This window comes from Zootoca vivipara, chromosome 12 (assembly GCF_963506605.1).
Source record: "Zootoca vivipara chromosome 12, rZooViv1.1, whole genome shotgun sequence".
Lineage (NCBI taxonomy): Eukaryota > Metazoa > Chordata > Lepidosauria > Squamata > Lacertidae > Zootoca > Zootoca vivipara.
The window spans coordinates 28,455,802-28,558,741 of NC_083287.1; the positions used below are offsets into that span (position 1 = coordinate 28,455,802).

A 102,940-nucleotide genomic window follows, 5' to 3' on the forward strand; every position below is an offset into this window, starting at 1 on the left:
AGTCAGTTCTGAACCAGATGAAATAGTTGATTCCATTCTTGTTTTCTGTCGCTACAAACCAGAGATGTCTGAATCCCGCTCACAGCCACCTCAGTAGGCAAACCATCTAAGGTCAAGTATGAATCATTTGAAGGCAATCCTATTTTGTTAATTACTTAACATCAAATGATCATACGGACTGCTAAATTGGTATGTCTGCTCCCAGTGCATCTGAATGTTTTGTTTTGTTTGGAACAACCAGAGAAGTAATCAAACGGAAAAGGAATGGCCTCATAGGTGTAAATATTCCCCTATATGGAAGAACATGAACTCAGCTTGATAATAGACCTCGGCTGGATTAGCGCAGCGTAACTACAGCACTGTAGAAATGATACATAATAATTAAATAAGATCAGAGTCTGTCTCATCCTTTCTAACAACAGACACACACGGAAAAAACAAAACAAAACACCAGAGCCTTCCTTACGAGCAAAGCTAACTATGCTCTGCACGGTAGCACTATAATCAAGCATGTATATTGGTTCAATTTAGAAGAAGCTAGTTGAAAGACCAGATCATCTTGTGTTAATCAGCCCATCCTTTAAGCTTGGCTGTTCTGCCCTACTGCGTGGGTCCAGAGCATGGGTAGGCAAACTAAGGCCCGGAGGCTGGATCCAGCCCAATCGCCTTCTAAATCCGGCCCGTGTACAGTTGGGAATCAGTGTATTTTTACATGAGTAGAATGTGTCCTTTTATTTAAAATGCATCTCTGGGTTATTTGTGAGACATAGGAATCTGTTCATTCCCCCCGCCCCCAATATAGTCCTGCCCTCAACACCGGCCCTCAACACCGACACTGCCGGAGCAACCACACTCCCACCGGAGCAAAGCGGGGACACGCTGAGCCACCTGGCTGCCCACACAGGGGGGAGCCGGGCCAGCCGACATGGTCTTTGGCAGGCGGAGAGGATGCTCTGGGCCTGGCCTGAGGGAATGGTCCCCCTGGCACCCCACATGCTGTGTGACACACCCACACACCCGCATGTGTCATTGCCTGGCTCAGAGGTAGTGTGAAGCAGCAGCTAAAAAAAGCCAATGCAATTCTGGGCTGCATCAATAGGAGTATAGCATCTAGATCAAGGGAAGTAATAGTACCACTGTATTCCGCTCTGGTCAAACCTCACCTGGAATATTGTGTCCAGTTCTGGGCACCACAGTTCAAGAAGGATACTGACAAGCTGGAACGTGTCCAGAGGAGGGCAACCAAAATGGTCAAAGGCCTGGAAACGATGCCTTATGAGGAACGGCTTAGGGAGCTGGGTATGTTTAGCCTGGAGAAGAGAAGGGTAAGGGGTGATATGATAGCCATGTTCAAATATATAAAAGGATGTCATATAGAGGAGGGTGAAAGGTTGTTTTCTGCTGGTCCAGAGAAGCGGACACGGAGCAATGGATTCAAACTACAAGAAAGAAGCTTCCACCTAAATATTAGGAAGAACTTCCAGACAGTAAGAGCTGCTCAACAGTGGAATTTGCTGCCAAGGAGTGTGGTGGAGTCTCCTTCTTTGGAGGTCTTTAAGCGGAGGCTTGACAGCCACCTGTCCGGAATGCTTTGATGGTGTTTCCTGCTTGGCAGGGGGTTGGACTGGATGGCCCTTGTGGTCTCTTCCAACTCCATGATTCTATGATTCTAGGACTGTGACTGTCCCCGTCTGAAACCCTGGAGACCTGCTGCCAGTCAGTGTAGAAAATACTGGGGTAAATGGAGCAATGCTCTGACCCTGCATATGACAACTTCCTACATTCCTGGTGGCAATGTGTGAGAAGGCCTCAGGTTGTAGGTTCCAGGGGGCACCAATGGAAGTCCCTGGCTATTCACACCTGTCGGAAATCAGAGCTGTATGACACAGGCTTGCTTTGTGTCTCCCTAAGCTGGCTTGTTGCCATCAGGTTTACTGGAGGACACTATCCTATTGCCATTGTCAAAGTATGATTCAGTTGACAGTCCATTCAACTGCTGTGCATAGAAGTGGGAGCTGGGCACCATCTTGTCCTTTGGGGCAGGCTGTGCTTAGTGGGAAAAGCAAGCACTTCTGGAAAATTAGTTTTTCTATAGCAGGACAAAAGCCATGGTCACCTGTACTTCCAGATAATGGCAAACGCCACCAATCTCCATTATTTGAAAGATGAACTGGAAGGCTCGTTGCTCATCAAACTGTCAAACTTTACTTCAGCCAGCACATCCATCACATTGCAACTCTGGCACAAACTTAAAATGAAGCAGTGGACTCATCAGAATGTCAGGTCCTATCCACTGACATCCATTAACATCCAGCCCCACGATTAGCATCTGTCAGATGGGAAATTGATGGCGCTCTTCAACCCTTGTCCTCAAACCATGACCTGTGTCCAACGCACTTTCATCTCTTCGCCTCCGCTCCACCCGAACTCCCTGGAATGAATATGCTATAGCAATGAATCCCATGTCAAACCCTTTAGAAGACAGGCAAGAATCTGGCCAGCCCAAATAACAAAGATGACGGAAACGACAATTCTCCAGAAACAGATTCCAAGACAGCAACACTGATGGGGCCGGGAGGTTAAACAGAGCCATCCCTGATGACTGACTGTGGAAATGCAATGAAAAATGACTCAGAAAAATTGCTTTAAATTCATGGTCTATGTCCACACACACACAAAAATATACACACATGTATTACACCAGAAGCGGTTTAGTCATGCTGGCCACATGACCCGGAAAGCTGTCTGTGGACAAATGCCGGCTCCCTTGGCCTGAAAGCGAGATGAGTGTCACAACCCCATAGTCACCTTTGACTGGACATAACCATCCAGGGGTCCTTTACCTTACACACACACACACACACACACTTAATACCAAGGTTTTGTGCTTCTTCTTTTTTAAACAACTGTTGCTCGATTGTTTATTTGTTTAAAGCATGGGACCCACGTATATCAGCTGAATATTTTACAACATAGAGGCTATATAGACTGGGTTGTTGTTTTTTATACTGAGGAACATCTGATCATTTTGACTTTTTTGTATCAGATCAGACTGTTATTATGTGTGTGATCTTTGCTGTCTATTTTGTTGTTTCTTCAGCTTGTAAACCACCTCGTGTATAGTAATATAGAATATACATTAAAAGTGAAATGAGAAATAAAATGATTGACGGTATGATTGTTGTGGAATTTCCTCCCAACAGAGGTGCACCTGGCTTCTTCACTATATACAACTTTTGTTGAATACAGCCATACCTTGGATCCCGAATGCCTTGTAAGTCAAATGTTTTGGCTCCCGAACGCCGCAAACCCGGAGGTGAGTATTCCAGTTTGCAAACATTCTTTGGAACCCGAATGTCCGACAGGGCTTCCGATTGGCTTAAGGAGCTTGCTGCAGCCAATCGGAAGCCCCGCCTCGGTTTCTGAACATTTTGGAAGTCAAACGGACTTCCGGAATGGATTTCGTTCGACTTCCGAGGTACCGCTGTGCATTGAAGTGTCTGGAATCCTGAGCAGCAGCTCTCAAAGCTGCAACATTTCATTGCAGCCTGATCTACTACAGTATTCCCCATTACAGAAACACTTGAGGTAAAAGCATACCCCTAAATACAACAGCACTGGCTAGAATGTAACTTTCTGCCTACAAGTGGGGAATAGTGCCATGGGGAACTGTTTTCTGTGAACTCCTGTTCCTTTGGAGACCACCGTCACCATCTCCTCTTATCTATAGCAACACTTTTGCTCAGTGCTCAAAGGGCTTTGTATAAACTATATCAGTAATTGTAAGCAATCCTATACGGTGTTTCAGCATTATTATCTTCCTATTGCAGCTGGGTTGGGGTAGGAGCTGTAGGGGAGATGCAGTGAGAGCACAGCCAATGAACTCAACTCAGCTGAGATTTGAACTGGGGACTCCAGCTAGGAGAAACGAATGGAACTGATAGAAGCCTCTTCCTCTGTTCACAGTCCATGCTGGGCTCTATTTCTTCGTCACAGGATCATGTGACAGAATGTAGGGAAAGTATCTATCAATAGATAGATAACCGCATGCCATGAATGTCTCTGAACAAGTAAATCTTGGCAACAGCAACTGTCAGAGCTCCCAAAATTGCTTCCCAGCTGTGAAAAATAATGAGGTGCTACTCCCTGACCAGTAAAACACATGACCTTTCCTTTATGAGAGCTCTGCTTATGTTAAGACTTAAAAGAAAGAAAAAGAGCTGAACTATATTTTTATTAGATTTACTTTATCAGTTACCTGTCCCCTAAATCAGAAATATTTTTTAAAAGCTATGGGGGGGGGGTTAGAATTAACTCATGAAAACAGCTTCTCGTCTAATTTATTTGCATGGACAATTGTCAAGTCTGGGACATTCATTTTTAGTGCCTCAACACACTTTGGCAAACATTTTAATTTACAGTAATAATCATGGTGTGCATAATTTCTCTTCACAGCAGGCCAATTCTGCAAGCATGGCACTCTGAATCATTTTGGAAAATAAACTATGCTTAGGGCAGTAGTACCTGCTGCAACGGCTGGGATAAACACCAGCTTTTTTTTTCTGTAGCAAACACAAGAAGCATGAAAGCCTTGAGTAATCCTATGCATGTTAGGATTGGGCTTGTTCCCAAGTAACTAAGGATTTAATGTATCTGATAAAGAATATTGGTTAGTAAGGGCACGATAGACCTTGCAAACATTTAACTGGCTGCCACTCCTGCAAGTAATAGCCCAGTGGCTCAAACTGGGTAGGGTAGCAAATCCTGAGTTTATTGCTGCTGCCCTGAAAGTAATCATGGATGTTCAAAGGGAAACTGTAGCATGAAACTGTTGGATTGCCACACTAAAGTAATACATTTATTAGGACCAACAAAAAATGCACCATTTTCATTTGTCCTAATAAATGTATTACTTTTCTGTGCCAATTGGATTTTTTTCTCCGTGATGGGGTGATGCAAGTACCTAATGTATTTTGAATATTGGAAAATAGTTTGTGTGTGTTGAGTTTTATTCTTTTAGTTTAGAGCTGGATCAATTATATCTTTTTCCAAGCACCTGCTAATTAAAAAAACACAATTATTCAGGCTTTGCTGTCACCTATTGCTAGATGGCTGAATTTCTGTGTAAATTAGGGCCCCACATTAATGTTGGAAATGTTTTAACAGCCATGATTTCCACTAAATAATCCTGGGAACTGTAGTTTGCTAGGGAGAGATCAGTTTGTAAGGAAAAGATGAGGAACTTCCAGTTCTGTTTTTGATTAACCACAGTTTAGTGTTATGTCTGAACACTAAACTGCCGTTCAATTTAAGTATTGTTTACTTAAACAAGCCAATCTCATAAACCACAGTTTGAAGCTGGCTTCCTTTTAGAAAGCTATAGATGGACAAACCATGGATTGTCTAGGTTTGGACATAAGTTGTGGTTAGTTAAAACCAGAAGCAAGAGCTACGAAGTTCCTCGCAGCATTGCCATAGGAGAGAAGGCAGCAAACTTGCAGCTTGCTCAGGCTCACCCTCTTAAACCAAGCCACGACTTAGAATTAAGCGCAAAAGCATCTTGTTGTGCCATTTTAATATTATACTGTCTGCTGCCTTGGGCATTTTTTTAAAGTGGAAAGGCAAGATATAAGTACTTTAATCAATAAAATATTACTGCTGTTGGTCACTATACTTATCTTGTTTTACGCAGATTTGTCAAAGACCTCTTACCTTTCATTGTTATTTGACTCCACCATTGATATTTTTTTGGTTTGTTTGTTTATGTATGTGCGTATGATGTGGGAGGGTGAGACACACACACACACTTGCAGGGCAATTGTATGCACCCCAAAATCAGAAGGAAATCCCCTAGCATTCAGCAGGCACGCACGCGCACGCACGTGCACACACACACACACACACACACACACACACCTTAATGTACCTGATGAAGTAGCACCAGTCCATAAAAGCTGATGCCACACTAAAATCTACTAGCCCTCAAGGTACCAGAAGATCCTTTGTTGTTGCTGTTGCTGCAACAGGTGCTCAGCAGGGAGATGGTCTGGCAAACTCTGCTAACTTATTAGATGGATATCTCTGCCCCATGGGCTCAGAACAGCTTGCAGCAGTTTTCCCAAACATAAACCTTTCTGTCTCCAAAGGGGTTCACAATCTAAACTCCTTGAACTTTGGCCTGTTTTGCAGCTGTCCCAAGGCAAGGAGCCTCAGAGGCAAAACAGAGAATTCTCAAACCTAGCTGAGAAACTGAAACTTGGCTGGACAAGAGCTGGTGGGGGAGGGTAGGAAGGGGAAGGAGGGAACAGGAAAGAACGATTCTGTTGTCAGCCTGTTGTAATGTAAAACACTGAGAAGGTACCCCCCCCCCACACACACACACCAAGAAAAACGCCCCTATTAAAAACAAAAAGGTGAAACTTGGCCAAATGCCAGCCTATGAGTTTCACAGTTCAGCAAGAAATTGAACTGTTCTGAAACTGCCACAGCAGCTTATTTAGCAAGAGAGAACCTGAGAACTTGTGTGTTTGTCTAAAAGACTAGCATTGGCAATTTTTAAACCTCTAGTATTTCTGCTAAGAACCGTGACCTAATACTATTTCATTTAACAAGGAATAATCCAATTTTGATTTATACATATTACAAAAAAACAAACAATACTCCCCCCATTTGTTTCATTTGCCTACACTCCAGTACGAAATGTCAAATTAAATAATCCCCCCTCCTTTTTTTCTTTTTTCTTTCTTTTTTTGAGAGAAGTCCTAAAGCGGAAAGCCTACGGGCCAGTTTCAGATTAGTATGTAATTCCATGGCTTTTAACTTTATTATGCTTCCTGAAACAGTAACAGAACAGAAATGCTGACAAACCCAAACTCTGAGCCAAATCTAATTGCACTATCCTAAATTTAAAACTTTGTGGCACTCACATATTTTGAAAAAAAAGCATAATTTACAAAAAAGAAGCAAAGTGAACTGTGTTGTGTTCATTCTAGTAATTCCATTGCAGGCGCATACTCAGTGCATACACAGATATTTCACATAGAAACATGATGCTTCATGGCTGTACATGCATAATGGAACATGTAATGTGATTACCAGACAATTCTAAAAACAGAGGAATCAGCATTTTTTATTGATTACCAGCAAAACGCAAAATTTGAAGCCTATATTGTAGCAGCAGCTATCAGGACTCTGGGACAATGGGAATCAAGGTGTTTGTGGGGCTGACTGCTGAGCTAAACAGATTTTGTACCTTCAATATATTTGGAGAGAGGCCTCAGATTGGGAAGGGTTCCAAAAGTACCATAGCAGGCAAGCATGTATACCCACACTTGTAGAATGCAAAATGCATTTATACAAATAAGAAGAGCGCTCTTAAGCACTACTGTTTTTCCTTGCCGCTAACCACAACTAGTCTTTTCCATGGCAGTAGATGTGCTTTCAAGACAAGTTGGAATCACCTTTCTTTGAGGGTAGAGGAAGTACAATATATTAAGATGTTAAAAGAGTCAACATGATCTACCAAATAGGACTTCACGCTAAGGCCTGTTTAAATCTTAGTTCCATTGTAGTTCCACTGTGGGCCCCTGGGGGTGAGTCTCTCTCTCAACCTTATTTGCTCACCTGTAAACAACAACAACAATTTGCCTACCATTGTAAAGATAAAGAAGTCTGAGGACAGATGTTTCCCTACAGGAGAGACAGGGAAGATGTGGCCCTTCAGATGTTGGATTCCCATGCAATGCTGACTAAGGCCAATGAGACCTGGATCCAACAACATCTAAAGGGCTGCAACTTCCTCGCGCCTGTCTTGTAGCACCTTCTGGGCAGGATTGCATCCTTTCTGCGTTGTGTACGCTACTTACTACAGTGCTGGAATAAACACTGGGCACTGCTTTCAGGAATACAATAATGCCACAGCATTCTCTCTCTCCCCCCAACCCCTCTAAAAGCATGGTTACTACAAAGGTAACAATGTCAGGACTACTAGTGGTATGAGGTTTTAATTCAGAAAGCAAGGGTACATTATTCCCTAACACAAAGTTCATGCAGCAGAAGCAAGTGTATTTAGATGGATTATCTGCCCCAGTTCCTGTTCTTATTATGGGAAAGCAATCAGTTCTTCGTGAGAATCCAGCACCACGCTGAGTCACCCTGGGGCTTCTGATAGTCCAGCCTTTCACTCTGCATTATCATCTGGTAGCAGCAACATCCTGTGCCACAGCTCCATTACAAAGCAACAAAGTCAGAATGGAAGATCTATGAAGCCTCATGTCTGGGGATGGGGGGTGGGATGCTTTCAACACTGCTAGACCTGGATTAAAGGAGACAAAGGCACCTCTTTTAAGTCGCACCTTTTGATTTTATTTTTCTTCTTATGGTCATGCGTCTATAAGGAAAACTAGCTGTTTTAAGAATTCAGGATCACATAGCTGTGATCTACTTCTTGAATATGGAGTTCATTCATAATTCTCTCTTGCTTATCACTACCCAAGCTTTCCTCCATCCATTCAAAAGTTTCACTGAATGTATCCCTCTGTCAGTCAAGGGTGGCTTTTCCATTTTGCCAGACGCAGGAGGTGGTAGAAGCAAAGTTTTCTACCTGACAGCAGCATACGCATGGAGGACATAATGTATGCATACATTTCGTACACGAATCCTCTAAATTCAGTGTGTGCCCAACACATTTTGCTGCCTGAGGCAAAGGACAAGTGCCAAACCACACCGCTGTATATAGTGAAGGCAACTGGACTGGTACTTTAATTTTACTTCGGCTCCAGGGGTGAGACAGCTTCCTGCACCACACCTGAGGACAATAGACTCAACTTAAGGACTGCAGGGCAAGCTATGTAGCACACACAGCTCTCTTCTTGAAAACCTCATCTCTGCTGGCCACCCCCAACTGCCGTCTGACACCGCTGCTGCATGGCCATTGGGTTTGTTCTAGGGGAGCCCTAATTGCGCAACTTGTGACCTTCCCCCAAAGTGGCTCTCCAGCCACATGCAGATAGTGGTGGCCCCACCAGCGCTCTATATGGCAGCGTACACACCATACATTTAAGGCACATCCCACCCCACAATAATCCTGGAAACTAGTTTGTAAAGGGTGCTGAGAATTGTAGCTCTTTGAGGACTACAGTTCTCCGGATTCTTTGGGGGAAAGAAATATGCTTTAAATAAATGTATGGCATATACACAACCTGTCTTCATTTCTTGACACATGCCTACAACAGCAAAGCAGGGATAGGGTGGTGTGTCATGTAGAGCAGCCTGGCACATAATGTATGGCTAGTGCTGCACTCAGCTTTGTAAGACACGCACAATTGCCTTAGGCATGGCCTTGGAGATTCATGAATCTTTTACCTTCTATATTCTACCTTTCTTCCACCATGAGTTGTATGTGTATTATGATTCCCAGGAGGTCTCCCATCCAGGCAGTGACCAGAATCGGACCTTCTTAGCTTCAGTGAGAAGGTGATCTCATCTGCCTTCAGACCATATATCTAGGAAAGTGGTGCTGGAAGGAGCTAAAAACTTCCTGCAGTATGTAATCCCAATGCAACTTGGAGTCCCATTGAACTGTTACCAGTCTTTGAATGAACAAAATATGGGTAAGTCAATCAGAGGCCTCCAAGATCCCTCCCCCAATTCCTTAGGGGCAATAATGGAGGGTTGACTGTGCTAAAATGCAACAGTGGCACAAAGCAGATCTATGCTACATCTTACAGATGGCAGAAGTGGGGAGAGAAAGGGAAGAAAAGGTCTCCTGAATTTCCAGTATGGTATTTAAGTGCCAGGTTGGGTGGCTGTAGCGGTGGGGGTTGGGGGAGAGATTGCCACCTTTTCGGCTGGTTTTACCCATGTGCTTTTTAACAGCAGTTTGATGCACAAAATAATTGAATATAACGTTCCCCTATCACTTTATCTTCGTGCCAGAAAACCATCGTGCAACTTCTGTTCCTTGCCCGATGTAGCTGACTCAGACACATCTGTTCTGCATGAAAGCATTTCTAGGAGGAAAAGGGAGGAGAACCGGACAAGTCATGAGTGCTGTTACCATTGATAGAGTTTGGGTGGAGGCTAGATAAAGGAAGTAAGGCCCAGCCTTTTTAGAGCAATAGCCTATCATTTGGATGCACACTCTGCAGATGAGTGGGAGCTCCCTGCCTTCCCAGAAATCGCTGCTTCATGCAGAAGACGCTCTTATTAATAATGCAGAAGTGGTATTTGGCATATATATCAGTAGCCCATTTCATATGCACTAAGCACAACTTGCATTTCCAAGACTACAACGAGAAATTACAATTGCCAGATACCTTCGTGCAATAATCAAAGAAAGATCTCTTTTTCCCCAATGAAAAAGAAAGTGGCTCAACAGAGCAGGATGCGTTTTCTGGACATTTTCAGCATTTTGTCTACCACATTAAAGCACGAGATCTGTCATGCTTGAGGTTTGCCAAAAACTGCAAGCATTTAACATCGGGTCACATCACAAGATGGGTGTTAAAAATGCCAGCAGAGCATTTCAAGCAGGGCTCCCTAAGGCTGCTAACACAACGAAGCTCATCTGATCTTAGCAACAGTGGGATATTTTTAGAAATTGTCCCTATTGTACACAAGCTGAAAATACTCCACCTTTCCATTGCTTCTCAGATAAGTCAGCTTTGCATCGGGATTTTCTCTGGCAAGCATGAATAGAACACCAACACTGCAAAATGTCCCCCACCCCCATCCCATAATAAGCTTCTGAAATAGCCTTATCCCAAAGCTAATTTTGCCATCAAGACCCTGATAATTCTGGCAAGTACTGTAATTACATTGTTTTAATTACAGGTAGGTAGCCGTGTTGGTCTGGATCGAAGTAAAATAAAAAAATTCATTCAGTAGCACCTTAAAGACCAACTAAGTTTTTATTTTGGTATGAGCTTTCGTGTGCATGCACACTTCTTCAGATACAGTGAAATGGACATACCAAACAATCCATCGTATACAGCCAGGCCTTACGTTACAACCGCATCTGTTCCAACTCTACAGACAGAGAATCTCACCTAAGAGATCTACAGCAAACCTTTTTAGAACTAAAATATCCACCTGATGAAGTTAAACAACAGATCAACAGAGCCAGACAGATACCTAGAGAGAACCTGCTGCAAGACAGACCCAAAAAAGAAAATAACAGAACACCACTAGTCATCACATACAGCTCCCAAGCTAAAACAGTACAACGCATCATCAGAGATCTACAGCCTCTCCTGGACAATGACCGCTCCCTTTCTCAAGCTCTGGGAGGAAGACCTTTCATTGCCTACAGACAGCCACCCAATCTTAAACAACTCCTCACCCACAATAATACAACCACCAGACTTAACATGGACACTGGTACCAGAGCCTGCAATAAACCCAGATGCCAACTTTGCTGCCACATACACCCAGACAACACCATTACTGGCCCCAACAACATCCAACATACCATCTCAGGACGATTTAATTGCTCATCCTCTAACATTGTGTATGCCATCAAATGCCAACAGTGCCCTTCAGCTCTCTATATTGGACAAACAGGCCAAACCCTACGCCAAAGGATAAATGGACATAAATCTGACATCAGGAACCAGAAGACAGAAAAACCAGTAGGAGAACACTTCAATCTCCCAGGACATTCTATACAAGATCTCAAAGTAGCTGTCTTACTACAAAAGAATTTCAGAAATAGACTGGAAAGAGAAGTTGCTGAATTGCAACTTATCACCAAGCTCAAAACCATGGAGGGACCTGGTTTGAACAGAGATATCGGGTTCTTATCACATTATACATGATAAGCGATCTTCAGCCATCTCAACCCTTGCTTTTTCATGCAAAACCATTTGCAGTCGTTTGCGGTCATCAACAGCTATCAGTCAGTCAATCACCCATTTCCACCACCCTTCTGAGTGATCCCCCCTCCCCATCCCCATCCCCACCCCTCCCCACCCCTTCTCTACATAAGTGCCTGGAAACTTCCATTTCACTGTATCTGAAGAAGTGTGCATGCACACGAAAGCTCATACCAAAATAAAAACTTAGTTGGTCTTTAAGGTGCTACTGAAGGAATTTTTTTATTTTACATTGTTTTAAGTTACTTATAGTACAGGGGGTGGAGGGAAAGACTGTTCTACAAAACTCAGGTTTATAAGAGATGGAAAAACAAAGACCAAGGTTTGATAGGGAATTGGACAAATGAGTTCTAGCAGGCCCCCAGCTACTCCAAACAGCTGCAAAAACCTTAGCATTAAACAGGAAACTGAACTAATTTTCAATTTGTTGGCCAAAACAAGGTGCTAGATAGCTTAATGCCAAACCCATGTAGGAGTCCCCAATCACTAAAATCCTGACTGCCAAGTTTCCCATTTCCCCCTACTGTTCCCAAAACTTCCAGACCCCACGTCTATTTCCTGCTTCCTCTGCACTGCCACAGTATTCTCATTTGAAAAGGAACAAAACTATTGCCACTTTCTTTCTTCTTTCCCAATCTGCTTACAGGGCAAAAACTCTTTGATGACTTTGCCCCTAAGCAAAATATAAGAATGCCCAAAACCTGCACAGGCCCCATTAACTCTCTTAAGTGTGTAGCAGGATACTACTTAAATACTACTGTGGTTTCAAACAGTTTCCTCCCTCCTACGAAGAGAAGAATTGTTCTATACACCTCCTGTCCATCCCAAAGCCGAAATCATCCTATATCCAATAGTTTGTTAATAGTGAACTAATTCTCTGAGTGTTGATCCTTATGAAACCAAAATAGCACCATCCATCTGCAAGAAGGAAGATTATCAGGTGAGAGACCCTCTCCCCCTGCCCATGTACACACTGGGGGGGGGAAACACCCCAATTAGGACTGAACATGCTCAGTGGCACACAAAGGGACGGGGAATGAAGTACGGTATTCCGAAAGAAGATACAGCAGACTGACTGGCACCCTGATTGGACCACTCTACACTGCTTTATTTTGTTGTGGTCCCACTTCTTCAGTGTTTTTTTACTCCATACAGCCATTGTTGGAAGCTGCCCAGAGTGGCTGGTGGGGTATAAGAAAATTAATCATCATCTGAATTTATTCAGTCCGTAAACACCTTTTAAATGCACCCTATATATTTTTTAAAAAAACAACACTGGTGCTCTAACAGGTAGCTGCTAGAGAACCAACAATGGAAGAGCCAATCATGCTGTCCCGGGGAAAAAAAAAGATGTGATTTTGTCAGCAGCATGGGTCAGCTCTGAAGTTAGGGTTGCCAGACTCAATAGTGGACAGGACTTCTGTGCCTTTGATTGCCCTGCTCTCTTTTGAGTCTGGAAACTTTAAAGAGAAACCAGCAGACCCTTTGTTTAATTTCCAAGCAAAGGGTGCACTCCTCTGGTTCGCCAGAAGTGGCTTAGTCATGCTGGCCACATGACCCGGAAGCTGTCTGCGGACAAACGCCAGCTCCCTCAGCCTATAGAGTGAGATGAGCACCGCAACCCCAGAGTCGTTTGCGAATGGACCTAACAGTCAGGGGTACCTTTACCTTTACCTATGTTAAAAGTAATGGGGTTGAAGTGCAACTAACTTAATCTGGCTCCAACCCATTGTACCTATCTTGGCCACACATTTATATTCAGCATGATATGGTGCTTATATACAAAACCTTTCTAGCTATTGCTTATCAACATAGATAGCATCTCTTTCAAAATATTCAGATAAGGGGAAACAGCCAATCATACTTTTAATGAATCACTGCAACAGAAACAATGGATTTCCCCATAGAAGAGCTGTAAACAACCATCTCCCATACTGCTCTCCCTGCTGCATTTGTGTATCTGCTACAGCCTGGTTGAATTCCCTAATCCTACATGGTTAGATCTCAGAAGAACTAGTAAAACTTTCCTTCAGATTAAGATACTTTCAAATGTCTGGAAACATTCATCCTGCAGTGAATGTCATCCAACTTCATTGCCACACAGAGACACAGAGAAATAACTAGTTATTGCTACTGAGGCGTAACACATACTACAGATGTATGGCTGGTTAGAAACCACATGTAATATTGCCTTGGCTTCTATCATGGATGGAATAAACAAATACAATTACAGTTGCACTACCAGAACAAGTGTGTCTTGGTGTATCATATCGCAAGAACCTCTTTCAATATCATACTAAGCATTACTAAAATGTTCCATAAATTAGCCTTTCGAAGCACAACAGAATTTTATTTTTTTAAGGATGTGTGGCTGCCAAGATTTCTTGCAAAACTGGGTGACCAAAGTACCATGGATAATTGTTGTGCCAACAAAAAGAAAATTGGCTGCTTTTCCCCACCCCCCTTTTTATTATTATTAAGATTTTCTTGGTTTACAAAGGTAGTACAATGTCTCATATTCTTTCCCATGTATCGTTTTTACACATTAAGCTTGACTGTTAAGACATTAGGAAGAAAAGGGGGGGTAGGTGACGGGGTCCCCACCCTCTTAAATCTGTGGCTGAAGTGTAGTTACTGAATGTCCAAAGAACCAACCTTATCTACAGAGTGAATCCTATTAATCTACATCAAAGTCTTGCACAGGAAGAGGGACAAGAAAAGAAAAGAAAACGTTTTTCCCACCCACTATTTATCTCAACAGGTATTTCCTCCTTTTCCTGTCCGTGGAAAGTTTCAAAAAGAAATCCCTAGCTTTAACCCAGAATTGTTAGTTTTGCTTCTAGTAAGTACACCCCTTTTAAGGAAGAGTAAGGAGAAAATGAACCATGTTCAGCAAACCCTGAAAGGGGGCAGGGAGAGACTCAAGCAATCGGCTTCCTTCTCTGGCACACACACAAAAAACACATTCAATGGCCACAGAATGCTGAACATCTGGCTTGGGCAAACTGGATCTTTCCCAGCAGCAGAATACTTAGTTCTTCCTGGTGCTGCCACAGATAGTGAGGTGGGGAGAGTAAAAAACACCTTACTGCAAATTCTCACAGCAGTAGTTTTAAGAGGACACACCTTTACAAAAATATTGAAAAGGAGTACTCGGCAGACAGCTGGCTCCATCTAGATCAGCTAAATTGACTATTCAGTCTCCAAACAACACAGCAAAATCGCACTGCTTTAATAAGACACCACCTTATTTGTTTTTATGAAGTATACTACACATATTGGAAAACCATCAAGACTTCTAAAATGCTTAAAGGCTGAAGTACACAAATGTAAGCAACGGTAGCATGACCCTGTCAGTCACCTACTGAAGTCCACAGGATCAATGTAGAGGAATTTTTGGCAGCTGCGGGTATTTTCACCCCTCTCATGCATATAGGACACAGCACTATAGGTGCATGCAAGAATTGTTTGTGTAGCATAAGAGTCTTATGTGAAACTCATCTGCATTGGGATCCTGTGGTGCTCAGTAGCTTAATTCAGACAGTCAGGATCCTGCTACTTTTGCTTAAACTCCTGTTTGGCATTGGTTATTGATAATCACTGAAAGGGTACTTAAAAACTATGTAGCTAGGGGAGATAAAACCCATGCATACTCTTCTGGAAATGTATATGCTATCAATGAAGGAAGGGAACATATTCAGTTGTGTACATAGGGCCTCAGAGCAGTTATGAAGAATGCTGAACTGTGACAAAGCAACAAATAATGTCACACCTTTTTTTTAAGCAGTTGAACTTTTCCACAATTTAATGAGAAAAAACTATTTTATACCACAGTATCAGGCACTGTAATAAAAAAAGAATTTTAAACCACAAATGACTGTATCAATAAGATTTCTGTTGTAAACATAGAACGTAATGCAAATTGCCATTAAATCTTTAATAAGATACCTGCGATTTTTAACATTGTCACATTTACAAATCTCACATGAATAAAGGGTTCAGTTTCATGCAGACAGTTCTGATAAAAAGTATGATCCGCACAGTAAAATGTTGTCAACTTCTGTTGCCGATGACTCATTTGGAGTTGGGTTTATTGAGGTTTAAGAAGTTATCCACATTTCTATAAATATAGACATTAAGTGACTTTTCCATGTCACTAGTGCAGGTACATATAACCAACGTACAAAAGCTCCATTGGAAGCTACTTCAATTCTCTCAAAAAGGACCAGGATTTCATTATTTTTTTAATTAAAAAAAGCTGTCACTTTCAGTATTGGAAAACACTAAAGTGCATTTTTGGTTACCTTCTAAGCAGTATCTGGCTATAAAATTTGATTTTATACAAGTATCAATAAGTTATGTTTCCTGACATTCAGATAGCCTCCCTATTTTCCAACTACCTGTAATCCTCCCTATTATCTGACTAGTAGGTAAGAGAACATGCTACAGGTAACTGTGTTGTGGGTTGTGCCAAGTGGAGAAGTCTTGTTGTCCCTTGAACTGTTCTCTTACAATGGAATTATTCTTATGTTTCACAGCACCAGTAGAGTAATACAGGATTCACGTTAGCCCTTTAACCTGCTACCCAAGTTGCCCATTTATTTTTTTAAAAAAAACTGTACCAGTAAGAAAACTCATTTCTTTCCATCATATGCTGTCCCACCTACTTAACACTGTTTGCATGACTGTAAACAAGGAAAGCTTAAAGCATAATTTGAGCAGACACAGGCCATCTTTAAACTCTTGTTTTTCCACAGTGTCAAAATGTTTCAAGTGTATAAAGCTTCAATACATTCCTAAGAGTACTGCAAGGATAATGAAATAACCTGGCAGTACATTTTAACAGCACTGGGCACATGGGACGTAGTTTTGTTGAATTTAGCTTAATTTACAATTAATTATGATCAAATTTTATTGCCATCAATTTCATTTAAAGGTAATATTGCACTATAAAAATCCAGAAACCCAAGTCCCTTATGGTCAAAGTTTACTTTTGTCTCATTATTCAGTGTTTGTTGTGAGCAAACATTTTAGAACATGTCTCCACAGGACAAATAAGTATGGTCCGAACCTGATTAGCACTGCTTAACGATGCACAGCTATTTCTAAAGAACCCCTACACACCAAGACATGCTACATTATCAGGAAACTCATCCATGCTCTTATATATTCCATACTTTTTCCCTCTATCAAGCTTCAGATAACATGAATACCACAGTAGTGGTAGTTCAAATCATCCAAGCCACAAGTGTTATTTTAAGAGAATAGATCTAAAAGCATACCATACTGCCAACCTCTCATTAAAAACCCTCCACATTCACAGCCTCCTTAAATAATGGTATACTAGCTCCATATATGTTAAAGGATACTATTTTAAAGCTGCATATCTTCATCTAAACACTCCACATACAAGCAGTAGTTGAAAAAACACTGAATGCCTTGAACGCAGTTTTCTTGCAAAGGCACTCTCAAACATATTACACCACCAAGCAGAACACTCTTCATTGTTTTATTTGGCTATTTAAGATATCCAGGTCACATTTACCCACCCATCTGTTTCCTGATCATTTTGTACTATGCAACAAGGGAGCTGTTTCTGTTTTGCTTTCTTTATATATATATATATATAAAAGTAGTTGTAGTGCCAATAACTTGTGGAGAGACCAGGTAAAAGGGTCTGCGTCTGCAAAGCTTCCCACCAGGCTGTGTTTTATTAGGCTGTACAGGATCCAAACAAGCAGGCCAGGTGCTGGGAACTGTTTTAGTCCAATGCCAAGAAGGAATTACCCCTCATGCCTACAGCAGCTCATCTCTTCTTCTTTTGCTGCCTCAGCATTTTCCTTCGCTTAATTATCATATCGTGCAGTTTCTCGAGTCCTTCTTTCAGCCCATCTCCTATGATAGCACAGGTAGGCTGCAGGTGCCACGGCGTGGAAGCGCTCAGCTCCCCTGTGGCCAACATCTTTTCCATTTCCGAGAGCGACAGCGAATGTCTCAAGTCCTGCTTGTTGGCCACTATGAGCACGGGCACCCCTTGGTTCTCAGAGATCCGCGTGATTTTGTGCAGTTCCGTTTTGGCTTCTTCCATCCTTTCCACATCCACAGAATCCACCACGAAGACGATGCCGTCCGTGCAGCGGGTGTAGGACTTCCAAAGGGGCCGCAGCTTCTCCTGGCCTCCGACGTCCCAGAAGTGGAAAGTGACCGTCTTGTTGTTGCCCAGCGTCACCTTGATCTTCTCGGTGTTGAAACCTTTGGTGGGGACGGTGTTGACGAACTCGTTAAACTGCAGCCGGTAGAGGACCGTGGTCTTGCCGGCGCAGTCCAGCCCCAGGATTACGATGTGGAAGCACTGGAAGGAAGGAAGGCTCGACAGGATCGACGTCTGCTCCGACAACCCATTCCCCATCGCAGGGGAGGGGCCCGGGGCGAGCTGGGGGCACCAGTCGCCCGCCGCCGCCTCAAGCCGCCCGTTGCTAGTCTCAGGCTCCTAGTCACGGTCCTTTCCTGCCAACGAAAGAAGCGCAGGGTCAGACCCTGAGGACGATCACGGGGCCGGGCCGGGGCAAGGAGGACGAAGAAAGCCCGTGGCCGGCGCAGGAAAACCCTGTCGAGAGGCGCCCACCACCGCCTGGGCGCAGCTTTCCCTCAGCCGCTAACAGAAGCTCCAACAAGTCTCCCAGTGACGCTGCAGCAAAGGAGCGCCGCTGCCTATGGCCCGGCCGCGCCTCCTCCTCTTTCACCTAACCCCACTCTTCCCGCCCCTTTTCGCACAGCGCGCCTCCCATTGGACGCAGAGAGCTGCGGTGGGCGGGCAGCGAGGCGACGCAAAGGCAAGCCGACCCTCCAGCTCCCTCTTTTTCTCTTTGGGCCAGAAACATGCCACTCCGCCGGACTGCTCGCGTTCCTTCCCGCCCATTGGTCGCCGCGAAGCTGCTGGAAGGCGGGAGGTAGCTCTCGTAGCCTCCCCGCGGCCACCCTCGCTTTTAACCCACCCACGCTTTCTCCTTTGCAGCGGCCGGGAACGGGACGTGCTGCAGCGCCCGGCCCCTTTAAGTCATCAAGGTAAAGGGAGTCACGTCTTGAGGGTGAAGAAGTGTAATAATAAGCACCCAGGTCTAGCCCCCCTCCACCCTTCAGGCCCCCGCCCCTTTTCTGACAGGACACCCGACCTGCCTCCCGCAGCGCCGAAGGTCGTCCAGCGCCCCCGACACGAAGCCCCTGGGTTTCAGGGAGCCGCCTAACGGCCATTCCTGTCGGTCATTCCTCCCACCTGTTAGCCACGCCGCGGCCCATCTCTGGGAACGCCACCCTCCACATCCGTGTTCTTCGGTCACGAACAGAGGGAAGGAAGGGACGCCGCGGTGTCTCGCTCATCACACGACTTCGCCTCAGGCAAGAAAAAAAAAAAGACGAGCTGGCTTCAGCCGCGCCACTCCAGCCGCCCGCCCCTTCGCCTTTCCCCTTCAGACTGGCGGTGGAACGCCGTCATTGTAACGGAAAAACCTTTCCGTTGCGTTGCCGCCCCCACCGGCGAGCCGTCGCCTAGCAACCCCTTTCAAATGACGCCCTCGAAGAGCTGCAGCTTCTCAACGGCCAACGCCGAGGCCCCGCCCCTCCCGGAAAGCCCCGCCCCTCTTAGAAAGAGTTCCGTGAGCTCGCTCGCCGCACGCTCATCTCTCCCTAGCCCGTCTCGGCAGTCCATGTGCCACGTCACGTGAGCTGTCAGATTGCTGGCCGCGTGTCCGTCCGTGCGCCACCTGAGCTTGAGCCACACCCCCTCTCGCGCCTCTAGAGCTGCTAGTTCTAAGCCACGCCCCCGCTGCTGCTACGCCGCCTCCCAGTCCTTTCCTGCCTGTTGCCTCTGCTCTGCGGTTTCTTCCCGATTTCATTCCGTGCAAGTCCTTGTTTGGGCGCGTTGCTTGCTGCTTTTCTTTCCTGCCCAGGGCTACTGGTTCCATAACTGGGTCTAAAGAACTGAAAATGTGGGATGTTCATAACCAAGGCAGTAGATTTTAACCAGTAGAGAGGAGGAGGAAGCTTTTTTTCACACCAGGAAAAAAAATGGACACCTGTTGGATTTCTGCCTGTTCCATTGAAGGTGCTGGCATCTGGTTAGAAAATGGCAATGATAACTTTGGAGAATTCCTCCAGACTTATACACAAGCGCAGGTCACAATGATGAATTGCAACTGCGGAACAAAGAGAAAGATCCCCCCTCCTCCTTACTTAATTTTACTTATCTTTGTCCACCCACTTTCCCACCCTACTCAATATTTGTACTGGAGAAAGGCTTATTCCTCACAGAATTGGCTCATGTGGTTGGAAGCAATCTTCAAAAAGCGCCCTTCATTTCTAATTTACCATATCAGTCCACCCTAACACAATAAAACACACTGCAATAAATCATTTTTATAAAAAGACTCTTACGCTTCTGTTCACACTCCTGCTTATTGTGCACATTCTGCATTTCCAATACTGGGTTTTTAATCCATATTCACATGACATCCCAAATGTGTATGTATCCTGCTTGTTGTATTGTTTTTCAAACCTACTTCACACCCATTGGAATCCTTAAGCCATTTCTAATTCATCTCTAGCTAAGATATGAACATTTTTGCATAGGGTAAAGACATCCCCACTCAGTCATCACCCCCTGGTATGTGCACAAACAAAAACTAATTGAAGTTGTGCTGATGTGAATTTAATTTACCTTTCATTTTATCTTCCAAAAATACTTTTTTGGCATAACTCATTTGTTTCAGATGCAGAAATCCTGGACTTCACTTTCACCCTCCTTTAATTTGTTCTTTTCCAATTTATCTGAACATTCTACAATAGGCATCCCCAGACTTCAACCTTCCAGATGTTTTGGACTACAATTCCCATCTTCCCCGACCACTGGTCCTCTTAGCTAGGGATCATGGGAGTTGTAGGCCAAAACATCTGGAGGGCCGCAGTTTGGGGATGCCTGTTCTACAACCTTGTAGTCACCAGAGTATTTGCCCAGGGCTATCCAAACAGGGCCACATTTTAAGAATGTGTATCTAAGTGCACAGGTTTCTAATAGATATTTGACATGTCAAGTATTAGCCCTACATTTGCAGCTTGTATTGAAAAAGGCATAATGAATAAACAAGAGGACTGTTGCAGCCTGAGGAGTTTCATGGTTACCTCAGAACTCCTGCTTTATCGGGGAATTTACTTAAGTTGCTGTCTTTTTTTTAGTTTTAGTTTAGTGTTTTGTTTACTGTTACATATGTGTTTTTACATGAATAAAATGTGGTTCCTTTAGCTGTTGTTGGACTTCAACACCCAGCAACCCCAGCCAGCATGGCAAATGGTCAGGGATTGTGGGAGTTGCAGTCCAACAGTTGGAGAGCCATTACTTCAGCATCCCTATGCTAGGTTTCTAGAGGGTACAAAAGAGTTTTCAGAAGACCATGAAAGAACATTGGGAACAGAGAAATATATCGTTAATTATTTAATCCTCAATTTAAACTCAAACATTTCTTAAAGTGAGTTCATTTGCAGTTTTTAAAAATAAGGATCTTTCTTGGCAAAATGGCATGCATGTTCTATGGGGGTTTTATTACTAGAGTATTAACATTTGAATGAAAATGTGGAGAAGCGCAACATAATGCAAATAACAAGTAAAATTAACTGGCATGCGATGTAATTTGAACAAAGTAGATTTTCATAATCTCTGCAATGTCTGCTGAACACTTCTCCAATAATTTACATGTTGCCAGCCTGAGTTGTTTTGCTTTGATATTGGAAAAAGTAGTTGCTGGACGAAAATCAATTTTATTCTTCAGAAAATAACAAAGCTTATAATCAGCAGGAGTTGGCAGTGATTCATATTATGATGGAAATTTGTTTACCTGACTGGACTACTTGATTAACATTGCAATCCTGCTCCTTGTTTAAGCCATCTCAGGTGGGGTTAAGATTGTTCCTAAATCCACCTTTCTCAACAGAGCCTGGATGTGCACTGGCAAAAGGAATCTATGTGGGTACTGCAGAATCCTTATGCTATCGGAGCTGGGTGACATTGGAGAGAAGGTGGGATGAGGAACTGTTCATTTACATAATAGCGAGCATTTTGTATTGTTAGTGTTTTTAAACTGTCTCTAGTTTTAAGTTGTTGATTTTTTCTTGTCAAATTGCTTTGAGGCTTTTTACTGTAAGAAGCAGCTGATAAATGAAAGCAATAACAACAGCCACTTGCCTATACTCACTCAGTCTCACGTGCAACAACAGCGTACCAATACACCTAAAAGAGAGGTGATGAAATTAGCAATACAGGTGACTCCCAAATTACATGGGGGTTACATTCCAAGACACCATGCGCTTAAGTGAAATTGTGTACGCATATTTGAAACACAGTTGAGAAAGCCTGCAAACACCCCGTTCTGCCCATTCCACCCCTTTCCGTGGAGTTTTTGTGACATTTTTGGGTCACTTCTGGGTTTGCCGCGATGTGTGCATGCAGAGTCGTGCACCTATCAGACGCTGCCTGTATTCCTATTGGAGTCCATGGAAAGACCAAGCAAGTGCTCCCTCCTCTCCATTGTCAGTACAAAGACAATGGATTCAAACTAATTCTGCAGGTAATCACAGCATATCACCAAGTAGGTTTGTCACCAGCTCCTTATTTAGGAATACATTTTTATTATTATTAAATGAGGAACCATTCCTTTAAATGAGGAACAGGAAGCAAGCCTACTGCAAAACAACCATCTAAACAACTCTCCTTTACTCAAAAGGTGGTAGCAATGATGGTCGCATGCATTCATTGTAAGTATGCGGGATTCAGAGAAGAGCTTCATTTAGTGGCAAATTCCACACCTAGTATGCACTGGGCTTATTGTGCATGGATGAAGGCTGCAGGGAGCATCTCCTATTTGGATCTTAACCGTTGCTTCCCATTCATCAATTGAACCAAACTTATTGGTCTTCTTATTCTCTTGTGTCTTGCTTGGCAATATTTTCTCTCGCTTTGTTGAGTCCCCATATCCAAGAAATATATCAAACTTTCACAAAAGCAGCGATGAGTATTATAATTGCTGCGGCTCATTACAGGCTGCTTGTAGAGTTATAGGCACTGCTATTTTGCAGATGATTAATGGCTTGTTCTGCTAGGGATTTGTCCAGTCATTATACAGTCAAAGCTTGTTCCTGAAACTGGGAGCCTCTCATCTAGGATTAGAGCAAGAAAAACGAAGAGAAGGAAGCTCACACATAATAAGGAAGTGGAGGGTGGAAAGGCCTCATCAGAGCAACATAAACATTAGCAGTAGTCCTTTCCTGCCACCTGCCTGACAAACTCTATGTTTTCAATCCACTCAAAGACATTAAACCTGATACTGCTATTTTTGTAGTTTATGAGGAGGAAATCCAAATGATGTCAGACAGCAGAGTGAAAATGCTGACGGGGTTTTATCATGCCAAGTTCCAGTTCTTAAATTGCAAAGTAGAATCCTTAGGAAATTTTTTGTTACAATTATCTGTACTAATTTATAAGGAGGTGCATGTGCATAGGCAAGGAGATGCTGTCTGTAAGGAAGTTCTCCTGATACCAACTCTGACATTATTTCAGTGTCAGGCAAAAACTGTATTGCCAGGCATCCTGCTGATTCTTGCTTCTTGGGGTGGAATTGGTTTTACAGGTTAATTATGTGGTGTTCATGACAATGGAATGGGGGTTCTTGTGAAGGTTTTCTTTATGAATACACCACAGTGTTTTTAATTTTGAATCCCATGTGCTTTGTATTTGAGATGTGCTATTTTTATATTATCCATCACCTTGAGATGATTCATGTAAGGTGATTCATACCTAATAAATAAATCACATTGAATCTGGTATCCAGCCATTCTTGGCAATAAAATATTAATTCCTGATTGACATTTTCCTTCAAGACAGCTGAGTCGGAACAAATGCTGTGTTTTTTGTGGTTATCCGTCTAACCTAGCCACAAGGCAGACAAGAACATTACATCTTGCCCCCAGGTTAATGGATCTGATTTTATTTCTAACCTCCACAATCCATACTAGTGACACAAGGAGTGCCATCCTATCCAGAATGAAGTCCCATTGAGTTCAAATAAGCATTTTTCCAGGTTAGTGTTGTTGAGTTCAGAGGCCTGAGGCTTTATTAGAAATGAGAACATGGACCTAGACTATGGTTGTTAAATGAAGATGTTTGTTTTAGAATACTTTCCTTGCTCACAATTACAGATGGATGCTCTTCCTTCCAGAATTCTCTATGTCCTTGGATGAACTAGTCTATGCTTAGGGACAGAGCATTCTGGAATCCTGGTCTGGATCAAGGGAGGGATCTGCCATAGACATTATATAGGATTGCAACATTATACCTTATTTTACTCTGGAATGTATCCCTTGCAAATCATGGTGATGTGAGAAAGGAAAGCCCATTTTTAAATTGAAACATTCATTCTAACCCATGTACATCTTACATTCAAATAGCAGATGCATTAAATGCAAAACCAAAAAATGATCCAAGGGTTACTTGCAGAAACCACATTCCATATTCTATCTGGAAAAAAACCATATTCCAGATACTATTTCAGGCATACAATAGGATGGGTGCCAATACAACCGTCACATGCATATATGAGAGAGATGCAGCTCTTCATTCAACAAATATATGCCCGTGCACATGGTGTTCTGCTGCACACATGTTTCTGGGATGACTGCAATTATTTCAACAAACCAGTTTGAGATCATCACCTCTGTATGAGTCACATTTTTAAGTTCAAGGGAGTGCCACTAACATGCCCATTCTAAAATATGTTTTAAAAGTAGATTGCATGCATAAACTTGATTAACAATCATGTTGTTCTCATGATAGACACTCTTGATGTACAATTTAATGATATGGAAGTATTATGTACACACTGTACAGATAATGCCAGTACTGTAGAAGAAATTGATGTTCAGAGTTTTTGCTATTGGGTTAATGTCAAAATCAGACAACACAGAGAACAATTTAAGTTGCTTACTGGTGGTGGAAAATATGGCATTGCATTTCATTTGTCTTTTGTTGATTGCATTATAAAAGGAAATTACTAATCAGGCCTTTCATTGTTGTGTTCACGCAAATAGTAATAAACTTTGTTGTTTTCCATAAGGTGACCCCTTACAAGTTGTGCACATCTCTTGTGAGAAAATGGGATGCAGCTGTACAAATCTTTCTGTTCTGCATATCTGGAGCCAAAAAAAGTAATAGACTTATGCAGGGCCGGTGCGTCCATTTAGGTGAACTAGGCAGTTGCCTAGAGCGCGTAAATGGAGGGGGCACAAAAAACCCGCGCCGCCGCCGCTCTCCCACGGCGCGCGCTCGCGCTCCTCCCGCCTATGAAGGAGCAACGAGCGAGCGGTGGCGGTGGCAGCGCCCGTAGCTGAAGCCTTCAGCTATGGGCGCTGTTGCTGCCGCCGCCGCTCGCTTGTTGCAGCCGCCGCTGAGGAGCTCACAGCATGCCCTCCATAGGCGGGAGGCGCGAGAGCCAAAATGAGAGCTCAGCACCCTCCCGCCTATGGAGGGGACACAGGGGCGTCAGCGGCGTTGTGCATGCGTCATGACACGTGTGTCATGATGCGCGACGCACGCGTCATGTCGCATGTGCCGGGAGGGAGCGCCAGAAGGTGATTTTGCCTAGGGCACAAAAAGCCCTAGCACCGGCGCTGGACTTACAGTAACAACTATGAAGCAGCTGAAACCTCTATGCATGTGAGCTATGATGGCCAGTGTGTTAAGAGGTTTTGACTAACATGGTGTGTAAGAAATGCCAACAAGGTGGTTTTGATGACTTATGCACTCCCACATAGAACAGAATTCTGCAATCTCCAGTGCACTGCACCTAGTGATAATCAAATCCTATTGTAGGATCTATATTCGTGGCCGAGTCCTGATGCTGTTTTATTTTCTTTTGATTTATTGATACATTTATTGATACATATTGATACTTTTATTATATATTTTATTTGCATTAATATATATATTGTTGTTCACTGCTTTGGGGGCCTTGAGTTAAAAAAGCAGTATTTAATAACAATTTAATAATAATAATTTATTATTTATACCCCATCCATCTGACTGGGTTTCCCCAGCCACACTGGGCGGCTTCCAACAGTATATTAAAAACAATAATCGTATTAAACATTAAAAGCTTCCCTAAACAGGGCTGCCTTCAGATGTCCTCTAAAAGTCTGGTAGTTGTTTTTCACTTTGACATCTGGTGAAATGGCGTTCCACAGGGCGGGTGCCACTACCAAGAAGGCCCTCTGCCTGCTTCCCTGTAACTTGGCTTCTCGCAGAAAGGGAACCGCCAGAAGGCCCTTGGCACTGGACCTTGTAGTCCCAAAACATCTGGAGGGTCGAGTTTGCCTATTGCCTGGTGTAGTGAGTTGGGATGAATCTACACTGGTTGTTTAGAATGCTAAAATGTGTTATTAAAATGTGACACCAGAGGGCGCTGCAAAGCAGCGATCTGTTAGCAATGGGAAATTGCATTGAAAGCTATATAACTTTTTTAAAATAGCCCTTAATAGCATTTTTACAGATCAGTATATATCCATCCTTGGACTGGTTGACCTCTAAGGTGCCTTCCAACTCAAAATCTGTTTCTAGACTGAATTATCCCTTTGCTGAAGGCAGCTACATCTCATTTGAATTTTAGTAAAGCATGAAGAGCCATGGTATGCAATATGCACTGCATTACTAAACAAGTACTAATCTCAGTGTAGCATTTTTGAAGCTGCACATTAATTATCCTGCCTAGCAAGAACTAGTGGAGCAAAGGGGTTAAGAATGTTAGATTAGCCCCAGCTGTGTAGCTCACTGAGTGACCTTGGAGCAGGCACACCGTCTTAGCCAAAGCAACTCCACAGGGTTGTTGATGGGAGTGACCGTGTACAATACTCTTTGGAGAAAGGCGGGATAAAAATGTAAGAAAGAAATATAAAGAAATATTTACATCTGCCTCAGAAAGCTGAATAAAAGATGATTTCTTCAGTTAGTGGGAAAATAAACTATGAGTATAACATCATGTCAAGATTAGTTACATTATGATAAAAGAAGGGGAAAATACAATGTAGTTAGGTTGTTCAGGATTGGAAAGCATTTATTTATTGGATTCATACATCTATAAATGTGTCTAATTTTTTTAAAAAAATGCATAATTTAGAAAATTTATAGTCATCAGGGCTGTCCCTTTTTTGTAATGTGTATGCTTCTTTGAAATATATACTTTAAAAAATAGCAATGTATCAAAATATGACTTGGCACATATATGCTCAGGTCCAGAAAAGGAGCGCTTTATGAAGAAGCAGGCCTCTACCGTACATGCGGGTTTCTTGCTAGATCAGGAGCCACACATGCCTCCAAACAGCAATGCGAATCCACTGTGATCTTCATTCACACTCTATGGTGTGGCATTCATTTGCTCATCCATTCTTTACAGCTACTTCATGAGAACTATTTGACATACATCTTATTCCTACATTCATTTCCAGTTCTGTGGGCATCTTGCTCACTTTTTGCCTCTACTCATATAACACGCCATGGTCTGGATTTGCAGATTGATCTAGAGAGGTGATAGAGGAAGAGGTGGTCCCAATGTGTGGGGTTTTTTTTGGCAGGCCACAAACCTCCACACAATCCTGCAATCACGTGAAAAGAGTGGTAAACCCAAAACAGTAGCATGGCATGGAACCAGGCTTTGCTGAAATGTGTTTAGACCACATTTTTGGCACAGAAATAGGAACAAATACAGTTTTCAGCAAAGGAGCACAGGTGGAAATGGCTTGAGTATTTCCCTCTAGGTTGGGACTTTTACCAGTTACATGGCCTAAGGGGAGAGCTCAAATATAGAGACCCTACAAACACACTGTGCTTAAGCTTTGGCTCACTGGGATCAGAGAATTCCCTGAGCTTGGTCAAACAAGTTCAGGGATGGTATAGCTCCCTTGAATGGCAATGCCCATCAGCTTGGGGGGACATCCCGCTCAAATATTTTATTGGGGGGGTGGAGGGACCTCAGCCCCTAGGAGTTGGCTCCTATTTCAGGAATTGTACAGGAGCTGTAAAAATTTTATATATATATATATATATATATATATATATATATATATATATATATATATATATATAATTAGTCCCCTGGAGCCTTAAACATTTGAAAGATAAGTCAGGATTAGCATCCAGTACTTGAACTAAAAATAGGAGGCATTTTTAGGGGACAATAAAAACTCACTGAAAAATACAGTGTCAACAATAACTAAAGCGAAAGCAATCTAAAAAGACCGCACCAACATGAGCTAGCCGAGAGCTCTGAGAAATCAGGCGAGCTTCTGAATGCTCACTGGGAAGTCATGATTACCAAGCAAGGTCTGAGCTGAGTGTAACTCACCCATCGCTATTCCTAATGGAGACCGTTTTTCGCAGGAAACCCCCGTATTTAAATCCGTTTCCCGCTGTTATCCCGAATTGCAAAATACCCCGTAAATCCCCCGGATTTGTAAGAAAGCAGCTTCTGTTGGCCAGGAAGGCTCCTCAGCTGCATAAATGTCCCGGCTCCCGGCTGGCTGCTCGCTCACTTGGCTTGCCGAGTGATGCCGGAAATCACCTCTGTGCATGCCCGGGCATGCGCAGAAGTGATTTCTGGTGCCCAGACATGCAGACATGGGCACCGGAAATCGGGCAGAGCCGGCACCGGAAGTCGCTTCTGCACATGTCTGGACATGTGCAGAAGTGACTTCCGGTGCCGCGCCGCTGCTGATCCCTTATTTTCCAATCTGGAAGTTGACAGCTATGCTGCAGGTACCTGTGCAGGCTTTTCCCGGTGCTCATAGGGCCCCATTCCTCCCCACCCCTCACTGAAATTAGGCTTGAAAGAAGCATTGTATTGTAGCCTGCCAAAATAATAGGTTGAGCTGTGTGTGTGTGTGTGTAGTAGGGATGGGGGGGGGATTTTATTCAGTTTACATTTAAAGCTCAATTGATCAAATTTGCACTCTCCGAAACAATATGAGAACCAAAACACAGCCATGCATGTATCCAAATGTTGTGATGCAGTTCCCCAACAAATGTTTACAAAAATGCATATATCGGGGAGAAATGTGCATAAAATGTAACATTATTAGTGAAAACAGCATGAAAAAAACGCATTATATTAGAAGAAAATGCTTGCAAAAATGTATACATTGATCAAAACTGCATACAAAAATGTGTTTAATGTGATAAATTCTTAAGAAAACACTTAAGAATTTTCATGAGGATCTTTTTGTTTTAATTGCAAGTTGCTGCAGAAATGTGGAGAATTCAAAAATGAGAAACCGAGAGAACCAAAGCTGACAGGTCCTTCACTCTCTCGTGTGTGGTGCCCACAGCAGTTTTTCCAGTTTACAAAATTATTGGCAACCTCTGTGCTGTACACACACACACACACACACACACAATTGGCACATGGACCACAACAGCAGCAACGTATACAGTGATTTGCAAACACATCCTTAAAGCTGCCAGAGAATGGCTGTCCTGGGATATCTCTTCTGCAGTTGAAGCTTCAGTTTTTCCATTTGTTGTAATCCCAGCCCAAGAACCAGCCTGTGAATGTGGGGGGTTCATAACCTTGCTTCACAATAACAAGTGGAGTCCCTTTATCTCGCCCAGAAGGATCAGTCTCAATGTAGCGTTTGGCTGAAACACATGAATATGCAAGATAGTAATCTGTTAATTTATCAGTGAGGAGGAAAGTAACTTGAACATTACAGCTCAAACACAGATCACCACCCGCAATCCTAAATTCTCTTTGCTCACTGCAACAGACAGGATGCTCTGTGTGCACCTCTTTTCACGTGTGTGTGTGTGTGTGTGTGTGTGGAGTGGCCTTGCCCTCGGTGGAAAGATAAGTCCATATAGTTTTTCCTGCCCTCCACGTCCTCCCCTGGCTCCAGTATGTTGGTTCAGTGGACACTCGCTGAAAATCACACCTAGCTTGTCCCTGCCCTGATCTGTAGCCTGCGTGATAGACCAGAGGAATTAAAAAAATCAGTGCAAGTGGTAAGTCCATGCTGGAGTAGCCATTTTCCTGGCACTGCTTCATTCACTTCTACGGTAGGTTCTAGACCAGTGGTTCCCAACCTTTTTCTGGCCATGCCCCACCTAACCATCTCTAAAATCCTGATGCCCCCTCCCATGACATATAATTCTTACTATTCAAAAAGCGAACTCTTATTCACGTGGAGGAAGCCTAAAAGGCCATTAACTGTTAATAACTTATTCTCGAATTCCCCCCTTTAAAATCAAATTGCCCCCCTGTGGAGAGTTTGCCCCCATGTTGGGAACCACAGTTCTAGACCAGCCATCCCCCAACTGCGGCCCTCCAGATGTTTTGGCCTACAACTCCCATAGATCCCTAGCTAACAGGACCAGTGGTTAGGGATGATGGGAATTGTAGTCCAAAACATCTGGAGGGCCGAAGTCTGGGGATGCCTGTTCTAGACCAAACTGGGATCACTTAATCTTCTCATAGGGATGTGTAAGCCAATCCTCACTGTAAATCTTTGCCATTATTCTGTTTCTGACACCATAATCCTATGCATAGTTCCTGGGAATACATCCATTGAAATTAATTAGGACTTACTTCCAAGTAAACATGCATAGGATTGTACTGCAATTGACTTATAGCACTATCCAAAACAAGCTCCATTGATTAGGTGCTGAAGGATCACTCCATCCCTTGAGTTGTAGAGTTCATTCAAACATTTTTCAAAGTGCAGAAGCATCTGTGAAGGGCTGCTCTTCAACACCCACACCAGCATTCTCTCCTATCTTTCAAAGAAACTTCCGCAACTTTTTCAAATGAATGAGTTTATTGATTTCATTTTGAGCTGGATAATGTTATTTGGGTTTGTGTTGTAAGCTTTGATTTCATTGTTTGTCTTATTGTAATCTTGTTTGTAAACCACTAAGAGCTTTGCTACAAAGCCATCTGGAAATTTAATAGGTACACATTTAAAAAATGCAAAGCAGATCCTGTCCATACAAAAGATCTGAGTCCTGCAGGCATTTTAATAATCAGCAAAATGCCTATTATTACAACAAATGGGGAATGTGTGGGCTTTTATACTGCAAGGACTATTGGGGGCTACGGTCTGTCTCATGTGAGATACACATTGCATTGTCTTAATGATCTCCTCCCCCCACACAGAATCTCTAGTGGGCTGCTTTGGGCAATTAAATGCACACAGGACATGGATCTTAATAAGCCGAGATGCAAATAGAGTTTTCTGGATGTGCATGCAGCTTCTTTGCTCTTCCTTTTTGTGGAAGAAACAAACAAACCAGAAACTGTTCTGTAAACTATAGTTTCCCAGTTTTGTCCAGACATGGTTAATTGTGATTAATGTCTTTGGAACAAGCCAAGATATTAAGACAACTTTGAACCAAGGGTTCACAACCTGGCTTGTTCTAAAGCCAATAACAATAGTTTCCTGGTTCAGATGAAATAGAACAGTTAATGGAAGACTTTGTACACTTTTGTGAAGAAGATGCATGCATGGAAATTCTTATCTCAGTTTAGTAAGCTGAGATATTAAGATCAACTTTGGCTTTTCTCACAACAGCGCCCCCAAATATTCCTTATCAAAGTGTATAATGCTTCTTTAAATGAGTCAGAGAAAAAGAGAGAGTTGGGGGGGGGGAGAGATTTCTGCTTAATAACTGCTTTGATAAATTGTGTGGATTTAAAATGTTGCCCTTTCTGTTGCACAAGGATACAGTTTTAAGTGACTATCATGCAGAGGTCATATGAAGAGGTCCATCAAATAATACATTGGGGGGAAATTAAGGCATGTTCACAAATGCAGGGCAATCACAAACACACACCAGCTAAACCTACAATTCTCCAGGGTTTTCACTGGCAGGTCAACAAGCAAAGCAGCGGCATGATAACTAATACACAAATGAAGATGTCCTACATGGACAGAGGCTATCATTATGCCCCAAAAGTAATGTGGGAACAGGCCCAAAGTATTCTGGATCAGCAGTGGTGGCTGGCACCCAGTGGGGCTGGTAGGGCAGAACATGGAGATGGGGGCAGTCACAGGAAGGGCCACAGAATTCAACCTTTGCCCCATTATCCTCCCCGAGGATTTCTACATGGGCAACACTGAGACCGAGGAGGAGGAGACTGACAGCCAGCGCCACCCTGGGAAAGTGGCCTTTGCCTCTCCCAAGAGCCCCATCAATGGGCTTGTCTGGAATCTGGATTGGCAGAAAGTAGGGGTCAAACTGAGGGCTCACTGAGGGGTTGGTGGGGCAATACCCCTGAATACAAGGCAGTCAGAGGTAATACCCCATCTGCCCAAATAGGCCCGCCTCTCCTGGGGTTACCTCTGACTACCTTGTCTGATTAGTAGAAATAACTTGGGAGCAGCTCTTCAAATATCCCCTTTCATTCATCTAAAAAAGACTACATCAATTTTAATCATAGCTTACCTGATTTAATTGATTCAGTGCGTTCCGTTTCATTTGCATCCTTACCAATCCAGAGAAATACCTAGGACGTGATGAAAAGAGAGACTTCCTCAACAAAGTGGTATAAATTTGAGGTTTCGCCACAGTTTGACCTGTACATAAAATACTAATGACCAGCATTGAAAGACAGGGATGATTTCTAGTCAATATTTAAAATTCAGCCCCATGATTTGCCCACCTCTGTGGGTTTGCAGTCCCATGGCCTTGAAAATTTCTTTCAGGCTCCATGTAATCTTATTTCCACCTCATTTCTCTATTGGCCACAGGGCCGGCTCTTTAAAAGGCGCCAGGCCGGTAGGTGGGGCGCTGCGTGGCAAAGCCGCGCGGAAACCATGCTGCGCCCTGCGAGGGCGGGGGCACCGGAGCGATCTCCACCCCTCAGCGCCAGGGCGCCCAACCTGCTCGAGACTGCCCTGATTGGCCATCAGCTTTTCCCAGTCTTCCCCAACCTGGTGCCCTCTAAATGTTTTGGACTCAGCCCACCCAGCATGGGAGTGGTCAGGGATGATGGGAGTTGCAGCACAAAACATCTAGATGGCAAAAGGTTGTAGAACTCTGACATTAGTCTTTACTCCTCTCCTTCAAGCCATTTGCACCCCTTAGGACAACAAACCCTCTTTTTTCGGTGTTCACATCACCAGAGATGTGGCCAGTGGCTTCATGGGAAAGGGCCTGCTTGGTGGTGACACTCCAACTGTGAAATGCTTTTCCCAGTGTGGCCTGCCTGATGCCTACTTTGATGTCATTTTGATGCAAGGCAAATACCTTTATATCCCCCCAGTTTTGTCCATTGCTTTTGTGCACATTGAGCTCCTTGGAGGAAAGGTGGGATGTAAATGTAATAAATAGCCTGGAAAATCGCCCCCTCCTGCATATGCTTCCCCAAACCATGGGCTTGGGGGGGAGTGGCTGTTGGCTCCCTCCCCACAGATGAAGCACAACCCCCAGATTCCCAGTTTTCTTTTATTTATTTTTAAAGAGCAAGTTTTTATTATTTTTACAGCACGAGATACAAGACAAAATGTGCAGGCACTCTTCTCCTCATTCAGTTTGGGATGCATATTTGTTGGTTGCTTTGGAGTGTTTATTTGTCCCCCTTCCCAGAAAAATTCCTTCGGATACCCATGCCCCAACTCTTAACATACTCCTAAGAGGCTGCACTCTGGGTGACCTCGCCAAGTGAAGTGAGGTGGGTGCCTAGGAAAGTGAGGGTTTTTTGGGGGGGAGGTTTGCTAGTAGGACCCTGGCTAGTGAATACCTTTCCTGGAGAAGCTTGCCTGGCACCATCTCTATGGTCTTTTGAACACCAGGCAAAGACCTTTTTATTCACCCAGATCTTTTAATTCTGTTTTGAATTCAAGCTGCCTTATACTTCCTCTGGGTATTGGCAGTTTTGTTACCTTTTCAGCAGGTTTTTTTTTTTTTGCTGGTTTTAATTATGAGATATTGCAATTTTCCGCATTATTTTGCTTGCACGCTGCCCAGGGAATATTTATTGACGGGCAGCTTAATAAATTGTGACAGAAGAACTAGCGGAAGAATGATTGACAGTAGGGGAGTGGAATGGGGTTGGGACTGAGTGACTGCTAGCGTGTGCCAGCTGAGAAATGAGAGTTGGTGAGTGTGGTTGTGAGGGGCAGAGAGGAGGAAATGAGATGAGAAAGATATTAAATTACATATTTAGGAGAGTTGGGATAGCTGTTATGAAACGGAAGACAGTCAGTTACTATTTAAAAAAATGTATATAAAGACCATTTGTGCTGAATATCATGTTCCTTAATTAAAGACATGTCTTATGTTCAACTGACTTGTTTTCTGGTTTGGGTGGATTCTCAGATACACATATATAAATAGTCTTTTTTTTATACTTTTGGCAGGGCATCTGCTAAGTTCTCCAGGTCATTTCTGAGAAAGTGGTGTGAATGACTCATTTAAACAACATGTTTTCAAGGGAATTGCTCAATAGCCAAACCAGAGTTGCCAAATGTCATGTTGAAATGGGCCCCAGGAAAGCCAAGCATCTACCGGTAGGATATTCTTCTGGCAAATATAGTCATTTATCAAATACATTCAAATAAACATCTTTTACAACTGCTTGCTTTTAAACAGAGGTCTGTCCCTTCCCCCAAATTTCCTCCACTTCTGTGGAGTTCTGTGCGCCATTCATTTCCTTCACAGCAGACTATGGCTACAGAATGAGCCTGGAATAGGCTATGCCATTTCAGAGTAGAAATAGGGGTGGCCACTTTTGAATCTTTCCCCAAGGAAAACAAAAACAAAAGCACAGAAGCACAGCTCCCTGCACATAAAAAACTAGCATTACAAACCAGCCTGCTGTGCCAGATGTCTATTTGCAGGTATCTTTAATGGGATCAGGATTTGAAGATGTGATTACTCCATCTGCAACCTGAAGTGGTGCAGTCCATTCTTCCTCTTACAGGTCCTTCCACTTAATGCTGCTATAGGTGTAAACCAAATTGCATGTCTCTTTTGTCCCACACAGCTCCGTTAATAACATGTGCCTTACCTGATCCCAAGTATCTAGCAGCATGACGTCATCTTCAGCCAAGTCCTCCTGAGTGAATTCTCCAGGAACCTCCTCAATCTATGTTTTTAAACAACAACAACAACACTTGGAGACATACGTTCCTGTATACAAAATAGCGCAGACTAGTCTACAATGATTTATGAGTGGATGTCGAGGTAGAGTCCAGCTTATGCTGGAAGTGGCAGAAGCTATTTAAGGGTTGGTGAAGGTTGGGGGTCAAAATCACAAGCAATGGACAGTATAGGTTGGACTGTGGGAGGTTGAAAGGAAGAAATCACAGCCAGGAGAACATTTAGAGACTGAATCACAGTCAAGATACTACAGTCAGGTGTTCAGGACCAGCTGCAGCAAGGTAAAGATAAAGGGACCCCTGACTGTTAGGTCCAGTCGTGACCGACTCTGGGGTTGCAGCGCTCATCTCGCATTATTGGCCAAGGGAGCCGGCGTACAGCTTCCAGGTCATGTGGCCAGCATGACTAAGCCGCTTCTGGTGAACCAGAGCAGCGCACGGAAACACCGTTTACCTTCCCGCCGGAGTGGTACCTATTTATCTACTTGCACTTTGATGTGCTTTCGAACTGCTAGGTTGGCAGGAGCTGGGACCGAGCAACAGGAGCTCACCCCGTCGCAGGGATTCGAACCGCCAACCTTCTGATCAGCAAGCCCTAGGCTCAGTGGTTTAACCCACAGCACCATCTGCGTCCCAGCTGCAGCAAGAGGGGAGGCCAAAGTGTCAAGGGTTAGAATAGATTATATCTGGTCTTTACTGAGCATTCACTCTGATTATACAGTGGTTATATGGCAGTGAGCACTCATCCTAATTTGCTGGTGGGGTGTTCATGTCCTTTCATAAATAATTTGTTCATCCCAGACTTTCCAATGCATTCCCCCATCACGTTCCAAAGTAGTGACAGTCAGGAGGCACCCATATTTTCACAAACCAAATAATGTGGAACACATCCTTCTTGGCCAACCAGAATCTAGGACTAGCCAAAAGACAGAGATGTTCCAGGTGGCATTACACCTATGGCAGCGCTTGTTATTTAGCTGTCTGGAAACTTACCCAGGCAGTGAATTTGAGGCTGTTGCTGATTTATTTTTAATAAGAAATGGACATATTGTGCTTGCACTGAGGAACCAGGTTTAGAAAGGATTTAAATAAAGAATGAAATGCAGTAAATCTGTTAAATTAACTAGACTCCCGGTGACATTACTTTATTTTTTAAAACCAATTAGCAGATTTTTTAAAAAAATAGAGAAACACTTTTTTGGTACAGAACATTGCATTTTAGAAAATTAGGGCAGATGTGTGTGGGAATTTGCATTGCACTTGTTACTTGACTAATGAGTAAGCTGTCATCATTCGATACAATATAAAGCTACCAAATAAGAGAAAATAGGATAGTGACTACTAAAAAGTTCATCTCCCTCTCCCTTTGTACACAGAGCAACTAGAATGCTGCTAAACGATAAAATTAAACTGGATACTTCAGTCCTTCCCATACAACTTTGAAACCTCTTACACTGCAGAAGTATATGTTTTCATAATCAAGCCAAGCTTTGTTCCATTAATATGTTCTTCCTCAAAGCTTCCTGTGTTTTTACAGAAAGGTATCAAGTTACTATGTTCAGATATGTTGAGAACAAAAATATCCCACAAAGGGCCAGTGAAAGATGTAGGGCCAACAGAGGCAAGCTGCCCTTCCCCCCACCAATTTCCTCTCATTGCCTTGCCCACCTACTCCCTGCCTCTCTCCGAGAAAGCGGTAAGGGGCTCCTTCCTCAGAGTGAGGCATTCTGGGTGAGATGCCCAGAGAGCACCCACACAGCTGTGGCATTGCTGCCAAACCTACAAGTTCGAAGTTAACTAGGTTTAATTAGAACTTGTAGCTGCCTCGGCAAAGTGATGGCTGCACTTTCCCAGAAAACCTCAGCCAGCATGCTTTACTTTGGCAAGGGATCCCCTTCGGTCCTCAGAGTAGGGCAGGGTGGAAGAGGCGGAGGCCCTGCAGAAGGACCTTGTGCTGCGGCAGTGGCATAACAGACAGAGAGGACAGCAAGCCGTAGGCCCACCGGTTGACAATTCCATCACACCCACTTCTTGCAATGACTATCTCCTGTGTTCCCTCATCAGAGCACCAGCCTTCATCCCCCTTATTCTATGTTTTTGTTCTGGTCAGAAACATGCGACTGGAAACATTCGAGGTTGACCACTAAGGTGTGACTATTTAGGGGGCAAATAAAAAAAAAGACAATTTTTTTCCACCATTCGCTCTGACTTAATTATATAGCAAAACTGGAAGATCTCAATGGAGTATCAGATGAGTATGCATGTATATAAGTCAGTTGCTTTGTTTCTTCAGAGTCCAGATACACTTGATGGACACATGGAACCATGATTTATAATTAGACATTTAGGTGAAGCAATGAGCAGATAAGAAACTCTCTATCTTGTTTTTATTTAATTAGTATTATTTGTTATCAATGTTTGTGTTATGGAAAGTGGTCCTGGAAAATGTTTCTTCTAGTTGTTGTTTTTTTAAAAAAATTATATGTATGTATGTATATGCAGTGCTTTTCCCCCCTAAAAAATGTTTAGGGGTACTCTCATTTCGACTCAAGAAAATAACCATTTTATAGCTCAAATCGGGGAAAATAAATACAGTAAATGGACAAAAGTACAAAGATTCACAAAATGTTTAGAGGTATGAGTACCCCTGCCTACCCCCAGAAAAAAGCCCTGTGTATATGTATGTTTGTATGTATGGAAAGAGAGAGAGAGAGATTCAACAAAGCTTTCCTTGGAAAAAAATGTTTTAATCCATGCCTCATGAAGATCCTTTGTGTGACCTACATTTTTATCCACCAATGTTGACTCAGTTAATCAATATCTTCTTTGTAAAATAAAAAAAATTCCTTCAGTAGCACCTTAAAGACCAACTAAGTTTTTATTTTGGTATGAGCTTTCGTGTCTTCTTTGCTTATTCTGGGCTTGAATACTCTGAATTCTTAAAGGACCCTTCTGTTTTCACACCTACCCTGTTTCTCATATTTTAGGACATACCCATAAAATAAGCCATAGCAGGATTTTTAAGCATTCAAGGAATATAAGCCATACCCCGAAAATAAGACATAGTGATAGGCACAGCAGCAATGCCGGCCGCGGCAGGAGGAGGAGGAGGAAAAAAATAAGACACCCCTTGAAAATAAGCCATAGTGTGTTTTTTTGAGGAAAAAATAAATATAAGACGTGTCTTATAATATGAGAAACACGGTATTACATTTCTCAAGGCAAAAGGAACTCTAAACATAGCACAGCTATATACCCGGAGGTTGTTTGGCTCTCTTTGACAAAGTCTTTGAGCCACAGTATATTACAAATAAATATATTTATACTGCTAGGTGGCTCAGTGGACGAGGAGAAAAACACTGGCCAGAAGGAAATGAAAAGGGGAAAAATAAAAGACAGAATGGCAGGATTGTCAGTGGGTGGGGCAGCATTCCTCCAAAATATGATCCAACTAGAAGGCAGCCTACGTCTGAGTCCCCCATGTTACAATAAACTTGCTCTATGCCCTGCAAATGATGTTCTTCCTTGCCCTGCAAAGGATGTGAGTAATCTGATTTAAGACCCAGAGATGGAATGACCATAGTAATCGAGGGACAGAGCAGAAACTACCTGCCATATACTTACTATAAACCTGCCGGTCTTATTAGAACAGCCATAAAGACGTGGAGGATGGTCTTCGGACTCAGTCAGTAACTGTGCAGATGTCTGGTATTCTTTCTTTCCACCAAGGGCACTCCAAAATGGCTCTGGAAGATACAACAAAAATACTTCCTTGGTGAAATGCCCTGTGAACAAGTGTTGAGGAAACAAGATTGTTAGGGGCGTGAAATTTCAACACCGGGTACTGCCTCAATACAGCTCCGTGTTTCCATCACTGGGCGGCTCCATGCAAGCTAGGAAGCGGCCTCTCCAGACAACGGAACAAATATTCTTATATTTGCAGCTGCTATCTCCTGGTTGATGTGGATGCTGTTAGGCAGTTGAAAGTGCGTGCATGCTCTGTCCGTTTCCCTCCCACCCACCTCCTCCTCTGTATGGCCCTGGGCACTGGCAACCCACGCTACACCACTGATACGGCCAGTAAAATTAGGAAGCTATTTTCCCAAATGTCAAGGACTGTGGACATTTCCTGCATTGAATAATAGAATGCTAGAATTGTAGAGTTGGGCTCACCTGGTTCCTGGCCTTCTTCAATCCTTGAGGTTTGGCACCTGAGGACACCAGCTACATACTGCGCCCCCTTCTCTTCTTCTCTGCTTGCTCCTTTCCCAATCCAGGTATACCCAGCATTACTTGGCAGTTTCAAAACAAAAACATCATTGGAATTCAACGAAGTGGCATCCGCATCAACCTGAGACAGGAGTGAGATTGCATCAGTCTCCTGCTGCTGCTTCTTTATTTCTTTCCCATTTTTTCAGTTTGCAACATTAATTTAAGCCAAGAACAATTCCTCTGACTTCACAGGTGCCACTCAAAATGCAAGCTCTTCAAAGGCCAACACAAAGAGAGACTCCCAATTATAATGTTAAAAATAAACTAGCAGTGAAAGGAAGGTTTTGCTGTACACACATCTCCACTCCCACCCAGCAAAATAAATAAAAACAACAACTTCTTAGGAAAGTGCTTTTGGCAGGACTTTCAACTGACTCATAGAAGTTGGATCTGGATAACACTGAAAAATACATACAAGCTTCAATATAATCCATTTTCAGTGCGGCAATGATACAACCTAGTCAGCAAACATTCATATGTGGGACCTGAAATCAGTATACAGGGCCATTCAGCTGAATGGTTGCACAAATGGAAGACATTGCAAGGATGCAACAGGACTCCCTGAATCTGCTCCAGAGGGTCAAGGATGTGTCTTTTCTGAAGCCCTGGAGAGGTGCTGCTTGGGCCCGTTCATACCTTGGTTTCATGTGGATTGTGAACCCCCTCGCGCCCGTTTTAATTCCCCCTCATATGGCATTCTCCTACAATGACTGCTGCTCCACCCTATCTCTTCCCCAAACCTGGAGATTTCCCCATGCTTTGAAAATCCAGAGAGGAGAGCTGCTTTGATTGCATACATACGGAATCAATGTATTCACCACGGAGCTAGATGGACCTCTCTCAATATAAAACAGCTTGCTAGAGTCTTATCACACCTTTCAACCTGACTGGGGCATATCTGCATGCAGACAGGTGTCTGCTACCATCACATCTAGTTTGTCCCCAGCACTGGAATTTGGAGTCCATTTCATCTTGCTACATCGAGAACAGGTTTCCAAACGCCTATTTCTTACCTCGACAATCCTGGTGATGGATGCTAGGTTCCTGCGGATTTGGAACAAGCGTGTTGGAGCAGCAGGCTTCTGTCCGCCTTTCTTGGATGTCCCATCCTTGTAAACAATGAGCGGCTTGTCTTTGAACAGACTCAACAAGTGCAGAGGCTCCTTGCCTTGGCTGACTCTGATCTGCAGCGACGTTTGAAGGGAACAGCACAGAAACAGATTTTTACGAGGCTGCCTGCTGCCCTGGCCTGCCCTGGCCAACAGATGCTTCACTGGAAGTTGGCAAGAATGAAGAGTGGCACGTTTCCCTTGAATAATTCAAGCTTACGTGACTGCAGTGTGTGTGTGCAGCCGTGGCATTCTAAATGTGCTTCTCACGGAAGCAGAAATGCAGCATGCAATCTAAATATCCCTCATATAACATTCTGGTGTGTGCATGTGTGTTTGGTTCAGATTTGAGATTTGCATTCAAATGCAGCAGGAAGCAGCGCCCTGTTTGTGCACCTGCCTGGAGCTGGGAGAAAGGCAAGGAGCATAAAGCCATCTGGGAATGGAAATGCACCAACCAGGTCGCTTATCAAGAAGGCTGCCATTAAAGAAGGAAGTGAGAAGAGCTCTTTCTTACAACTGATCCCTGGAATGCATTATCAATTGATCTTTGCAGTGCATTATCTAATAATAATAATAATTTATTATTTATGCCCTGTCCATCTGGCTGGGTTTCCCCAGCCACTTTGGGCGGCTTCCATCAGTACAGTATATTAAAAACATAATCGTATTAAACATTAAAAGCTTCCCTAAACAGGGCTGCCTTCAGATGTCTTCTAAAAGTCTGGTGGTTGTTTTTCTCTTTGACATCTGATGAGATGGCGTTCCACAGGGCGGGAGCCACTACCGAGAAGGCCCTCTGCCTGGTTCCCTGTAACCTCACTTCTCGCAGTGAGGGAACTGCCAGAAGGCTCTCGGCGCTGGACCTCAGTGTCCAGGCTGAACGATGGGAGTGGAGACGCTTATTCAGGTATACTGGGCTGAGGCCTTTTAGGGCTTTAAAGGTCAGCACCAACACTCCAGTGCATGGAGGATAGAAATACTAATGCCCATCAATGGACCATGAATCCTCCCACTCGGGTACCTGAAGGGGTTGTTGGACTCCAGCTCTCATCAGCCCCAGCAAGCATGGCCAATAGTCAGGGATGGTGAGAACTGCAATCCCACAAAACGTGGAGGGCCACGGGTTCCCTGTTCCTGCTGCAAGTTCATTGCAAGCATCTCTTACGGCCTGTTCTGAGGCACCCAATCTGCCATGTGTCAAAGACTTGGTACTTGCTAATATTCATAAAGCACCATCAATGTTCCCAGCACCTAACCAAAATACAAGAGGATAGGTAACCCTGCCCCGAGGAGCCTTCAATCTAAAATTTGACCCATAGGAAACAGCAGCAGAAGAGGAGACGGGTGAACAAACATGCTTGTTTTTATGGTTGTACTTCCAAGCTGAAACCATGATAACACCTCTTGCTTTTCTGGGATGGAGGATGGAGACTGTGCACAGAAACCTCCAACCTTTGTGTATCTGGGATGTACCGGTAGCCTACTGTACTGAGATAAGAGTTACATCTGTGCTACCACCCAATTTTTGCCTCTGGCTCCAGCCACCACCAGCATGCAGCCTCTGGAAGGCTGCTCACAAGGGAATGAATGAAAAAAGGCGCCCCCACCATGGCTGTTAATGGTGGTGCAGGAAGGAAAGGACACAGGCAACAGATGAGAAGCAAACTGCCCCATACAGATGGATGGAATTGGGGTCAGGTGGTGGTTGAAGAACTGTTTCCTTAGGGAGCATGTGGACACTAAACTATGGGCAGACCCAACCATACATTTAAATCACATTGCTCCCCACCCCCAGAATACTGGGAACTGTAGTTTCCCCTTACAGCTAGCATTCTCAGCATCCTTAAGAAACTAAAGTTCCCAGGACTGTTGGTGGGGAAGCAACATGCTTTAAACATGTTCTGGGTGTGGTCTGAACATGTGGCGCTTCTGTTGCGCAAGCACCAAAGAGCACAATGGCTTCCTTTGGCATTTTGCAAGGGGTTTTTATCAAATCCCTAATGCAGATGTACAAAAGTTGTGTCCATCTGCAACTCCGCCCATAGAGTCCCTGAATGCACCTGATCATTGTTCGGCTTGCCTAGGACTACGAAAAGGGGAAGGCAGGCCACAATAAATGCTAGGCAGGAGTGGGCAGGCTGCGTTTGGATTGACTGCTCACAAAAGGAACAGAGCTGCCCATGTCAGTCACAATCTCATTGGCGTCCTCCACAATTTAGTCCACATTCTGTAGTGCAGCATTCCCCCTCAGTGCAACTTGGTAATTGTTCAGATCAAGAGAAACTGTTCAGTTCTCAGCAGACTGCAGGACGTTCTTCCTTCCACCTCCCCACAACCCGTGCAGGACTTGGAAGCCAATTTTTCGTCCTGCGCTCCTTGGAGGTGGTTGCAATTGAGGCTGCTCTGACAATGGGATGTACAGGTGCGAGCAAGGGAGGAGTTGGCCAAATGAAACCAACTTCACACACCACGAATTGCCTGTGCAACGGAGAAGGGAATCATTTGCAGGTCCAGCAAAGACATGGTGCAGGACTACTTACAAAGATAAACAATATTTCAAGAGCCTCCTTTTATTGTAATGTAGCCTGCAGTGCCATCTAGTGACAAAAAATATAGTTGCACCACAAGTGTATTATGATTAAGGATGGAAGGTCAGTTTTGGTTTCTCTCGGGTTCTCATTTTTTCCAGTGTGAAGCTCAGTTCTCCACATTTCCACATGAGTTTGCTATTTTGTTTTTCCAAAAAGCCCTCCTAAAAAACTCATCAGCATTGTGGATTTCTCCTGATCGACACCGTTCTGTATGCAGTTTTGCGTAAGATACACATTTTTGGAAAGCGGCTTCTGTTAATGTAACACATTTCCACATGTTCTTTTCACTAATATATGCAACTATGTTAACCTTTTACACTAGCAAATGCATCTTTGTTTATATTACTTGGCTGCAGAACTGTGTCATTGAAAGATAACTGTATTTTCCTCCCTTAAATCATTTGGAGGACAATAGGGAGCATGGGCTTCTAGACCATGCAAGAAATAGAATGTAACTTTCAAGTTGCTTGTGTGATCTCCTGTTTGCACCATCAATATTTTCAGGCTCATCAGGAAGGCACTAACCTGGACTGCGTGCCCGTCTAGTGACCGGTCGAGCTGAACTGTCAAGAACGCTGAAGTAGTCAACTCATCTAGGGTGGCATGAGCTCCTTGCCTGTGGATGGAGAAAACGCAGATAAAACACAAGTCCCCTGTGAAACGGGAAGCTCCTGACTATAGGAGACAAAGCACATGGGAGTGGCAGAGGTGACCAGCTGGGAGAACCCACAATTGCCTTCGGAACTGCAAAGCTCACCCCCCAAAATTAGTAGCCGGTCCCATCTGAAAGATTCAGGGAGGTTATTGGTAGGGCAGTATGGAGCATGTGGGACCTGAAGAGATCATGGATTAGGTGATCATTCCATCAATCCAAGAACTCAGGTCAACTCCCTTCAATTTTCTCTCTAGTATGTAGAACTGGGTTATGCCCCACAGTGTGAGGCAGGAGGGCTCTTCCCATAAGCCAAATTTGGAGTGTCCCTATTGCAAATTTAGCTATTTAAAGCACAACTCAGTCCGATTCTGATGCCGGCACAATGTTATCAGGCAGAGTGAGGTGGCTCCTTCAGGTGGCAGATTGGGGGGGCGGGCGGCGATGTTTCAGCTGCCAGTCCATTCAGCTTCTGGTTTTGGAAAGGGGGAGGGATCTTTTTGCCCTTTGCTCCTGGCACCAAAACATCTTGCGGCCGCCGAAGGGTATACTGGTTTTCAGAGAGGCTCCTTGCAACGCATCAAGGATAAAAACAACAGTAAGCTAAGAAGCAGCATGGCTTCCATTAAACATACCACGTGTAGATTATCTGTCCTTTGGGATAGGTGTACAGTATGATGTAGCAATCTCCACCATAAAACTGCCCGTAGCTCTGAGGTTCTACAGGGATTCTGCCATTGCTTTCAACGCGCCAAATCTAAGACATGAAAGATGTCATGGGGGAAGAGCATTTGCAAAATTTTCAACACAGTGCGTTTTGATAAGGTGACAGATTCAAGGGAGTTAGCTGTGTTAGTTGCAGCAGAAACACTAATCTGATTTATTGTAGCTGAAGCTTTCATGCGCTGCAATCAATTCCCATGTAAACAGGGGGTCCAAAAGGCCATGAGATGTATTCTATCACTAGTAGGCATCACAATCAATTATCGTTATCAGGGATTGAACCTGAGACCTTCTGCAGGCAAAGCAGATGTTCTGCCACTGAGCTACATTAATTCCCCTAAATGTAAGTTTGGTAGGCTCCAGTATAATACTGTTATAGTTTTGGGTACCCCCTAGAAATTAATAAATGGTAGGATTTTGATTATTTGGGGTGTAAAAGGAGAAATACCAGCTGCAGAGGAATTCCTAGGTTGCGTATGCAAAACAACCTGGCTGAGCAAGGCCCATTAAGAAACAATACAGGGTCACAGGCAATAGAAAAGAACTGTCCTTTCCCCATTGCCCTGAGGTGTGAACAGAGACTGGGTGTTTGGAAGGTTGTGAGGTGACAGGGAAAGGGAGTCTTTGGCAAAGGTTGCTGGGTAGAAGGAGGAAGAAGAGAGACTGGGATCCATCTTGGGCAGGCTGGCTGCAGGCCTGCTGGGAGAGATGCATTGGGCTCCAGGGCTGCACTGATGTGGGGTCCAAGCCCATCTTGAAATGACCATGCTGTAAGATCTGGACTCCCCCCCCATGCAAACTGAAGGTGTAAACAGGTGAACAAAGCATATTTCTTAAAGCTATGACATACTCCTCCGTGTCTCAATTCTCCAAAGGAGCACAGACCCTGGGGTGAGTGCCTGGAGTGCCCTGGACTCTTGCTAATGCTTGGCAAAGATTGTAACAAAGCTTTTGTAACAATGCTAAAAGCAGAAATCATAACAGAACCTCTCCACACCTGTAGCAGATTCTGCATTCAGAGGAGCCCTTCCCCATTTACAGGGTTCCGATTCCAGGTAGTTCTCAGACCCAATTGTATGTCACATACACAATCTAGTCCCATTCCCCCCCCCAATAAAACCATGTACTAGATGTATTTGTATGGGAGTGGGGAAAATAGGTGCAAAGTACAGTCGTATGTTGGAAGTTGAACGGAATCCGTTCCAGAAGTCCGTTCGACTTCCAAAACGTTCGGAAACCAAAGCGCAGCTTCCGACTGGCTGCAGGAAGCTCCTGCAGCCAATCGGAAGCTGCGGAAGCCCCGTCGGATGTTCGGGTTCCGAAGGACATTTCAAACCGGAACACTCATTTCCAGGTTTGCAGCACTCAGGAGCCAAAATGTCCAAGTACCAAGGCATTCGGGATCCAAGGTACCACTGTACAGTACTGCAAAACTACGACCGTAAAGCAGAACAGCAGCTAAAAAAGAGAAGCCCGGAAGCTAGATGTCAATAAATACCTCCACTTTTCCAGAGCCATCGTCGACCATGTTGTGCTGGGCTGCCATCTGCGGAGACTCGTGCAACTTGGTAGCGTCAAACTCAACCTGCTCAATCCTCGCCACTCTCTCTGTGACGTACACTTTTCCGAAGCCATCGCTTTGATCCTTATCTTTCCAGTCTCTAAAGAACTGCTTGAAGATCGGTGTTTCACCTCCTTCTGGAAGAACCTGAATCTGAAATCAAGAGGCAAAGGGTTGGAAAGCCTATACCTGACAGCTCTCCTTTTTTACTGGAGTAGCGCTGTGTGCTAATGTATGGGAGAAGAGAAGCAGTCGCCAGTTAATCCAGTCTCTAGATATATACCAGACAGGAGCAAAGGCTCACAAGTATGGACAGGGATTAAGGATGATGACAGTCCTGCAACTTCTGGAGAGCTGCAGGTTCCCCATTCCCGGTTTATACAGTAGTTTTGCCACTTTTTCGCAATGGTATTGTCAGAGGGTCGTTGTGGCTACTCTAGAGTAACTCTGCTTGAGTCCAGTTTGTCTTTAAAGACTTTTATTGTGCATAGTATTTATAGTGCAGAGATAGCTTAAAACATGACCTCTCAGTCCGAATCAGAATCCGGCAATGGCGTACGTCTGTTCCTACGCCAGCAAAGTAGTCGGGGCACCCCAAAACGCCTCGCCCTTGACCTCCGTTGCGGTGCTCTCCTTAACTCTTGCACCGGAAGGAGCGATGCCCTCTCAGCCTCCTCCTGGTCAAAGCGGTGTAAAGGCTCTCCAGCATCCTGGAGCCCTTGCCTACATCTCTCCTCCCCTGAGCCTTCCCATCGTTCACGCTGGCTGCTCTCTCCCTTCCCCCCTGGCTGCTTCAGACCCACTGCTGCTCCCTGTGCTTGGTGAGGTGGACGTTAGGATGATGGGGGCTGGTTCCCTGTAGGGAGTCACCCTTACAGGTATATTTCCTTAACATGCTGCCATATCAGAACGGAGAGTGTGTGTTCCTAGACTGGCTTCATCATTTCTACCTCAGCCCCCTATACCAGGTTGCTCACCGGAGCAAGACTGTTTGAGCATATTACACCGATCCTGGTTTGACTGCACTGGCTACCGATTAGTTTCCGGGCCCAATTCAAAGTGCTGGGTTTGACCTATAAAGCCTTAAATGGCTCAGGACCGCAATTCCTCAAGGACCACCTCCATACATATGAGCCTACCCAGACACTGAGATCATCTTCTGAGACCCTCCTTCGTGTACCTCCTCCTTGAGAGGTCTGGAGTGTGGCAACATGAGAACGGGCTTCTCTGCAGTGGCTCCCCATCTGTGGATTGCCCTCCCCAGGGAAGTTCACCTGGTGCCTTCATTTCCCCCCTTAGGTGCCAGGGGAAAACGTTCCTTTTTAACCAGGCCTTTGGTTGACCTGATCAACATCCCATACCCTTTTAAAATGTAGCTCTTTGTGGGGGGGGGGCATTATTGGGTTATTGCTTTTATTTTTATTTTATATACTGTGATCCTTTTATGTGAACCGCCCTAAGACCTCTGGGTATAGGGCGGTATATAAATTATTATTATTAATAATAATAATAATAATACCAGTGGCTGGCCTATATAAACTATACTCAGGGAAGTTTCAGACTGCCACTGTTTTCTGGTGGGATTTTAAAAGGTAAAGGGACCCCTGACCATTAGGTCTAGTTGTGACCGACTCTGGGGTTGCAGCGCTCAGCTTCCAGGTCATGTGGCCAGCATGACAAAGCCGCTTCTGGCAAACCAGAGCAGCACACAGAAATGCCATTTTCCTTCCCGCTGTAGCGGTACCTATTTATCTACTTGCACTTTGATGTGCTTTCGAACTGCTAGGTTGGCAGGAGCTGGGATCGAACAACGGGAGCTCACCCTGTTGCGGGGATTCGAACCACCGACCTTCTGATCGGCAAGCCCTAGGCTCAGTGGTTTAACCCACAGTGCCACCCGCACCCCAAACTGTAGAGTTGGAAGGGATCCTGAAAGTCATCCAGTCAAACCCCCTGCAGCACACTTGGTATCCCATCCAATTTGAAACCATACCAGACCCTGCTTAGCTTTGCAACTGTGCTAACAGTTTTAATTCTGCACCAGCAAATTCAGGTTGCACAATTCAATTTGAATTGGTGCTCTTGCACAACAAAAATGCACCCCACCTACCCCTGCAAAACCACACCTTTTGCAACAAGAAAAGTGGCAGGAAAATGCACCCAAAAGTGTGAGGTATCGATTGAAGCAAAGTCATCTAGCCTCCCTGGAGACAAATTAGGATGAATAACAGATAGACAGGTCATCTGGAAGTGACCTTAGTCACCTGTGACGGTTTACTTGGGGAAAAACGGAAAGTGCAGTTGTTCCCATAGGTATACCTGAGTGCTGGCAGGATAATTCATTTGCTGAATGAATTCTTCGGCCGATTTCATGGCTGCTTTTCTCTCACTTGGATTAGCATTCTTACCTTGTTAAAAAACAAAGCAGAAGGAAAAATTACCAAGGCAAAAGGAGAGCGAAACTCCCAGAAGCCTTTGTTGATTATAATAGCAAATTATAATATTGTATTGTTAAAAGAGAAGCAAAGAGATTTGCCACATACCTTTCCACACAAATATCTTCCTAGCTACCCCGTGATCCAGTATAAAGCACTCTTCAGACAAAAGCATTGCCCTCAAGAAAGGATTCTCCTCTGCAACAATCGAAACCTTCATGGATCCACTGGCGTCCGATACCTGATGATGCAGGACATTCACACATTTAGATCAACTACAAATCTGCATTCAAGTAATTAAATTATATTGCCATGACTTCTAAAGTTGAAACAGGGTTCTGTACAGAAACAGCCCTGCAACAAGCTGGTGATTCCGCTCTTACCATGTAGAGTTTGGCACTTTTCCTGTTGGTAATATCGGCAGCCTCATCATCGTTATCATCACCCTCACAAAGTTCTGGTTTCCGTCCCAAGACCTTCGGAACGAAAAGAGAAAGAGAAAAATTGTGCTGGCGGATGAAGCCAAACAGTATTTCAAGACTGGGAAGATAAAACGATCACTATCAAAGGTCTGAATATCTTGCTCCCCTTTCTGCATTTGAACATATAATCTTGTTATCATCTGCTTGTTTGGCTATCTATTTGGACAGATGGACTGCTTAGATTAATGTGCCCGTTTAAATTAGGATCGATGGGTTATTCTTGTTCACGTGAGCCGACGTTTGTTTCCTTCTTCTTTTCACCATATTTCCGATAAAAAGAAACAAAAGCCAAGCACCCAGACTCAAGTAAGTAAATAATCAAAACGGGGGAAAATTGGGGGGAGGCAGTCATTTTTAGCTATAGCTTTATTAGCAGCATCGTGAGAAATTTGGGGTCATTTTGAAATTTGAATTTTTTTTAAAAAAAGTGTTGTGTGATTTAGGGCTACTTTTGGCATGGTATAAAAGTTCTGTGAACGGACATACTAACATGATATTTTCCTTGGGCAATAAGCCGGTTGGGAGATGATTTGGAGCCACAGTGCTAGGGGTGAGGAGGGGTGGGATTCAGGTTGTCACTCTGTGATGACGTCTCTCCAATAGACATCACTCCCAGATCCACCCAGACTCTGCTCTTAGCCATGAAGTGAGGAGGCAGGACAGGGAACCCTGGTAGCTGTATATTTTCCTGTCCGCAACTAATAAGTCTGGGAGCATGAATTCCTTTGGGAAAAGAGCATGGGAGAGGAATGAAAGCCCCCTTTCCTCTGTGCCACGTACAGCTGCTCATGAGGACGCTGCCTATGCAGGGTTGTATGCTGGGAGAATCTTGCCTTTGCCTTCTTTGAGTGCGCTGGCTGCTTCTCTGTGTGAGTCCCTGAGTGATGGGCTGTAATGACCTTTCCAGGGATGCTATGGGCATGTCTGTCATATTTACAAACTTTTTGCATTTTCAGGTTGTGGGTTTCCCCTCTCCGGGGCTGTTAATAACTGAAGCTTTCCCAACCAAGAACCCTACAGATGTTTTGGATTCCCTTTGGTCCCATCCAGTGCTCTTTTTTTTAGAATACTGCCCACCCTTGAGTAAGGTTTTAAAAAAGAGTAAAGGACCCCTGGGCAGTTAGGTCCAGTCAAAGGTGACTCTGGGGTTGGGGTGCTGATCTAACTTTTGAGGCCAAGTGTCAGGGACTGGGCAGAAGAGGAATGGTAGAGACCGCCTCCCCATCCTGACCCTCCCAGGAAGGAGGGAGAAGAAGACAGTATAGATCAGGGTCCCCAAACTAAGGCCCGGGGGCCAGATGCAGCCCAATCGCCTTCTCAATCCGGCCCGTGGATGGTCCAGCAATCAGCATGTTTTTACATGAGTAGAATGTGCCCTTTTATTTAAAATGCATCTCTGGGTTATTTGTGGGGCATAGGAATTCTTTCATATATATTTTTTAAATATAGTCTGCCCCCCCCAAGGTCTGAGGGACAATGGGCCGGCCCCCTGCTGAAAAGGTTTGCTGACCCCTGGGTAGATTTACAACAGGGGTTTGCGGGAGGTCACAGCTCAGAGGCAGATGAGGGGGGAAGTTGGGAAATAATGGGAAAGGAGGAACAGGCAGAACTGAAGTGGCAGCTGACTGACACGGTGTCATTAGAAAGCATTCCAGACCCTCCATCTCCCAGAACCTGGCAAGCCTTAAAAGTAGGAGAGCAAAGAGCTCGAAGACAGAGGGCACATAGCAGCACCCGTAGAAGTGACAAATGAGGAAGTGGGAGAGACAGGGATTGGAGATTCACTCGGGACAACACCATTATCCAGGAGGCTGGGTTCTATAGCCTCTTCCTGTAAAGATTGAAATAAAAAAGGATGGTAAGAAACTCTTCCTTGTCTTTATGCTTTTCTGGGCAACCAGCTGGGAGCTGCTAACAGCATCCTGACACCGAGGGAGCCAATGTTTGCCCACAGACAGCTTTCTGGGTCATATAGCCAGCATGACTAAACCACTTCTGGTGCAATGGGGCATCATGACGGAAGCCAGAGCACAAAGAAACGCCGTTTACCTTCCTGCCACAGCAGTGCCTATTTATCTATTCACACTGGTGTGCTTTTGAACTGCTAGGTTGGCAGAAGCTGGGACAGAGCAAGGGGAGCTCACCCCGTTGCGGGGATTTGAACCGCCAACCTTCTGATCAGCAAGCCCAAGCGGCTCAGTGGTTTAGACCACAGTGCCACCTGCTCCCCCTACCCTTGAGTACCCCCAGAGAAAAAGCAAAGCCAATAATCGAGGATGGTAGAATTCATAGTCAGGCTGGAGAAGCCTGACTTGACCCATTTCTAATTTCAGTCACTTAAAACAACCATACGTTTTATTGTGCTGGAGGGAGGCGGAGTGGAGGAGCAGGCCAAATTAATAACTTAAACACAGATTAGGGTGGGCCAAGGAGCCAGTTCAGATGTTCTCCCATGTGGTCATCTTGGGAGGAATCCAAGTGACATCAACCCATAGTTTTGGAAAACAGAACCGAAAATACATTCCTTATGTACTGAGTATATCAAATCCTTTTAATGGCCACAGCACAAAAGCCAGCCAGAAGAAGAAGAAAAGGTGAACTTTAACCAGGCGCTGAAAGAGAATGAACTGCTAATTGTTCTTCACAAATGCCTTCATCAGGGGTGAATTAAATTTCTGTGGTTTAACTCAATGCATGTTGATTCCAAAGGAAGTTTCACTGAATTCAATAGGACTTGCTTCCATATAAGTGGATATAGGAATGCAGTACTGTGGTACCTCAGGTTATGTTACCTTCAGGTAACGTAATTTTGGATTGCAAACTCGGCAAACCCAGAAGTGCATACTTCTGGGTTTCACCACGCGCACATGCGCAGAAGCGCTCTGTCGCGGTGTGCGTGTGTGCAGAAGAGGCGCCTCTGGATACAGACTTTTTGGAGTGAGTACAGACCCCCGGGATGAATTAAGTTTGTATCCAGAGGGTCCCCTGTACCTTCTGATAGAGGGGAAATTACTATTGCTGCCCCAGTGAAGATACCGCTTGAAATGCATTGGGCAATTCATTTGGCATTAAAATAAATTGGAATAATAATAGCAAAATAATTAAATAAGCAATTGTGGCTACAAAGAGGGAACCAACCAACAACCACCCATGCAGGAAAGAGGAGCTGACTAATTAAAAGGCATTCAGGAATGCTATAGCTACAGAGTAAGAGAAAAATAATAAAGAAAAAAAGTAAAAATGTGGTCTGTAGAACGTTTCTGAATCTAGGTCTCAAGCACAGAGCAAAATAGTAACCCAATATGCCTTGCTGCATCATATACACCGGCTGATAGATATGACAGCATTCCTATAATTCTCCTCCTATTCACCAGAGAAGGGCCTGCTGAATTTGGCTTAAAGTCAAACTAGCTGAACTAAGGTAAGTGCAATGTAGTATCACCCATTCAAAGGAGATACTTATATTGACACAAGGAGGGGCATGTTGACAACGTAAATATTTGATAAGGGAGAAATTGCCAAGATAAGGAGTGCAAAGGTAACTGATGGAGAACACCTTAAATATTTCAAAGAGCCACCTACCTATACGGCTTTCGCTCTCAGCAAGATAAATATTATTACACAGCCTATAAAGGGCTATATCAGGTTAAATGCAAATAGAATTTCATTTCTCAGCTGGTAAACACAGTAGCGAAACTTGCTATGTATTAGTACTGCTTAGGCAGAAGAAAAGCAGGACAGACATATCTAAAGACAGTGGTACCTCGGTTTAAGAAGTCTGTACTTAACCTGAAGCGTACTTAACCTGAAGCAAACTTTCCCATTGAAATCAATGGAAACTGGATTAATCCGTTCCAGACAGGTCCGCGGAGTACTTAAACTGAAAGTACTCAAACTGAAGCGTACTTAAACCGAGGTATGACTGTAAATAAATAAACCTGTATGCATAGCCCTTGTCACTTAGTGGCCGATAGGTTTAATAAAAACATGGCCCATCATGGCGACAGGCAGGAAATGGCCCAGTGAGAGACTGGTTTGTCTTCTCGGGTACAAGGCAGTAGCGGACAGCATGGTGGGGGTTGGAACCCACCTGGCCTCTTGTTGCCTATCAGAGGCAGAGCAGGAAGGGTGATGCAACTATGAGGTGAGAGTGGTGCAAGCGCTCCACCAGAACCAGTTTGGTGTTCCTGCCAGGGCATGAGCACCTTGTCAACTATGCAGCCGCCTCCTTCCTCTCCTCTTCAGTAAGCAGCAGTGACGCAATCAATCAGAGGTCAGGTGCGTGGCAGTTTAGGAGTGGATTGTAAGCAATGAGGTCAGAGGAAAATTAAATGCAGAAAGTATGTTGACAGTGAAAATTGCATAATTAAAAAAGTTCATTCGTAATACAGTTGCTGGTGACACTGACGTCTTGGCCTTGGTATGCCAATTAAAAAACATAATGTGATTTAAAAATGCCTTTCGTCGGATTCAATCCACTGACTCCAGAATATAAGAGATCATCTACTGTATCCACCTGGGTAATCTTGTACACTCCTACTGTTCTCTTTAACAACTTGAGCTATGCAATTTGCACAGTTCTCATATTATGAATATTTGCTGGCTGTATAAGCATTGGCACTTGAGGAAATGAATTCACTATTGGTATACAGTATAAGATTACGAGTGGAATGCTCAGAGCTGTAGAACTACAATATCTGCTTCTAACAGAAGGCTTCCCATAGAAATCAGAGCAATAAGACAAAAGACTTCAGGAAGATACAGTTTTTCTGCCCAGGAATTTATTGTTTTACCTTCTCCTGCAGTTGTACAGTGCAGTCAAATAGGTTTTATTGCACCAGGGCATTCAACCCAATGTGTCCCTATTTATGATGCTGTAAAATGGCAAGATGGAATTGAAATCACCAGGCAACATTTCCTTTTTTCCAATTTTCAGCTTCATAAGTATTGTGTCTCTTTGTTCACAGTGTATCACTCTCAATTTTCTACAACACAAGGCATTCCACTTTGGCATCATTCCAATAATAATAATAAAGCGTTTGCTGCTTGAAAACACTTTCTAAGGTGCACTTTGAGGTGGCGTGAATTCTCTTCTCTACACTACAACACTCTACACATAGATCTTGCATAAATACTTAGGAATCTCTTTCCCTTTATTCAGCAACATGGCGAGCACTCAGCTTCAAAAACCATAACAGATAATGGACCATACAGCTCTGAAATATTCTCGTATCAGTCAAAGTACTTAGCTTTCTTGGTTTCTGGGCTTGTCGTTATGTACCTCCCTGAATATGGCAGCCAATTTTGAGAGTTGAGATTATTGTTGTTGTTATTTCATTATATATTATTACAGTATATACTTCAACCTGACTCTCCGGTTCAAATGAATATCCAAAGCAACTCACAAAAGATACAGAAATCCAATATACAGTAACAGAACTACAAGTACAATAATTAAAAGTAGCAGTCATGCTTACATGATTGCTTATGACACTCACGTACAGTGGTGCCTCGCTAGACGAATTTAATTCGTTCCACGGGTCTTTTCTTATAACGAAAAATTCATCTAGCAAATCCCATAGGAATGCATTGAAAAAAATTTGAATTTTTTTTTTTGCCCATAGGAACGCATTAATTGAATTTCAATGCATTCCTATGGGAAACCGTGATTCGCTAGACGAATTTTTCATAAAACGAATTCATCTAGCGAGGCAACCTCCGCTCGAAAAATCCTTTCGTTAAGCGGAAATTTCGTTAAGCAGGGCATTCGTTAAGCGAGGCACCACTGTAATTCAACGTGATATGACCTTTTTTTTCTTTTTTGCTCGCTGATTATGAGTCCTGGGAAAAGGTAGCTTTGCAGAAGCACTAGCCCAAATCATAGTCATATCAGCTCATGATATCCATGACCACTATTTAATTAAGATTTCCTCAGAGCTGCAGCTGCCACAGCCATGGGAAGATTCTCAGGCACAAATCACTGCAATGATTAATCCTCCTCGTCACAACCGTGCCATTTTCAAGAATTTTCCCTGAAGAGTGCCATGTCTTGACAGCAAGGCTTTGGCAAGTCATTCTTTTCTAGCTAACCACCTGATCAAAACAAATATTTATGCCATGCTATGCCACCAAACAATAGGCTTCCTATTTGTGCTTGAATACTGAATTCATTATTGGACAATGTAAAGCGGTTTCGAGTTCCTTGGAACTACTTGCACAAACTAGAAAGAAATGCACAGTTGTTTACGTTAGGGAAGAGAGCTGTGTATTCTACAGTGAGCCAGCTGGGAAGAGGATTTTGAGGATTTCACACTATTTAGCAAGGACCGTGACTTTGGAAGCTCAGGTATCAAATGAGGGTTGCCTTTGCTCAAGTTAGGCTGATGCACCAACTACACCCATGAATGGAGACTTTAGAACTGGCCAAGGTGAAGCACACTTATGGCTTCTGACTAACACTTTCTGTTGTTTTATAGTTTCGATAGTTGCAATCAGACTGTTGTTTTACTAATTTGGATGCTGCCTTGAAAACTGAAAAGCAGGGTCATAATGTTTTGATATCTGGCAACAAAGGATCAGGAGACTCACCCAGTGCTGGATTTACGTATTAAATGAAACAAGCTATAGCTTAGGGCCCCACTCTCTTGGGTCCCCCCAAAAAAAGTTAAAGAAAAAAACCTGGATGTACATTTCCAAAATATAAGATATAAAAAATAAAACCTACATACAGAGGTTTTGGCCAGGCTTCCTCAACCTTGGCCCTCCAGATGTTTTTGGCCTACAACTCCCAAGATCCCAGGGGTCAAGGAAGCCTGCTTTTGGCCTTCAGGATGTTGCTGGACTACAACTCCCATCAGCCCTAGCGAGCGTGGCTGATGGCCAAGGGATGATGGAAGTTGTAGTTCTGCAAAATCTGGAGGGCCACATATTCCCCACAACTGCTGTCAACACTATTCACCTATCCCCATTCAGCAGCGGCGTGCAGTGGAATTTTTCGTAGGGGAACAGTTGGGGCCAGAGATGCCAGCTTGCAAGGACGATGGGGGAGGGAACGTCGCACGCGTGATGTCACAAGGTCCCGATGTCGTGAGCATGAGCATCGCACCTCCCTCCCTAAGGTGGGCAGAGGCTTCCTGGGATTTGGGAAAGAGGTGCCAGGGGAACATTTAGGGCACTAGCACAATTGCACTCTATGTGAACTTGGAATTTAAGGTAGGCTCATTACTTACTGACTCCTGGCCAAACTGGAAGTTGGCCTCAGAATCCTCTCTCCGTAAGCAGAAATCAGCAAGTGAATTGGGATCCTATCTATTTGAACCTTGGATCCTCCTAGTGCTCTCGTTACCTTCTTTACCATTGTGTGAAGGAAGATGACCATTGTAAGGGGGAAGATGAAAGCCCAAGAAGTTGTTTCCAATCTCACCACTGACAGAATCCTGGGAGCCAAGGAATGAATAATTGTGTCCCGTCCTGAGGTGTTAGGATGGAGGGCAGGACAGAAATGTCCAAATAAAGTCCTGTTCGAGAACAACTGAGCTGAGCATCAGACAAGACATGGCACAAGAGACCCCTGATCAGGAACACTGGAAGCTGCATGGACCACTGTCCATCTAACTCACTAGGGTGTGTTTGCTATCTGGCAGTGAGTCTCAGACCTCCAAGTGTCCCTATTTTCCAAGGACAGTCCCAGATTTACAGAAGCCATCCCGGTTTTGATTTGATCCTGGAATCTCCCATTTTCCCTTAGGACATCCCTATTTTCATCAGATAAATGTTGGAGGCCAAGGAGATAAGCAACTACCGTATACAACCTTTAGAATACATCTGAAGGCAGCCCTATATAGGGAAGTTTCTTTTTATGTTGAAAGTTTTATTATGTTTTTATATATGTTGGAAGCCATCCAGAGTGGCTTGGGCAACCCAGTTAGAGGGAGGGATGATGATAATATAACTATAACAACAACAACAACAACAACAACAACAACAACAACAACAACAACAACAGGATGTCCCTATTTTCATCGGAGAAATGTTGGAGGGTATGGAGTTTTTCCCAGACCTTCTTGCAGATGTCAGGGGCTGAATCTGGTCACTGAGGCTCAAATTGGTCAAGGAAGTAGAACTAAGGGGTAGGATTCTTAATGGCTTGGGTAACTGTTTATCTTTTCATTTCTTCTGATCTACTGTCTGTCTCATTCTGGTTATAGGTAGTGAGTGAGTGAGTGGGTGTGGGTGTGTGTGGGTGTGGGTGTGTTTTAAGCCCCAACGCACATTAAGGTGAAGGTGACTATACACAGGTGATTTGCTTGTTGGCTTATCTTAATTTGCCTAAATATCATGTGAAAACTTTCTAAGCAGCATTTGAGCACATTATGTCTGTCCCCAACCAATGAAAGATGGAAATTACTGGACCCTGGCCCAGTGGATATTCCCTACTCAAATAATCAACTTGTTTGAAAAATATGTTTCAGTTTACCTTTCCCAATACAATAAGCAGAAGCCCACAACAGATGTGGGAATGGGATAGAGAAGAATAAGTTTACTTTGAGATTAGCTCAATTACCATCATGTTGAAAAGCTAAACAAAGAAATGCCCAAATCCCCATTGTGACAGCCACTATGTAATCAAAAAGCATGAGAGGCAGGTCCAGAGGACATCTGTCCTTGTCAGGAGAAGAGTTTATGATTTCTCAGAACGCTGAAGCAGGAGTCTAACTTACAAGTATTTTAGGACCAATGGTGTTTATTGTAAATAAAAAATAAAAAAAATGAAGAAGCACAGAGACTCTATGAAATGAATTCAAATCCATGCACTTCAGTGCAAAAAAATTTGAAAAAGTGGACATATTCTGTCATACATTTATGATTGACATGTGCCTTTTTAGTTACAGTACTCCATGCCCATCTGCCTGAATGATCTGTGATCTTATCTAGAAGTTAACTAGGGAAATGTGCTGTTTGACCTTTATGGCTGAATGGAGTCTATAAGGAAGTTCCCACTGATTTTGGAAGGATGCCAGCATGGGTTGTTTTTTTGTTTAGCTGCTTAAAGGATACAGACCATTTTCCAAAGAAAAGGACAGAGGAAAACACCCCATATTTTAAACACGTGGCTGGTTTACACAGATGAAAACTTTATATGAAATCACTGAGCAGAGGGAACACCCCAGTTTTTTTTTATTCTGTCCTAGAGATTCCACCTCCTAAAAAACAAACTGAGAGCGGATTGTACTCATGCAATGCTACGTTCATAGCTTCAAGGTCTTTGCAGCTGTAAAAAGGAGTGTACTAACTTAGATGGAATTCTGCCAGTCTACGCTAGTAAATAGCTTGGAAGATTCCTCCGGCGACTGTACCGAAGGGGTGAGGAGCACCTTGTGCAATCTGAGGGCTGTGTTGGCTTCCAGGGGACACTTGCCAGTGGTGGGGACCCAAAGTGGACAGATCAACGAATGCAGACTTTGCTTTTATAGGCTAGTTTCCACACATCCGGCAACCAGGCAAGCAAGAGTCATTACCAGGCATCAGTTTCACATCAGAGCTGGGCAAAGGCCCTTGAGGAGGGTGTGAAGCAAGGTGTGTGGCCTGGGGAGAAAATGTGTGGTTGGGAACTGGGGTGTGGCCTGAGGAGAGTTGTCAAGGGTCAGAGAGAGAGAGAGAGACGCATGGAGGGGTGCATGAAGCCCATGGGCCTGAGGTTCCCCACCTATGAACTAATGGAGCCTGGGATAGCTCAGTTGGTTCAGTGGCGTAGCGAGCTGCTTGGGTGCCCGGTGCAGCGTGCGCGTCCTGCAGCCAGGAGTGAAGTGAGCTGCCCATGGGGCCGGGGCAAGCCAAGGCAGGGCGTGCTGCGTGGAGCCTCTTCGCAGCCTCCCCCTCAGCTGCAGGGTTGGTGAGGCAGGCAGACGCAAGCCCTACGCTGCTTGAAAAAGCAGCGCGGAGCTTGTAGGCAGTCCGCCCACCGCCTCCCGCTCAGGAGTGACGCGTGGCTCAGGCACGCTGCAGGCCCCATGGTGTGGCACCCAGTGCCCCTTACCTCACCTAGGTACCAGTGCCATATGAAGGGGTGCGGTGGGTGCAGGAGGTTTTTTTTTTAAAGGAGTGTCGTGAACCTAATTTTTAAAAATATATTTTAAAAACACATATTTTTGCCATTCTGTCACCCCCCTCAGTGATGACACCCGGGGCGTACCACACCCACCACACACCCCTTCCTATGCCACTGAGTTGGTTAGAGCGTGATGCTGATAACGCCAAGGTTGTAGGTTCAATCCCTGTATGGGACAGCTGCACAGTCCTGCATCACAGAGAGTTGGACTTAGATGATCCTCAGGATCCCTTCCAACTTGACAATTCTATGATTCTAATATATTAAGGCAGTGGCGGAGCTGGAAGAGCATGGCGGTGGAAGAGAGCACATCCTTCCATGTCTTCCTGCAGAGGATCTCCAATCCTCCCACATCAACCAGGCCCTCATATCATCAGCTGTTCATGTGGAAAGCCTGATTCACACTAGAGGGAACTTGTACTACCTCAACTGTAAAAGGCCTCTGAATGCCTGTTGCAAGGAACTGCAAGTGGAGCAAGCATTGCTGCACCCAGGTCCTGCTTGCAGGATTCCCAGAAGCATCTGGTTGGCTACTGCGAGAACAGAACGTTGGGCTAGATCCAGCAAGGCTCTCATGATGCGCTGCTCCTCTGCCACGTTGTTTTAGCACCGGCACCAGTTAAATGGTAGGAAGCAGAGCTAAAAGAATTCAAAAGGCTTCAAAAATGGCAACGGGCCTTTCTTTGTTCAGCAAAAATTACAGGCAGTGCTCAACTATGGCCTTCTTCCTCCCCCTCACCAGCCCAGGCATCGATGAATCATGCATGGCCAACATGCCTCGAGGCACAACATCTGTCATACTCGGTTGCTCAAGCCACAATCGGCACGACAAAGCAGAGACGCAAATATCAGCAACGGTGCTCTCATGCACACTCCATTGGCTTCCCCATGCGGATGTGAGAGGAACTCTAACCCAAACCAATATTAACGTTCCAAACAGCTGTGAAGCCTACCGACTCCAAAAAATAATTAAGAAGGGTTCTAGCACTACTGTACTTAATTGCTAACTTATTTGCCATTAGAAACCGAGGGAGAATGCAACTTAAAAATACCATTCATTAACCATTTATTACCATCTAGGCTAATAGTTCATAATGTGACCTGTGTCCAGGCCACAAGTGGTGAGCTGCTATGTTTGCTGGCAATGGCACTCCAAGGTTTCAGGCTCTTTCCTGGAGATGCCAGAGAATGAACCTGGGATCTTTAGCTGGCAGCGAATGTGGTCCATCACTGAACACTGGTTCCCCATGTATGCAATAGGCGGGGCCCGTTCTGTCTACTTCATGGTATCTCGAGCTATAGCCGTGAGGCAGGGTGTCTGCTGGACTGGCCAGATAAACAACGCAGCTAATGGAGCGGGTTTTTTTGCCACCAAGTGAAAATAATAAATAATAATAATAATAATAATAATAATAATAATAATAATAATTTATTATTTATACCCCGCCCATCTGGCTGGGCCTCCCCAGCCATATACAATACCTTTAGGAGTTCTTTGGGCTCACTTCCTTCATCCACAGCAATCAACTGAGCTCTTCCATTCCGTTCATTGTCCCGAATGCCCACAGCAACCTGAGTAGCTTTCAGGCGCTCAAATTTATTGCACGTGGAGCCACACCACTGGTAGATCTCCTAAAACGCAACAACAGATTTCATCAGTCAGCAGAATTATTCAGGGGAAAGCTTCACATGGATAGCTTGCAACATTCCAGTCATTACAATTCCAAATTCTCCGTTGGAACACAGCTGCAGATATTTGTTAATACTGACTGCACTTGGATGTTAAGTAAGTTTTGGTTTATTGTTACGGGAACAAGTCTAAGGCAAGCCTAGAGCTTACCTGCTCCCCACTTTGTTCCTCTGTTTTTCTAGGATGGCTGTGAGGAGTTTAGGATCATGTCAACATCCTAATCTGTGGTTGATCTTAACTACAGTTTATTGAAACAAGCTATCACCATAACCCATGAGAGGGGAGAGCAATAAGCACAAGCCTTACCTAAGTTCATTCCTGACACAATAAACCATGGTTTACTCATTGTGGCATCACAAAGCTGCATCTGTGTCTACAGATTAGTATACAGATCAGTTGCATCTACATGGAAGAATGATTCATAACTGTTTCTGTTAAGGCAGTGATGGCGAACCTATGACACGCTTGTCGGACATGACACGCAGAGCCCTCGCTGCTGACATGCGCCCCATCAGCCCATTCGCACTGTTGTTGGTTCCCCCCCCCATTTGTTCTCCCGCTCCTCCTACAGCTTGTCTCCACTAGAGCTTGTCTCCGCTACAGCTTGTCTCCGCTGTTAAAACCAGGATCTTTTGTTGTTGTTGCTGCTGGTAGCCAGAGATTGGTTTTTTAACCCTTTCTGTGCTGTTTTTTCTGGCGCTTCGGCAGACTGTGATAGGGTGTAACAGCGTTCATTTTTTAACCTGTTCTGTGCTGGGTTTTTTGGCGCTTTGGCAGACTACGTCAGTGCTGCGTGTTAGTTCCAGTGAAGGTATTATTCGTCATTTATTTCTGTTCTCTTCCCCCCCCCCCAAAAAAGCACAGCAGCTTTGGGGCATCCCCCCAAAAAAGCAAAGCAACTTTTGCACATCCCAAAAAAACCTCCAAAACTTTGGTCAGCAGCTCCCCCAAAAAGCTCAACAATTCTGGGCATTTGTGATAAAGAAGGGGGGTTTGGTTTGGTTTGGTTAAATAATTAGTTTTTAGTTTATTAAATACAGTTATATATTACAATTATACATTTTTGTTATTTAAACTATAAATATCGTGAAATTATGGGTTTTTTCCTCGAAGTGACACACCACCTGAGTTATGCTCGATTTTTTGGCAAATTTTGACACACCAAGCTCAAAAGGTTGCCCATCACTGTGTTAAGGATTGGCATGAATGGTTATTTGACACTATATGCTGGTTGCTATAGGTTCTCAGAGTTCCTTATGAAGAGGGGTTGACTTTGGAACCAATCTGGGAATTGTAGCTCCATGTGGAGAATAGGCGTCTCCTAAAAGCTTTCGGAACCCTTAATGAATTACAGCTCCCAGAATTCTTGGGGGAAGCAAAGACTGCTTAAAGTGGCAACACAGTGCTTTGTAAGTATTTGGTGTGAAGGCAACTCATGGTAGCCCTTGATGGCAGCCCTGCCTGGGGATCCCTTTGCTGCCAAAGATGAAGGCTTCTTTGATTTGCCCTGGCATCCCAGTCATTCGTTTAGCCATTCGTTTCTGTTTTCTTAATTATTGTTTCACAGTTCACAGCTGGCTCTTCTTAATTGCTGTCACTGTGGCTTTGATTGCTGCATTTTGATTGTTTCATTTCATTCTTTTAATTGTTCACCGCCCTGGGAGATTATGCTAAAGGACAACTAACAAGCTGGCTGAATAAATAAATCCCGCAAACTCATCCAAATAAGCTTGTATGGAAGCAGAAGCTTTAATTCAAAGACAAGCTGCAAATAATTTGACAACAGAATCACATGGAATGAACAGATTTTGGTAGCCTAAAAGTAGAAAAACAGAAAGGTGGAATAAGATGACTCAACAGGTCCTAGTTTATGTGCTTTGCCTAAAATTTATCTCCAATAATAAACATCTTGTTCCTCAGTCCACAGGCCTTTTGGCATATAATGAATCCATTCTGAGCACATACCCAAGAATACAGCGTTTTCTACTTACCAGTGAAAGGAGTACTAAATGAAACTAAGTCCTCGCCCACTTTCTAAACCAAACAGCTTCACTATTCACAATTCTGAATTCTGATTCGTATTCCAAAAATGCTACTACAGTGGTACATTGGGTTACAGACGCTTCAGGTTACAGACTCAGCTAACCCAGAAATAGTACCTCGGGTTAAGAACTTTGCTTCAGGATGAGAACAGAAATTGCTCAGCGGCAGCGGGAGGCCCCATTAGCTAAAGTGGTGTCTCAGGTTAAGAACAGTTTCAGGTTAAGAACGGACCTCCAGAACGAATGGCATTCTTAACCCGAGGTACCACTGTAAAAGCACTTGGCATGTGCCTGAAGTCAAGACAGCTATTAATTCCCCTGCCTGCTGTGAATGGGTCCCATTTGGTGAGGTCTGACACAACTCTTTACAATTTTAATAAAAGCCGAGTATCTGAAAGCCAGCTGTGAAAGGCTTCTAAACTTTCAGAAAAGCAAGAGTAGATAAACATTCCAGATTGCTAGGCAGCAACATCTAATTCAAATGACCTCCCTATTTGACCGACAAGTCGGTTTTCGCCAAGCCACATCCTTCATCATCAGGCGTTGGGCACATAAACATGCAGCTCAGCTGAAAGAGGTGAGGACTGCTGTTGTTATCAGAGACAGGCAGGACTCTGAGGGGGGGGTGAGGAGGCAAGAGGGATGGAGGGTCATGGGGCCAGTGATTTGTGCACAAGGCAGGAGTCAGGGCTTGGGGAAGAAGGAAACTCAGGGCTGTCGGAGATAGGGGAAGAGTTGCAGGGAGGGCAGGAAGAGGAGAAAGAGCCGGTCCCTGAGAGAGTTGAGCCATTAGGATCTCCTCAGTCCAATGTCTCCAAGGCCAAGGAGGGCCCCTATGCGCCAGGTGCAAAGGCGGAAGATGCAGGCTACTTGCATGAGCCGCTTCAGGCAAAGGAATTTGAGTTTGGGAAGAGGTGTGGTCATGCTGTTGCATCAGTGGTCCAGTTCAGGGCACAAGCTTGGAGGGGAGTAGATGCCTAGCTAGTTACATAGCAGGAGGCATGTACTGTATTTTCCTGTGTATAAGACTACTTTTTAACCCAGGAAAATCTTCTCAAAAGTTGGGGGTCGTCTTATACACCAGGTCGTCTTATATGCAGCTGCAGAAGCGATTTCTGGAGCTGCGGACATTTTGGAAATGGGCAGCGTGCCGCCAGAAATCACTCCTGCGCATGTCCAGATGCGATTTTCAGCTTCCAGACATGCGCAGAAGCGATTTCTGGTGCTGCGGACATTTTGGATATGGGCAGTGCGGGCATGTCCGGCCCATGGGCGATCGTAGGAAGAGGGGTAGTCTTATACGGCGAGTATATCCCAAACTCTAAATTTTAGCTGGAAAAGTTGGGGGTCGTCTTATATGCCCAGTCATCTTATACGCCAGAAAATATGGTATATATGTTGTGCAACTTGGGAGATGCTGAAATTCAGTGCTTTGCCAATAAATAAACTACCACCTGCTTGTTCTACTTAGGCTGAGTGTGCACATGCATTTGTTCACAAGCACCACTGATCACCACTGAAAACCTAAGGTTTTCTTTAAAGCTTTGCTGATTTTATTTGTGTTCTATTGATACCTTGTCTATACTTTTTTAAAAAAATAGTTTTGCTTAATTTGGCTGCATCCCATCAATAATTTTATTATGTACCCCATTGAGGGTTTTATATTTAAGCGATCTATCAATCCTTCTAAAGAAACAATCAAGATCCATGTTCACTTTGAATGGTAATTGAAATGTACATCCTGGTTTTGGTTCCATATTTTAGGGAGACTCCCACTTCCAAACATTTCCAATGACATTTATACATGTGTCTTCTATTCTGCAAAAACAGGTGGCGGCCATTCTGCATGGGGGTTCCATTATTGGGCCCCCATATGCATCAGCGGAGCAAGCATCAGCTCTCCTCACCCCCATTCTGCCCCCTGTTCTGCCCTCTTCCAGGTCGAAAAGGACCCACGTGTCGGCAGTCGCATGTCAACTGGATGCACACAAAATGGCTGTCGCCTGTACCACATAACCTACCAGCAGCATGCTGATGAAATATGTCATTAAATCGTTTTCAGGAAGGAGCGGGGAGCTGTGTTGTACCTTGAAAAGGGGTTGTACAAAAGTGGGCACAGACAAATGAGAATCAAGTGAGAGTTGCTCCTAGCCGTGTTAAGACAAGATTTCCAGACTGGTCAATTCTAGAACATTCTGTTTGTTCCATCAGTGAAGCCTTGCCCTGGGCTGACCAGAAAAAGTACAGTTTTTTCCTGTGACATTTGTCATCTTCCTTTCAAATAATAATAATAATAATAATAATAATAATAATAATAATAATTTTATTGTTTATAACCTGCCCATCTGGCTGGGTTTCCTCAGCCACTCTGGGTGGCTTCCAGCAAGATATAAAAAATAATAAAATGTCAGACATTAAAAACTTCCCTTAACAGGGCTGACTTCAGATGTTTCCTAAAAGTTGTGTAATTCTTTATCTCCCTGACAATTGATGGGAGGGCGTTCAGTCGTTATTCAGCCGTTTTTATCCCCTGCTGTGGTTGCAGCCTTGTGGCAGATTTATTGTACTGGGGCCTTGCTTTATCATTTAATAAAATTGAATTTTATCCTTTTTTCATTTTGTGGTCTGGATGCTTGTTCCCAATTACATGATCTGTTTAACCCTTGTGTTTATGTGTATCATCATTCTCACAGTAAGGAATCCTTACTGGCCTGGAAATGAGGTAGTGGCAATGCAGTCAAGTGAGAGATCTAATCAGCCTATTAACATCATTTTTGAGTGTTGAAAGGCATCCCAGAACAATATTTAGACAGACAAACAGGTGTCCCCAGCACAACCTCTGAACTGATAATGAAAACCTCTTTTTTTTCCTCACACACACATAAACTAAATAAAAGGACATGTGGACATTAAGAAAACAAAAAGAAGAAACAGTAATTGGGATGTTTCAAAGTCTTCATTGCCAGGGCCGTCTTAAGTGTACCGGGCGCCGTGGTGCAATGATCCCTCCAGCGCCCCTCGCACTCCACTGGGCAGGGCCAGGCGCAGAGGGCAGCCGGAGGGCATGGCACAACAGGCAGGGAAGCTGTCAGCTGTGCTCTGTCTCCGCCTGCTCGGCTGAAGCGAGACAGCAGCAGCAACAGCAGTGAAGCTGCCTCCGTAGAAGGAAACCTGGACCTGGGCCTGGGCTACCTTCCACCCATACTCCTTCAAGTCACAGCGAGCACAGACAGTGCTGTCCCACAATGCTCCGCGGCACCTCATTTGCATGCATCCGCGCCAGTCAGCCCAATGGGAAGGGCGGCCCTGTTCATTGCACAATTCTGTACATTAACAGTGAACTCATGCTGTATGTGTGGATTCTTATGTAGCCAAAATGGAATCACCCACGCACAAGAGGGAAGTGTGAGTAGGGTTGAGGAGACCTCGAGAAATACAAAAAAGGTTATTTTTAAAACTCTAAACTGGGGAAGACCCAATGCAAACTGACAGATTGCAGATTCACTGCTGGTGGACAAATGGAAAATTTGAGGAGGGTAAAATGGAGTTTCCTGGAAGAGCTGGCTGGAACCCTGACAGGAAGCACTTTTACTCTGCAGCATTTTATTGCTGGTCCAAATTGTTTCAAAGCACATATTGCCTTCTAGAGAAATGTTCTTTCAGCTGCAGCTAATAGCATCTCATTGCTGATTTTACAAAGTATTCTGCATTTTCATTATCTTAGTTGTGCAATGTTTATTGGTGGCCAGTACAAACGGTTATGCGAACGTAGCAGAATATTCTCATTTAGCAACGCTAGTGTGCATTTGCTATGGAAGGCTTTGCCAAATTAATCAGGTTAATTGTTTAGTAAGGCACCTGAATTTCCAGTTCTTGTTTCACGTACAGTAAATGCCAAACAGATGCACAACCACGTAGGGATATGAAATGAAAAAATCTCAGCATCTCTTGGCTTAGTCAAGAAACAGAAAACATAGCTCAAAGCATTTAAAAATACATACATATATATATATATGCAAATAACATATGAAAATATACTGCATGGACAAACACCAAGGCTCCATGGAAGCTGTGTTTGCAATCCATAGACCTGATCTGGTTACAAAAGTAAATCAACAAGATTTGAAGGCTGTCGTGTGTTTCCTCACCACACCCTCAAAATAATCTGCCACTCTGTCTAATAAATTGTATCACGGCGATCCCAACATTCCTCAGGACAGCAGTACAACAGAGCTGAATGACCTTTCAACACACACAAAAGCAACATTCTGAAGTGACCCAACTGTAATTATGGACATAAATATGTTTATTCTACAATATTCTTATTCAGAAAAAAGCAAGTTTTTCCTTCAAAACTCTAGATTGGGGGTGGGGGATCTGTGGCCCTCCAAATATTACTGTACTCCCACTTCCATCAGCCCCAGCCAACATGGTTAGAGATGATGGGATTTGGAGTTCTTCAACAACAGGAAAGCCATAGGTTTCCACACCCCTGTTTTTAGCTCACAGCATCTTCCTTCTGTGTTCTCTCCAACCTTTCACAATGGGCTGCTAATTCTCAGTTCTTTGCAATGTTAAATCATGAACATTCAGCCTGAGTCCCTATTGACCACCTGATAATGAATACTACATCCTTGACCAGGTCATAGCTGCCAAGTTATCCCTTTTTAAAAGGGATTTTCCCTTATGCTGAATAGGCTTCCTCGCGAGAAAAGGGAAAACTTGGCAGCTATGGACCAGGTCTCATGCCACTGCCCTAAGTAAAATTTAATCTTTTGACCACACAAGGGGAGTAAACAAGATGAAGGGAAATAGCAAATCTGATTCCAATCCTGAGAAATCCTGGGTTTTTCCAATACATCTCACATATGGTTGTTTCTGTCTTTGAATCAGAACTCCATTAAGATGAAGGTATTCCTTTTTAACCAAGCTTTGTTGGGGCTATTTTAAAGGTAAAGGTAAAGGGGCCCCTGACCATCAGGTCCAGTCGTGTCCGACTCTGGGGTTGTGGCGCTCATCTCGCTCTATAGGCCGAGGGAGCCAGCGTTTGTCCGCAGACAGCTTCCGGGTCATGTGGCCAGCATGACAAAGCCGCTTCTGGCGAACCAGAGCAGCGCACGGAAACGCCGTTTACCTTCCCGCTGGAGCGGTCCCTATTTATCTACTTGCACTTTGATGTGCTTTCAAACTGCTAGGTGGGCAGGAGTTGGGACCGAGCAACAGGAGCTCACCCCATTGCAGGGATTCGAACCGCTGACCTTCTGATCAGCAAGCCCTAGACTCTGTGGTTTAACCCACAGCACCACCTGGGTCCCTGGGGCTATTTTAGAGCATTACAAATTCTAGCAAATATTATTTCCTGTTGGTCTTTTATCTGCTTAAATGCTTCAAAGGATGTGGTAAGCAGCGAACCAGTGCTTGTGACAGAAGTTATTTTGAGTCTAATATCACAGAGGAAGTGTTTGTAATGTATAGAGAAGATCTTGGTTTGGGGCTCAGACTTAATCATATGGCAGTTTTTGTAGGAGATTTTGTTGCTTTGGAAAACTTCATTCCTTGACCACTTACCGTTCCAAGATCAACAATGAAGCAGTCTCCTTTGTTGAAACTGTCCCAGCTAAGGGGAACTTCTGTGGCTCTAATCACTCTCCGGCCTTTGATATGCAGAAGTCTTCGTGCGCTGAGGTCATTGGTGATGACGTGATTAAAGCCCGAGGCAACACCACCTGCCTAAATAAAGTGAAGCACATTAGGGTTAGTTGGTTTCTGTGATGGAGTATATAAGGACCTAGTACACATATACAGAAGCAGATCATACATCACACCAAACCAGTTTTGCACTAACACAGAAAACAGTTTGAAACCTGAGAAGATGGCCAGGGAGATAGACCAGTTGCTTCTTCTGGGTGGGCTTAGAATCATAGAATAGAATCGTAGAGTTGGAAGAGACCACAAGGGCCATCCAGTCCAACTTCCTGCCAAGCAGGAAACACCATCAAAGCATTCTTGACATATGCCTGTCAAGCCTCCGCTTAAAGACCTCCAAAAGAGGAGACTCCACCACACTCCTTGGCAGCAAATTCCACTGCTGAACAGCTCTTACTGTCAGGAAGTTCTTCCTAACGTTTAGGTGGAATCTTCTTTCTTGTAGTTTGAATCCATTGCTCCGTATCCGCTTCTCTGGAGCAGCAGAAAACAACCTTTCTCCCTCCTCTATATGACATCCTTTTATATATTTGAACATGGCTGTCATATCACCCCTTAACCTTCTCTTCTCCAGGCTAAACATATCCAGCTCCCTAAGCCGTTCCTCATAAGGCATCGTTTCCAGGCCTTTGACCATTTTGGTTGCCCTCCTCTGGACACGTTCCAGCTTGTCAGTATCCTTCTTGAACTGTGGTGCCCAGAACTGGACACAATACTCCACGTGAGGTCTGACCAGAGCAGAATACAGTGGTACTATTACTACCCTAGATCTAGGTGCTTTACTCCTATTGATGCAGCCCAGAATTGCATTGACTTTTTTAGCTACTGCATCACACTGTTGACTCATGTCAAGTTTGTGGTCTACCATGACTCCTAGATCCTTTTCACATGTACTGCTCTCAAGCCAGGTGTCACCCATCCTGTATTTGTGCCTTTCATTTCCCCCCCCCCCAAGTGTAGTACTTCTTGCACTTCCTTGGAAAGGACAAGTTTGACGTTTGAGGCTGTACCTGGATCCATCTTTGTCACTGAAAGATCAGGTGGCCTCAGTGCCTTTTACCAGCTATAGCTGATACATCATCAACAGCAGCCATTTTTGGACAGGGATGGTTAGGTAACCTTAGTGGTGTCCAAACTTGTTGGTCCAACCAAAGTTGTTCACCTTTTCTTAGGATTGAAGTTGTCCCCCGACTGGTGGGACATAGACTTGATTATTGCAATGAACTCTACGTGGGGCTGCCCTATTGAACTTCCAGCACTTATTGAAGACTTTTTAAAAGAATTATTCCAGCATGCATTTTAATTGATGTGTGATTTTACAGTCTTAATTGATTTTGATTTTTTTTTGTATCGTATCTTTGTAAACCACTTAGAGACTATTGTTTGCTTCAAGCTCTGCTTTAACACTTGTAACTTTCTTTTAGTTCCCTTTTCAAAGGTTCCAATTATTGTAGAAACATCACACAATCACACTATTACGTACCTTATACTTTATGCCGCCTTTGAAATATCCAACGAATTGCGTAGACTCATATCCCTGGATTTCCCGATGCTGAACAGGCTTTCCTCCAAGATAATCATCCATCTGAACCGTAAAGATAGCTGCTGCGGTACTTTCATCCTGACTGCACTCTTTTCCTAGAACCAGACAGAAATGTTCTTAATAATATTCTCGATTTCCTAAAGTATTTTTCCTAAAATAAGAATATTTAGAGGAGCAAAATAACAAAGAAGGGCAAACTTTTACAGATTAAATGCCTGCCTGTACAATAAAGGTAAATGGACCCCTGACCATTAGGTCCAGTCGTGACCGACTCTGGGGTTGTGCGCTCATCTTGCATTATTGGCCAAGGGAGCCGGCGTATAGCTTCCAGGTCATGTGGCCAGCATGGCAAAGCCGCTTCTGGCAAATCAGAGCAGCACACGGAAACGCCGTTTACCTTCCCACTGTAGCGGTTCCTATTTACTTGCATTTTGACGTGCTTTCGAACTGCTAGGTTGGCAGGAGCTGGGACCAAACAACGGGAGCTCACCCCGTCACAGGGATTCGAACCACCGACCTTCTGATCAGCAAGCCCTAGGCTCAGTGGTTTAAAGTATTTTTCCTAAAATAAGAATATTTAGAGGAGCAAAATAGCAAAGAAGGGCAAACTATTACAGATTAAATGCCTGCCTGTACAATACAGTACAGTTAAATTATTTTAGATGCCATGAGTTCCTCCTAAGGATGATGTCCTCCACATGATGTCCTCCACATACATTGACCAGGTTCCAAAGAGTGCAGTTTTGACTTATGTCTATTTATTTATTACATTTATATCCCGCTTTCCTTCCAAGGAGCTAATGGTGCTCTACTTGATTTTCCTCACCCTCTTGTCACAGGAGCCCTGTGAGATAGGTTAAGCTGAGGCCTAGTGACAGGTCCATGGTCGCCTTCTGAGTTTCATGGCTGAGATCAAGTTGAACTCTATCTAGTTGGGGTCCTACTGAACTGAATGCTACGTAACACTCTTGATGTCTCCATTCCCACATGGCTGTGTCCACTCTAATCCAAATCAGAGCCCCATTTGATGCTCTTCAGAATCTGTACTTCTGAAGTACTGGTAATTCACAACTTCAAAATATAACCTTTAATAATCTCCCATCACATGCAGCCAAAGAAGGTATCTTCAGGTCCAGAATTTTGTTTTGTGTACCAAACAAAAGCCGTGTGTGTGTGTGTGTGTGTGTGTGTGTGTGTGTGTGTGTATGAAACCTCAGGTCAAAATGGAAATTGGCAGATGTAGATAGAGAGTTTTCATCAAGAGATATACGAGTTGAGCACAAAACCAAGCAGAAAAAGATTTACACACTGCCAGATCTTCTCCTGGGAGGCACTGGCCCCTTTCAGCATTTTAGGCCCCTAGCCATGATAATAATAATAATAATAATAATAATAATAATAATAATAATAATAATATGATGATGATGATGATGATGATACACGTAAACAAAATAAGGCACCCCTGCCAAAAAAATAATGAACGGTTTGCTTATATAATCTGCATATCTGAGACGGCATGTACATCACAGTCCAATCTTGTGCCATCAGAAAGGAAATATTTTTAAATTAATATGGATGAACATTTTAAACTCAGGTTGGATGGCCATCTGTCAAGGATGCTTTGGTTGAGACTCCTGCATTGCAAGGGTTTGGACTAGATGACCCCCGGGGTCCCTTCAAATTCTACAATTCTATGATTCTTTAATGTGACAAAACCTATTATCAGCTAACCCCAAAAATGCCTTTCACCAAACCACATCTCTTCGTTGATTCACTACGCAGCTCTGAGCTGACAAAGTGTGTTGCATTTTGGTCCAATGTGCATAAGCACAAGCTGTGGAACTTATCAAATGCCTCCAAAATCGCCAAGAGTCTAAATCTGAGGGGCCCAACATTTGAGCTTGAGACCCAGGCCAAAGGGCCCTCCTTCTACCCTCCCCCCACCCATATCGGCCCTGCACACAACCTCTTCTGCAAACCACAGGAGATACTTAAACACAAGGCAACACAGCACCGCGGGTGGCAAAATTCATTAGCAAAACTGCCAACTCCCTCGACTTGCCAGTAGCCTCTGGTTCTTTCTGCAGAAAAACGAGTTTACCACATTTTATGCGCACATTACTCCTTGCAACATTCACCTGGCACTGTGAAATGAGCTGATCTAGAAAAGAGCTCTTTGGAGGAAAGGTGACTATCGATGTAATAAATAAATGTTTATTTTGTTTTCTGCTTTCAATTGCTCTGCTTTCATCGTTTGCTTTTGCATTACTTATATGCTATTGCGATTTCTGATGCGATGATCTTGATGGAAATGTTGTCCACTAATTTTTAGTGCTTTGTTATGATTGTGAGCTGCTTTGAGCTCAATATTGCAGTTGGAAAAACAGTGTACAAACATTAAATCAAATTCCAACCCCTACTTAGCCATGAAGCTCACTAGGTTATTTGGGCCAGTCATTCTCTCTCAATCTAACCGACTTTATAGGGTTGTTGTGAGGATAAAGAGGGAGAAACATGTATGCCACCCTGAACACCTTGGGGGAAAAGTGGGATAGAAACATTATTATTATTTTAAAAAACTATTTCTAAAAAGAGAGGCAACATCATTCAGGACAGTATGGGAGCCCTGCCATCTCTCCTGGAAGGAAGCCTTGAACCTCAGTTCCAGATATGCAGGGACTTAAGGCATTTGCTGTGTACATGCTCAGGAATACTTTTTACAATTATTATAAAATATTAATTCATAACTGTTTTTTTAAATATGGAGCAGGACCAAAGCAAGGAAAAGGTGACACTAAAAGGGTTGGACCCTAAGACCAAGATTAACATTACCTGCAAGTTCCTGGTATCTGCAAAGAAACAAACTCTTATGTCACCTTGAAGATTCATTGTAACAAGAGCTTCTCTTTTGCATTTATTGTAGGTAGGAGGCAAATCTGGTTCCTCCTTTCTGGCACATGTCACCTTGGAAGGCACCGGATTTAGCCACATTGTGGGAACCCACAATAAATATGTTGATAATATCATTCTTTCTACAAAGCCACATGTGTGTGCAGAGCTTTAAAGGGCACAAGAGGGCAGGTCCCTGCCTGCGGAGAGTTCACAATCTAGACTGAATGGTGCCATAAGATTCCTCTTTGTAGCACCTACAACAGATATCTGCTGCTTACAAAACAGCTCGGGTGCTGAGCTCCTTTGCAACTCATCTTCTGGAACCAGCCTTGCAACACCAAAGATGACACACACACATCTCCCCGCCAGCACTTTAAATCCTATAATCTGTGCCCCGAAGGAGAAACAGAATTCTGCAGAAACATTATGGCACCAGCTGGGTAATACTGCCAAAACATTTTGACAGCAAACTCAGGCGATTGACAGGACACTGTGTTGCATCTGCTTTGCACATGAAGGTGCTCAGTTTCAAAACTCAGCATCCCCAGGTAAAAGCTGGTAAAGATTCCTGCCTGAAACCCTGGGCAGTGGATGCCTGTCAGTGTATAACTGAGCAAGTTGCACCAATGATACCAAGCAGCTTCCTAATAATGTGTAGCAGCAACGAGGAAGAGGGGGTATCAGGAGCCAACACAGAAGGAGAGACAGTATGGTGTAATGGTTAGAGCGCCAGACTAGGGCCTGGGAGAATCAGGATTCAAATCACCACTTGGGATTTGAAGCTTGTGAAGTTCACCTTGGGCCAGCCACTGTCTCACATCCTAACCTACCTGACAGGGTTGTTGGGAGGATAAAATGGGAACACCTCGCATTTCGACCAGGAGCCGCTTTCCCAAGCTCCCTTGAGCAAAGCGTGAGAAAACAGAGATTTGGAAAAAGCACCTTCCTGCTGAGCGTGTCAAACTCTCTTGAGTAGAAGAGATTGGCTCATCCACAAAAACTTCCAGACCGGCGGGGGAAGCAGCCAAAAACAAAAGCGCATCATGTGGCCCCTTAAAGCCTAGAAGCAGGTGCCGCTAGACCAGGAGCTGGCTGATTTTGCTCCCTCGCTTCTGCCCTGCATCCACCCCCGCTGTCCCGTACCTAGCCAGTAGTGCAGATTGTAGAAGGTGGCGTTGCTCCTCTTGACCGTGTGCAGCACCAAGTAGGCGTCGCCCACGTAGAAGTTGCCGTGCAACGGTTCGGGCACCGGCACCAGATCCAGTTTCTCGATCCGCCAGATCTGCAGCCCAGCCCGCTGGCCCGCACTGGCGAACTCTTTGTGGTACAGCTCCGGGGGCGCCATCGATGCTCCTCCTGCCCCGATGTCAACCAGCGAAATCCTTCCCGAAGTGGCGCAAAGTTGAGCGTAAAAGCGCACGAGCTTTAAACCCACTTTGCAATTACGCAGCCGGACGGAGTTTGCAAAGCCGGCGCTGCAGCTTCCCTGTTTTATGGCACGAGCGCTGCGTTTGCACAGCCAAGGGGCGAGGCCTGTCAGTTCCCCAAGAGGCGGGTCTTGCGGTTGTATCTCTCCCCAGAGCCGACGGGGCGGTCGGGAGAGGCCTCGCTGCGCCCAGCCCCAAGCGCACCTATGGCAAGGCGAGGGCGCGCGGAGGGCAGGAGCTGCTGCTCAAAGGCCGCTTGTGCGTCGAGGAACCGCAGGAAAACCTCCAAAGTGCTGCTCAACTCTCCTCTCAATCCCGGCCTTGTTCTCTCTCCTCTTTGGAAGCGATTCATTCTTACAGCAGTTCCAGCCAACGCCTGTCTACAAATCTATATAAAGCTGTCGGTGCCATTTCTTTCTCCAATTTTAAGGACCAGGGACGTCATTCCTTGAATATGTGAAATAAGAAGGTTTTTTTAGTCTCTGAGCATGCACAGAGTGCTTCCCTTTCCTCTGCCTTTGAGGAGCTGCTGAGGAAAGGATCCTGGGTGGATTTGCAGCTGGAGAAAACTCATCCTTCATCTGTTTCAGAAATGCACACACTTTAATAAAGTATAGGCTGCTTTGGTGAAGCAGTGCCAACTCTGGTGGTTGTGCCAGTTTCAGCTGGACAAAGCAGAAGTATTCCTGTGTGAGAAGAGAGGCAGGGCAAGGTTGATAAAGGGATACAGGAAGTCAACATATCTGTTTATACATTATACACAAGGCTGTATACATGCTATTAAAGCAAACCTGAAGCACATTTTCCCCTTTCAAAGAATTCCAGGCCCTGTAGTTTTATCCCCCACTGAGGTACAATTCCCAGCAGCCCTTGACAAACTACAGTACCCACCATTTTCTGAGGGAAAGAATGTATTTTGGACATGTTTGGAAGGTATAGGGTGCACCAAAGGTCCATCTAGCTCTCCAGGGTTTCTGATGGAGGATATTCCCAAGCCATCCCTGGAGATACCAGGGCTTGAACCTGGGGCTTACATGCAAGGCTCTGCCACTGAGCTATGGCCCTTCCTCACTTACTGAGGCTCCACACTCGCCCCATTACAATGTATATACTGTAGGTTGAATTGTTTTTGTTGGAAGCTAGTCCATGTCGAAAGCAGTATGTTGCTTTAGCTGAAGGAACATCTCCACCCCCATCATTCAGCCCAAACACTGAGGTCCAGCTCCGAGGGCCTTCTGGTGGTTCCCTCACTGCAAGAAGTAAGGTTACAGGGAACCAAGCAGAGGGCCTTCTCGGTGGTGGAACGCCCTCCCATCAGATGTCAAGGACTTTTAGAAGACATCTGAAGGCAGCCCTGTTTAGGGAAGTTTTTAATGTTTGGTGTTTTATCCTGTTTTTAATATTCTGTTGGGAGCCGCCCAGAGTGGTTGGAGACACCCAGCCAGATGGACGGGGTATAAGTAAATTATTATTATTAATTATTAATTATTATTATTACTATTACTATTACTATTATAGCCAGGCCTCTACATGAAGTGAGTGTGTGTCCCCAGAACCCTCAGCAGCCTTGAGGAAATGGTACATGGAAACAGCCCGGCTGCTGACAATTTATTTTCCCGTCTTGTTTGTTTGTTTGTTATCTGCCTTTTGATTGAATGATATGTCTAAAGTGGATTATGCAATACTGTACCGTATAATATATCAGTTTCAGAATGGATTGCAGCTTTGGCTTCATCAAGCAAGAGTGGATCAGCTAAGAGAGGTGTTGAGGAGGATGGTTATTAATATTCATTAATTAAGTTTATCGCCTTCCACACTCTCATGTCAAGGTGATGTACAAGTTACAATAAAAGAAAAAGCAACATCCCCAGTGTGATCAATCTCAGAAGCGTGCTCAATTAAAACATACAGAGTTCTGAGTGCAATGAATCCTTTTTCTACTTTTGAACCTCTTAAATATTGGCCCGAAGCAAAGGGCAGGAGACTGATAGAACACACACACACACACACACACACACACACACACACACACCGAGCCCTGTGGCACTCTAAAGATTACAGTCATACCTCGGTTTAAGTATGCCTCAGTTTGAGTATTTTTAGTTTAAGTACTCCGCGGACCCGTCTGGAACGGACTAATCCACTTTCCATTACTTTCAGTGGGAAAGTTCACTTCAGGTTTAGTACACTTCAGGTTTAGTAAGAACTTCCGGAACCAATTACACTCATACGCTTCAGGCTGAGTACTCTGCGGACCCGTCTGGAACAGATTAATCCACTTTCCATTACTTTCAATGGGAAAGTTCACTTCAGGTTAAGTACGCTTCAGTTTAAGTACTCCACAGACCGTCTGGAACGGATTAATCCACTTTCCATTACTTTCGATGGGAAAGTTCGCTTCAGGTTAGGTACGCTTCAGGTTAAGTACAGACTTCTGGAACCAATTGTGTTTGTAAACTGAGGTACCACTGTAATAGGATGGAGGTGGCCTATACTCAGGTGGTATACAGCCAGCTTCTTGAAATTCCAGGGGACCCTGTGTGTGTTTATTGCATAATACGCGCAATATCAGCCTTCTGGGATTCACCAGTAAGAGAAACTAGAGCCACCCTAGGTATCTAGCACATCACAGCAAAATTGTGCCTTTTTACCCCTGTCCAATAATGAAATCGGCACACTGGACACAAAAATGTAAGTGCTGTACTCAGCAATTAAATTAAAGAACCCTCCACTTTCCCCCCAGTATTAAAAGAAGGGGAGAAATCTAAGACAGCATATGCAGCTTGCTAGGAATCAGATGAGATGCTTTGCTTGCTAAATTCAGGGGCCGAAGAACAGTTTGACTGACAATATTGGCAGCTAACAATATTGGTTTGAAACAAAAGACTTAACGGAACAGGTGGGTTTTGAGCTGGGATATGAAAGAACAGATCGTGAAGCTGAGGCTCCAATACTTTGGCCACCTCATGAGAAGAGAAGAATCCTTGGAAAAGACCCTGATGTTGGGAAAGATTGAGGGCACTAGGAGAAGGGGACGACAGAGGACAAGATGGTTGGACAGTGTTCTCGAAGCTACGAACATGAGTTTGACCAAACTGCGGGAGGCAGTGCAAGACAGGAGTGCCTGGCGTGCTCTGGTCCATGGGGTCACGAAGTGTCGGACACGACTAAACAACAACAACAACAAATGAAAGAACAGCAAGAGACGGCATCGTACAAGGTGAGCTCAGAGGCGGTTTGAAGCATAAGGGGTAGGAAACACAGACTGAGAAAAGTAGACCTTCAGCTTGGCTGAGGGGGGTGGAGCTGCAGGAACGAAGGTCATGGAAAGCTACGTATTTGGATATAAGAGAAGGAAGTATGATGCTTGTTAACAATATTTGCTAGCGAACAATATCAATGCAGAGCAAAATGCTTACTCAGCAACTTAGGCTGCATACCTGCTAATCCGCCTGGAACGCAAAAATGTAGTTTTTCTTGATCTGGAATCGTTCAGGCTTAGCTTCTTTCATTCATGATTGATTCTTAATCCTGCCATCTGCAAGGGTGGGTGTGGTTGCTAGTTTTAGGTTGTGTTTTCATTTTAATATTCTGTTTTAATGTAATATTTTTAGACTATACGCCACATAGAGTCTTTTAGACTGCTTTGTGTCTTCTAAACTGCTAATGTCCTACCTGTGGCAGTCCAGCATTTATAATACTTGCTCACAAGTGTTTAGTGTCCCCCCCCCCCACGCATATGCTAAGTTGTTGAGTAAGCAGTTTGGTTTGCACCAGTTCTGTTAGCTACTAATATTGTGAAACTGGCATGCCATAAGACCCCTGCCCCCACTGCCAGACCTTAGCAACCATCTGCTTCATATGCTGACTAAGTTTGTTTCATGCTGGAGAAAGTGGGTGTCTTTAACTGCTGACTACCATACTTGCATTTTTGGATCAATTGTGCCAGTTTCAATATGTCCTGGGCAGGCCAGGTCTTCCTGTTATATACCTGCTGGGATTGACAAGGCATCTGACCCTCACCTGAATCTCATAGCTCTCCTGACGAGTGCTTTGATCTGCCCACCAGATACCAGGCACTCTATTATTCAAATTAGGCCCCAGTGTTTTTGCTACAACCCCCTTCTCAATTAAGTAATGAATTTTAATCTAGAATTTAGATTCTCAAAACTTTCTTATTTGTTAATTCAAGCAAGTAAACTACTGCTCTCACTTCATTACAAACAGTATTTCTACCTGCAGCACACTTGAGCAAACCTGCTCCTCTTCCTTTCACAGATATTGTTGCCAGGGCTGGTGCGTCCATTAAGGCGAACTAGGCAGCTGCCTAGGGCATCAAAATGGAGGGGGCGCTGGCCAGCCTGCCCCCCGCCCCCCGCCCCCCAGTGCTGCCTGGGGCCGCCTCCCCTGCACCTGTCAATGTTGAGCGGCTTCAGGCCGCTATCCCGAGGCACGCGTGTGGAGGCGGCCCCAGGCTCGCGCTCCACTGGTGTGGAGTAAAGCTTAGTGCTGGATGTAGTCTAGACCAGGGTTTCCTAACCTTGGGTTTCCAGCTACAATTCCAGACTACAATTCCCATCATCCCTGACCACTATTTTCTATTTTTCTATTTTCTATTTTTTTATTTTTTCTATTTATTTTTTATTAAGGGGGGGCGCCAGGAGGTGATCTCGCCTAGGGCGCAAAAAACCCTAGCACCGGCCCTGATTGTTGCCATTTGCAACTGTAGCTGCCTCCTATAACTTGATATTTCTGGATAGTTTTGATGAACTGCAAAATGACATTTTGCCCTGCCCTCACATGAAGTCTTGGGTTTGCAATTTGGGGAGAGGGGAGACTGCCCACTGGGGAGCGGGCTGGCTGGCAAGACCCCCTAGATTTAGAGGCCCTTGGCTTCAGCCTACTTAACCTATACATAAATCCGGCACTGGGTCAAGGTGGCCGCCGACCCTCTGCCTCCGCCATCGCTGCAGCTTCAACGTCCTGAACGTATAGTGTTTATTTATTTATTTAGCCACGGTGACACCCCCAGCTGACCAGATTGGTCGACCCAAGGAGTGACGCAGCCGGGGACTCCCTAATGGCATGGGGGCTGACCACACCCACCACGCAGAGGGGAGAGCTCGTGACAAGCCCACAAAAAGGAAATGGCTTTGGTGGGCAGGCGCTCGGGGGTCACAAGAGATTGCTTTTTCAAAATTGCCGGGGGGGGGGCATTTGAAACCGGACTTTGGACATGGCTGCATTAAATGAAATCTGGGGATGGATTTTGTCAGCGGACAGATTTGTAAACTGTCCCCGGGAAATGGGAATCTCTGGTAATCATAACATATCATCAGGAAGGTGTGGACACACCCTTCACTGCCAAGACCACCTACATCTGTTTTCCAATGGACACACTGAAGGCTGCCAGAACTCACCGTGAACACCTCCCTTGTTCCCTTAAACTGGCAATGGCACCCACCTGAGAAGTGTCGAGTTTCTGCTGAAAAAAAATCCCTGGATTTACGGGGTGGGTGGGTGTGCAGCAGAACTTTCAAAGGTTTTCCTTTCTTTACCAAGCTGAAGTTTCTCACCTGAAAGCGGTTCCAGCGCTCAATAGATGCCATTAAGTCCTGAGAAAAAGGAAGCTCTGCTTTGAAGATCTCTCAATTGCTGATTGCTACATTTGCACGCACGCACGCGCGCACACACACACACTTTCCCACAACATCCTCCTAACAAATTATTACAAGAAAGTGACAGAAAAGGGGAAGGCTGGTTCCTCTTACGTGTCCCGCCAAAGTGCCTGGGTACCCTAAAACAGTACGTGTATCAGCACTGCTGCACTTTTTTTAAAAAAATGCTTCAGTCTCACACCATTTGGTGCAACCTTGGCAAGTATCAAGGTTGAGCAGGTCTAGGCTATGTTTGGTGTTTAGTGAAATGGTTGTTTAATTGATTCACCACTCTCTCAACTTGTAGAGCAACTTCCTGGTTACCTTAGCTCACTTTACTTTTTAGAAACACTGTATTTCAGGCATTCCTGAGATACTTTAGACAGACAATTAAAGCCCACTACTTGCATATGTAGGCAAATACTGAAGTCGTCAAGAGTAGTTTGGGGGGGGGGTTAAAAATAAATAAATAAATAAATATGACTAAAGATATGCTCAGAGTAGACTGGAAATAACTTGGAAATTGCAAACTCGTTGCCTAACAATCCATCCGATGACTGCTTTTGCTATGTGGCAAACTCAGCGCAGGTCCTGTCATGCCACACGGTGACAACAACAGGATGGTGCTATCAGTTGGCCTTCTGTTCCTATTGTATCTCCACCATTGACAACGTATTATGGCTGCCTTCAAACTGTCAGTATTTTGCAGGTAAGATTCAAGTGCATCCTGGAAATTAGGTTTGCATGATTAAAGTGGATTAGAGTGTTCTTTTGCCCTGGTGCAACAAATCTGCTTCTTAAAGAAACCTGAACTTTTTACGGTTAGGAAAGTGAAACAGGGGATGAATGAATGACTAGTGAGAAGTCACTGAAGGGAAAGCAGATCAGAATGCATGCTCAAGAAATCTTACCTCCACATACGGTAAGCTTTGGAGGAGCTCAGAGTTTTTTTTAATGATATATTTCTCACTCTGATTATAGAGAGATCCCCAAAGTAAAAGTCACTGCTAAATACTGGGCTTAATGCATGTTCTCACTGAGAGTCTAGCTTGCATTTAAAACTGGAATTGCCTTTACCTGTCCTTTCTTTTACCTGCTTTTTCTCACTGCTTTATAATCCAAACTCAAGCCAACTATTGCTTGCTATACTCTTCAAAAACACCATTATATGCTTCAGATTGAGTCACTATTCCTGAGTTACTTTAGACTGTGCACATTAATGGCCACTGTTTGGATACACAGCGGAACATTAAGGTCATTCAGAGCAGGTTATGAGGCTTTAGGTATACAAATGCTTTTAAGAGCTACTCCCTCCAGAGAATTGCACAAGGAAGCATTTATGTATTCTTCCTGCTTTTAATGGGGGAAATGGGGAGGTGGATTTACTGGTCAGCAGGTGTGTTGGCTTGTAAGTCACATGGCCCTAATAACAGGCTGTCAAATGGGCCACGGATGGGACTGAAATCTTTTGTCAGTGGTGGAAAAGGAAAAGGAGAAAGCTTTCTGATAGTTGGTCAAAGGGTTCCCCACACACTCCAGGGCTGATCTTTCCTGAGGTTGCTTGGAACTGTGTAGGTGGCCCCTTATGTGTTATCAAAAGAGGAAGCATGTTTTAAAACAACACACACACACACACACACACACACACACACACACACACACTGAACAACAAGTTTGTAGGCTGTGAGGCCTTGTCAAATAAGGCTCCAAAGACATTGGGTCCCTAGAGCCAGAGGGAGTTGGCTGTCAATCCAAGTGGGACAAAAGCAAATCATAGAATCATAGAGTTGGAAGGGACCCTGTGGATCATCTTCTAGTCCAACCCGCTGCAATGCAGGAATATGCAGCTGTCCCACACAGGAATTGAACCTGCAACCTTGGCATTATCAGCACCACACTCTAACCAACAGAGCTATCCAGATGTGTGGTCCCAATCACACAAGAGGCAGTGAAGAATTGGAGGGGCCAGAGGAAAGTTTCTTAACAGATCTGGGCAGGAGTTTAGGTCCCAAGCAGTCCATGTCTTCACACAGGAAACACTAAAGCTCCATAGACATGCATTTATTCTACTTTCCCAACTTGTCCTTACAGTTTCCCCATGTCCACAGAAATGCCTATTGTGGAGGGCTTTTGTAATGAGTGAAGTGTGTGGAATATGCATTGCATTGGTTGGACTAGAATTCAGGCATGTCCAATAGGTAGATCATGATCTACCAGTAGATCACTGGACGTCTGCAGTAGATCACTGGTAGATCATTGGCTCCCCCCAAAGAAGCTGAACAACTGTGGCTCCCCTAAAAGAAGTTCAACATTTTACCTCCTCCCTGAAAAAAATTCAACAACTTTGACCCAACCCTCCCCCCAAAATGAGCCTTCCTCCTTCCTAAAAAAAAGCTCAACAGTAGATCACTGCCAGTTTTTAACTCTGTGAGTAGATTGCAGTCTCTTGGGAGTTGGGCACCTCCGGACTAGATTATTCGAGTCCCTTCCAACTCTATGATTCTATTATTCTGAGTGACCCTAAGTGTGGGGTAGCAAATATGGCGCCTCCTTGATGTTTTGGACTGCAGCCAGCATGGTCAATAGTCAGGTTTGATTAGGAGTCATAGTCGACTCCACGACATCTGAAGGCTGCCATATTGGCTAATCCTGTCCTAATTGATCCACAGTCCTGAGGTAACAGGGGTCAGTTTTGTCTTTTCACAGAATGTATAGTGTATAGTGACACAATGTATAGTGATGTCACTTGGATTCCCACAACTTCACCCTACAAAAATCCAGAGCAAAAATCCATGAGATACCGGTACAATCCACCAGGGCCTTTTAATAAACATTGCCTGCTGAAGTGAATGGCATCACAAAATCATATATTCATAGAATTGTAGAGTTGGAAAGGACCCCAAGGATCACCGAGTCCAACCCTCTGCAATGCAGGAATCTCAACCAAATCACCCATGACAGATAGTCATCCCATCTGTTTAAAATACTTCCAAGTCCACCACCTCACGAGGGAGTCTGTTCCACAGTTGAACAGCTCTTCCTGTCAGAAAGTTATTCCTGATGTTTAATCAGAATCTCCTTTCTTGTAACTTGAAGCCAGTTGTTTTGGTCCTACGGTAGCCTTCCCTGTGACAGCCCTTTAGATATTTGAAGGTGGCTCTCATATCTCCTCTCAGTGTCTTCTTTTCAGGCTAAACACACCCAACTCCCTCAACTGTTTTTCATAAGGCTTGGTTTCCAGACCCTTGATCATCTTGGTTGCCTTCCTCTGCACAATATCCTCCTTAAACTGTGGGGCCCAGAACTGGACACAGTACTCCAGGTATGGCCTGACCAAAGCAGAACCAAGTGGGATTAGCTTTCTTTTAAAAACAAAACAAAACAGCATTAGCCTTTTTTGCTGCTGCATCACACTGTAGACTCATGTTAAGCTTGTTGACTTATGATAAGATCACTGGATCCTTTTCATATGCACTACTAACAAGACATTGATAAGTACCTGGAAAGCTCTGCTTTGCTGGGTGATACGTCCTCTCCCTGCTCTTTGAGTTCCTTTGGAGAAGGGATGGAATATAAATTTAATAAACAAATAAACCCTTCATAGTTTGTTCCCGCTTGACACAGTACACCACAGAGCATTCCCACCTTTACTTTCCAACATATTGTTTACACCACACAGTTTGTCTCTCACTGAACAAATGTGCGAAAGGCGTGATCTTTACCAACTATGATTCTATTATTCTTTAAACAGACACTTCCCTTTAACTTGCCATTACTGCCTGAAGAAAACCACAGGAGTAACGGTGAGAAGCATCTAGTCTGTATAAACAAATAGCAAGCTGAGTTTTCTTCGGTACAGCTCCCCTTGACTGTCTCAAAAATCCAAGAATCCAATGTTAGCAGAACATTAAGCAGCAGCTGAAACAATCCTCAAGCTATTTAGAGCGCTTGCATTGTTCTGTGATCAAATCTCATGATCATGTTATGAAGTACAGTAACAATCTTTACGACCTAAGTGGCCAGAATTAAAATCGGGTTTCATATTCTACCGAGCAGAAATCAGAATGGCTGGTGCGGATGAACTGCAACTGTACCAAGCCCGCCTAATTTATTTCCAGTTCTTGTTTTGCAACGGCTTTTCCCAAAGTATTTTGCAAAATGGATGTCAACAGCTAGCTCAGACAAGACATGCACAACAATGCAAAACTGTTTCAGAGCCCTAGGAGCCTCTCGTGCTATAAAAGCCCTCCACAAACTTTCAATTATTGTTTCCATTTGAACAAGACAGGAAATGAACTGTTCTACAGCTCTGTCTTGCAAAGGAACAGACAGATTCAAATTCCATTAAACTCAGCGCTTGGTCTTTCAACTGATTTCAAAGGGATCAAGGCCTCACAAGGACAGTGAAGCAAATTGGATCAGAAGCAAGAGGGACGGGTCTATTTCCAAGCTGTCTCAAGTGGCATTTACAGAAGATCTGGCTCTGTCTTCTAGGAATAGAAAGGACCAGAGTGTTTACTTCCTACCCCCCAACATGTTTAAGGTCCTGAGAGAAGCAAGCATTGTATGCTAAAGAGTGGGCAAAGCAACATTGCCTAAAAGGTTTCCAGTGCTAAGGAAGATCCCTTCTGCATCAAAGCTTTAGATGGTTCCTGTTTCCAGATATTAATAAGCACATCTCCAAAACACAAGGAAATTCCTTTTCTGTTTCTGATGCCTATTTTGACTCCAGGGAACAAGAGGAAGCTGCCTTGACGTTAGAAAGAGAGAAAACTGCCGGCGTTTTCAGAGTTATGTAACAAGCCTAATAGAGCAAACAAGGGTCCCTGTCAAAAATGTGGATTATCGGTCCAAAAAGCTACATGTATTTGACTTGTCTTTAAAAATCTCGTTCGTACTGTTAAAAATACATGGAAGAATTTAAGGCCTCATCTCATGGGTTGTGAATGCTAAAAATAAATACTTTGAATGGGGCACAAATACCATTGCACAAGATGATCATGACAACTTGTGCTGTATCCATGTAACAAGCTATCCATGTGACGTCTCCATTGGGGGAGCTAAATCATTTTATACCCTGGACTTAGTAGTCTTGCTGGGGTGGGGGGAGTGAGTGAGGGGGAGTGAAGCACACACCGTTTCATGCTTTACGATTGCTTCTACACTCCTTAAGAGTGTTACAGCAAAAACAACCATTTGCTAACTCCTTTTTTAAAAAAAGGAATACTCTGAGCATGTGCCCAGTTGTAGGTCCAGAGTGTAGCCTGCCAAATGGTGAAATGTGGGGCAGCCCCATGGTCATCATGGCAGCCATGAAGCCACCCCAGAGCCAGTTGCCTTGGCATGGATGTTGACATCCCCCAAAACCAGCAGTCTGGGAGTCCTCAACGCCGCATCTTGAGACCAGCTCAATAAAAGGACGAAGTGACCCAGTAGCAAGGATTGCCAGCATAAAACACAAATGCTGGAAGTACCAAAAGAGATGCTGTGGGCAGGGAAGAACCTTTAATGGTTTTATAGCTCAATAAAGAAAATCTACACAGTCAGGGCCAGATTTAGGTTTATTTTAAAAAAATCTTATATTTTGGAAATGTACATCCAGGTTTTTCCCCCTTTAAACTTTTTTGGGGCCCCCAAGAGAGTGGGGACCTAGGCTATAGCTTGTTTAGCTTATACGTAAATCCGGCACCGTACACTGTGAACATCTTTGTCATTCCCCTGCAGTAAGCAATGAATGGACTCGAGGCTTAGAGACAAACAGCAACTGCTGACCCAGCCTTTCGTTCTGGTGAGAGCTTTTGGTGCACGTGATGTGCTTTTCCAGGGAAACCACCTTTATACTCATTCATGGAGCTGTGAGAATTTTTTTTCAGTGGCCTGGCGAATGCTGTGTCTACAGTGTGCTTCCATACGCATGGGGCAGATAACACTCATTTGTGACAGGATCGTTTCCCCTTTGTTTTTAGATGCATGCATCCTATTGCCTTTATGTGACGTGAACTTTTACGCACCTGCATGTTGTGTGCTCATGCATGGGCTGAGTGCCTGTGTGCCTGCATTTCTGTGTGGTGTGTTGGAGTGACAGCTGTGGCCACGCCCACTTCAGCCACACCCACTTTTGCTTTGGTCACACCTTCTGTGTGGGCATGTGCCCACTCTGGGAAGTTGGCTGTAAAGAAGAGCTCTCTGTCCGAAAAAAGGTTGCCAACCCCCATGTGCAGTAAAGGTAAAGGTACCCCTGACCGTTGGGTCCAGTCGTGAACGACTCTGGGGTTGCGGCACTCATCTCGCTCTATAGGCCAAGGGAGCCGGTGTTTGTCCATAGACAGTTTTTCCGGGTCATGAGGCCAGCATGACTAAGCCGCTTCTGGCGAACCAGAGCAGCGCATGGAAACGCTGTTTACCTTCCCGCCAAGGCGGTTCCTATTTATCTACTTGCACTTTGATGTGCTTTCGAACTGCTAGGTGGGCAGGAGCTGGGACCGAACAACAGGAGCTCACCCCATCACGGGGATTCAAACCGCCGACCTTCCGATCGGCAAGTCCTAGGCTCCGTCTGATCCAAACCCATCTTTATATGCTGTATCAAACGACATGTTCAAATCTCCAAATGTGCTACACAAATTCATGCCTCAAGAGGCATACCTAGTTGGGATGAAGAATGCCCATTCTGCTCCAGAAGGCATTGCAATCAGAAGCCCGTGTGAAATTATTCTGTGAGGGCACATCAACTTTCACCTGTTTCTGGCCTGTTCCTCTGATTTCACATATTGTGTGCTTTTGTTTGCTCGTTCTGCTGTGCTCAAAGCCTGTTTCTCTACCCCACACTGGTACAGGTGTTGTCAAGCACCTCGTGTGAGACATACTCCATAGAATCATAGAGTTGGAAGGGACCACAAGGGTCATCTAGCTTAACCTCCTGCAATGCAGGAATCTGAGCTATCCCAGATCTTTCACACCATAACAGTGCAGGTTCTGCACCAGGCCCGTTTGTCTTCTCCTCAGGAAGTTCTACTTTCATTCTCATGGTATTAACATATACCGGTATATACATATATATATATTGCTCATTTCCCCCTATTTGAATACGGATTGATGGTTTTGATTATATCATTTTTAGCAAAACACTCCTGAGGGCCATTAGATGTGGGAGTGTATTATATAGAGAAAACCATCCCTTGCTGCACTTGTATGTTTGTTTATTATTATTTACAATTATTACATTCACTGTGCTAAAGAGAGGATGAGATTTATCCTCCTGCAATACAGAACCCTACCGGCACTAGAATAGCAGCAATGAGCACAATACAATCCGAGTATTTGCAGAGTGTTCTGTGGTTTCCCCCTCATTATTTGCACCTCAGTTCCTCGACACTCTGGGCAATGCCACTTGGCAGCAAGAAGCCCAAAGGTTCTGGTTTTATATGCATTGACAGTTGCAACTCCAGTGCCATAGGTGGTGACTGAAAGAGCCGTCCTTTTTGCAGGCTTTTTTTCCGCTGCCTGCTGTCCTGTTGTTGCATCTCAATATCGCTCTCAATGGAAACAGCTGTGCTTGGCGCTTTCTGCCTCTGACTAGATACAGCTTTTCTTCTGTCCTGGGCCTGCTTCTGGGCTGCCTGGAAAGCAGGGAGGAAATGTCACAAAAGGTCAACATCCCTATCTAGAAAGCCTGCCTAATTTCGTTCTCTCTCTCTCTCTCTCTCTCTCTCTCTCTCTCTCTCTCTCTCTCTCTCTCTCTCTCTCTCACACACACACACACACACACACACAACACTATAACTCACGGGCATTCAATGAAGCAAAAATTTGGGCAGACTGGCGACATATAAAAGGCTACACTGCTTCACACAGAGTGCAGTTCAACTATGGAACTCACTCCCACAAGAGGCAGTGGTGGCCACCAACTTGGAAGGATTTAAAAGAGGAACGGACACATTTATGGAGGAAATGGCTACCAACCAGCCACAATGCTTGTTCCTCTTCCTCCACAGCTGGAGGCAGGAATGCTTCTGAACACTGGTTGCTGGAAACCACAGGACGAGTAAGTTTTCATGTGCTCAGTTCTGGCTTGCCAGCTTCCTATTAGGCTACTGTGAGAATAGGAAGCTGGACTAGATGGGCCTCTGGCACGATGCAGAGGGCTCTCCATATGTTCTTAGTTACGCAGGGCCGGCTCTAGGGGAAGGTTGGGTGGCGCCGCGCGATGGAGCCGCGCCCGCCCACCAGCCGTGGCAAGAAATGGGGCCGGGGCGCCGGAGCGATCTCCGCACCACGGCGCCAGGGCACCCGACATGCTTAAGACAGCCCTGTAGTTACGTGACCCATGAACCATTGCTCACTTCTTCAAGTTGGGTGAGTCCATTAGGGTCAGTCTGTCCTCAGTCAGCCCCCATCTGCCTGTCTTCTTACTTAAAACCAATCAGAAGGCACTTCCTGTCATTGGCTCTGACTCTACCTACTGCTGGTCTTCTACTGGCCTTCTGCCCCACCAGTCCCAAGGACAACTAGCCACCACAACAACTTCTATCCCAACTTTCCTGCAGTTCCTCCCCTGATGTGGGGAACCTGTGCCTCTCTGTGTGTTGAATGGAACTGGTGGGAGTTGTCTAAATATTCTCTGAGCTTTATACCACATGGGTTCCTTAGAGGGGAATAAACCGGTTTAAAACTGGGTTGCTAGATTTCCTGAAGGCAACTTACCTCTTTCAACCACACCTGGCTTAGCGTTTCTTCTACACGTTCCAGAAAGGCACTGTGTGCAGCTCGTTGGCTTCTGTGCCTCTGAAGACAAAATCATTAAAATAATATAAGAAAACTACTGACGGGCATGGTTTTAACCAAATGGGGATTCACAGATATCAAACATCTTAAAACGAAAGGGCCTTGCTCCTCTGCAGCTAGGCTTTATAACAGAAGCATAGCCTGAAGGGAAGATACGTAACATTTACCGGCAAAAAAGGCTTAGCTGCAATAATTGAATACCCATCCACATTGAATATCATACAGACACCCATTTACTAGTGAGGGTATGTAGTCAGCCTGTTACAAGGGTTTTTAATGCTAGTGCTTCACAATCGCCAAATGTGATGAGAGCCTGTCAAAAAACTTTTCCCAGCAGGCCTATCTCCTCACATATCTGTGGTTGCCTGTGAGGAGCACTGGCCTCAGCAGATATAAGCCTAATACTACTACTACTACTACTACTACTAATAATAATAATAATAGTTGTTTTTATTATTTATACCCTGCCCATCTTGCTGGGATTACCCAGCCACTCTGGGCAATTTGCAGCATATCTAAAAACATAATAAAAACATCAGTCATTAAAAACCTCCCGATACAGGGCTGCCTTCAGATGTCTTCTACAAGTTGCATAATTCTTTATCTCCTTGACATCTGAGGGGAGATGTTCCACAGGGAGGGCACCACTACTGAGAAGACCCTCTGCCTGGTTCCCTGTAACTTTACTTCTTGCAGTGAGGGAAGACCCTTAGAGGAGGACCACAGTGTCTGGGCTGAGTGATGGGGGTGGAGACGCTCCTTCAGGCATTCAGTACATGGCTGACATGAACAGGCAAGGAGCTTGGGGAGAGTAGGTGCGAGCAAACTAGCTCTACATCACCCCTGCCGTCCTCCATTTGCCTGGGAATAAGCCCCACTGAATTCAACAGGGTTTACATCAGAGCAGACATGGTTCGGACTGGGGTGTTAGCAATCCATTTATGCAACAGGGGTGGCAATGTTTGTGTTTTGGCGCTATTTTTCCTGCAGTGCAGTTTCTTGGCAAAGCCGAAGTTCCTGAAAGCCTCCATCGTGTGTGCTTTGCTTCAAGCGATTGAAGTCCCTTCGACAACAACAGGAAGCACCTCATCCAATCAGCCATACAGAGGACTGGCAAGATTTGTACAGTGATATGATTTCCCACAATGCCTAAAAATATGCCATGTGTTTTTTAAATTTAAAAAACCAAGCTGAACGCAGAAGAACAAAAAGAGAGAGGAAGAAATAAAATAACAGAAAGCATAGGCTGGGGGCAGCAGTAAACACCTGAGATTATAGGAGGGACAGGATAACGTACAGGGCACCTAACTAGCAGCGAATCATGGTGGGTCAGAGGGGCCCACTCTGAATCACACTAGGCCAGGCATAGGCAAACTCGGCCCTCCAGATGTTTTGGGACTACAACTCCCATGATCCCTAGCTAACAGGACCAGTGGTCAGGGATGATGGGAATTGTAGTCCCAAATCATCTGGAGGGCCGAGTTTGCCTATGCCTGCACTAGGCAGGTGCAGAGTCTAGGAGACTCCAGAAGGCAGCCATTGCTATTTCCTCCCTAGGGGAGGGAGGAGACCAGCAGCACCTCCTATTAGCCAAGAGACCACTGTAGAGTTGACATCGGGTGGGGTGGGGGCTACCAAGGAGGCAGCAGATCCAGCTTCCAAGGAGCACACCGCAGCTGTCACTGCCACTGAAGCAGCGGCAGTGGGCAATGCATGCCTCGGAGGCCAGATCTGTTGCCCCTGTGAATTCTGCCACCCAAGGCAGTCACCTCACCTTGCCTCATAGGTGGGCTGGCCCTGCTTTGCAAGAAAGATCCCTGTCCATTGCTAAACCAGGTTCTGCATGAGAAAGTTGGATTCTGTGCTGCCCAGCAAATGCTGACACATGAATACATGCATCTGTGATTATACCTACTTTGTGTAGCATCTAAACAAAGCAGGAACAAATTCAAGCATTCACCATAAATGACATAATCTAAGTATGTTATTACCTAAAGTGATTAAAAATTCTTAACTTATATCTTTGTAGCTATAATCCAAAACTTTGTATGTGCATATGGGCATCCTCACCCAATGTCAGGGAGGTGCCCCATTCCATATGGGCCTCAATGGGGAACCTATGGTCATCTAGAGGTTTTTGGATTTCATCAGCCCTGGCCAGTATGGCCGAATTTCAGGAATTATGGGAATTGTAGTTTGGCAACATCTGAAGGGTGAAAGGTGATCAGATGGATATCAGGGGATCAGATGGAAGCCTTACTGGTTACAATGGAACTTTCTTCCACATGTGTTAGTGCTTATAATTTAAGAGCATTTGCAGCTCAAGCGATATTAAACAGTAGGCAAGAGTCTACATATGCTATTACACTATTTGCCAACATGCATTTGAATCTCCAAGACTAGCTCAGGAAAATTACGCCCCCCACATTCTGAAATGTCTCTGGCTTGTTTCCATTTAAAACACAAGAGTCATTCATGTCTCATTAGGAAAAAGTCTATAATTTGTCAGAAAGCCCAAGCCGCTTCTGATCCCCAGGAAACTGGGTGAATCTGAGCCTGTTCCTTTCAGCCTGTAATGTAGCCAATGTATCCAAGGTTCTATGTTTTTTGCTTTTTCTAATTTTTTTTTTTTTACAAAGTATCTCCATATCTGATGGCGTAAAGCAACACACTGTCGTCCATGGCATTTTGCAAGAGAAACAGTTACAGTTTTCAAACAAAACTATAAATAGCAGCAGGCCTGCAAATATCTTCCTCTTCTACCTGTGACAACCTGTTTATGAGGCATATATTTAAAAAAAAAACAACCCACAGCCTGTCTTCTAATTATATCACCTTAGGTTAGAATCTGGCTAGCTATCGGCTTTGCAAAAACTCCCAAGTACTCCAGTTAAAAAACAAAAAAACATTCAGAACACCCACAGATGTCTATTCCAAATATAAGCTCTGTGGAAGAAGATGTGAAGAAGGGAAGGGATTATGGAGTTCTGTACTAACTGTGAAGGAAACCGGTTTAGTAGGCCAAGGCTCCTTTGGCAGAAGTAGCTTCGAATCCCACTTGAGTTCATGAGGCTTGTAGCAGGTGGTGAATCTTTCCTTGGATCTGGGTCCCCCCTTTTCTTCCGCAAGAGGATGGAGTCCGTGGACTGGAGAGGAACAGCAAACAAAAGGCAATTTGTGCTCAAAATCCGTATCGTGCATTGCTGCTGCCAGGGAAAGGATTTGAAAGCGCATGCAGCACAATCCTATGGTGTTTACTTGGGAGTAAGTCCCACAAGAGCCAATGGGACTAACAGAATTGCAGCCAAAGCAGCTAGTCAGTTTTAGGGGAGCCACACCGGTCTGGCTGCCCTGGGCGCCAGTAACCGCAAGGGGTGCCACAACAATTATGCAGAACGGAGCATGAGAGGTGAGGTTTGTGTGTTCCAATTTTTAGCACTGCACAGTGTTTTGTACTAAGCTTGGATCATAGAACAATAGGCAAGTAGGATCCTAGAATGCAACAACTGATTGGCTTGCAGGAGAAGACCAATCAGGCTCCAGGAAGAAGTTAATCAGCCTATTAGGCTGGTAGGATCGTAGAATGCAACAATTGATTGGCCGGCAGGAAAAGACCAATCAGGCTCCAGGAGGGAAGCAGAATCAGCCAATCAGACGGGACTCGTTGTGTAAATAATGTATATAAAAGCCAGAGGGGTTTTTTTTGGGGGGGGCATTTCATTCACTGTTTTACAAGCTGCAATAAAGAGCATGAAGTCACTACAGGACTCCGAGTATATTTCACACTGGGCGACACAAAAATTTGAGAGCCCGATGTCTGCCACTGTGACTATTACTAGATTTTGGGAAGATTTATTAAAGGGTGCGATGTTGGATTACTGGTATGAAAGTGCTTGGATATTAGCTTTAGTGTGAAAATGTACATATAAATTGAAAGTAACTAGGGGACAGCCAGGGGCCTTCTCTGTACTCTTGTCAGTGCCTGGTAAAACAGTTCCATTTAGGCAAGATAGGTAGAACATCGATATGTTTTATTCTGGGGTGGGGTTGTTGTTTTTTGCTTATTGGTGGGTCCCCCAAAAAATGTTTTAAATAGTTGTTTTTAACTTTTTTTTACTGATAATTTCATTGTTTTACTCGTTTTGCAAACCGCATTAAAATTACTTGCTTTTATAATCATAGAATCATAGAATCATAGAGTTGGAAGAGACCACAAGGGCCATCCAGTCCAACCCCCTGCCGAGCAGGAAACACCATCAAAGCATTCTTGACATATGGCTGTCAAGCCTCTGCTTAAAGACCTCCAAAGAAGGAGACTCCACCACACTCCTTGGTAGCAAATTCCACTGCCGAACAACTCTTACTGTCAGGAAGTCCTTCCTAATGTTTAGGTGGAATCTTCTTTCTTGGAGTTTGAATCCATTGCTCCGTGTCCGCTTCTCTGGAGCAGCAGAAAGCAATCTTTTTCAAGTGCAATGCATATCTTAATCAATAAAGAATCAGTGGCCAGAGTTGCACCAGGCACATCATACACCTGTGCCTCTTGCTGCATCCCATTTACGTAACAGGTGGACACGTATTCGCATGGAGTTTTGTAAATGCAACAGCAGATGTTCGGCCTTCTGCCAAGTTTGCTGCTCCATAGATCGCAACCAGTTAGCATAGATGTTCAGTTCTGAACTCGTCTATCAGTGACACTTACACATTCTCCAGAGCACCTAGCACACTGCTCAATGGCAGCAGCATGGTCAAATATGGCAAGCGAAATTCAAGTGGGGTGTACGAACAAAAGAGGAAAATTTGGACTGCCATAGCCCAGCTTCACAATCACCCGTTTGTAATGATATGTTGACTTTTGAGTGTTATAAATAGTCAAATGAGAATCTTAGCCTTAATGTTTTGTATTATAAATATGCCAGAAACTAACCTTTATTACTATTGTTCCCTAAAGGAAATAATGGCTGTTGTGAGTGCCAACTATTTAATATGTCTGCTTAATGAAGATTAATACTATCAGAGTCTAATAATAATAATTATAATTTGTTGTTGTTGTTACCTCACCCATCTGGCTGGGTTCCCCCAGCCACTCTGGGCAGCTCCCAACAGAATATTAAAAACACGATAAAACATCAAACATAAAAAAACTTCCCTAAACAGGGCTGCCTTCAGATGTCTTCTAAAAGTCAGATAGTTGTTTATTTCTTTGACATCTGATGGGAGGGCGTTCCACAGGGTGGGCGCCACTACCGAGAAAGCCTGGTTCCCTGTAACTTCACTTCTCACAGTGAGGGATCCACCAGAAGGCTCTCAGAGCTGCACCTCAGTGTCCGGGCTGAATGATGGGGGTGGAGACGCTCCTTCAGGTATACTGGGCCGAGGCCGTTTAGGGCTTTAAAGGTCAGCACCAACACTTTGAATTGTGCTCGGAAACATACCGGGAGCCAATATTGCAACCCTCTTTCACTTCCTGGATAGCTCAGCAGGGGGTTGTACTACATGATGCTTGGGGTCCCTTCCAACTCCATGAGTCTATGATTCTATTACCGTATTTATTACAGGGATGATTAGCCCTTTTCAGCTTATGGAGGCCACATTGTCTTGTAGGCAACCTTCTGAGGGCTGCAGGCCTGTGGTAGGCAGGGCCAGCAACAAAAGTGGGGAGAGCAGCAGACATTAACGTTGTTGTTGTTGTTTAGTCGTGTCCCACTCTTCGTGACCCCATGGACCATAGCACGCCAGGCACTCATGTCTTCCACTGCCTCCCGCAGTTTGGTCAGACTCATGTTGGTGGCTTCGAGAACACTGTCCAACCATCTCGCCCTCTGCCGTCCCCTTCTCCTTGTGCCCTCCATCTTTCCCAACATCAGGGTCTTTTCCAGGGAGTCTTTTCTCATGAGGTGGCCAAAGTACAGGAGCCTCAGCTTCACGATCTGTCCTTCCAGTGAGCACTCAGGGCTGATTTCCTTCAGAATGGATAGGTTTGATCTTCTTGCAGTCCATGGGACTCTCAAGAGTCTCCTCCAGCACCATAATTCAAAAGCATCAATTCTAATGTTACCTTTATAGAATCATAGAATTGTAGAGTTGGAAGGGACCCTGAGGATCATCTCCTGCACCCAACCTCCTGTGATGCAGGAATACGCAGCTGTCTCATGTGGGGATTGAACCTGCAACATTGGCATTTTCAGCACCACGCTCTAACCAACTGAGCTATCCAGTGCAATTATACCGTAGGCTGCTAGACAGTATATAGTATACCAACTCATACACCCCTATCTATCCTCCACCCAAGTAAGTAAGAAGCATTATCAGATTTCAAGAACATATTTCAGCCAGGCAAGGAGGGTGTAAAGCAGGACCAGGAGGGGGAAGCACAGGCTGGAGAGAGTTTTGAGAGCCACATCCCACACAACACCCTATGCCCAGCACAACACAAGCTTCCCAATCCAATTTATTACTATGATAACATGATGTTCAAACTATAATGTTCCTCTGATGCATGAAACGGGTGTCATACCTACCTCTGAAGATCAGCGAGGACTTACCTTTGCTTAAACCCTGGGATTTAAGCTTTAGATTCAGAGGGTCTCTGGCATAGCTGGTCACAAAATTTGGTCCATTTGGCTCATACTGCACAGGAAAAAACATGGAGAGGCATGGCAACACCTGGATTTGCTGGCAAACAACTTGGGAGCAATGCTTTGGCGCTTGTCATTCTTACTGCCCATTCACAGCAACTTCCTTGTGGATATAGCAAACAGGGTTATTTTACCGTATGTTCCGGCGTATAAGACGACCCCCAACTTTTCCAGTTAAAATATAGAGATTGGGTTATACTCGTCATATAAGAAATACGACCCGGCGTATAAGACAACCCCCAGCTTTTGAGAAGATTTTCCTGGGTTAAAAAGTAGTCTTATACGCATGAAAATACAGTTTTGCCATGCTTCTATTTTTTCAAGGTTTGTCGAGGGTTTTTTGCCTCCTGCTGTGGCACTGTACTTTTAAAGCAAAGGCTATACAGATAGATATACACCACACATTTAAAACACATGACTTTTTCCAAAGAATCCTGGGAACTGTAGTGTATCTTTCACATTATGACAATTCCCAGCATACCCACAAGTTACAGCTCCCAGGATTCTTTGGGTGGGAAATCATGTTTTAAATAGACAGTGTGTACATAGCTTGTGAGCTGTTCTACATTTCTTTCATGCTGCTGTTTTAATGGATTTATGTCCTGTATTTTGTTTTATTTATTTATGTTACTAGGGTGGGGTTTTTGTTTTGTTTTTTTTTGTATTGTTGTGTTTCAGTCTCGAGGCAACACCGGGGTCCTTTTATGGTACTACAGTGGTACCTTGGTTTAAGAACAGCTTAGTTTATGAACAACGTGGATTAAGAACGCTGCAAACCCGGTAGTAGGTGTTTTGGTTTGTGAACTTTGCCTTGGAATAATAACATGTTTTGCTTCCTGTTGAGTGTGTTCCATTTGTAAATTGAGTCCCCCACTGCTATGGGAAAGCACGCCTTGGTTTAAGAATGCTTTGGTTTAAGAACGGACTTCTGGAACGGATTAAGTTCGTAAACCAAGGTACCACTGGTAAAAGGCTAAGAAACGGGTCTCCAAATGCATGTTTGGGTTAAAAGTGGGTCATGGGTCTGAAAAGGTTGAAGACACTTATTTTAGCAGATTGCAAGGTAGGTTGGAGATTCTCTAAAAGAAATAAACAAACAAGAAGTGATCCTGGAACTGGACAGAGCTCATTTCTTGCCACATACTCAGTTGTTAAACTACTTAGCTAACATCAATAAAACTGATTTGTAAACTTCTGAGGCTCTCAAAAGTCAACAGAAGGCACACAGCTGTCGTTAATAATATACAGTCACTTCCTGGTTTAAGGCAGGAATAAGTTATCCAGTAAGTTTAGTAAGGAAATGCTAATCTTAGCTTTTCAAAGCACCTCAGATAATCATCTCCGTATACACATTTCTTAACTGGTTCTGCTAGTAAATACCTGCCCTTTGTTAATACCATAAGGTTCACATGTGAGCACATAAGCAGGGCCGTCTTTCAATGAAAAAAAAAAACTTTTAAGTCAGGTCTGAGGACCAATTTCTGCCTGGGACCACATTTCCTTTTAAGCAACCTGCTGCATGCTAGTAGTACCTGAGATGAGAGGAAAAAGTAGGAGAGCAACAAACCTAAGTTTACCTTTGTATGGTAGGCTACTTCCTACATGCACCCTTCTCTGTCCTCCATTGAAGTAAGGGCTGAAGAACATATTTCAGCCAGCCAGAAACACTCATAGGGACACAGGAAGCTGCCTTCTGTTGAGGAAGAAGACCATTGGTCCATCTAGCTCAGAACTGCCCTACACCTCTCTGCATCCTCCAGGCAAAACACTCAAGAAGGGTGCAGATCCAGTGAGGGGTTTTGCCTGGGAAGGGGCGAGACCTAGGAAGAGTCCTGAGGACCAGGTGGAAAGGCCTCCTGTCCTAGCTGCAACTTAAAAGTTTGGTGCGATAAAAGTAATGATACTGATTTTTTTAAAAAAATACCACAGGGAGGGTTAGCCTGTTAATTTGTGTTGTGGTTGAATGGAGAAAAACAATGAAATGCATTAGAAATGATCGCATTGGACATTAACGTGCCTCTATAAATTAATTTAAGTCTCATGAAAAAATCCAGTCACCAACAGAGTACCATGATTGTAGATGAATATCCCAATGTTTAAAAAGTTTTTGAAGAGCCCTGAGGCTTCAAAGACATTTTCAAAGGCTAATACAGTATAACCACATAACCCAACTACACTATAAGGAAAAGATAAATGTGATCCACATCACTGAATTCATTTGACCAAAGCATTTGTTGCAATAGTGCCATCTTGTGGAGACACTAAATTCTGTTGCTTGTGTGTGTTTCTGGGTGGTGTGTACTTTATAGACACACCAAAGAGAAAATGATGTAGCTTCTGTGTTATGTAGATAGAGATAGGCGAAACTGTCAATTTAGGGTTCTCTCATTTTCTCATATTTATTTCGGTTCTTCACATTAGTTTTTGGTTTTTTATGTCCTCATGAAAATTCATCAGCATTGTAGCATACAATTTTGCCCAATATCGACATTTTTGCAAAGCAGTATTCCCTTTGTATGTTATATTCTCTCATGCTTTTATATGCATTCTTTCCTCTAGTACATGCAGTTTTGGTACATATTCCTTGGCTGGAGAAGCACACCGCAAAATTTGGAGAAATGCAAATTTCAAAGGATGTCTGTGTTTTGATTCACGTATTATTTTGGGAAGTGTGAATTAGGTAGGTTCACCTTTTGAGGAGAATGGAATCAAGTCCCTATGTGTAAAGGCAGAAAAAAAACTACTGGTAAGCTTTAATGGTAGATTTCTAGGTGAGTTGAGGTAGATCGCAAGGGTTTCTGACTTCTGGCTCCTTAAGAAAAGGATCAAATGAAAATATGTGCCTCTCTCACTTCTGAAATAATGAAAACTTGTGGGGGACAGACCAGGATTGAATTTCTGTGAGAAACCCACCCTGGAGATAAAAGCAAATTTCTGGGCTGAGCATGTTCTCAGAAGTAGCCTTTAGCCTTTTTCCATTCTATATACAGTGGAACCTCGGTTTATGAATTTTCGGTTTATGAACGCCGTGGACCCATCTGGAATGGATTAATTCACTTTCCATTACTTTCAATGGGAAAGTTTGCTTCAGTTTATGAACAGACTTCCGGAACCAGTTACACCCATGCTTCGGGTTAAGTACGCTTCAGGTACCCGTCTGGAACGGATTAATCCACTTTCCATTACTTTCAATGGGAAAGTTTGCTTCAGTTTATGAACGCTTCAGTTTAAGTACTCCGTGGACCGTCTGGAACAGATTAATCCACTTTCCATTACTTTCAATGGGAAGGTTCGCTTCAGTTTATGAACGCTTCAGTTTATGAACAGACTCCCGGAACCAATTGTGTTCATAAACCGAGGTACCACTGTATGTACACCTGTCTGACTAAGCCACTGTGTAAACACTTGGCTCCAACTTGTAGCTCTTACAACTCCAGTGGTACCTCGGAAGTCAAACGTTCAGAAACCAAGGCACGGCTTCCAATCGGAAGCTGCGGAAGTCGTGTCAGATGTTCGGGTTCCAAAGAACGTTCGCAAACTGGAACACTCACTTCCGGGTTTGCGGCGTTCAAAGGGGCATCACAAAGTAGATCCCACAAGCCTTGAAGTCTACCCACACCTGGTGCAGAGCATTGCCTCGGTCCCCCTCCCCACCAAAGGCCACCCTTTCCCAGTTGCCTCTATCTCAAGTCATCCTTCCCTTTACCTGTCTATGGTCGAATGGTTTTGGATCTTGGTATATACTGCTCTTAAACTTTCCCATCTTCACGAACATTAACTGGGCTTCGTAGGGACCCACGTGGGGAAACCTTGTAATGATCTTGGGCTCCTGTTCACGTTCCACGATGGAGAAAAATAAATTTGACCTTATCCTCTCCAACTCTTCATGCACCATGCTTGGGGGTGATTTCTTTTTCAGCTCTTTCGACTTTCCTCGCGGCTTCCTGAGAAGGCCTCGGGTGATATAAAGCCTGTAGCTGAAATCGGGAGGTTGTTTTAGGCAGCTATCCTTTTCCAGAGGGGCTGTGTGTGGCTGAGACTCACTGACTCGATCGCGTGCTAAGGCTAACTCCAGATGCGTAGCAAATTTCCCCTTTGAATCGAAAGTACACTTCGATTGGTTCCCAGCATGGATATTGGGGAACATTCTGCATTCGCCGTTCTATGCCTAAAGAAGGTAAAGAGGAAGAGGAATAAGAAGAAAGACTTTGGTTATTACTGATTTATCATACAAATTTATTCTTCATACAATTATGCACAAAACAGCTGTTTAAAAACAACAGCAACAACCCATGAAAATATGCCTGCTGCATCGCTTCCTTTGGGCTGACAGAAGAAGTCACCCTTGAAACAAAATGGCTAGGTCTGGATTGAGACACATCAAAAAAGCGTTTCAGTTAAACACGTTGTAAACTTCATTAAGGGAAATCACTTTTGTGAAAGACGGGACTCCACAGCGCCATCTGGTGTCACAGTGTTATAACGCATATAAAGAGCTTTTTCTTTACGAATGTATCTGAGTCCTAAGTTGTGCTGAGGCAATGAGCAAACTGATGTTGGGGTTGTGGCGATACATGGTACCCAGAAAAACATCGCCACATACTTTTTTTTTCTCTTTAAAACACCCTAACCCATCCAAGTTGAATAGTGAAAATAAGACTGCAAAACAAATCAAAACAAAGTTCCTTCCCCAAGGAAAAATGCAACTAGCTAGCTTGTATTCCCATTGCAGATTATGTTCGCAGCCAGATATTTATGCCTTTATAGAAGTATATCTGTACTGCCAAGATATCAAGGCGGTGTACATTGTTAATACACAAAATACCGTTTAGAAATATATTGAAAAGTACAGGTAATCTTTAAGGTTACCGGCTAAGCAAAAATAAAAACTAGACAACTGCAAAGGCCTGTCAGCAAAACAAGTCTGCAAGAGACACCTGAAAGTCAATAGCAGGGATGCCTACTAAATCTCTCTTGTAAGGTATTCCAAAGCATGGGATCAGCAACACTAAATGTCTAGCCTGTAGTTCAGCCAGGTGGGCCTCTGCTGAATGGAGGAGTGGGAGGCGGAACAATTGACTGGACTCCTCCAGATGATCACAGTGTTTGAGCTTTATATTAAGGTATCTTGTGCCTAAGTTGTTCTGGGATTTGTATATCAGCCCAGGAATCCTGAACCTGGCATGGAGTAGGCTGTAAAGTACAAACTTGCTTTTTTAGAAATTGTGGTGAGAACTTTTGAAATCTTCCTTGGCTATTTACACAGTTCTCCCCGATATCATCACAATTATTTTAAGTGTTGCCCTACTGTGTTTCTCATATTATAAGACATGTCTTATATTTATTTTTTCCTCAAAAAAACACACTATGGCTTATTTTCAAGGGATGTCTTATTTTTTTCCTCCTCCTCCTGCCGCGGCCGGCATTGCTGCTGCGCCTATCACTATGTCTTATTTTCGGGGTATGGCTTATATTCCTTGAATGCTTAAAATCCTGCTATGGCTTATTTTATGGGTATGTCTTAAAATATGAGAAACAGGGTAGTTATTAATAACAGTAAAACTGCAACCTTTATAAAGGAGGCAGAGCTGAGGAAGCAAGGAGATTCTACTCACCCTCTCTAAAGCCAAGTCCTTTCTCAAGTGTTTCATGCCGGATCACATTTTCCCCTTTGCAGCCCTGGTTAGAGCAAAGCAAGCAGAGAAAGGGGAGAGAGAGAGAGAGAGAGAGAGAGAGAGAGAGAGAGAGAGAGAGAGAGAGAGAGAGAGAGAGAGAGAGAGAGAGAGAAGGGTCTCATAACAGCAATGTTTGTTCTGGGAGATGTTTGTGCTCTTCTTTTTTCTTTCTTTTTTGTTATACAAAGAGGTTTGAATGCATAAATGTATTCAACCCATCTGGGTTGCTAAGAAACAGGACAATTCTTGCCTCAGGACGTCATTCAAAATTCAAAAAAGGGGGGGAAACAACCCTGAAAAGAGTGCCTCTCTTGGCTGTATAAAATGAGCTTGAAACCTAGCAACAGCTACACCAGTTCAAGGCTATTATTTCAAATGCTAGGAAACAGAAAAGTTCACTGAGGGAAATGCAACTGAGGGAGAACGAATAAGATGAAACAGGCCACTGAGTGAGACCCAGCACAAAGACAGTCTTTTTTATTCCTGTTCTTATAGGACAGGGGTAGGCAACCTAATCGCCTTCTCAATCCGGCCCATGGACAGTCCGGGAATCGGCGTGTTTTTACATGAGTAGAATGTGTCCTTTTATTTAAAATGCATCTCTGGGTTATTTGTAGGGCATAGGAATTTGTTCATATTTTTTTTTCCAAAATATAGCCGGCCCACCACATGGTCTGAGGGACTGTGGACCGGCCCACGGCTGAAAAAGGTTGCTGACCCCTGTTATAGGACAAGCTCTCTCCCATAAACAGTGGTACCTTGTGTTAAGAACTTAATTCATTCTGAAGCTCCGTTCTTAACCAGAAACTGTTCTTAACCTGAGGTACCACTTTAGCTAATGGGGCCTCCCGCTGCCGCCGCACAATTTCTGTTCTCATCCTGAAGCAAAGTTCTTAACCCGAGGTACTACCGGTATTTCTGGGTAAACGGAGTCTGTAACCTGAAGCGTCTGTAACCTGAAGCATCTGTAACCCGAGGTACCACTGTACCAGACATGAATCTAAGTGAATGTGTGAGCATGATATTAGCTCCTAATCATAAGGACTGATTTCTGTGTATTAAAGGTGAAGGGAATTCATATATCCGGCATCTTCAGACGTGTAAAACTGGGTGGTTCTTTTCTCCACTAGATGGCATGGTATTACTTGCTATAGTAATAATAATAATAATGAAAAAGTTTAGAAAAACAACCACAAATAGTTCTGCAAAATAAATTGATATTTTTCTAACCCAAGGCATTATTTATTTACATCTAAATGAAAGCAGAAATATTGTGAAATGAATAAAAGCAAGAGGCAATGGCATCCAGTTTGGAGGAAGACGAAAGAAAGACAGAACGAAGTATTCCTTCTCCCTCACAGATGGATTGATTGTTAAACCTCTCTGGGTGGGGATGTTAGCTCTGAGGAGAGAATGGGGAATCTGCTAACAACTCTCAGCACCCCGAGCAAACTACAGCTCCCAGGAATCTTTGCGGGAAGCCATGACTGGATGGCCATCTGTCATGGATGCTTTAGCTGAGATTCCTGCAGGGCAGGGGGTTAGACTAGATGACCCTTGGGTCCCTTCCAACTCTACAATTCAATGATTGTTTAAAGTGGTACCGTAGTGCTTTATATTTATGGTGTGAATGCAGCCAAGGTAGGCCCTGCAATTGCTACAAGATGCAAGCATGGGCAGGGAAATGGATGCAACTTTCTTGCCATTCAAAAGTCAGAGGTTTCTACGAACACAGATCCATCTTACATCCACAAAAACTAGAAGCAGATCAGATTTGAGGACACATTCCAGCCAGCCAAAAGTGTTCATAGAGGACTTGGAGCAAAGTTAGTCAGAGGTTTGGCCCGGTGACGGAGGTAGGGGCTCCAAAATGCCAGAGGCCAGAGTGGGGGCACA

The 102,940-nt window shown here is 44.2% G+C and overlaps 3 protein-coding genes and 1 long non-coding RNA gene across 5 annotated transcripts; 1 reads left to right on the forward strand and 3 right to left on the reverse strand.

Annotated features, from left to right (window-relative positions):
- Positions 1-15,660: 15,660 nt before the first annotated feature.
- On the reverse strand, positions 15,661-19,446 carry ARL4A (ADP ribosylation factor like GTPase 4A). Its single transcript, XM_035130120.2, has 2 exons — positions 19,147-19,446; positions 15,661-18,380 (listed from the first exon to the last, which is right to left on the reverse strand). Exon 2 carries the CDS (start codon positions 18,280-18,282, stop codon positions 17,680-17,682), a length of 603 nt encoding a protein of 200 aa, XP_034986011.1. The 5' UTR covers positions 18,283-18,380; positions 19,147-19,446; the 3' UTR covers positions 15,661-17,679.
- On the forward strand, positions 18,745-37,520 carry LOC132592859 (uncharacterized). 2 transcript variants are annotated; one of them, XR_009558392.1, is made up of 3 exons: positions 18,745-18,938; positions 21,854-21,938; positions 34,314-37,520. It is a non-coding gene; the product is annotated as an uncharacterized LOC132592859 (long non-coding RNA). The 2 variants fall into 2 exon arrangements; XR_009558391.1 differs by lacking the exon at positions 18,745-18,938 and having other exon boundaries at positions 19,561-21,938.
- On the reverse strand, positions 28,064-74,449 carry SCIN (scinderin). The gene is made up of 16 exons (XM_035130115.2): positions 74,007-74,449; positions 69,912-70,066; positions 68,291-68,452; positions 60,473-60,622; positions 48,784-48,876; positions 48,509-48,641; positions 48,285-48,373; positions 45,903-46,118; positions 44,317-44,438; positions 43,555-43,645; positions 40,340-40,510; positions 39,228-39,405; positions 38,679-38,800; positions 34,964-35,041; positions 32,398-32,458; positions 28,064-29,595 (listed from the first exon to the last, which is right to left on the reverse strand). Exons 1-16 carry the CDS (start codon positions 74,206-74,208, stop codon positions 29,462-29,464), a joined length of 2,157 nt encoding a protein of 718 aa, XP_034986006.2. The 5' UTR covers positions 74,209-74,449; the 3' UTR covers positions 28,064-29,461.
- Positions 74,450-87,207: 12,758 nt separating this feature from the next.
- LOC118092251 (uncharacterized) lies at positions 87,208-101,050 on the reverse strand. Its single transcript, XM_035130119.2, has 6 exons — positions 100,985-101,050; positions 99,076-99,537; positions 95,277-95,361; positions 91,729-91,877; positions 88,651-88,731; positions 87,208-87,566 (listed from the first exon to the last, which is right to left on the reverse strand). The coding sequence occupies exons 2-6, from the start codon at positions 99,514-99,516 to the stop codon at positions 87,297-87,299; spliced, it is 1,026 nt and encodes a 341-aa protein (XP_034986010.1). The 5' UTR covers positions 99,517-99,537; positions 100,985-101,050; the 3' UTR covers positions 87,208-87,296.
- Between the last annotated feature and the right edge of the window lie 1,890 nt (positions 101,051-102,940).

What these genes read in the sequence shown, in the direction of transcription:
- ARL4A (XM_035130120.2), bottom strand. Translation starts at nt 18,282, where the DNA reads ATGGGGAATGGGTTGTCGGAGCAGACGTCGATCCTGTCGAGCCTTCCT.
- SCIN (XM_035130115.2), bottom strand. Translation starts at nt 74,208, where the DNA reads ATGGCGCCCCCGGAGCTGTACCACAAAGAGTTCGCCAGTGCGGGCCAG. An exon ending in ATGGCTCTGGAAAAGTGGAG is followed by an intron (nt 44,439 to 45,902) that starts GTATTTATTGAC and finishes TTCATGTCTTAG; the next exon opens with ATTTGGCGCGTTGAAAGCAA. An exon ending in GGACAGATAATCTACACGTG is followed by an intron (nt 43,646 to 44,316) that starts GTATGTTTAATG and finishes CTCCATCCACAG; the next exon opens with GCAAGGAGCTCATGCCACCC.
- LOC118092251 (XM_035130119.2), bottom strand. Translation starts at nt 99,516, where the DNA reads ATGTTCCCCAATATCCATGCTGGGAACCAATCGAAGTGTACTTTCGAT. An exon ending in AACCATTCGACCATAGACAG is followed by an intron (nt 95,362 to 99,075) that starts GTAAAGGGAAGG and finishes TTTCCTGTGCAG; the next exon opens with TATGAGCCAAATGGACCAAA. An exon ending in CTAAACCGGTTTCCTTCACA is followed by an intron (nt 88,732 to 91,728) that starts GTTAGTACAGAA and finishes TTTTGTCTTCAG; the next exon opens with AGGCACAGAAGCCAACGAGC.